Source organism: Arvicola amphibius, chromosome 8 (genome assembly GCF_903992535.2).
Source record: "Arvicola amphibius chromosome 8, mArvAmp1.2, whole genome shotgun sequence".
In the NCBI taxonomy this organism is placed as follows: domain Eukaryota; kingdom Metazoa; phylum Chordata; class Mammalia; order Rodentia; family Cricetidae; genus Arvicola; species Arvicola amphibius.
The window spans coordinates 86,035,073-86,179,251 of record NC_052054.1 but is presented as its reverse complement, the minus strand read 5'-3'; the positions used below and the strand labels follow the sequence as shown (position 1 = coordinate 86,179,251).

The 144,179-nt window shown below is 41.0% G+C and overlaps 1 protein-coding gene and 1 pseudogene across 2 annotated transcripts; both read left to right on the top strand.

The window, feature by feature from the left end:
* The first annotated feature begins 374 nt into the window (after nt 1-374).
* On the top strand, nt 375-662 carry LOC119821182 (small ubiquitin-related modifier 2-like). 2 transcript variants are annotated; one of them, XM_038340071.1, is made up of 2 exons: nt 375-528; nt 586-662. In XM_038340071.1, exons 1-2 carry the CDS (start codon nt 375-377, stop codon nt 660-662), a joined length of 231 nt encoding a protein of 76 aa, XP_038195999.1. The 2 variants fall into 2 exon arrangements, with proteins under 2 accessions (XP_038195999.1, XP_038195998.1); XM_038340070.1 differs by having other exon boundaries at nt 375-662.
* Nucleotides 663-62,812: 62,150 nt separating this feature from the next.
* LOC119821903 lies at nt 62,813-91,229 on the top strand (annotated as a pseudogene).
* The last annotated feature ends 52,950 nt before the right edge of the window (nt 91,230-144,179 follow it).

Below are 144,179 nucleotides of genomic sequence, written 5' to 3'. Positions count from 1 at the left end.
GGACAGCTGGGAAATAAAATCTCAGTCTCCATCTATAATCTGGGCCTCATCCTCTAGAGTGTCAACCATTTCCCAGCACACCACATGGGAATCAAGTGTTCAACACATAAGTCCATGAAGGGATGCTTCATCTTGAAATGTACTTTTGGTATCAGCCTTCTTGCTCCACTTTACTATACAGAAGTCTGAGGAAGGAGGCTCCCACTGTGTAACAGTCAATCCTAATTACAGTTAAGAATGTTTGGGGAGCCTTCGCCTCGTCCGCCACTGCCGCCTCCTTCTTCTGCCACTCCTGGTGCTGCCTGTGTGCTCCTTCATAGCGGACCTGGTGCCTCTTTTGTGAAGTGGCAGCTGAGGAGACTCAGGCGTTCGCCATGGCCGAGGAGAAACCCAAGGAAGGAGTCAAGACGGAGAACAACGACCATATTAATTTGAAGGTGGCGGGGCAAGATGGCTCTGTGGTGCAGTTTAAAATTAAGAGGCATACACCACTTAGTAAACTAATGAAAGCCTATTGTGAACAACGGGGTTTGTCAATGAGGCAGATCAGATTCCGGTTTGATGGGCAGCCAATCAATGAAACAGACACACCTGCACAGTTGGAAATGGAGGATGAAGATAGGATTGATGTGTTCCAGCAACAGGCAGGAGGTGTCTACTAAAAAGGGAACCTGCTACTTTACTCCAGAATTTTGTTATAGACCAAGAATACATTCGCAATTAGAAAGCCGCAATTTGGTTCCACCACATCCTGACTACTACAGTATAGTTTTCTCTATTATTTCCCTGTCCCCGTTTCTTTATTGTACATAAAGTAACTGGTGTATGTGCACAAGCATATTGTGCTTTTTTTTTCTTTTTTTTTTTAAACTCAATGGCCAATGTTCTGTTTTGATTGACAGCAGATGAAGGTGGTCCGGGGGAAAGTATGGTTCTGTGAAAATACCCCCTGCCCCATTAGAGGCATGCTCATTCAGCATACCCCCTGCTCCAATAGAGGCATGCTCATTCAGCTCTTATCTTTATATTCCAGGAAGTTATTTTGCTCTCAGTGTTTTAACAAAAGAACCCAACAGCAAAATCCTTGCATACCTTGTTCGATTGGAGAGTTTTAATGTTTTTCATTTATCATTGTAAAACCAAGGACAATTTTATAACTTTTTTGTACGTAGCTGTTACATGTAGGGCAATCTGTCTTTAAGTAGGGATAAATTTTCTTGAACGATAGTTTTCCCTTCAAGTCAAGCGTCTTGTTGTTTAAATAAACTTCTTGTTTAAAATGAACAAAAAAAGAGAATGTTTGGGGAATGTCCTCAGTCCCAGGAACAATGGCTTGTTCCCCTGAATCCTCTGATGATATGGAAGACCATGCTTACAGCTATGACTCAAGCATCAGAGAACTGTAGGGCAGTAGGAGGGCCATTCCTGTGTCTCAGTAAACACAGACACCTCAGAGTCCTTAGGCATATGTCCTTGTGGAGGGCACACTCGTGAAGGCACTCACATGAAGGCACATGAGTACACAAGCAAATACATGCATATTCCCACAGATGAACATATGTATGCAGGCACACACATATACATGCACAGATATGCACACATACATATGCATGCACATATGTACACACATGCACAGGAATAGATTCACACATATGTATATAGACATACACATGTACACACAAAGCACATACATGCATACACATGCACATTCATAATATATATGCAAACACATACATTTAAACATGAGCTTACATACAAAACTACACCTGAATATACACATATGCACACACATAAAATATGCACACAAGCACTCGCGCATCACACAAATATGCATGTGAACAGACACACATATACATGTATTTGCACATACATATACAAAAATGCACACACATGTGCATACATGCACACATAAACCTATGTGTGTGTGTACACACACACACACACGCCTAGCTACCCAGAAAAAAACTATATCCAGCAGGCTGAGAAATGATGATAATGTCTACTAGGGCTACAGAGGGAGATCACCCTGTCTCAACAAAAAAAGAAAGGAAAAGGAAAGAAGGAGAAATGGCCCAAGTGGCTTTACTTACTCCCGCCTAGATTCATATTAATTATCATTTTGTCAGACTCATCAGCATTTTTTCTTTATTAAGTTTGTATGTATGACCCATATATAAGTTTCACAACATGGCACTTTTATAGTTTTAATGAAAATCAATCTTGGGCCACTGAGATTTGAGTGGGGAAGCAATGTGTTACCCTGTGAGACTTGGAGGCTATTTGTTGGCTGCTGGCTAGCAGTCTGCCCTCTCCGGGCCTCATCTGTCAAGTGGAATCAGCAATGACTGAGGCCACAATGAGTCTGTTGGTAAATTTACTTAACTGCAGCTGGAATAACGAAATGCTGCTTTTAACCTATTTAATTGACAGATTTTCATTTCTTGAAAGATTAAAACCCAGTGTCAGTCAGGATTCAAGGAAATAAATGCATGCAAACCACACAGATGGTAATAAAACTGGTGAACTTTTCTGAAGGGCAATTTGGAGCATGTAAAAGAAAAAAAAAGCTGGACCTGTTTGTCACATCAGCCTAGTGATTGCTCTTCTAGGGTCTGATCAGGAAGAGCTCATGAAAGATGTAACGAAGTTTGATGAGCAGCATTGTTTGCAGAGCACCATTCATAATTATGCAAAATCAAAATAACTCCAGGCCCCAGGTTGGGGAAGTGCTCTTGTCAACCAAGAGGCACTCGATGATAAAAGGACATGCAACTCTTCAATGTAGTTTCACACACACACATATATATGTAAATATATATGTGAATATATATAATATATATGTGGGCATGAGGGTCTTGTTACATAACTCAGACTGTCTTCAAGCTCACTTTGTAGCCTAGGCTGACATGATACAACCCTGCCTGTGCCTCCCTGTACTGGAATTATACTAATGCATCAACTAGCCCAGGTAAGATGTTAACCAAGTTTTACATATATATATATATATATATATATATATATATATATATATATATATATATAATTGTTTAGATCGCTTATAATTATGCCTGGATAAATATATCTCTTATAAAACTACAAATTTAAAATATGTTTAATTATATCCATGTGCATGTATGTAAGGGAGTGGCCCTGGATCTAGAACTGCAGTTATAGAAGATTGGGGGCTGCCTGATCCAGGTTCTGAGAAGTGAATTTGGGTTCTCCGCAAAAGCAGTACATTCTCTTAACCACTGAGCTCCAGCAGTGTGTGTGTGTGTGTGTGTGTGTGTGTATTGCACATACACAAAAACAGAGAGGCATGGGGTGGATAATAACATTTTATATATGGATATGCATTTACCTGCATATGTAAAAAAAATCGTAAAGTAGCACAGAGTAATACTTTCATAGTGCTTATCTTGGTGAGAATGAAATCATATTACCACATTTTCTTCCTTGAGCTTTCTACATTCCTACAAATTTTTGAAACCAGCACATTTTTATTTTATATACATACTTATTTTATACACATGTATGTTCTTGGAAAACTTTAAAACACTGAATTACTATCATAATTTTTTTTAAGTCAGAATCTTGCTACGTAGCCTAGGTTGGCCTTAAGTTCCCAATTCTCCACCTCAGCCTCCTGAGCTCGGGTTAATAGGTCTGCAACCTCACACCTGGCTTCTCCTCTTTCCTTCTGTTCCTCTCCTTGTTCCACTACTTTCTAAGGAAAGGGAAAGTCTACATATGAACTGTCATCAGTTCAAGGGTCTTTGCTCATGGAAAAGATCCCAACTTTTCTTCCAGCCCAAACTGTCTTCTCCTGAACGACACACCCCAAAACGACTAGGCTTAAAGCAACCTACCTCTCAGCGACAGCAAAGGCGGGTGACATATCGACTGCTTTAGCACTTACTGTGCATTTGAATAATAGATCCTGGTCTGGAGCTGTGTGGCAAGGAGAGCAGGCCCACACTCCATCATCTCTCTAGCTATGGATTTTGTCATTACTGTGGTTGCCTCATGTTGCAGTAGGTAAAGATTGTATTTGTGATTGATGGCAGCAGATGGGCTATTTATTCTGCTGTTTACTTTTTATGGGGATGAAGAGGGAGTAAGTGCATCCAGAACACTCAGCTAAGCATTTGCTAATGTCCTCTATTGACCAAGACATATAGGGAGATTATCTATCGCCCATAGGCACAGCCCAGGCTTCTTGGGAGCTTTGCTGCCCAGCAACCAAGGGAAGGGAAGATAGACACTTGACATTTCAGGAAATACTGTGGTCAACTGGGAAGCAGGTGTTGTTTTCCCCACTTCATAGATATGTGGAGCAGGGAACTATCTCCAAGGCCATACAAGTCACAGGTTTTCGGACTAAGAATTGACATCCGATGATATGATCCTGAAACCTATTGCACAGTGTCTTCAATCTGGTTCTTTTCAGAGATCACCTCTCAATTAGAGATATACACACACATTCATTCTCTCTCTCTCTCTCTCTCTCTCTCTCTCTCTCTCTGCATCTCTCTCTCTAGTAAGCAACAGGGCAGGGAATAGATAGAAGCTAAACTTGTGTTTGATATCTAGGAACCTCATAGATATGACTGGCGTCAGAGAAGGCTCTTCTCAGTTTACCCTTCAGAGATCACCCTGCTGGAAGTAACGGCATTGAGCTGGGAAGTCTCACAGCTCTCCATACGTAGTTGTGAATGGCCTTCTGTGTCGCAAAGGCAGAGAAGTTTCAGAACCCAAGGGCAGTAAAAGTAGAGTAGTGGCTGGGAACTAGGATCTAAGACGATCTGGGCAGGGTACCCTCAGTAATCCAAAGGGAAAGGGTAGGTCAACAGATGCTAGAAGCCAAGCCCAAGGTCAGCATGGGAAGGACAACTAGCCATTGGCTGAAAAGAGCCCACATCCAGCTACTGGGAAGAGAATAGCTAGGAGTAAGAGAACACCGAGGAACAGATCAGTAAACTTTCTGTCCTGAGTGTCACCAGTTAAAGAGAAAACCATTTCCAGTCCCTTCTGGCCCGCCAGTGTTCTCACATCTTCATTTACAAAAATACCCTTAAGCACATGGCTTTCATCAGTCCCGTGATACACCATGGACAAGGTCCTGCTACTTGTCACAAATAATGTCACTGCTTTACCCAGACTGACACAGCCTCTGGTACAACGGAATAGGACAAAGTTGACTCTGAGAACTAAATGTTGAGTGTTAAGGCATACATGCCTGTAATCCCAGCATTTGGGAGGCCAAGGCAGAAGGATCATTTGTTTGAGTCTAACCTAACTGAAGCCATTTCTCAAAAAATGTTCAATTTTATAAAATAACTTTGGATTTGTAGTAGACTCTTTCTTTCCTCAGCCTTCTCCTATACTGCCATCTTACATCAAAGTGCTTGTCTATCAAAACTCAGGGAATAGCATTGACAGCCTCTCCTTCTATGGTTTCAGGACCCAGGCAAGGGCTCCACAGCATCTTCAGTGCTCTTCCACTGGCTCCATCCATCTTTTTAAAACTAGTGGTAGCCATTAATTCAGCTCTGTCTGCTGAGGAACAATGGTCTTTTATCCTGTCACTTGTATTATTTTTAATAAAATACTGATTGGCCAATAGCCAGGCAGGAAATATAGGCAGGGTGACCAGGCAGGAAGTAGAGGTGGGGTGAAGAGAACAGGAGAATTCTGGGAAGAGAAAGGTCAGTCTGCAGTCATCACCTACCCACAGAGGAAGCAAGATGAGGATGCCTCGCTGAAAAAGATACCAAGCCACATGGCTAACACAGACAAGAATGATAGGCTAATATAAGATATAAGAAAGAGTTAATAAGAAGCCTGAGCTAATAAGCCAACCAGTTTATGATCAATGTAGACCTCTGTATTTCTTTGGGACTAAATGACTGTGGGACTGGGCAGTTCAGAAACCTCTGCCAACATCTGTCCTTTCACCCTTCCTTATCTGTGCCACACTAGTTGACAGGGATCAAACTTGGTCTGAGTCTACACTGATGGGCAATGTCTGAGGTTACCAAGCAGTAAGGGAGGTTAGCTGATAAAATGAGCCTATGCATTCACAGAGTCTGTTACAAGTTGGAATTAAATACTACAAAGAAGACACACTAGGACACTATGAACACATTGATCCGTGACTGTGCAAACCCAGGCTAGGAAGATTCCAAAGTACCTGGCATGTGCAGTTGTTTCTTGTTTGTCTCTGAGCCCAGGGACGTGGGAGAAGAAACAGGTTCATCTGATGGAGCTAATGAACTTGATTTGAGAAACTCGAGCAGAGGCAACAAGCAGGCATAAGAGATGTTTTTAGACCTCAGGGTGGCAGCCAGCCCCAGTTCTTTTAAATGTATGCAATTTCTTCATTCATTTTGGCTTCTGGTGACACTTTTCATATATCTATTTTATGAAACTTATCTTAATCAACAATAAAAATAATTTACCTTATTCTTGTGCTATTTGTTTCTTCTCAACTGATTTTGTGCCAAAGGCTTAATGCTCCACATGATCATTGCTATCAATTCTCTCTCCAAATCACCTCTCACAATAGTTTATAAGAGTGGTGGCAGAAATTCACGCTCTATAGGGTGTAAGGCAAAACGGCCCATGGTGAAACTACAAGCTGCTCACGTACACATGAGAACAAAGAGAGCAGAGTTTAATTATAGCAAGCAAGACACCTGCCAAGGTTGGTGACTAGCAATGTTTGCCAAAGTCAGTTACTAGCAATGTCAGCCAACATGCCAAGGTCAGCAGCTAACAAACAAGCCAAAGATGGAAGGAAGGAAGCAGGAGCAGTCTTCTTTGCGTGAACACATTCTGAATTGGGAGAATAGCCCATGACCACGATCACTTTCCTGGTTGGACCAATGGGGCACAAACTGTGCATTGTGGGTCCCCCCACTAGCTTGGCCCAAAATATGCTTAGAAAAGTAACCAGTCTCATTAGAAACTGCCTCAGTCTTTGTCCAGCTTTGGCCCCAGATCCTAGAAAATATCCCTCCACAAACAACTCAGTGGTTTCTCCCTCCCTTAGAGGCCCTCTCCTACTCTCAGAAGCTTCTCTCATTTTGTCTTAATTTTCCTTAGTCAATCTTCTCCTGCCACACCCACCTTGCCTTGTCTGTGTCTTTATGATATAGAGAACTTGGAGCCACCATCTCAGTTGACTTTTGTGGACCACTGATGGTCACTAAGTTGTGCACACAGAGGCTGAGGAAGGCTTTGTAATTCTCTAAGATCTTCTTCAGTACTTACTAGCCTGTTTGAATGCACAACTTCCTAGACCTGGATGGAGGGGTGAGAGCCTTGGACTTCCCACAGGGCAGGGCACCCTGACTTCTCTTAGGACTGGAGAGGGAGGGGAGAGGGAGGGGGAGAGGGAGGGAAATGGGGGAATGGGAGGAGGTGGAAATTTTTAATAAATAAATAAATAAATAATAAAAAAGAAGTGTTAATGGATGGAATTCAAAGGCTTGTGACCTGTGACATTTTGGAATCTATTCTCCGAAGACAGGGAACCCCTGATGTCTTAGTTTCTTTTTTATCCCTCTGAAGAGACTCCATGACCCAGGCAACTGGAAAAGAAAGCATTTAACTGGGGGCTCGCTCATAATTTTAGACAGAAGTCCACCCATTACCATCAAGTCAGGGAGGCATGGTTCTAGAGTAGTAGCTGAGTGCTTACATCTCATCCGCAGGCATGAAGCAGAAAGAGAGCAAGGTAACTGGGAAATGACAAGGGTTCTTAAAACCGTAAATCCTCCCCATGACACACCTTCTCCAACAAGGTCATACCTCCTAATCATCCCCAAATTGTTCCATCAACAGGGGAGTAAGCATTTAAATATATAAACCAGATGAGAAAGATGGAAAAGTCATACATGGGAAATTTTAAGGACTGAATCTGAAAGCTGTTTTGTGACTTGTTATTAATAACACTGGCCTGAATTAGGCTTATGAAGGATGGATGCTAGAAAAAGTACGCGGGGAACCTAATGTGCTTTTACAGCCTTTACATTAGAGTTCTTCTAATATTGGTTCCGGAAAGTGTAGTGAGAATATATTCTCAAGTTTTGTCATGAGGGAAATTATTGAATTGGTATGAGAAGCTTAATTACATTATTGATGTTCACAGCTTCTCAATGGTGGGGCTTAAAACAGTTTCTCAAATATTCTGTCCCTGTGTATTCACTCCTCGGAAATAATGATATCATCATGATTTAAGGCTCCTTTGAAATTAGATACTCACATGAGTTCTGAGCCTATATTAGGAAATCATTCAGCATAATAATAACATTTACTGTGCATTTATTGTGGAATAATTATTAGATTTGAGGAATGTCAGGGAATTCTTTTTGCAAACTAATGGGTTTATATGTTGGTGATTTAAATTTTTTTGCATTTACATCCATGTGAGTACTAAATATTGAAAAGACTTAAGCTAAGTGTTATCCCTTGAAGGAAGCCCTTGAGGTGTGTAGTTGATTTCTTGTAATCCACAGATCCAGATAAGTGCATGGTGTTCAGTCTTTTACCATTTTCTAAACAAACTGACAGTGAGGTTTTGATTTTGTTTTTGAACCAAGTGTCACCTAGAAGAGTCCTGAGAGTGTGCCCCGCCAAGATGTGCATTGGTTTCCATCACATGTATAGTCTGAAAATTTTACTTCAGAGTGATATACAAGTGTTAGCCCTTTTTCTATCTATCTATCTATCTATCTATCTATCTATCTATCTATCTATCTATCTATCTATCTATCTACAGTGTGTGTGTGTTTGTGTGTGTGTGAGAGAGAGAGAGACAGAGAAAGAGAGACAGAGAGAGACAGAGAGAGAGAGAGAGAGAGAGATGTATGCTTTTGCATGGGGTTGTGGAGACTAGAAATTAGCATCAAGTGTCTCCCTATATTTTTTCCAGCTAATATTTCGAGATAGGGTCCTTCTCTGAATATGCAGCTCACCAAATGGCTAGACTGGACAAGGAGCTCCCGGGAACCTCCTGAATCTTCCTCTCAGTGCTATTATTACAGCTAGCAGTGTGAATCTCAGCATTTCATGTAAGTGCCAAGGATCTGAACTCAGATCCTCATGCTTGCAAGCCAACCCTTTGCTCACTGAGCGATCTCAACCACTCCAAATATGATTATTTTTAAAAATTTCATGGCAAAAATAAGTGTATTAGTATGCATTGTATCTTCCCATTTCTCCCCCAGCATTCTTAGTCTTTGAATAGGTACAATGTTTTCTTCTTTTAAAAGATAATTCATGTTAACGTGCTTAATATTAATTAAAAATAGGTTTTTCTTACTGCTAAAAAGAGAACACACACACACACACAAACACACACACACATAGTCTGTCAATCCAGAATATACTATTCCTACAAGTCCTCTGGGCTTCGTTCCCCCAACATTCACTTTACATCTATTGTTCTAAGCCTCCCAAAGCCCTGCAATCAATTCTTTCTTCTTTTCTATTGTATTTCTGTAACGGGGATTCTAAATTGAAACAAAAGGTGGGAGAGATGAAACAGTGATAGCCCTAGAAACTGGATGAGGGGCAAGGGTTCACCTTCTGTGGGCTGCAATTATTTCGTAGTATGAAAAGGGGCTGAGCAGGAACCGTTAGACAAAAATCTCTCAATATTGTTGCTCTAGTGAGCTGCATTCATTACTTAAGGCTTCATTTAAGCGCCCATTAGTGGGTTTGTCCTGGTTTCTGGTCCTAGTCATAAACTTAATGCATGTATTAGCACTTCTAGCCTCAGTTCTTTGGAAACACTGCATGCTTCTTCCCAGCAGGATGAAGGTTACTGTGGCACTTCTCTGACGAACTTCCTCGGTAGTCACAGTGATGGTACTGTAAAACATAAGTCTTGACCTTTTTCCCCCTCTCTGTTGTAGGAGTATCCTTGGAACCACACTGCTTCCATCTTCAGGAATTTAGCTGCTTGCAAAAGATGTCACAGCTGGGCTTGTTGACTGTTGATGCTTTCTCATAGTAGGAGGTGGAGAGGGTCAGATAACTCTCACCTGAGTATTCACCCATCTCTCCCAGCCATTTGTATGCAATTCTGCTCTAGCTATATATGGTCCTGGGGTCTTGTGAAATGGCTGAAATATATAAGTAGGGAAGGACTAAGGAAAAGGGCTCCCCCTGTCATGGGAAAGTCATCATGCATGCTGGTTACGGATCTAGTGTGGCTGTTTTAAGGTCAACACTTAAAACACACTTCTGCTGGTCATGCATGTAGCTGCTTTTAGGTCTTCCACATTCTTGCCCGTAACCCCTCACCTATTTCTCTGTACATAAAGCTTAATAAACTCAATTGGAATAAACCTTGCCTCCAGTGAATTTTAGTGGAATCATACCTAGGTTTGTCATTGGGACTGTAGAAAGAGGAAGTAGGCATTGTTTACATCTCCCCTGGGAAAGAAGTTTTAACACCACCCTTTAAATTTGTGATATTATTAACCGTGCCATGTATCATTGACACTTTAATTCACTACTGAGATGAATTCGTTAATAACAATGTATCATTTTATTTTAACTAGGTCCATGGGAACACAATTATGTCTGAATGTGTGTTAACACTTAGCTCTCTCTGACTCTCAGTATTCTCCCTTCATCGACCACTCTGAGAGCTATGAAATATAGTTTCTCAAGGGTTTAAGTAAATTCACACACCAGATGCTAGCACAGTTTTTATTTAGTTCAAAGCTTTTCTTCTTAAGAGGGGAGGCATTCAGGGAGGAACTCAACTGTGCTCTGATTAGTAGAGCCTCTTTCAACTCCTAAGAAAGGGCTCATAAGAAATGAAACCCTTTAATGGTCAATGTTACTGGAGCAAGTCTCTTAAACCACTTTGCTACAAGTTCACACAGTCAACAGGAAGATGTCATGATTTTACGGTAGTTTTTCAGAACTCGGCGAGATCAGAAGTGGGAAGGGGGTAGGCTGCTCTTGCTTCATAAGGATGATGGGCACATAATTTCTTCTCCTCACAGGTGGAAGAGGCTATCATGTAGCTGAATTTCTCCAGTCTGGTTGCTTGGAGATTTAGAACTTGTATATGGAACAGTCTGGCTAGATGTGGCAGTTTCCTCATTCTGGTTCATTTCAGCATGATTTAGACTCTCACTCAGTGTGGGTGGGTCTGGCTTGAAGAAAGAGGATCGACAAAGTCCATCACAGCATCTGGCACACGCCGCTCATTGTAGATACCGAAACTCCCCAGCACAAACAGGCCCTGGGTAGCAAAACAGAGGGAACCAAATGGCTTGCTGGGACTGGAGGACTAGAGCTCTCTGTGGCTAGCAAACTATGAGAGAATTAATCTCCCTCCCTCCCTCCCTCCATAGTCAACAACCGCCAGTAAGTCACTGCCAAGGCTGAGGTCTTAGGATTCCTCTTCCAAACATGCTGGAATTTAGCGACTTATTTTTTTGTGCAGTCCCTGTGCAGATAAGCACATTTACGAGAGGTGATACTTGCAAGAGCTCTGTCATATCCAGCAGTCAGCATTTCACACATCTCTTCCATATCTGCCAGTTCTGACATTTTTTCTAGAGGGAGAGTCATTATCCTTTGAGGACATGGCACTGGCTTGTTGCCCATGCCCTGGTGGATGACCTCACACTCATGTACATAAGGAAAGCACTAACTGGATCAATATGTTCTTAATAACACGAAAGGGCAAACATACAGTCGGGAGGGATCTAAGTGAGTGGAACTTGATGGAGTCTGAGGGTGTTGGTGGTGGATATATATGGTCAAGACGTCGTAGAAATGCATAAAAGTCAAGAGACAAAATTATTTGTTAAAGGAAAAAGAAAATATGTGTTTAAGGAAAAAGTGTATTTTTGAATCACTAGGATGTCATCACACACACACACACACACACACACACACTCACACACATACACACACACACAGAGAGAGAGAAAGAGAGATTTACCTAAACTATAGAAAGACACAGAATATCTATTCCTTCAACAATTTGATATCCATATGTAAAAATGTGACTACTGATCATTTTTCCACAGCATTTGTGGAAGATTAACTTCAAGAAATGAACCACAGATCTACAGCACAAACTCTAATTCTAAATCTTCTATAAAAAGAAAGTGTAGGATGAAATCATTTTGACCTGTGGACGGTCAGTTATTACTCAGGATAGATAGAGCCTGGGTCAGAAGCCGAATTGTTCCAAGAAAAATAAAACTATACATATGAATTAGGTAAAATATACATTTAAACATGGTATAAATTGGGTAATGTTCAAATTAGATTAAAAACTCACATATTCTCACTCATATATCATTCTCGGTAATAAAATCCTTTGAAGTGATTTCTTCTTGCTTTTGGCATGTTCAAACCTCCTGTATTGTGCAGGAGTACACTCTCCTGTACAATATCACACCAGAACTCCTTGTCCCTATCTAGTTTTAGCTTAGTGTTAAACACTAATCAACCCCTCTTTGTCTCCGTGCAGCTCTTCTATAGTCTTGACTTCTATGAGTGTATGTCTAGTGGTTAGAATGAGAACTGCTCCCAAAGGCTCCTCTTATATTTGAATCTTTGCTCCCCAGTTGGTGGAATGAACATGAATGTGCACGTATTTCTGCTTGAGGACACAGAATCCTTTGGGTATATGCCAAGGAGTGGTATAGGTTAGTCATGTGATAGTTCTGTTTATCTACATCTGATTTCTATAGCAATTGCACAGATGTCCCTCCCATCAACAATAGATATCCTTTCCTCATATCCTCAAAGAGATTTGTTTTCATTTATTTTGATAATTTTCATTCAAGTTGGAATAAGATAGAATCTCAAACTATTTTTAATTAGCTTTCAATTGGTGGTATCTTGGTTATTTCTCTGTTGTCATGATAAAAAAAAAACCCACCATGAAGGCAACTTATGAAAAAAAAAAAAAGCATTAAACTTAGGGGCTCAGAGTTGCAGAAGGTTAGAGTCATGACCATGAAGGCAGAAAACATGGCAGCGGGCAGAAAAATGGTGTTGGAGCAGTAGCTGAGAGCTTATGTCTGATCCACAAGCATAAGGCAGAGAGAGGAAGCAGGGGAGAAAGAACTAACTGGGAATGGCATGGAATTTTGAAACCTTGACAAGGATGTGTTGCATCCCCCAACAAGGCCATGCTTCCTAATCATTCTCAAACAGTTCCACAAAGTGCAGACTAGGCATTCCAATATATGATCCCATGGGGCCATTCTCACTCAAATCAATAGAATGTAAATGTATATGTCTGTGTGTTGGTTATGTGTACATGTGAGTGCAAGTGCCCATGAATTCCAGAAAATGATGTCCATTACCCTGGCACTGGAATTACAGATGCTTATAAGATTCACAATGTGGGTACAGATCCTAACCCAGGTCCTCTATAAGGATAAAATATATTTTAATCCCTTAATTGCCAAGTCTTTTCTTTAACTAGAAAAGTGTCTTATGATGGACTTTATACTCAGAACCCCCAGAGGCAATAAACTTCATTTTTTAATTTCAAAATTGTTTTCATGATTTTCTAAAAATTTTAAACCCATGGAACTACTTAGTGTTAAGGCAGAAAGCACCTAAGAACCATCACTCTTTCCCCTCAGATGCACTTTATATTAGTACATAGGAAGTGTATGAACTAACAGTTCATTGAGACATTTTCATGCATGTATAGAGTGTTCTTTTATAACTTTCACCCCTGGAAGTCTGAAAGTAAGATCATGCTATCCATTTTTTATTTTACTAAGGACTGTTGAATGAATGCTTAGCTCAATTTACGATGTTTCTATAAGCAGCCCCCAAGACACCTTAAGCCTCAGGAACATTCCACCCTCAAGATTCTAAGAGCTCAAGATTCTGGAGGAGGGAGAGGAAGGTTGTGATAATTGGTCTCAGATCTGGAGAAGACATGGTCATAGTCCCCACAAAGTCATAGCAGTGTGGTCAGCATTCCAGAGTAGATCCAGGAAAGGAACTTGGGGTCCTACCCCTCACAGTTCTAACAATTGATGGCTGCTGGGGAGGAGGGACTCATTTTTCTTTACAACATAGCCATTGGTGCATTGTCTATAATCCAATCAATAGCCCCACACCCATGTACATGCAAAAAAAAAAGGCTAATTTAATTCAGCTGGCTACAAAAAAGAAAAGGACATGGAACTAAGATAGATATTGGGAAGAGAAGCGTTCTAATGAAAGGAAGAAAATAGAGGGCAATGGGAGGTGATCAATGATCAAAACACATTATATACATGTATGAAATTGTCAAATAATATATTGTTTAATTAAGAAAATAAGGCTTATAATTAGAAAAACTAACATTGTTTATGACAAACACAATAGTTGTTAGTTTGAAAAAAATGAGTAGCTCATCCAGCACATAGAATATATGGTACATTTTTCTCAAAGCCTTTATACATAAAGATTCAGTACAGAATATTTTAAAAATATTGTACAAAGATTTATTGAAAAGGAAGGATGATGTGACACATTTATAATTAGGTTAGGTGACATTGAAACTATCACAGAATGAATTACTTTTCTATGTAATGAACATATGAACCCAACATATGTGAATAAATTCTTTAGTGTGCTTGATGAATTTCGTAGAAACAAAGACTTTTGAAGCACTAATTAGGGGGTATGCTTAATTTGCGAGAACTAGAAAAAACTATGTTTTAGGGGCTGGGAATGTAGCTTACTTGACAGAATTGCCCTGCATGCATAAAGAGGATGGAGTTTGGTACCCAGCACAGCATAAATCAAGTGTGGTGGTTGCATGCTGTAGCCCTAAAATTTAGGTGTCAGCAAGGGGTTCAAGATCACCCTCAGCTACATAGCGAATCTGAAGCTGGCCGGGACTACCTCAAAACAAATAAAATCACAAGCAGTATCTTAGACTTCAAAAGTGTCACTAATATGCAATCATAAGTCTTTTGGTTTGTACTTTCTAACACAGAGATGGGAATCTTTTGATGTTGCTGTACGAATTCATCTACAAGCACATTGGGCCATTTTCATAGCTATCTTGGGACCGTTGCAGTACATGGGCGGCAGCCTGGACACATCTGTGAAAACAGTGGCAAACAACACAAACAACAGTTATTCTGCTGCCAAGTTCTTCTGAACAAAACACTGTGAATACAATAATGTAATGACTTTGAAAGACGACCATTTCCGTCTGTATTTGTGTTGGTATATATTGTGGAGTATAGGCTTCCTTTAAGTTTGTTTACTAAAAACCATACTTTGTCATGTCTGTTCATTGGAGTCATTGTTCTTTTAGCTTAACGGTCAGCTCTTGATTTACAGAGATTTTCTTAGAAGCATGTGCTCCCTATGTTCAACACACACACACATGCACACCCTGCTTAATATTTTGATATAGTGTGCATGTGTGTTGAATGTGTATGTGTGATGAAGGCCTTTACCAAAGAGCCTGGAGTTTGCAACGTGGTCCTTAACTCTCTGTTTGTGCAGAGTTTGAAGGCCAGACAAGGTGAGAACTGAGGGTCATCGTCTGAGTTCCCTACTATTTCTTACCTCCTATTTACCTTCTCAGTATTGCCGCTGATCCTCGGTGTCTCTTGCGCTACAGCTTTCAAATCCTTGGTTATTTGTTCTCTTGGGTTTCTTTAGCTGCCTCTGCCATTGCTCCTGCTGTCTATATTGTTTCTGACCCTGCCTCTGCCACTGCCACCTTCTTCAAGTTACCAGCCCAGACTGTGACAAAAATCCCAAATTGGATGCCAGGTGGCAGAAAGTCTTGAGAAAGGCTAATGATGCAAGAGTAGGAAGACTTCCTTGAAATGGATCTGACAAACTCAAGAAGTGTGCAAAGTGGCCTGTTAGCATCCACAGATAGTGAGTGTGGTACAGATGTAGTGAGCAAGCAGGTGAAAACACAGCTCTAGCCACAAACTTTCTGCTCAGGCTGAGAAAGTTCTCCTTCTCGGGCTTGGATGAAGACAGCTGCAGGAACATCCGCTATTCATCGAGGGTTGTCTCTGTCTTGGAGTACTGCTTTCCGTGACTGGTCTGGGTCACTTGGAGGGGTCTGACTTGAGCATGGATTCTGCCAGGCTCACAGTGGTCCTTTGCAGCTGGTGGGATGTTCTCAGAATGACTGCAGGGTATGTGAGACACCTGGGCTGCCACGAGGAAACCTTGACTGCTTCCTAGCAAAGGGCCTATCAGGTGGGTGGTCTGGGCAGTCTTTATCATGTAGTCATTTACTGTAAGCATGAAAAGCTGCTCATGGAGCTCAAGAAGTGACCTAGTGGTTAAGAGCACTTGAGACCCTTGCAGATGATCCCACTTTGAGTCCCGGTACCCAGGTAGGTAGCTTGAGACTGCCTATAATTCCATATCCAAGGGACTCTGTAGGCTCCTGTTCCCACATGCACCCACACACACAATTAAAAATTTAAAAAAATATTTTAAAAAAACACGTTTACTATTGGGTCTGAACCAGCCAACCAATTATTTGATGTAAAGTTTAGAAGTGAGATAGGTTGTCAGATGTGGTCATAATGGAAATGGTGAATGATTGTAGAATATGGCATTGACCCATTCAAATATTTTGCCTGCTATATTGGAGGATGTGTATGGCACTATGGTTTCATATATGGGAATTGGAAATTTTAGTCAAAATTTTGGTCATCATTGAGAGTTTAATGTATAGGGTACATATAATCTGTTTATATTTTTATGAGACTCTATAATGTTCTATTTCTGTATGTAGTTTAAAAATATACCCATTCATCTTTTTGTAGCACCCTGCTCCTACTTTTTATTTTTGAATATTCTAACTACTTTTTTTGATTGTTAGTTTTTTGTCAACTTGGCAAAATCTAGAGTCAACTAGGAAGAAGGAATCTCAACTGAGGAAATGTCTTCATTGGATTGGCCTACATGCAAGCAAGTCTTTGAGGTACTTTCTTAGTTTACGATTGATATGGGAAGGCCTAGCCCACTGTGAGTGGTGCCACCCCCGGACAGTTGGTCCTGACTTGTATAAGAAAGCCAACTGAGAAAGCCATGAGGGACAAACCAATAAGCAACTTTCTTCCATGGTCTCTGCATCAGTTCCTGCTTCCAGGTTCCTGCCCTGGCATCCCTTGGCAATGGACTGTGTCCTGCGACATGTAAGCATATTAAACTCTTTCTTCTCCAAGTTGCTTTTAGTTATGGTGTTTTATCACAGAAATAGAAAGCAAACTAGAACACCTTTTCTAATTATTTTATCAATTGCCCTGCCTCAATTAAATAATTGGTTTATACCTTCAATTAAATAATTGGTTCTGTGATTATAAAGACTGTTTACAAGAAAGTGTTCATAAAATATCAGCGCTGAATCAACAGCTCTAATAGCGTTCAATAGAGCTGATTCATCATAAACAGCAGTGCTGAATGGTGCTTAATCCCTTTCCTGGGGAAGCTGGATGTGTCTGATCTGTCTCATTCTCTTCTGAAGTTTTTAAAGATGCCTCTTTTTTTTCAAATACCAATCCTTTCCTATGCTTAGTCTGTGTGCGTGGTTTATTACCACATAAATGATTTTTTTAATGACCAATAATTATTGATTTGACATTTAACTGCATTTGTGTGTGTGTGTGTGTGTGTGTGTGTGTGTATGTGTGTGTGTGTGTGTGTGTATTTATTCTCTTTTTCTCTGTGGGATAAAATTTGTCCTTTTCTCTGACTCAGTTCTTTCACTACTCACACCAAGGCAGCCGCTAGTCTTCCATTTCATATAAAAGATCAAAAACATTTTAAATAGCCTATTAATATAACTGAAGTTTCTTCCCCTGTAAAATGGGAATGATATCAAGGTGTGCAAGGTTCTGCAGATGGATTCGAGAGTCTTTTCAATTCTGCTTGTAAAGAATTCAGAGGTTATTTCTTATATCTTCTGTCCCAGCTGTTCCATGAGAGCTTCCACTGAATTAGAACACTTCCTCTAGGAGGGAGAGTCCAGCTAATGCCTCAGGAGACCACCAAGAATTCACATGTCTGGGAGTACAGAGACTGAAAAACTCAAGTGCATATATACCTTCCCAGTAGTATAAAACAGAGCAAACAGCTACCAAACCAGGAGACTCTGACCAGCCAACCTACAGAGAGAAGAAATTCTTGGCCTGTTGGTCTGCCTGCAAGTCATGAAGAGAGTCCCAGGACCACAGTTTCCACATCAGTGGTGTTGCGGTGGGCTTCTCAGTGATGTAGCTGCTTTTTAATGTTACATTAAGACCCAGAGCAAAGTTATGTCAGCTAAAATAATATCCAGTCATGAAGAAGCTCTGTGCCAGTCATTATGGTAAGTTAAAGAAAAAGCAAACGTATATATTGATCCTGATGGAACTACTCCTAATCCAATTGTAAGACCATTATTGTACCTTCTCACTCAGCATCAGCTAATGTATGTCAGACTCAGTGTTCAAACACAATTGTTTGAATGCTAATGACCTGGTGTTTGGTTTTGAGACAATCTCATGTAGCCCATGGAAGCCATTCATGACAGAGGTGTGGCCAGGCCCCTCCCCTGAGGACCTCCAACTGCCAGGTTCCAACCAAGGAACACTCTAATTGCCCTAACAGCTCGACCCTGTTCCCACCCTACAGAGCGAAAAGTCCAAATTCTGGACTTGAAATCCCACCAATCCCCACTCTGGAATGCTCCATCCCATTGCCCTTCAAGAAAAGCTATATAAACCCTGTCTTCTGCTCAGTTCCCTACTGTTTCTCACAGAGCAGAAGCAGCCACCCTCCTGATTTTTCTTTCCTTCTGAATAAATCTTTTGTGTGAACTAGGTTGTGTGGTATGACTTTGTAGTATTCCCTGGCTCCCAGCTGTCTGTATACCTTTCCATCCCAGCTGTGATGCTTACAACCCTGGCTGATCTGGTGCTTGCTGTGTAGACCAGGCAGGCTTCTACCTCACAGAGATACACCTGTCAATGCCTCTGCCTCCCAAGTGCTGGGATTAAAGGTGTGTAACACCACACCCAGCAACACCTGCTTTTTAATACTATATTGACTTTCTCAATAAAGGGTGAGCTATTTTACACACACACACACACACACACACACACACACACACACACACGAAACTCAGGCTAGAGTAAACAGCAAAACAAACCTGAGAAGCACACAGAGCCCAGCAAACATAACTGAGTGTTCTATGGTGTGTTGGAATGGGTGACTGTATCATAAAAAGAAAGAACTGGGAGCTGGGAGATAGGAACTCCTGGCAGGAGTGGGATAATGTGACAGCCACCCCGTGTGAAGAGCAAAGGTGGAGAAAATGACAAGTTGGGTAAAGACGAGATTCTACAAGGGCAAAGTAAACTACTTATGTCACAAATGAACAAATGCTAGAGAAACTAGCTTTGTTAACACATGGGACATTGGTACCTCACCTTCTGATCCTCTCTAAAGAGGGATGTTCCTTTCCCCGCCTTTCTTGACCACTCAGAACCTTCCTGGAGCCAGCAGAGGCAGAGGTCTGAGGATCACCCATGCCTCTGGATCAGTTCCAAGCTCCTCTTATGCCCACCATCCTTTTTTGTACATAGCAGTCATTCAGTGGCTGAGGAGGGCTGAGTCATCATTGCTGGTGATGGAATAAAGCCACTTTCAGATATTCTGTTGTTCTGATTTTTCATCTCAATCTGACTCACTTGTTCTGCTTCTGACAAGAATGGAATCAACTGACATCTCCACAGCAAGTTGTGCTTAACATGAAGGTTTTTCCTCCAATAGTAGGAGCAAATGATTCTCAAAATCAATTTGTACATAAGAATGTGACTCTACATAAACAAAATAGCAATGATGTGATTTGTATTTAGGGCATCAGGAAGGAGCACCTGCATAATTAATTGTTCAACAACTGTGGCACAAATCCTACATTTTAAAACTCACATGTGTTCATTAATATGCATACTATAGACTCTAATTTCCAGGTGTGCCATGTCTAATATGACGAGGCAAATGGGAAGCAGTTTATCTCCAACTCCTGGAGGTGAACATTCCTGTCAGACTTGATTCCATAGGCCAGAAGCCTTTTGATGGTGTGCACTTGTAATGTCAGTGACCTCTCTCTCTCTCTCTCTCTCTCTCTCTCTCTCTCTCTCTCTCTCTCTCTCTCTCTCTCTCTGACACACACACACACACACACACACACACTGTGCCACAAGTTGCTTCCACTTTAGTGCATGGGGAATGGGGAATGAAGCTGATAGAGATCCCTTCCTAAGAAACATGTATCATCATGGAAGAAACCTTTTAAAGGGTGTTAGAGACACGGGAGGTTTCAGTGTGCTTAGGTGTAGGACAAGATGGATAGAATTTTACCTCCAGCCCCTTTCTTTGCTGACTATTGGCATAATCCTGATTGTTATGAGTGACAAGGTGTCCACTGAACAGGGGAGATGGAACATCATATGTCTAAAGATGAAAGTGCATTCTTTCTTTTCAAGTCTCATATGATTCAAACCCACTGTGGCTCTTCCAGCAGAGAGATCATCCTCCCAATCACCGAGGTCCAAAACATTCTTCTTTTGACTGGCTCTCTTACCAATCAGACTCTCCTATCCATTCTCCCCTTTCAAGCTCTCACTCATGTTCCCATCGGGCCAGACTTGATCACTCCTGTAATATACATTATCTTGGTGGATTGTGCTTACAGCGAGGTGACTCTGAAAACAGAGCAAGCTACATTGTCTCAGACTCGGGCATGTTTTTTTTTTTTCAAGTATCTGCCAAAACTCCCTGTCTTGAACAACGTGCTGGTTCCGGGCCCCTGCAACAACAGCAAACAGCTAAGTGTTGAAAACGCTGCACCTCCGAGGAGAGCTAGAAAACAAAAGAATTCAAACAAGATACTGTTGTTTGCCCATGGTATAGAAATGCCGGTGTAGACAAAGAGAAGCCTGAAGCTTTATCCGGGGAGAATGACCTGCTCTACTCAGATGTCTCTCTCAGAAACTGCAGTGTGACACTCAGTAGGGCTTCCCCAGTCATTTCTACTACACATTGTGGGTTCCTGATTTAATAGAACTTTTGGCCGTTTTCCCAATCAAGCTACTTCAGTTATTTCTTCTGGATGCTCTAAGTGTTCAGTGTTTTGATGTCTATCTGCTACATGTGATTTGCTCTTTTACTTTTACACAATCCATGCTCAATAAACTCTTACTTAATACTAAAAGAGCTACTGTAGACCATTCTCCATAGGAAACACACTTGCATGGGGATGATACAACAATCTCCTGGGCTGCTTTCCACCTTTTTTGGTCCTGCTCTTGTCTCCAAAACATCGTCTAGTTTTTCTTCGCTGAGCGTGGAGCGTCTCCAGATACTTTCAAGTATATGCTATGGTCTTGGAAATATCAAATAACTTTAGCTGGGCCATTGTGTTTAAGGACTCTTTTTGCATCTCAGGAGCATATCTCCATCCTTGATTGTGCTACTCAATAGAGCTTTAGCTATTACTCGAGTCTGAATCACATTAAAGGATGAATAAAGCAAAGGTGGTACATACACACACAGCAGACACTCTTCCGTTGTAATAAAGAATACAGTTCTGTAACGTGAGGCAACGTGGGAGATCCTGAAAGACATTATGTTAACTGAAATCAGTTAGGCACAGATTTCATTCTTTCATACAGAAGCTTAAAAGTTCTGTGTCATAGAGATGGCATTAGAATGAAAGCCAGCAAAATCTGGGGAAAAAGTGAGTGGAAGAAGATGCATCGTGAGTCCAAGGGTGTAGTTAGTTCAGGGGGATCACTTTAACATGCTATACAGCATAGTGGTTAGCCACAGCTAATTGTGTATTTCAAAACAGCTCGGACGTAATTATACATATTATAAACAGCTCGGACGTAATTATACATATTACACAATGTTTGCATATTTACAATGTTTACAAAGCCAAAGAAACAAACTCAGAAACCAGCATAACTTCTTTTAGTGGAAAAGGAAGGAATTACTCTCACTTAACCTCCCCAAATGCAAGTATCTCAGCATGGAGAATGATGCCTTCAAGCATGAAGAAGGTGGGAAGAATTAGTCAGGCCTGTTGTGTGAGAATTTTCTGGAGGTGTGACACAAACAGGACCCCAGATAGGGATCCAGGGATAGATCAAAGTATAAATTACTATCAAGTATACCAAAGTTCAATTTGGCAAACAAATGAATTCTTTGGGGTAGCTCACAGGAGCAGGGATTACTCAAAGACGACCACCTCAACAAAGATCTCTAACATGAAAGCAGGGTAGAGATTTACAAATCCTGAGTTTGGGCATAGGCCAGGGGCCTTGTTACCCTACATTCCTATTTTTTGTTTACTATTGATACCTAATCAGGGCTCATAAAGAGGGTTATCATTAGACTACTTCCTTCTATCTGGAGGTATTGAAGTCCTTGGGAGAAGCTTGATCTTTATCTTCAGGGCATACTAGGAGTCATGGGCCTCTGATTCTACTGCCAGGGACTAATAATCCTGTAATAACAGCTGATTAAAGGTCTGGTTAGAAACCTTTTGAATTTGTTATTGAGGAAATCTGGTAAGAAGTTTATTAAACAGAGAACAATTAGTAGGGTTAGGAAAAGGAGAAAGGGGGTTAAGAAGGGCGGTATCCCATTGTATGTTAGACTGTCAACAATCTACCAGCACTGAGCTGTTTGACACATTTTTGCAGATCTGTCTGGAATTGTTGGGTCTCATCCTTTACTATACCTGATTGGTTAACACAGATGAAATATTCCTCCCCATGAAGAGGCAAAGGCCATCTCTCTCCTTCTCCGCTGTGAATAGATCTAATCCTTGCTGATTTTCTCTAATGGTTTACAAGTGGTTTGCAAGAAAGACTGATTTTTCTTGAAGTCACATAGTAATCTCCTCGTCCTGCATAAAGCAGGTGGAGTGCCCTATCATAATGTAGAACTATCTTAGCTAATGAATTCATCTGCTTATAGATCTGTCGATTTGGTTTTACCATGTACCTTTCCTGGTATGCAAAGGGGACTAAGAGTAGCCATTTTGTTCTCTATGGCAGGAGTTTCCTTTGGACCTAACACTCCAGCCTTCAGTAGAGGATAAGGGGCAAGGTGCTCTCTTCTGTAACAGCCTCCTGCTGAAATTAGGACTTTGTGGGTCAGGGACCAGGAAGGCTGAAGTGCTAGTCAAAGGCCAGGAGGAAATTCAGGAAATGGAACGTTCAGTAGAAACGTCTTGTTCACTGACCTAGCTGAAGAGACAGGGAGTAATCACATTGTCTGGACTGGTTCACATCAGCTTTCAGCAAGTCCAGGGCTTGCAGTCGTTTGGGGCAGTTCTTAGACTGCAGGACTTTGTGGGTCAGGGACCACAAAGATCCCTGTTTGGCATCTGTCAATAGATTAGAAACCTGCTGAAAAGATATAGACTAGGGGCAAGAGTTTAGGAACATAGAGGAAATCATACATTTGGAACTTTTAGGCCCATTGTTCTGGTAGTTGGGGGAAAGGAAAAGTCCCAAGACCAGGGAAAAGAGGATCATACCCTCGGGAATAGGCAAGTGGGGAAACTCGGGCTGCACTTATCTGGTGTTCATTTGGCCTGTGTGAGATGGATCCAAATCTTGTGAATCCCTTAAGCTTACATGGATGTTTTTTAGAAGAATAGATAAAAATTTTATATAAATTAGCATTACTGCTATTTGTAATCTGTACTGAAATCTACGTCGTAGAAAAAGCAGTGACCAGGTGTAATGCAGAAATCAGAACAGAAGCTTAGAGTTAAAAAAAAAAATAAACATTTTTCCTCTATCCAGAAATCTGGACTTATGGATTTGATAGAGATGTTTAGCATGGTGAGAAGCACCTTACAGTCTATACTTAGGAGAGAGCCAAAGGAAATTTAAACTGTTGAGCTTGTGACTCATAATAACAGCCAGTGATTTAGCAGTTCATCAGAACTCCCCTGATGAAGAGTAAAACTCTGAACCTTCCAAATACAAGGGGAAAGAAATCTAAAACATTTTTCATTACCTTAGATTACTTTCTTATACCTTTAGAATTTGCATTTACATACAGTAAAACCCTGACTTTCCCATCCTCAGACACTTTTCTTAGGCCCTCAGAACCCCACCTAAGCTTTCCCATTTTCCTCCAGCCATTTACCAGAGACGTGAGAAGTTATTACTAAGAGCATTCATTGTAAAGTAAGTTCATTTAAATCAGCAGTTTTCAACCTGTGGGTCACGACCCTTTGGGAGTTGCATGTCAAACATTGATATTATAATTTATAACAGGAGCAAAATTACAATCATGAAGTAGCAACAAAGTAATTTATGTTCGGGGTTCACCACAATATGGGGAATTGTATTGAAGGGTCACAGCATTGGGAATGCTAACTACTGATTTAAATCCTGTTGTCTTGTTTTGTTCTCTTTTCTCTGCCACAGTCAGGTGGCTCACCTAACAGGGACAGAGATTGTGGAAGAAGCCTTTAAATAAAAATGCTGTGTCTAGAGGAGGGGAAACCATAACTCAATTTCAGAGTCAACTTTCCAATAAAGCAGAACAGCACCAAACAACTTTAATATTATCCAAACTCAAAAGACATTTGAATCCCTGCCAAACTGAACCCAGTGACCAGAAAGCCCAGAGGCAAATTCTGAGTCCTGGCCATCAAAGCAGCCAATGCAAGAGACATTAGTGGTGGTGGCTGGCATCTGGCAGGAGCAGAGAAAACAAGAACAAAACAAAGAATCACAGAACACAAAAAGCTCACACACTCAAAGGAGACCAATCAGAAATAAAATATTCAATGGCCACCTTCATTCATATATTCAACTGAACCTGGCTATTCCCAACTCATCTTCCATGTTTGCCACAAGACTTATGAACACACCAGACAACACAGATGCTTCTGCATACCCAAAACAGACATAAAAAAACTTTCTAAGCAACCAAAACCAGGCAAGCAGATGACATTTTGATTTTTGCCCTGGATTTATAGTAAAGGGGCTCTGTAGTTGAGAGAGGGAAATGATTGATGTTTGGCTATAGAGTGGGTTTTGAGTGTTTTATTCTCAGATATGCAATAGGGAGCTGGCAAGGGAAAAGGTGTGTTGGATTGTGTGATTTCAAAGCAAAGAGGGAGGGAAATTATTGGAGAGCCTGGGGTCAAGCAGATAAAGAGGCTTCCACTTTGGTTAGGAGGTCCCTCCACTGCAAGGCAACAGAATAGGTTGGTACCACTAGGAAGAGGTAGGTAAGCGGGATACCCTTAAAGATACAACTAAGGTTCATTTTTAAGGTGTGCCTTAATAAGGTTGGTTATACTGTCCCTCTACCCTGACAATAGGGAACAGGAAGGAGAGGTGGGTTCTCCAACAGCAACAGTTGATACCATGATGACTACGCAGGGCTCCCTGGCAGTAGTAGTATAAGTAGTATAGATAGTACATAGAGTAGTAGTGCCAGAGGAGGCCAGGCTCCCTCAGTCATCCATGGCCAGGCCTAAGAGGTTGGCTAGAGGGCAATCTGGGACTGATGTCCTCATGCCATGAGGGATAGGGAAGCAGTCATTAGCCCAGTGTCCCTTTTGATGGCACCTTGGACATGGTGGAGATCATTTATAAGGACTTGGGCAATCCCAGGTCTAGTGTCCCTCCTGACTGCGTTTGAAGCAGGGTTCCACAGGTTCTCAGGCTTCTGAAGGTGAAAAAACTTGGGCAATGGCTATGATCAGCTGAAAGGCCTTAGCCAACAACAGGTATTTTGTTTTTAGGTCTTTTCATCTCTCCCATGATACACCTTGAAGTCCCCTGCTAAGAATTCTGCCTGTGTGGTCAAGAGTTCCCTCTTTAGGCCTTTAAATTTGGCCCCAGTGTTGGAGAAACTCTGGGAGAAGAAGTGGGCCACAGGGAGTTTCAGGAGCCAGACTGATGTACTAAAATCGGGCCTTTGTAAGGAGGTCTAGGAAGTGAGAATATTTTTTTTTTGTTTGTCCTGGATGACATCTTGGATTTTTCCATAATTTTTTAAAGGCAGCCTTATGGCGACCATTCAAGGAGGCAAGTTATAAATTGATGCCAATCTAGAATGCCTCCCATGGTACTCTAGTCCCGTTCAGAATCTCTGTAGGGGACTCCCTCAGCTCCAACTGGGTGGCCTGCATTAGTTTGGTGAGTTTCACATGTGCATAGGCCCCAGACTCACCTGCACTCCTTGGAGAGAAGGTTATTGATGAGAATCATGTGACTATTGTAAAAGGTGAGGCTGTAAGGCTGGGTAATACATTGAAATCCTTTAAACAAGGCAAGGAATTAGCACTATACAACCCCACTCTTTTTTTCTATTTGAGAGAGTGCACTTAATGAGAAAGAGACATGTATCTGATCAAGCTATCCTGCAAAGGAAGAACTGTGGCCAGGTTTGACCAGGTAGAGGGAGACAGAAGGGGTCCCATGGCAGAGCAGGAATAGCGGGAGGACTAAGGACTGCCAGTGGGCTGAACTTGGACAACATAGAGACTTGATTCCAGTGGCCTGTCACTGGGGAGGGAGAAAGGGAAACTGAAGAAGCTGGAGGAAGAGAGGGAGTTGTGGGTTGATAACAATAGGGGGAAGGCTCATTAGCTTAATGAGAAGTGGTTTGTGCTTCATAGCTAAGAGGATTTGGGTGGGGAAGAACAGAGAGAGAGAGAGCTTGTAGTGGAGATATGAGAAAACTAGAACCAGGGATGGGGAATCTCTTCCCTTTTCCCTATCACTCACAGTAGTTGCAAAAGTCTCAAATAATTGGGATATTGAGTGCCATTATGTGGCTATTTGGATTGGTTATCTAAGGGATATTGAGGCCAAATTTGCTTTTTTTAAAGTTTTTATTCATTTTACATACCAACAACAGTTACCCCTTTCTCCCCTCCTCTTGTTCCCTCTCTTCTCCCCCCAAACCACTCCTCATCCACTCCTCAGAAAGGGTAAAGCCTCCCATGGGTAGTCAACAAAACCTGGAGGTCAAGTTTGATTGCAAAAATGAATAAGTGTGGGGCCCTTCAGGTTGGGTGCCAGGTGGACAGGCTGGAGGTTTTCTAAGAGGTATCCGGAGTGGGAATGAGAGGATAGAGCTTATATTTTCCATGGCTGGGGTGGGGAAAATTTGTAGCAGCTAGTAGTAGAGGGTTTCCCCTGAATTCAGAATTCATGAGGACCCATCACAGCACTCAGTGGGGGTCAGGGCTAACTGCCTGAGGAGACTCAGCACCTCGTATCAGGGCTTTTGACCAGGCCTGAGAAGAACAGAGTGGCAGCTACCTCTATTCAGAGAGAGTGGGCTACTGGGTGGAGGGGCAGGCTTTTATAGGGTCTTTGTAGCATATGAGGTGAGCTAATGAAGCATGCTCAGTGAACTAGCAGAAAAGTACAGCAGCTGAAAGTATTGCTTGGCCATTAACCCTGAGTCATGAGAGTAGATATTTCCAACTCCCAGGTTTGGGGACAAGTCAGGGGCAGGGTGGTTTTCCACTGGCCTGTTACCCTACAGTAAGCTTGGATACTTATTTCAAAAACAAAACAACAACAACAACAACAACAAAAACCCCACTGTTGAACATTTCAAGTAGATTCAAACTAATCTTAGATTCCAAGAACTAAGTGAATTTTTCTTTTTTTCAAAAAAGCATCAACAGGGTCTAATATAGTTTGCAAAGATTCTATCTCTTCTATCAATTGTCTGGCTTCTTTATCCTAGGGCACCTCCTTAAGGCCTTCATAAATTTCCTACTCCCATGGGCTTGGTGATGTTAGCTCCAGATGCTTGAGCTAGTTCAGGGCCTTCACACTTAGAGTTTGGTAGACACTTGGTTTGAGCCGCAGTTACAACCAATGCTTCTCCCTCAGTCACGCCTGTCTGTATTGGGAACCTCATGAGAGCCGAACAATTTCCACTCCCTACCACACATTTTTTTTTTGTTTTTTTTTTGTTTTTTTTTTTGTTTTTTTTTTTGTTTTTTTTTTTGGAGAGAAACTTACACAGTTTGATTGGGGCAATTATTATACTTCTATAGAACAAAGTTGATGGTATTTAAGCTGCTCTGTTTTATCTCCATATCCATCTACCACTGGTCATTGCCCCTGGTGCTTTTGGAGATTGCCATCAATGAAGGTAGTCTTAGATCCAGTAACCACTAAAGCCCCTCCTACAACAGAAAGGTCATGCCCCACCATGGGACTCAGAAAATCCACTAAGGCCCCATACCAGTCTCAAAGTCCTTGCTGAATCAATGTCTTTTTTTAAGTCTCCTGTGAACACAGTTATGCCTGCCCTGGTGAACTAAGGATCAAATGCAGCTTCTCTCATTCCCAGTTCCTTATAAATGTCTGTTCTCCCTCTATTGTCTTTCATTCCCTGATATTCATGAGGACCTCAGATGGCAATACCTGAGTATTTCCAGTACCACAGATGAGGCAGTTCATCGAGGGCTGATTTCTCTCATATTGTTCCAGCTAATCCATCCTTTCTCTTAATGAGAGAGATTCTCTGCCCTCACAGCGCTCAGACTGATTCTATCTTTCCACCTGTCCCACATCATCACTAGCTAGGTGGAGACCAGTTCTTTCATTGCTTGTTCAGAAAAAAATTTTTTTCCAAGCCAAGTGTATCAGGTGTTTAGTGTTGCCTGATTGCTATAGTTTTTTTTTTTTTTTTTTTTTTGTGTGTGTGTGTGTGTGTGTGTGTGTGTGTGTGTGTGTGCCAGTTCATTATTAAGGTCCCCTGTCTGCAAAAAAGAAAAAAAAATCCTTACAATTAAAAACATGAGATTTTCATGGATCTGAAGAGGACAATGTCATCTCAGAACATAGTAGGCAGTGAAACCTTCCTTTATAAATGGAGCAATGATTAAGTACATTCCCAAACAGGAGCCAACAGATAGCATCTCCACAACATGGATTCTTCCAAAGGAAAGAAAAAGGCATTTGTGAGTAACAAAACATGCTTAAAGGTATAAAATGCCACGTAAAAGGTAAAACAATGTAAAACAGTCTAATGTTTATTGTCAATGTAGTACATAAGCTGCAAATGTCTTTAGTATATAAGCAAAATGACAGAATAATAACTATCCTTTAAAATGAGAGCAGATAGGCAGTGTGGAGCATAAAATAGGATGGTAGAAACACTAAGTGTGGGAAGATGCTATGCATGTATAACTTTATTATATTTTCTTTTAGTTTCTCCTATATTTATAATTACTTAATTGCTGTTACTTTTAAATTGTATGTTATAATCAAAAAGTATATTTGTAAGTTGTCCTATCTAAAGAAACAAAAACATAAATAAATAAGAAATGAAAACACACCACTGGAGAAAATTATTAACTTAAATATTAAGGTAGACAATAAAAATAGCAAGGAAAATATAAATTACAAGACTGAAAAATAATACAGAACAACTGATTTAAGAACTGATTAAATGCATTCATATAAATGGTTTCAAATTATATAAATGGCCTCGAGTGGGAGAGGTGATATAAGTCAAAATCTTACTCTATAACATATAATATATTATGTAATATAATTATATAATATATAATATAATTATTCAAACTGACAGCATGTCTAAAAGCACATACAAAATGGAAGTTAAGAGACTGAGTAAGATATTTTACAAAAAATAAAAACACAAATAGAGAATTGCCAGCTATGCTCACTAAGATGAAATAAACTAAGTCAAGGGCAGTAAGATAAGACAAGGAAGATCATCATGTTAAGACAAACAATCAGTTTGGTAATAACAGTAACATTTCTCTGTATGTGTGAAAGCAATATAAGAACACCCACAATATAAAGCAAATGTTAACAGACCAAAGGTGGTGATAGAGTGCTGATTTAAAATCTTATGTCCAGCACTCGGGAGGCAGAGGCAGGTGGATCTCTGTGAGTTCGAGACCAGCCTGGTCTACAAGAGCTAGTTCCAGGACAGGCTCTAAAGCTGCAGAGAAACCCTGTCTCGAAAAAAAAAAATCTTATGTCCAGAAACATAAAGATCTTCTAGAAAGAAATTCAACAAAGGTACAGCAGACCATAATTATGCCTTAATGTACTTAACAGTCATCTACAGACCACCCCATGCAATGGCTGCAGAATGCACAATCTTCTCAACAGTCCATGGACCATTCCTGAGGACAGAACATGTGACAAACTTCAACAACAGCTTCAACAAATTATAGAAAACAACTCACATGTAGCATCTTTTGAAACCACAGGCAATAAAAAACTGGGAACAAGAAAAGTTTTGGAAATTATGCAAATACATAAAAAATTATACAAAAAATTTTAATTGATCAGTGAATCAAATGAGTAAAGGGGGAATGTTCAAATATGTGGAAACAGGTTAAAATGTAGATACTACATACCAAAACTAAGAGTATACAAAAGAAGAATATTAGCTGAAGTTATAATAATCACACATCAAAAGAATACAAAGATGTTAGAAAAATAACCTATTGTCACATCTCAACAAATTAAGAAAGCAAGAAAACCTAGACCTAAATTTACTATAGGGTAAAATTACAAATATTAGCATCATACCAATAAATGTAATGAAAACTGAAACAATGCAAATGATCAATGGGACAGAGGCATGCTCTTCAAAAGACAAGCAAACAGTTACTTAGACTAAGAAAGAGAAAGGGATAAAGACATAAAATAAGAAATCAATAAGATGAGAAGAGAGATAGCAGCTGACACTACAAAGAATCATGAGTGGTTATTTTGGAAAATGATCTCCCCAAATATTTATATCTAGGAAAACTGGGGAAGTTCCTAGATACATACAACTTAGCAAAGTTAAATCACAAAGTATGGTAGTTTGAAAGTAACTGGTCCCCATAAACTCACAGGAAGTGGCATTATTAGGAGGCATGGCTATGTTGGAGTAGGTGTGGCCTTATCAGATGAAGTGTATAACTGTGAAAGCAGGCTTTGAGGTCTAATAGTTACCCAAGCCAAGCCCAGTGTCTCAGCTCACTTCCTGTTGACTATGGGCTAAGATGTCATCTCTCAGCTTCCTCTAGCACCATTCTGCCTGCATGCCAACATGTTCCACCACAAAGGACTAAACCTCTGAAACTGTAAGCCAACCCATTAAATATTTCCCTTTACATGCATTTTCATGGTCGTGCATTCTCTTCAAACTAATAAAACACCTAATTAAGACAATTCAATAGAAGATATATACATATTGATAATTAGTAATGAGACAGATTCAGTAATGGAAATTCCTTGATTATAGAAAAAGCCCCGGACCATATATCACTACTGAGTACTACTGAGGAGTTATAGAAAAAAAAATGTCAATTATCCTGAATTTATTTCAAGGCTATTGAGAGGAATGGATTCTTCTAAATACATATTTATGAAGCTAGAATTACCCTGATTCCCAAAGCAGATAGACATATTTTGCAATAGCAGATAAACATAAGTAAACACGACATAGACATACCAGATCAACACAAACAATATAATAATCTCAACAAATGCAAAAGAGGCATTTAGTAAAATTCAATATCTTTGTGATAAAATATCTTGTGATAAAATTCGGTCAGAACCGGATTGAACCGGTTTGAACCAGTCTGAACCGGTTTGAACCGCTCTACACTGGTCTGAGCTGAGCAGAAATGGATTGAACCAGTCAGAACCAGATTGAACCAGTCTGAACCGGTCTGAACCGGTCTGAACCGGTTTGTACCAGTCTGAACTGGTTTGAGCTGATCTAAACAAGTTTGAACCGGTCTAAACTGGTCTGAGCCAGTTTGATCCAGTCTGATCCGGTGTGAACCTGTCTAAAGAGGTCTAGACTGGTCTGAATTGGTCCGAGCTGGTCTAAAGCACTCTGAAACAGTCTGAGCTGGTCTGAACCGGTTTGAGGCGGTTTGAACTGATTTGAGCCGGTCTGAGCTGGTCAGAGCCGGATTGAACCGGTTTGAACCGGTCTGAATCAGTTTGAGGCGGTCTGAACCGGTCTAAACCAGTTTGAACTGGTCTGAACTGGTCTGAACCTGTCTGAGCCAGTCTGATCCAGTCTGATCCAGTCTGGACCGGTCTGAACAGGTCAAAGCCAGTCTGAACCGGTCTGAGCTGGTCCAAACCGGTCTGAACCACGACATATGTGACAGAAACACAGGCATGTCAGAAAAGAGACGTGTGGCGAAAACAACACGCGTGCTTGGGGTGACACACGTGACGAAAACGACACACATGATGGGAAGGACACATGTGACGTGAGCGACACATGCGGCATAATTGGTGCACGTGACATGATCGACAAACGTGGCAGAAACGACACACGTGGCAAAAACAACTCACACTCCAATAATAATGCGTGTCCAGAACAACATGTCTGTCATTTGCGACACACATGGCCGTTACGACATGCGTCTCAATTTCGACATGTGCTGCAAACAGAACACATGTGACAAAAACTACATGTGTTTCACATACGACAAGCTTGGCAAAAACGACACACTTGATGGGCACGGTTGAAGGGGGAGAGGAGAGGCAGGGAGGGCAGCAGAGAAAAATGTAGATCTCAATAAAAGTCAATTAAAATGTAAAAAAGAGAAAAACATTCTGAGTGAGGTAACCCAGACCCAGAAAGATGAGGATGGTATGTCCCCACTCATGTGAATACCATCTGTAATGCAAAGGATAAGGAACTTATAGTCCATGAACCCAGAGAAGCTAAGTATCAAGGAAAACCCTAAGAGAAACATACATAGATCCCCTTGTGAAGGGGAAATAGACAAAATCTTTGGAGAGAGTTGGGAGCATGGAAGTTGGGGGAGAAGGGAATGTGGAAGGGAGAAGAAGGGGGGAAGTGGAGGGGGAGCATAACCAGAAGGAATGGGATGGTCGAGATGGGGGAAGTACAGAGATGGAAAACAAGGAAAGAGATATCTTGACTGAGGGAGCCATTACAGGGCTAGCAAGAAACCTAGCACTAGAGAACTTCCAAGAAATCCACAAAGATGATCTTAGGTAAGACCCTAAGTAATAGTGGAGAAGGTGCCTGAACTGGCCTTGTTCTGTAGTCAGATGGATGACTATCTTAGATGTCATCTTAGAACCTATATTTAATAACTGATGGAAGCGGATGCAGAGAACCACAATGGAGCATTGGTCTGATCTCCCAAAGTCCAGCTAAAGAGAGGGAGAAGTGAGAATACAAGCAGAGAAGTCAAGACCATGATGAGGGCACTCACTGAAACAGCTTACCTGAGCTAATGGAAGCCTTCCAACTCCAGCTTGACAGCTTCCAGAGGACCAAACTAGGCCCTCTAAATATGGGTGATAGTTGTATGGCTGGGTAGACTGTGGAGCCACTGGCAGTGAGACCAAGATTTATCCCCACTTCTTGTTCTGGCTTTTTGGAATCCATTCTCTCTGGAGGGATACCTTGCCCAGAGTAGATTTATTAGGCAAGACCTTGGTTCTGCCTCAAAGCAATGTGCTAGACTTTGTTGACTCCTCATGGGAAGCCTTACCCTCCTTCCTAAGGAGTAGAGTGGGGAGTGGGGTAGGGGGTGGAAGGGATGCAAGGTGGAGTGAGCAGGAGGAGAGGAGGAAAGTGGGAAATGGATTTGGCATGAAAAATGAGAAAAGTAGTTTTTTAAAAAAATAGATTAAAATAAAAAATCAGAAAAAATGACATGGATTATCAAAATGATAATCAACATTATGTCAGTCCCAGTTAAGTTGTTCATCCTTTTATTTAATTGTTCCATTTTTAAATCATGCATTGATTTAAATCATACAGAGACCTAACTTTCTCTATCGTAATTGTGTTTCTCATTTTTTAATGTTGGAAGAAGCTCTCTCTCTTTTTATGAATTCCCCCGTTTAAGAATTTTCAATTCTTTGGTTGAGGGGCATCTAGGTTATTTCCAGGTTCTGGCTATTACAAATAATGCTGCTATGAACATAGCTGAGCAAATGTCCTTGTAGTATGTTTGAACATCTTTTGAGTATATGCCAACGAGTGGTATTTCTGGGTCCAGTTTGCTGAGAAGCTGCCATACTGATTTCCAGAATGGTTGTAAAAGTTCGTATTCTCACCAGCAATTTAGGAATGTACCCCTTACTCCACATCCTTTCCAGCATAAGCTATCACTGGTGTTTTTGATCTGAGCTATTCTGACTGGTGCAAGATTAGGTGTCTCAAAGTTGTTTTGATTTGCATTTCCCTGAAAAGGATATTGAGGCTATAGTTCATGATTCTAGAGAAGCTAAGTAACAAGGTGAACCCTAATAAAAAAAACATACAGAGATCCACCTGGAAAGGGGAAATAGACAAGATTGCCTGACAAAATTGGGAGCATGGGGGTGGGGGGGGGGGAGTAGGGAGGGCAGAAGAGGAAGACGAGGGGACAAGGGGAGGAGGGAGGAGAACTTGAGGAAATGGGATAGTTGAGATGGAGTAAGGAGAAAGATAAGAGCAAGATAAGAGATATTTTGATTGAGGGAGTCATTAAGGGGATAGCAAGAAACCTAGCACTAGGGAAATTCCCAGGAATCCACAAGAATACCCCAGCTAAGACCCTAATCAAAAGGGAGAGGGTGCCTTTCCTTGTAAACAGACTGATGAATAAATATCTTAAATATCACTATAGAACCTTCATCCAGTAACTGATGGAAACAGAGAGTTAAAGTCCAGTTGAAGAGTGGAAGGAGTGAGAATATGAGCGAAGAGGTCAAGACCATAATGGGGACACCCACTGAAACAGTTTATCTATGCTAATGGGAGCTCACCACCTCCAGCTGGACAGGGAAGGAAACAGCAAAGGCCCAAACTATTCCTTCCGAATGTGGGTGACAGTTGTATGGCTGGGGCAGACTGAGGGGCCAGTGGCAGACTGAGGGGCCAGTGGTAGAGGCACCAGGATTTATTTTTACTGCATGTATTAGTTTTGGAGAACCTATTCTCTTAAGCTGGATACCTTGTTCTGCCTAGATATAGTAGGGAGGGCCTTGGATGTTCCCCAAAGTAATGTGCCTTACCGTCTCTGAGGAGTCGATGGGGGGACATGGTGAGGGTGTCAGTGGAGGGAATGGGAGGAAGGTAGGGAGTGGGAACTGGGATTGGTATGTAAAATGAAAAACAAATTTCATTTTTTAAAAAAATTAAATAGTGAAAAAAAGAATTCCCAATTTTCTCACCGAATCTGCTGATGGTGATGATGAAGATGTGAGGCTGATGATTGCTGCTGCTTAGAACATTATAAGCCTGACCATATTTCAAGGCCCCCACTTAATTTTGGCAGCATCTGGAGAAGGGGGTCCAGGGAAAGCCCACCAGGAGAGAAGAAAGATTAACCTAGGGGTGGGGCAGTGACTCCAGTTGAGTGTAGCTCAGGCATATGCCAATTGCTGCAAAGCCTGTCCAGGCAAACAGCTTCCTCATGAATCCATACCCAAAAAGTTAGGCACCAGATGTAGCTTGAATTGTAATTGTTTTTAATAATAACAATTCAGAGTCAGCTATCCAGGGGTGAAATCTGAAGAATCAGAGAAGCAGAATGGCAGCCACTAGAGTTCATACCTCTCCCAATGCTCAGAAAAAAAATGGATGATTCTGTCCTCAGACTGCTTAAGACTCACAGCGTCAGACTGACTGCAATGAGCTCCTGTCTCCTCCCACCTTAGATACACCCCTCTCCACGTAGCTGTATCACTCCTGTCTCCACCTCCCTGGTGCTGGGATTATAGGCATGTGATCCCAAGTGCTGGACTCACCTTTGTGTGAGCTCTGTTTCTCTTTTAGAATGGAACAATTTCGTGTAGCCCAGGGTGGCCTTGAACTATCAGAGATCTGCCTACCTCTCTCTCCTGAGTGCTGGGATTAAAAACACTTGCCACCACTGCCTGACCTCCATGGCTAACTAGTGTGGCTAGCTCTGCACTCTGATCTTTAGGCAAGCTTTATTTGTTAGATCATAAACAAAATATCGTAGGTTGGTTACATGGCCATGAATATCCATGGAATATAATTGTTGTTGAGAGGCCTTGCTGATTGACCAAAGGTCGCAGCCTATCATGGCCTCTCAGCTTTTTATCCAAAGCTTGAAGGCATGGGACTCCTGGACTCTCCACAGTGAGATTTTCTGCTCTTTACCTGCTGATATCTGAGACTATCTCTGGGCCTGGAGGACTACCTTATCTGAAAGCCTAGACGCCTGATTTATCTTTAGCATCACTCTTGGTACAGATCCATGCTGGAAACCTTCCCTGCTGCACATATGGTGACTAGAACTTGTGCTAGAAACTCCGCTATAGGACCCTGCTGCTACATACAAAGCCTTATGACAGCATGGTGCCACTCAATGCAAATTAGGGATTGTCCCCAGGATTCTTAATCTCATATCATTCTTTCACTCTGGAATAAACCCGAGGTGGTTCACTGAAGTCTGTCTCCCGGAGAGCTGTCTCTATTGTACTCATAGCCAGAGGAACCCTGTTCCCTGCTTCTGCTCCCTCTATTCCCATGGACCAATGCAGCCAATGCTCCCTCTGGGAAGGAGCAGAGTCACAGTGTGTAATTGGAGAGAATGAGTGTGGAGAGATCTGTGGGTAGCCTTCTTAGAAATGGAAAGAATGGTAAGATGTTTCTGTTTCATCTGAATCCCCATCCGAGGTGTCCTCAACAGGAGAGGATGCAGGTGTTGAGTGGAGGGGACGGCGTTCTCTGCAGCCACCTGTCAGCCCCTTCTCTAGTTGTCCTTTCAGTGCTCAGCATGGTCATCTTCACTGTCTACGTTTCTGGATTCAGAATCACTGTGAACTCCCCTCTTGGGTATTGTAGGTGTTTCCAGAAATGTTTAACTGATGCAGGGTGCTCCATCTTGATTGTGGTTGTCATCTTTCTGGGGACTGGGGTCCTAGAAAGTGTTAAAGGAGAGCGCCGTTTGAGGAAGGACATATGTCTGTCTGCTTTCTGACTGGAAATACTATGCGACTCTGAGTCTGATCCTACTGCCATGACTTCCCTGACATGATCACCTCAGATGCTCAATCTAATCAAACCCTTCCTCAAGTGGTTTGTGTTAGGTAACTTATCATAGCAATGAAGAATATAGCTAATACCTTTCCCAGTGAGTTGATGAACTACAGGGTCAGGTGTAAGGGACAGAGGGTACGCATGGGCTCAGCAGCATGGCTGCCAACTGACTTAGAAGGAGGCCTGGCTTCACCCTCCTTTATTTCTATCCTTATGGAGAGTTGCTTGTTAAACATTTAGCATCCCATACCAAATGTGACATCCTACTATGCAAAGTTCTGTCTGTAAGTGCTGCTATGTTACCAAGTCTGTAGTTCAGTTTTCTGAGTTGGAAATCAAGATTAACACTACTTTTCATATGGATGTTTTAGTCATGAAATGAATTATTTTAGGTAAACACTGACAAAAGTCACGTTCTTAGTTATTGCCATTACTATGATCATCATCGTCATCCTTATATACTATTTGTTGTTTTTTGTTGACATCATCAGTGTTCTCAATAGCCCCTTGTTTTCCAGATCTGTAGGTCCGTGTTATCGCATATAGGACTCAGAGCCTTGAAATTTCAAACACAGGACGCTGGGTGCTGAGAATATGTGCTGGCTGGTCCTACGACAGACTAATTATCTCTGGACAACAAGGACAGGTCATCCTTCAAATCGCAAGACAACAAAGCAGAGATGGGATCTTAGTGTAATGGTTGAATAGGAATCCTGGGGTGATGGATACGGCCCATAGTTAGGAGGCCACACGTGAAGTTTTCAGGCTCCCACAGATTATCCCACCTGGTTGAGAATCACTTTTATTTGGAGGATTTAGATTTTATGGTTCTAAAAGGGTAAGGATCTGGCTATGCTCGCCTTACATGGCCTTTCTGATTGAAAGAAAACCAAAATGCCTTAAACTAGAATCAGCAACTCTCCTAGGCTTGGCCATGGCAAAGGCTCAGGGTCTGTCATCATATTCACTGCATCTGTGAAATGGGAACCATAGGCTTAGCTTCTAGGCCTGCTGTGAGGATCTGCTGAGGAAACACAGGCGAAACCAGCTCTGAGATTCACAGTGATGTCCCAAGGGACCATTTTAACTGTCTCATTGTTTAGTGATAGTTCGATCTCCTGCTATTTCTTGTAGGATCCTTCTCCAGACACAAAACCAGGTAATTTTTTGAAGTGCTCATCTTACAAAATGAGCCAATTCTCACATGCTCCATTAATGAGGTTTTGTCAGCTGCAGTCAATTAAGGAGACCCAGTTGTGATACCTGCGGATTCTCCTCCCTCAAAGCTCGGATCTTCTCCTTCAGGACTGTGGGTCCACCTGAGTCAGAATGAAATCTCTAGAGTTTGACTTTTCTTCATGCTGACCTCTAGGGTGATCCCATGACTACTGTGGAGTCAGGCCAGGTCTAAGAAACAAGAGACTTTTTGGTTAGAGCAGATGTACAGCAAATAGCTTGAACTCACACATTAAGCATCTGATAGACATGTCAGATTCAGCCTCACCCCCAGAGGCAAGTGACCAGTCCCAGGAGTTGTTTTTACCATTTGCTTGTTGGGTAACCTTTGCCAAACTGCTCATGTCTTCTGGGTCCTTTATCTGTGCATCAGGCAGATAGAACTATTCTATGGTATCTCTAAGTGCTACAGTCTTTTTACTCATACAGCATTGCAATCCCTTGGAGCAGCCATGTGGCTCTCTTACGTATAACTCAATTGGTGTGTGTGTCCTTCCCTCTTGAACCCGTTTCTAAACATCTATAATAAAATCTCCATGACCAAAACCAACAGTGTGATGGTGGCTGTGTCATACTATATGTGACACTCAATCACAGAACTGACTACTTCTCTGTGAACCTCTATCTCTTTATTAATCCTGGTGGAGTAGCCTCTCTGCCTGGACTCCACTGCCTCTCCAGAGCTGATGAGGATCAGGAATAGGAGCGAGGAGAGCTGGGGTCAGAGCTGTGGGACAAGGCTTAGCAACAGCATTGCAGGGGCCAAGGTGCTTCTGATTAGTGCCAATTAGAAAGGTGTAAATACACCAATCGTGACCAAAGCAATGATTGCAACACAGGCCATTGAACAGCAGTTGAGATTACATGTTATTATATAGTATTTCAACTAGCAAATGTATTACACCAAAAAACTGCTAGAATAAAGTTCATAGGAAAATGGGGTTGATCATCAGGATGTGTAGAGTTCATAGCTTCTGTTGCCTTCATTTTTTTAATGCCATGATTCAAACTCTAGCCTCAAACATTCCATTTACTCAGGTGCTGTACAGCTGAGCCACATTGCTAGGCACTCTGGCTTTGTTTCCAGTACAACTTATCTTTTCATAATTCACTTTTACTATTGCCTGTGTTTAAGGAGCAGCTCACAGGAATTCTAACCCCTTATCAATCATCACTTTCAGCAGGAAGTTCTCCTCCTATTGAATCCTTGGGAAACCAAAATACAGGCAGAAGGCAGGAATGGAGATTCGAGTTCATGAGCACTGGCCAGAACTTGTGGCAGTGTGTAGACATCATGACATTTTATTCCTCTAGCCAGCCTAGAGGAAAAGAAGCTACAATTGGAATTCTATAGGAGAGGCAACCAAGACAGAAAAACAACAAATTCAAAACTGCTCCGGAGTTTGATATATTTGGACTTAAATTTGCATCTAAGAGACATGAGCCTTGTGAGTGTTTTCTTACTCCAGAGGCATGGAGATGTTTGTACAGTGTGAAGAGTTATTGATGAGATCTGTATAAGAAAAGCCTGAATGGCCAATAGCTATGCAAGAGCTATAGGTAGGCCTTCTGGGCAGATAGATGAAGCGAATAATTGAGGCACTCAGGAGACACCACAGAGATGTGGAGATTAATTCAAGTTATAAGAGCTAGTGGGACAAGCCTGACTGGGACAAAGACTGAGCTGTTGTGATTAATAATTCTTCATGTTGTTTCTTGTGAGTTCTTGTCCCAAAGAAAATTCTGTCTGCAATGTCAAGGTTGACATTTTTTTGTTTGCCCTTTTGTTTATGTGCATGAGTGTTTTGCCACACATATGTGTCTATTCCACATGCATGTCTGGTTCCTGAAGAGATCAGAAGCGAGTACTAGATCTTCTAGAGCTGAAGATACCGATGGCTGTGAACTGCTATGTTAGTGCTGGAACCAAACTGGGTCTTCTGTAAGCCTAGCAAGCAGTGTTTCCTTAGGTCTAACTCTGCATCCCCCATTGTTGTGACCTCCCAAGGGACTGTTTCATAGGCCTCAGCGTTTTGTAATAGCACAACCCTATGCTATTACCCCAGCTTCCTTCTCCAGACAGTTACCCAGAAAACTTTCCCTAGTACACATCTTAGTGAATGAGTCAATTCCCACAGGCACCTCAATGAGGCCTTGTCAGCTGGAGGCAAATTAAGGAGTCCCTGGTTTGTTAGGACTAGGAAAGCTGCTTGCTTCCCCTGATTCAGATCTCACCATATTCCTTTCGAGTCCTGTGAGCCCACCTGGGACAAAGGAAAACTATAGAGTTTTCTGTCTACATCTTGCTGACTTCTGGGAAGGTCCCTTGATCTGCATGTGCAGGACCAGCTATTGGCATCAGCAGAGAACTTGGTTAGAGTTCAGGTGCAGCTATGAGCTTAGATGATTAAGTATGTGACACACATGGCAGAGCCAGCCTCCACCAAGAGACATGGTGAAGCTCTGGTGCTGGCTATACCATTGACAGCTGTATGACCTTTGCCAAATCCCTCATCTCTCTGTGGTCACTCTTTATCTATAAATCAGGCAGTTAGGATCATGATTGACAGGATCTGGTTAGCTCTTCTGTGACTAAAAAGGACAGAGTGGCTGTTGTTTTGATCTGTTATCAGGAAGGTCACTTCATGTCTCTGAACCTCATTTTCAAGATCTGTCCAGGGGAAGGTGAATATTTATCTAGACTGTACTGTCTCTTCTGAGCTAAAAAGTGGGTCAATGACATGAATGAGAAGAGATAGGTCTGTTGTGTACAACTGATGCTTAGCAACAGCACTGCAGGGGCCAGGCCAGGGGCTGAGGCATCAACAGTCTCATTTGGATAGTTGTGGTATAAAGACACCATTCAATGTCAATGTCATGAAAGTCATGACATGTGTCACCAAAGGGTCCAAACATCTATCACCAAATGAATCCAGTGCAGTAGGTAGTAGATTTTAGGCTCCAGACTGCAGTAAAATGTGGGTAGATCATCAGGATTTGAAGAGACTTGAACATTCATTGCCATTATTTGGGGGGGGGGGAGTAATTTCCAATGCTATGCATCAAGTTCTATGCCTCACGCATACTATCTTGTCAGGTGCTATGTATCTGAGTTGCATTCCCAGCCACACTGCCTTTGCTCTCAACACAGTATCTTTAATTGTAGTTTTAAGTAACCTTTAATATTGACTGTGTTTCAGGACCAGCTCATGGTATTGCTAAAATCATAATCCATGACTCCGGTGGCCTGTGAAGCATCAGTGAATATCCCTGAGTCAGATATTCAGGTGGCCTGTGGAAGGTCAGGGTATACCTCTGAGTCATATTTTCAACTTTGGAATGTTTAGGAAACCAGGGCCCAGGCAGAAGGTAGGATGAGCATTTATGGTCATGGAATGTTGGTCATTTCTTTACCAGGTACACAGTATAATCTCATGGGAGTCTCCCAGCAACACCACATGGGAAGAGGCTACTGTTGGCAATTAAGAGAAGAGAGCTTATGCCAGACCATAATGAGTATAAGAGAGAATGCTTGAGAGGTCAGCATATCTGAAAACCAGGACTTACTATGCACCCAATAGCCTAATAGTCCCTGGGTGAGTTCCCTTGCTCTACTGGGAGGGTTCTGCTAAACCTTGGAATTGTGAAAAGTAATTTTGAATCTAAGATTGTCTAGGTAAAATAAACTTTATTTGGGGGGTATACCCAGAACTGGCCAGTATGGCTGTCTCTCCCTAAGGCAGGAGTTTAGAGGGCAGCCCTTATTGGCCTCCTTAAGTTCCTCTTATAGAAGAGATGAAATGTTTACAGGGGCAGGAGAGTTGGCTGTTATGAAATGTTAGAAAGGTACAATGATCAGGAAGGAACAAGGGTGAAGGTACACATCATATACACATACACATACATATACATCATATACATATACATCATATACACATACACATATACATATAACAAAATTGACCTTAAAATCCATACAAATGCAAATTATTCATATCTATATCGTATCCCTCTTTAAATGTAAAAGAACATTTATAAACAATATTTGGGAACAAGGGCGCAGTTTTTTCTCTCCAAACTGCTTCATGCTGTATGGGGGCGCTGTTAATCAGGTCTTTTATGGTATAACCTGTGTGCCAGGTTCATCTCAGTCAGCAGTTGAGTGAAGTAATTTTTTGAGGGTGTTCACAGCAACCTTTCAGGAGGGCGTGGTCTATCATACCATATTGGGATAGAAGCAATCCACAAGGTCTCATTTTCTATAAAAACAAAAGAAGAATCTCTTTTCCAATGTATCATATCCTTAGATCCAAATTCTGAAGTCAAGGTATTTTCAAAATATCTATCTTGGATTAGTTCAGCAGCATTTGTAAACAAATATCTTTTAGCAGCTGTTGCTCCTTCCTCAGCATTCCAAACAATTCAAAGAGAGCATAATAGCATACAGTATCAAGATTCTCTGTGTATTTTCCATCTTTGTGCAGCTTTATTTTAACCTCTATTTCATTTACTTTTACTTTTAACATTTTGCTTTTTGAGACAGGTTCTCTGTATATCTTTGACCTAGAATAACTCTGTAGACCAGGCTGTCCTTGAATTCCCAGAGATCCATCTGTCTCTGCCTCCAATGTATTGGGATTAAAGGTGTGTACCACCACAACAAACTACTTCCTTTTTTTCTTTCTTTTTTTTTTTCACTTTTAAGAATTTTAACCCTTAGCCTGCATATATTTTTAACACACTTTAAATCATTTAGAGGTCTTCTTTGTTTTTGAATCTCTCTTTACTGTATCTCTCTTTTTCAGACCACATGAGTCTTTAATTTACCAAGCAATATCGGTAGTACTAAAGCTGTGGCTTTGGCAGCTGGGTACAGCCCATTCCTTAGCTTTCTGCAATTCCAGCCTTGTGGCTGAGGTACAGGCTGTAGCCATGTTTATTTCCACAACTCTACAGTGTTTCAAGGTCCCTGCCAGCAAGCAAGCTGCAACAGTGTTAAACAACACTCAAAAGCTCCATAGTCAGGACCGCCTGCTTGAAAGAGTCAGAGTTTGCCCTGGCAGGACGGCCCAGAAAACCAGCATTTTAAAACGGCATAGCTTTTTTCCTGCCATGGCTGAAAACCGAAAAGCATGCGTTCAGCTTTTCATCAACACTGTTTAAGTGTTTGGTAGCAGGACCTCTTAAAAGAGCTGCAAGATTTGCAGCTAAAGCTGAGTCAGGAAGCCTCTCTTAGATGAGAGTGTTTGCTTGCCTCTAGCAAGCAAAGCAGACCCAAGAAATTGCTGCTACCAAGAAAACATGCTTTATTCTTTTCCAATCTTTCTCAGGCTTTCTGTGGATTCAGTTATCCACGTCTGGGCACCATTCTGTAGTGAGGAGCAGCAGGCCAGGCTGCGTTCCTGCCGCACAGCTCCCGGCCGCCTGGTTAGCTTATGCCCTGAAATAATTACACAGAAAATGTATTCATTTAAACACTTCCTGGCCCATTAGTTCTAGCCTCTTATTGTCTAATTCTCACATCTTAATTAACCCAATTTTAGTAATCTGTGTAGCACCACAAGAGGTGGCTTACCGGGAAGGATTCAGCATGTCTGACGTGGTGGCTGGCTTCATGGCAACTGTCCCAGAGAGGAGAGGCATGACGATTGCCCGAGGCATCTGCCTCACTTCCCTCTTCCCAGCATTCTGTTCTGTCTACTCCACCCACCTATGTTCTAACCTATTAGGCCAAGCAGTTTCTTTATTAATTAACCAATGAAATCATCAGATAGATAGAAGACACACCTACATCAACAAACAAACAAAAAGAAATGAAAAATCCCAATCCACAGCTTTCTAAGCTGTGGGATAACACCTTCAAGCCACTCTCCATTGCTTTTTGTCCAAATCAAGGAATTGCCATGTAGACTGCTTTCTCCTGGAATTTATAATCCTGCTGGCTTCACCCCTTTAGTACTAAAATTTCTTGCCTGAACCATGATACTTGGCAGGACACTGTCAGCGAAGACAGAGGGTATTGGTGTGATAAAACATGAAAAACTTTAATCAACTTAATGGTGTTAAATGCCATGTCTTGGGAACTTTATTTGAAAGAGGAGAGAGAGGTGAGGCAGGGATTTTTAAAATTTATTAAGCTCCAGAATACCCAAAAATTTCTGAAATCTCCATCAATCACTTTCTTGTGCATTTACGTACAGCCTGTGGCTTCCCACATTCAGACAGGAGGAGAAATCTCATTAGGAGACCTGGTGTGTGGCAAGTCATCAGCTCTGTCCTAGGAGAGCTCTGACCTGTGCTGAGTCTCAATAAGCTCAACAAGATAGACTTTGCCTTCTTCACCTCCCCACTTCAGGACATGTGTGCAAGAAGCAGAGAAGGTAATTGAAGCCAGAATCTGATGTTACACCATCTAAACTTACACTTCTTCCATGCCGTGTAATCTTAAACAAACTTCCTGTTCCAAGCCTTAGCTGTTCTCCTATATCACAGTGGTGACAATACTTCCTTCAGTGAATTGTCATTTTAAGCTAAAGTTAATGGAAGAATTGGTACAATTTACCCAATAAATATTAGTTGTTTTTATCATCGTAAAGTTGAGGAAGTCACCCACAAGGTCACACTCTATCAGAGATAATTCTTTCTTAGATGTGTGGAGTTTTAGGTAACACAATAGTAACAGAGTGTTTGTCCAAGTTGTTCAGTGTCAAAATTGATATCCAACCCCTATGAGAATCTTCATATTGCAACTGGCCAGTGAACAAGAAGTAGCATAGACTCTACTGTGTGGTTATTGGTGTTAACATTAATGAACCTTATAATGAAAAGGAGCAAGCTCAGCATATTAAAATGCAACATGTAGGACAATTTGAGGAGAAAAGGAGCATGCAGAAGTGGAATAAAGCAAAATTGTGGTTCAAGGAGATAAACAGATTAAGAAATGGAATAAAGTAAGTGGTGACCTCGGGGCAAGATCCTACTCAGCTACATTTCCAACTTGTAAAAAATAAAATAAAATTAGAGAAAATCTTATAGCAAAGTGTTGATGTGCATGCCTTTAATTCTAGCTTGGAGAAACCAGGGGCTGGCAGATTTCTAAGATTGAGGTAAGCCTGGTCTACAGAGCAAGTTCCAGGACAGCCAAGCTTAGTTGAGGAAGGTAACAATCAAAAACAGAAAGCTGGTATAGATGTAATTGAACAAAAGAGTCATGTTCCAGCTCTAGCAAGCAGCAGAACTTGGCAGCTTTGACCACAAGGCCCTGGTTTTAAAGTTAAAGATAAAAGAAACAGGCCATGGAATTTGTCTCCACATCTAAGGAAAGCTGCTGAGGAAAGCATGTGTCAGGGGTGTCCCTGAATGAAGGCCCGGAGAGACCATAATGTAAAGCTGTGAATGGCCTCGGAGATGAAACTTGGATTGCTTTAGACACCCCCAGATGTTAGCAATGCCAGAATCATGGGGTGCCTTCCAAGGAAAACTGCTAACGGAATGAAACCTGTGGTGATATTTTGTTTATGCTCTAACAAATAAAGCTTGTCTAAAGATCAGAGGGTGGAGCTAGCGACTAGTCAACCATAGAGGCCAGGTTGTGGTGGCTTACACCTTTGATCCCAGCACTTGGGATCTCATGCCTTTGATCCCAGTACTCGGGAGACACAAGCCTTTAGTCGAGCACTAGGGAGGTGCAGACAGGAATATAAGGTGGGTGGAGAGAGGATCTCAGTCCATTCAGTTTGAGGATTTAGAAGAGGTAAGAATTCTCTTTACTGGCTGGCTCCTTTACTTCTCTGATCTTTCAACATTTACCCCAATAGCTGACTCCAGCTTTTTATTAAGACCAATTAGAATTCATGCTACAGGAACCAGCCCAAGAGAAAGAAGTATGCTGCAGTCAACAAAGCTGAAAGGAATTGGAGATCTAAAGAGCACTTTGACAAGAGACCTGGAGTGCAGAGTTTGGAGTTTGCCCAACTGGTTTTCAGCCTTGCTTTGGTCCGGTATTTCCTCACTATGCTCCCTTCCCTATGCTTCAGAATGATAAAGTATAACCTGTGCCATTACATGTTCGAAGTATGTGATCTGGTTTTTTATCTTGATTATATAGGGTATTACAGTTAAAAGGTTGCATGAGTCTCAAAGGAGACTTTGAACTTTGGACTTTTAAACATTGAGACTGTGGTGGACTATGGAGACTTTTGAAGTTGGACTACATGCATTTTGCATTGTGATATTGTTATAAGCTTATGGGGACCAGGGCGTGGTGGAATGTGGTAGTTTGAATGTGATTGGCCTCCATAATTTCACAGGGAGTGACAGTATTAGAAGATGTGCCCTTGTTGGTGTGGTCTTGTGGAGGAAGTGTGTCTCTGTGAGTTGTGGGCTTTGAGGTCTTTTATGCTTAAGCTACTCCCAGTGTTACGGTTTACTTCCTCTGGCCTGTGGATCAAGATATACAACTATCAGCTCCTTATCTGGGAACTTGTCTGCCTGAATGCCACCTGCCATGATGATAATGGACTAAACCTCTGAACTGTTAGCAAGACACCACAATTAAATATTTTCCTTTGTAAGAGTTGCTGTGGTCATGTTGTTTCCTCACAGCAATAGAAACACTGATTACGACAGGAGATGTGTCCTGTTGGAGAAAGTTTGTCACTGGATGTGGACTTTGAGGTTTCATGCCAAGTCCTGTATCTCTGTGGATAAGGATGTAGCTCTCGGTTTCTGCTCCAATGACATGAGTGCCACCATACCCATTCCATAAGTTAAATGATGGACTAAAACTCTGAACCTGTAAGCAAGCCCCCAGTTGCATGTTTTATAAGAGTTGTAAGAGTTGCTATGGTCATATGCGTCTCTTCACAGCAGTAGACCAGTAACTAAGAAAAGGCCAAACTGCCTTGAAAGAAGGGCAATGTGCGAGAACTAATGCTTCCCCCTTTAGAAACCACCCACAAAGCTACAACAAACAGTGAAAGCGTGAGACCAGCCTGAGACTGATCTGGAATATACAAAGATTGTAATTTCAGACACAAGTACTAAGACCTATTAACTAACAATTTTAGTTAAAACATAATGATTAGTCAGTGGATAAACTATAAAATCTTCCAAAAATGTGAGATGCATGGATATTCACAAGAAAAAGAATGTAATTGGGCCCTTGCCACTAACCATACACAAAGTTAATACAGAATGGATCAAAATCTAAAATCAACTTAACAAACAAATACAAGAGTAAAGTTTTATGACACTGGGTCAAGAAACAATTTCTTAGATTTACAGAAAATAACAGGAGATATAAAGTTGCTTGGTTAGATGGAGTGGAGTATGCCTTTAATCCCAGCATTCCTGATGGGGAGGCAGGAGACTGCCTTGGCCTTGGAGCCACCACTGCTCACACTCCACTGCAACATTTCAGGAGGTCTCGGGGATTTAAACCACATGAATATCGAATAAATCCTTAGGCTCTCATCATCTGTGGAGACAAAAACAGAACCTCTTTTCCAAAGCATCAAATTCTTAAGCCCATATTTTAAAGTCAAAATACCTTTCTTAGCAGTTCCTAGAATCAAATGTTTTTCTCCAGTCCAGAACACAAAAGACAACACAATCAACATATTATACATCTGTACACATTTATCTTTTTAAGCTATATGCATTCTATCTTTTCCCAATACATACGTCCCCTCCAGCCAGCGACAACCCTGTTTGTTTACCCCTCTTTCTCGGTTGGACTTTCCTTTGCTGCCAAACTGAGTGAAGGATGTCAGGATTAACCATATACCCCAATCCACCCTCACCTTCTGAGGGCGACCTCTCAGCATTCTCTAGTTCCCGATATCTCTGCTGGGACCTCCAATTGCCTAAATCTCAGTGGAAACCTCCAATTGCCAATATATATCTCGGTGGGACCTCCAATTGCCACGAACCGTGCCCCCGTGTCTGCGTTCGGTGCGCTTTTACCCAGTTACTGAGCTTCGGGCAAGGGGCAGAAGGTTAAAATACACAGACACACACAGACAGAGAGACAGAGACACGAGTCATACTTGAATTCCCCAAGAATGCCCCCTTTAATGTGTTCAGGGGCATATTATATAGAGATAGCCACACCCCAGCCAAACCCATCAGAAACTACTCTCCTGCCATCAGGAACTCCTGAAGGTCTCATGCTCAGAACAGCTGTAGGCACTCACATCAGGGGATTACAAGAAATTCAGGATCTGGGGTCTCACTGCTCCCAACAGCTAGTAGAAAAGGGTACGTCTGCCATTTTGAAATTGGAGAGAGGTGGAGCCAACATCCAGAGCAGCCAGCTGCTCTGCAGCTCAGAGGCTCAACTGATTCAGTCACAAGAGTCTCCTCAATGTTGGACTGAGCAGGGCAAGCTGGCAGTACCTGTTTTTGACCTAGGAATGTCACAGCTTAGATTCTTAAGTGCTTAGTGATTTAAAACTGCAAAACAAAAATGCTCCTGGATAGTAAAAATTTACAGATTCACAATAGGACAGATTCAGACATAAAAGACCTTTAAATGGGTCACAATGTTGGATGAGTATACATAGGCTTGAGAGAGAGAAGAAAAAAAGGGTAAAGTTTTTAAAGAGACAGAATAAAGTAAAGTGATAGAGTAAAAATAAGTCACGTAAAAATGGAAAATTCACAGAGACTCTGGATTCTTTGTTTTGTTGTGTTTTCTTTGAATTTTTTGACTGGAAGGAGCTAAGTACAAAAAAACCATTTCATTAAATGGGCTGCCAAGCCGAACCTGCATATATGTTCTAAAGGTATCTTGACTTCAGAATTTGGATCTAAGAACATGAAGCTTTGGAAAAGAGGGTCTTCTTTTGTTTTCACAGAGGATGAGACTCTGTGGATTGCTTCTATCCCAATATGGTATGATAGACCACACCCTCCTGAAAGGTCACCATGAACACTTTCAGAAAATTACTTCACCCAACAGGTTATACTATGAAAGACATGAATAACAGTGCCCCCATTCAACACGAAGCAGTTTGGAGAGAAATAACTATGTCCATATTCCCAAATATTGTTTATAAATGTTCTTTTACATTTAAAGGGGGATATTATATAGATATTAATAATTTGCATTGATAGAAATTTAAGGTCAATTTTGTTTTATATATATATATATGTATGTATTTCTGATATTGATTAAGGTATTGTGATTGTGTAGTTCATTTAAAAATGTAATGTATAATTAGGAAATATTGGTTGTTAATAGATAATCATCGATAATAGTCAAGCTTGTAGTCATGTTAGATTTTCTAGATATGTAGAGATATATTTCAGTTAGATAGGCATTCTTCATATCTTTCAAAGACCATAGATATGGCATTTAAAATGTTTTCATAACTTAGGGTTTTCATGACAATGAGACATGTCTGCTCCTGGCAGCACCAATCTACTTCAAGAGGAAGATGGGCATTGAAGAGGCTCCATATGGAGTTTGATAGCCATTTGGGCAAGAAACTGCTCTTACCTGGACTGTTGCATAAACTGGACACAGAGAACCCTCAGAGAGAGGACTGCTGAACTTCCCTAAAGGTGAGATGATCTTTCAGGGTTCCTGATTCATGAGAGAGTCTGTGAGACATTCTGCAGGACACAGCAGATAGTGACTGAACTGTCTTTGAATTTTCCTGCTTCATGGAAATGTCTCTGGATACTATGGGCCTGTAGGCCGAAGATGGATGCCCCAATGGTACAGAGGAACTTTGGGTGACTGTCCAGGCAGCGAGATGTCTCTGTCATTTCTAGAGTTTTGGAAGTTGCTTACTTCCAGTTTACATAGGTAATATATGCTTCTGGAGTCTTTGATGGAGTTGAAAAATAAATAGATAGTTATAGTTTTCCATTGTTATGATAAAAGATAAAATAGATATAAATATTGTAACTGTAATTCTTGCTTGATAACTGTTTTGTTATATGTAATTTTACTATGTTAAAGTTAAAGCCTTTCTTTTTTGTTTAAACAGAAAAAGGGGAAATGATGGAGGAGGGTCATCTGTCTATGTGTTACTTTCATTGGTTAATAAAGAAACTGCCTTGGCCCTTTAATAGGACAGAAAATTAGGTAGGTGAAGTAGACAGAACAGTATTGTGGGAGAAAGAAAGCAGTGTCAGGCAGATGCCTCAGGCAGTCACCATGCCTCTCCTCTCCAAGACAGAAGCAGGTTAAGATCTCTCCTGGTAAGTGACCACCTCGTGATGCTACACAGATTAATAAATATGGTTTAAAGCAAGATGTGAGAATTAGCCAATAAGAGGCTGAAACTAATGGGCCAGGCAGTGTTTAAATGAATACAGTTTCCGTGTAATTATTCTGGCAAAGCTAGCCGTGCGGGAGCTGGGTGGTGGGATGCAGCCCGCTGCTCCTTCTACACTTTGATCTATAGTTTTCCCTGCCTATGGGATGTGCTGGGGGGTGGAGTAAGAGTGAGCCAGAGATTATGGGAATGACCCTCCAATAACTGGTCCAACCTCAGACCCATACCAGGGGAGTGAACTCACCCCTGACACTGCCTGGAGTTCCAGGACATAGAGGCAGAATGGCACAGAGACCTAAGAGAGAACCAAACATGATTGGAGAAAAAGAAAGTCAACCTCAGGATGCCTAATGATATTCTGTTATACTTGTAGATTGGTGACTATCTCAATTATCATCACAGAGTCTTCATCCACTAACTGATGGAAATAGATGCAGAGATCTACAGCTAAGCACCAGACCAAGATTGGTGAATCCTACTAAAGGGAGGGAGAAAGGATTGTCAAGAGCCAGGGAGATAAAGGACATCATAAGGTAACCCACAGAAACAATTAATCTGGCTCATAGGAGCTCACAAGTCTAGAGCCTACATATGCCCTCTATATAAGTGTGACAGTTGTGTAGCTTGGTCTACTTGTGGTACTCCTAGCAGCCTAAGCAGGAGCTGTCCTTAACGTATGGCAGGTTTTTGAGAACCTCTTCCTCATAATGGGTTGCCTTGCCCAGCCTTAATACAAGGGGAGGTACTTAGTCCTACTGCAACTTGATATGCCATGCTTTGTTGACACCCTTAAGAGGTCTGCCCTTTCTGAACAAAAACAGAGGCAGAGTGGATTGGGGAAACGGGCAGAGAAGAAGAAGTGAGGGGGGAGGCAATGGAAGGAGAGGAGGGAAGGGAAACTGCAGATGTAAAATGAATATAACTAAGAAAAAAGATGCACTGTAAGGTCTAGCTGAGCAAACCTGCCCCAAAATAGCTCTTCTTTCTTGGGTATATGTATGGCTTCAGAAAGGCAAAACTGAATTATTATGTTTTTTATTAATGGACATGTGTATGCTCATTGGGATATGCACTTAAGTTTCCATGTTTACTGAGCCATTTGTGGGATACCACCATCCAGCTCTCATGTGGCATGGTTATACCTCAGGTTACTTTATTACAGGCACAGAACTTCCAGTTTGGTCTTTCATTTCCTATGTTAAAACATACAATTCCTCTCAGATTTCATCTGACACATTTTTTAGTAAGCTATATCCAAAATTGTAGAAGGAGCAACGGTGTAGGCATTTCTCAATGTTAGACTGAAATAGAAGGCACTCTGAAGAAAGACTTCAGGCTTGAGGACTTGTTCAGTTTACTGGCTGGTAATGTAACTAGTAGCGTAGCCCTTCTGGGTATTGGTTTTTTCGCTCATAAAACAGCAACGTGAAAAGTCTCATACCTTTCATGGCCTTAAGGAAACAAACTATCAAGAACTCTGACAAGGATGAGATGGGAACTCATACAGTGCTGGTGGTAATGTAAAGTATGAAAATCAGTGTGGATGTCCAAAGTCAGTGTACAATAGTGACACCTGTATCTCCATGTTTATTAAAACTCTATTTACATGGTACAAGTTATGAGATCAACCTAAATGCCCAGCAACAGATTAATGGGAAAAGAAAATAAGGTATAGATATGCAATAGAGTTTGCTTCATCCAGAAAGAACAAAATCATGTCATTTGCAGGGGAGTATATAAAACTTGAGATTATCATGTTATACAGAATAAAACCACACGCATGTGCATGCGTGCACACACACACACACACACACACACACACACACACACACACCACGATGATGACAAAAGAAAACTATATATGCACCCAGTATATAAATTTGTGGCAAAGCACGTGCCTTAAAGTAAGCCAACCTAAGGGATTTAAATGTTGGAAGAGACTGTCTCATCACCTCTTAGCCTCAGTCCCATGGTGATCAGCATCACAAGGATTCTTTTTTTTTTCTTTCTCATGGTTTATTTTTTTTTATATTTAAAAATTTCCATCTCCTTCCCTCCTCCTCCCCCTCCCTCCGCTCCTCCTCCCCCTTCCCGCCCCTCCTTAAATCCTGAAAAGGCCCCTAAGAAGTTTAGTGACTGCTTGGTGTACATGACCCCCAGACTGAGCACCATCTGGGCTCAAACCCCTGCCACAAAGATTCCCTACTGTATAACAGTAGCAGTCTGATTTTTCCATATTTAAGATTCAGTCTCTATAAAATGGGGTCACAACCAGTTCCTCCTTATAGATAGATATGAGGACTAAATAAAATAACACACCTTGAAATGACTCGACAGCCTTAGCATCAGTAAGTATGAAATGATCCGTTATTCTGTGATGAACTCACAACGTCTGCAACTGACCATGGAATCTGCTATTTTAGACCTTCTCACTTGAGTAAGAGCTCAGAAAGCTTCCACAAAAATAAAGTAATTTGGATACATTAGCAGCATCCTCGAGTGTTCCTGAAGGCCCAAGATTTGGAGGCGTGGTACTAGAGGTAGAAGGATTAGGGAATGGCTGGAAGCTCTAATAACAGGTGGGCCTTTGGGACAGGAGGGAGTGCCCTCAAAACTGGTTCAGGATTGAAGTGTTCTTTATACTGCCTCTCTTGATCTACTTATCATAGCCTTGCTGGGAAAACCCACTCAGCACTATGCTTTCTGCCTTGAGATGTGATCCTTGATCCACATGTCCCCTCAGATGCACCTCCCCATGAAGCAACTCAACTAAGGCATCACCAGGACCCACAGCATGTGTTTGTATTTTGAGACTCACAACTGAGATGCGTGAACCTCTTTCGTTTATAAAATTAGCCCGTGCCAGGTATTTCCTATAATAGCTAATGACAGCTGCAATGAGAGATTTGTAGGTTTCAGCATGAGTGGACACGGACTGGAGCTGGTTGGGGAGTATCTTCAGTAAACTGTAAACCTGTCTCTAATACTTGCTAGTAGCTTCTTGGTGAGAAGAATGAAGGGTGAAGGTTTCCATGGAAACCACCTTGCTCCCAAGCGTTGCTTCTGAATGTTGTGCCAAAGAACTCTCTGGACGTAGCACTCTTGAGCTGATCCTAAGGGGTCTACGGGATTAAATGTATCTATCTGGCCATTCCCATCTTTGGCCCCTCTATCCAGAATGGTAAAATGTGACTTCTCCAGTAAGATCTTCCCATTTGCTAAATAAATGACACAATTTAATATAAATGTCTTATTTTAACATGGCACTAGTGTTTTGCAAAACCTCTATTCAGTTTCTTATCTACATGGGCCCTCCCAACATTCCTGTGAGATCAACACAGAAAAGAATATACCATCTTATGGATAAGCAAGGAAGACAGGACTCAGAAAGACAGGAGACTTGCCCAAGGTGGTCAATGGAGGGACACAAGTGTCACAGTTGAAAAATGACTGAGCTCAGACATAGGTCTAAGCCTTGGTTTTCACAACTACATCATAATCTAACATTAAGCAAAATATCCTTCTTACTCTGACCTCAGTTTCTCCCTTTGTAAAATAAAAGGACTGTGAAGAAGGGTTCCCATAGAAAGGGACATCTTGCTTTGTGTGGTAGAGCCCTGAAGCAGTCCAACCAGAGCAATGTCAGGCTAGAAAAGATAATGCGAAGCAACTGTTCATTTTAATCTAGCAGACAGGAAGATTTGGGGGTTCTATTTCAGCATATGACTTTGCCCATTGGCAAGGTCGTGTGATTTTTTTCTGGGAATAGCTTGAAGGTCTTCTGACGTATTGAGTTCACCCGTCACTTTATGTGTGATATCAAAATCCCTCCCCCGCTTATGAAAAAACACAGCATTCAAACAAAAGTAGACACAGCCCAGATGCTCTTGGGAAACATATGTCTCAAAAGCTCAGACTGTGCAGTGAGACATGGGAGATATGTGGGCTTGGAGATAAACCCGAAAGCTGACAATTTCAAGAAATCTTTTGTTTTGTTTGGTTTTTAATGAAGAAACAGCTTTGACCACAGACCATGGCAAGCAGGAGGTGTGATGGATCAGAGAACACATTTGGATGATTTAGGCCGCTAGTTAAGGCTAAGCCATCATATAGTGATGGTCGGTGTATGCTGAGGCCGTCAACAAGAGGCCAATGCTTTTGGGCTGGGAGACTGTGGAATCAGTGGACCACTCACAGCAGGAAACCGCTGACCTCTAGTCTAAGCCCATTTTCATTTTCTCCTTCCATAAGCCTATTATTCAATTCCATGTGAATTGATATATTCAATATGTGGTGATAAGATCATGGGTTGTATTTATGATCCTCTATAATCCATTTTAGTAATATCCTGCACTGCTTCTAAAGAATAAATTGGTTTTAAATACTAAAGGTATTCAGACTGGAAACTTTGGAATGCACTTGATACAGAGAGATAGAAGTTCGTCTTTTTATCTGACTGATCTCTGGTTTGACAGTGAATTAAGACAGAGAGAATGGTGTCACAAAGCACCACAAACCCAAAGAAGGCAGAGGAAGTCCAGAGGCTTCCTGGGATGACTTGTGTCCTCACACTAAGTAGGAAGAAAGAGCTGCATTTTGACTGCTGTGGTTGATTGCTTGGTCCCTGTGCTGATTAGATTCTGCCAACTTCCCAAAAGCCAGTCTCATCTGTGAAGAGAGAGCCTCAGTTGAAAGATGCCTCTATCATATTGGCCTGTAGGCATATCTGTGGAACATTTTCTTGATTGATGATTAATGTGCAAGGGTGCAGCCCACTGTGAGCAATCTCAACTCTCAACAGGTTATCCTGGGGGAGGGAAGGAGAGCAATCCAGTAAATGGCTTCTGTTATAATTTCCGCCCTCGGGTTCCTGCCTTGAGTCTCTGTCCTGCCTTCCCTTTATGGTGGATGTATGCTATAAGATGAAGCAAACCCTTTACTGCCGAAGTTTCTTTTGGCCATCAAGATCCTAACAGCAGCAGAAACCCAACAAAGACAATCCTACGAAGGAGATTAGAAAATTGGCTTTTCAATCTCGGACTCCAGCTTCACGTGAAGTTACAGATCCCCTGCTCCCTATGCTCTAAGGTAGTTCTTAATATCAAACTATGTGTATCCCTGACCCCTGTGAAGCTTAGGCTGAGCCTAGGAACACCAGAAATGGCAAGGTAGTAAAAGTTGAGGGTCTCTCCTCCCCACGGTCAGTAATATCCATCTCTACTTACAAGACAGTATGCCTTCCTTTCTCATTACCTAACTGAATGTTCATGTCCATACTGAGGACCTGGAAAACAAAGTAGTGCCCTCTGCCCGTCACAGCACAAGAAGGGAGACACTGACGGTGGAGATGGCAGTAGTCACAGCATGCCCCACCTTCCCAGTTATCAAGCACTTACTGCAGAGAGGTTTATGTTAAATGTTGACCCTTTAAAGGGAATTTCCAACAGCCACCAAAGAGATGGGAGTGCTAGAGTCCTTTTCAATATTGATCTCAAGTCTGGTTGCAGTCAGGGAGGCGATTATGACTGAATAAACTTCCAGGACGTGGAGAAGATGGTGACAGGAAGATGCATCATGTCAGCCAACATCCTATCAGATATTCATTGCCTCTTCAGGCTGGCAGAATTTCTTCATCCCTCAAACATATGACTTCAACACTCTTCCAGTCTGTTAGGAATATTTTCCTAAATCAAGCTCTCTGCCGACACAATTAATCCCAACCAGACCAAATCAGACCAAATTAAAAGATATCCAGGTTTAATTGGACTCCTGCACTCCCAAGTAGCTTTGACGGGAATGGGAAGCTGCCAACACAACCACCTGAGAGGAAAAGGGAAAGCCAGGTGTTTATTTTGGAGGGTGGGGGGCAGTTTAAATAGCCTGTGGGAGTGGTCTTGACCCTTACCTGGATAGGGGTCAAGGTTTGGTGGGCACAGGGAGGAGGCCTCCAAAGATGGAGGTCTGAGGCTGGGATTACATTCCAGACTGTATGTATAAGGGGTGACAGGAAGCTGAAGTGATATTTATGGCCAATATTTTAGGCTTTGTTTGGAAAAAGGGGCATCGACTCAAATCTTTGGGAAAATATTCCTAACGCAGTCAATAAGAATAGAAGAAAGGCAGAATCTGGAGATTAGACTTTCTTTTAAGTAAGAAAGCCAAAACTTGCATATATAGAGAGAGGGGGTGCTTTTACATTCTGTAGGTGAGGAAGTAATCCTAGATCCTGACCACCTGGTTGCAATGTCATATCAACAAGTAATCATGTCCCTGATACATCTATGGCCATGGATGGTGACAGAGAGGAAATTTGAGGGGCAGGTGAGACGAAGGAGATGAGAAGAATCAGAACATTTAAAGCTGAGTGACCAGGCAGAAGTTCCCTACTTAGCAGAAGCCACTACACCCTACAGGAGGAGTTCCTTGGCACCAACCTGCTCAAAATGTCCCGGTCCTATCCTGCAGCGCTCCTAGGCTACCTCACCTGGATCTGCGTTCTGCACTTAATAACTGGATCATGAATCAGGCTGATCTCAGAGGGAAGAACAAGTGAGGCGAAAGGCAGAGTCTGAGAAGTGAGAAAGATAGACTCTCTCTCTACTGGTACTGTTGTGATTTGAGCAGACACTGGTGAACCCAGGACAGGCTTTCATCTATCAACTCCATCTGCATTACTTCCTGTCTTACCAGTCACCAACGACCCATATTTCCTTGAAAGGGTCACCTTAGATACCACGTCAACGAAAGGTAATGAAACAAGATGTAATTTTGATGTCAAGGTGGGTCAGGGTCCAGGGGTGTGGGGAGGTGGCACTGCGATATGAAAGGGTCCCAGGGCACGCTTGTCTCAGAAGAAAACCTATCAACAGACGCCTACACAGTATAATGTGAGGGAGTGTGCAGGGTCTTTAGAACTATTTTTGCTAGTTTTGAAGATGGAAAAAGGAACCATGAATCAAGGAATGAAGGATGCTTCTAGAAACTGAAAATGGCAAGGGCCTGAATCCCCCAGTTTCAGGTACTCCAGAAAAAAACTCAACTCTGCGGACACTTTAAGCGTAATTTGGCATGACCCATTTTTTTTTTTTTTCTTTTTTTTTTTTTTTTTTTTTTTTTTTTTTTTTCCTCATGGTTTATTTTTTTTTTTTATTTAAAAATTTCCATCTCCTTCCCTCCTCCTCCCCCCTCCCTCCCCTCCTTCTCCCCTTTCTCTCCCCTCCTTCTCCCCCTTCCCTCTCCTCCCCTCCACCCATACCTCCCCTCCCTCCCTCTCAAGGCCAAGGAGCCATCAGGGTTCCCCACTCTATGCTAAGACCAAGGTCCTCCCAACTCCCCCCAGGTCCAGGAAGGTGATGACCCATTTTTGACTTCTTATCTCCAGCACTGTGAGATAACACAGACTGTGTGCTTTACAACTATTACATTTGCGGTCACTAACTATAAAAAGAAACAAATGCGCCATCTGGCAATCACGTACTCTGAAGGCATGTGGCAATCTCCTTCATTTTCACCTGATTCTGTCTCCAACAGACTTAAGAGACAGCTAGCGTAGTTTGTTAGTTTGTTGACTTTTTTGCTGGTTTTGAACATCAACCCCAGTATATAGAGAAAAATCAGAGCTGTGAAGCATCCCCCGCCTTATTCAGATCATGTGACCAGTATGTAACCAGTGTGGTCCTCAGACACTCCTGAGATAGTCCTGAATCCATCTAGTGACCAGAAAAACCTCTGAGGATGAGGGCTTGGCTTCCCCACCAAGGCAGACTCTCGTAAACTGACATAGAAATGTTCTTTACTGGCACAGCTGGGAGCCAGGCAAGGTGAGCTAGCCCCACTAATTCTCCCAACGTAGCAATGGCTAGAGCTTTAGCACCTGCCCACATAGCAGCATGTGATCCATTAGCACTGTTCTGCATGGTGTGGCTGAATAATGAGGGTGATTGATTCCCTCCCACCACAGATGCTCCTTAGACACACGTTATACAGAGAAAGCCCCGTGTCTGCCTGGTATGGAACACCCTTAATAATCCTGGCATTCAAGAGGCAGAAAAAGGCTGAATTCGAGGCCGGTCTGGTTTGTATAGTGACTTCCTGGCCAGCCAGAGGTATATAGTGGTGTCCTGTAAATCAACAAAACCCAAAGTCGAACAAAGCCAACAGGGTTGGAAATGGATGATAATGTGGGTGACAGGTGACAGGGAAGTTTCTCAGACCCTCCTCAACTTGGAGCCCTTTATTGTGAACAAGGACTATGTAGATGCTTGTGTGTTTTGGATCCTTGTGGGGATGGAAATCTCTGGGACATTCCTGCAGTATCCCAGAGTAACAAACTCGAGTTTAGACAGATTCAGTGAATCCTCCTCTTTCTCCCCAAACAAGCAAATGTTAGTTCAACGCTATGAGAACCCCCCCCCCCAAGCTCACATCTTTGACAATTTTTCCCCACAGGGGTTAAAAGCAGATACTTTGGCAATGTCCTTACGGTACCTCATTAGTAATTGATGAACTGGACCATTGCAAACAAGATCTGAGACATGTTTGCTTAAGAGTGGGTAGTTAACCATCCCCCCTCCTTCTTTTGTGCTGTGTGTGCATCTTGGGGGATTATGGGTACACTCATCAAGGTCTTACATGTTAATTTATTCAGCCATTTAGAAGTAAAATATAGCACACCAAAAAGCAAGAGTGAGGTTACAAATGACTTGCTTTCCATTTATTGATACAGGCTGCGTCTCAAAAAGGAGGGCAGACGGAAACATCTGGTTGCCTAAAAGCCACCCCATCTTAACCAATGAGCCAAACAGCTGATATTCATTCGTGAAATTTTTGGGGATGAGAAGGCCTTCACGGTCCTCATTTTGTTTGAATCTCAAAGACTCAGCATGTGCCAAATGGAATAATATACTGCAAACTAATTTCCCACTGCTTAAAATTAGCAAAGGGATATATTTTGCTTTTGTTCTTCTGCATTGCGCATGTGTGTTGTTGTGCATATGTGTGTGTGTGTGTTAATTCGTTGGTAACATCTAAAAATTTAGGTTAAAATTCTTATGCAAAGAAAAATCTGTTAACCCTGAGCCAACTTTCCTCCCTAGGCTCATCCACCACAGTCAATCCCATTTTCTCAACGTACAGCACCAGCTCACTGTGTGATGCCCACGCTCCCACTATCCTGACCTCTGCTCCCATTCCATCTTAAATTCTTTGTATTAGGGGCAAAACATATTTGCTGTGTGAAGAATCAGTTCCCTAACCTCTGTGAAACCCTTAGATCCAGACCACAGAACTCCCACAGGGCTTCAGGGTCCATCTCCACTCTCTGGTATCCAACTTAAAGTAAACCCAAGCATCAGAGAATGAAACTGTGCATTCGGAGAGGGAAAACCAAAACTTAATGTTGTGAGGTCAGGGGACAGACAGGAAGAAGGAAGTCTATGTTTTGTTTCTTACCAGATCCATCTCCCAGTTCCTATGTAATGTTTCTTATACATTTATAATCCAATCTATAGAACTTATATAATGTTAGATCATGCAACGTTGTAATATACCTCTTGCAATCTGACTGTTACAGGCATGTTGATTAAACAAGAACATCAAGACTTGTGACTGCATCATGTCCCCACTGATGCTGATATCACATTCCATGATCACACTTTATACATCGTATACTTCAGACAAGCTGGCCTCTCTTGGCCTGGGGAAGCTTCTGTGTGAGGAGCTGGTTCTGCCTGTCTAAGGCTCCCATGTTCTGCCCTTCAAGACAGCACAGATGCCCCCCCCCAACTGTTCTTCCATACAATGATCCTGACAACAGAATTAGGCAGCGCTCCAGTCCCGTTTTTGTCTCCTGGCATCCAAAGTAAATGAAACATTCAGGTATGGGATGACATGAAGACAGTTACAGTACAGAGTATTGTGGTGGGAAGTCATTTTGAACTACTCTAATTAATAAACCCCTACAAAGAACAGAGGGACCAGGTGGCCGTCTTTACATGGAGCTTGCTCCAGACAAGGTAGGAACAGCTACTCTTTTTGAGCCGCCGTACCACCTGTTCACAGACTAGGAAAACATCTCTGGGAGAGTCTCAGGGATGCAATCTTCCCACCCACACAGCAGTCACATGGATGTGCAGCCAAAACCAGCAGAGAGGTCTCAGAACTTTCTCCTTGTTTTACCAGAGAGGGGTGATTCTTAAATACCAAATAATTGACTGCATCTCCACTTAATGAAAGTCTAAAGAAAATGTGGCGGATAGTGAGTTTTTGTTTAATGGGAATCTGTAGTCTATTATTGAAACTGGAGGAAATTATGTTGTCCTAAAAACTACCGTAATGGCATAATATAAAACAATAAGAAAAAAACTGTTTAATATTTAAGATGAGATGAAACAATAATGGTGAGTAGACATATAGAATATGATATATGAATGGGTTGCTCTCTATATGTCCATCATGGATGCATTAATCATTTAATGCTACCAAGATTCTAAAGCTTGATTGTAAATTGGATGCCAGTGAGTAGGGCTCCCAGAACCCAGATGAAGCACACATTGGGAAACATGAAGGCTTAAGCCCTGGGGAACAGCTTGAGAGCCCTGCCCTGGTGACTTGTATACATTTAAACAAGACCTCACTTTGAAATGACATTTAGTAATAGCAGCTGAATATCACCTGCAAGGGACTCTACAGCTTTCTCTGTTCAGCCTCATGAGCTACTTCAACACACTTGCCTAATGTGCTGATGTAGCTTTTTAATTCAGAAAATTTAATTGGGGATATATTAAAAAAAAAGCAATTCAGGACTTTCTAGAGAACACAGAAGCACACCTGGGTAGTTTATGACTAAGACTTTGGATTCCCCCCCCCCAAATTGCCGCACTCTAACAATAGACACCTACGCAACCATGATCACTGGGACACTTTTCATGACAACCAAGTTATGGAATCTGCCCAGGTGCCCATCAGTGGGTGAATGGAGAAAGTTAATGAAGGATACTTAACAGAGTTTTCTTTTTCATCCCAAAGGAAGCATAAAATGATATTGCAGGAAAATGGAGGGAACTGAAGGTTATCATAGTAAGCTAAAAAAATTGATAACACAAAATAGGCACTGTATATTCTTCTCTCATGTGGAACCTGTGGGAGGAGTAGACATAAAAGTAGAAGAGAAACTATTCAAGATGTGAAAAGGGAAAGCCGGGAGGGGAACTAGGGAAGGGTAATACAGAGAGAAAATGATTGCAGTGGTTTATGTGCATAAAAATGTAGGAGCAAAACCCTTTACTTAGTACAATTGATGCATTCCAATTAAGAGAGAAACAGGAATCTGGATATTGGGATCAGACCTCAGTTCAGCTCTAGTTCTATGTGGCAGCTCTGAGAAGGTTAATAAACCTCCCATTGCCTTGTTTCTTTAGAAAACTGGCAATGGGTGATTGTGTTCACTTAACAAAGTCATCATGAATACAGATGAAATGTCTGAAAAGCAAGCAGCCTGGTGGCCACAGTGAGAAGGCAGTAGGGATCATCTTCATTGTCATCTTCATCACACCGGCTTCCCCATGTCACTGTGCAGCCATTCATTCTTTATCCCGTTCTTCACCTAAGCAAGGGAAGCAACCTCCCACACTTTCCTTTAAAAAGTAGAGAATTAGCTTATGATCGCCTCTCTAGTACTGGGCGACATCAACACATTCCAGTCTCAGGCCTCACTCTTCAGGAAGACTTGTGACACAGAAACTAGCCCTAGCCTTCATGCCTGAAGATGTTTTTACTTCCCCTACTAGATTCTAAGATTCTTCTCCTTAGATTCTATTTCATACTCAGGAGTTTATATCACACACCATGGCTGGTGTACAGTAGGCTCGTTCTCTCTCTGTCTCTCTCTGTCTCTCTCTGCCTCTCTCTGTCTCTCTCTGTCTCTCTCTGCCTCTCTCTGTCTCTCTCTCTGCCTCTCTCTGTCTCTCTCTGTCTCTCTCTGCCTCTCTCTGTCTCTCTCTCTGTCTTTCTCTGTTTCTCTCTAACTCTCTCTCTCTCTCTCTCTCTCTCTTTCTCTCTCTCTCTCTGAACAATGCCAATCCAACTGTTTTTTTCTGTACATATAAAAGTTTGGTGGAAAAACAAGGTTTTTCCCTCCCGATGGCATGTTCTCCATGTTTCTTTGCTCGTACTGTTCCTTCATCATTGATTTTTCTGGAGAAGGCATGAATGAGTGTAACAAGTGGCAAAAAGTTTCTGGAGATGGGCATCTCTCCTTGTCCCCAAGTCTCTCAGGGAAGGAGGCTGGTTTTGGCAACAATCTTGGCTATGGAGAGAAGTTGTGAGTGTTTTTAACAGGTTATGTGGTTCTTGGGGAGTCATTTCTCAACTTAAAGAGGGAAGTTTCCCTGAGGTCATTCCAAAGTTTCTTTCAACTATAAAACCTTGAGATGGTAAGGCTCTTGTGTGGTTGTTCAGGCTAATAAAATTAAAAATGGTCAGTGAATCCATGAAGCAGTAGCAGAATCAGCTAAGAAAAGTAATGTGGGATCTGAAAGAGTGGTTTGCTAAAAGAAGTTCTGAGAAGAGTCAAATGGGAAGTATGTAAATTGAAATCACAGTGGATCAAATAGAATCTTTATAGAATGACTTGACAACAGACCACATTAAGCAGAAGAAAGAGCAGCGCAACACACGCCTTCAAGACAGGCTGATGACTTACCACCCCTGATAATAATAAAAGCAAATTTTAACAAAATAATGCAAAGCCATTGGGCATGAGATACGAAATTTATGCAAAACAGAAACACATGAAAGACCCGAAGTCCTGGCTAAAGGAATAGAACATTGTTCAGCAAAGACTACCAGAAACTGTCTCAAATCTTGGAAGTCCAAGTGTAGTAAGTATCTAGAATACCAAATAGAACAATCAGAAAATGACCTCTATGCATCATTGCACAGTTAAACTGCCAAATGTGCTAATGAAGGAAGAATATTAGAAGCATTGAGTGTCCACATAAAAAGGGGAAGTAAAACAAACCAGAGGAACATAAGAAATGACAGATCATGCCGAGGACTAGAATACATCCATGTGGTGATTTAGTAAAACACTGAGTTTCTCAGATGAGTAGAGTGGAAAAAAAAAAAAAACACAGCTTCCTCAGAACAATAAAAGAACACAGCTAAGTGACAAGAGTCAGTATGTAACTTTATCAATGATAATTCTCACTGTAAATAATCTTGATTCCCTAAATAAAGATGCAAATGGTACAACTGGATTTAAAAACCAAGACCCAACAATTTCTGCCTGCAAGAAACACACCTCACTAAAGGAGAAATATACTGACTAAAAGGGGCAGGACAGAAAGTCCTACGAGTGGAACCTGAAAGAAAACAAGAATGGATACTATGTATCATTCTCGTATCCAACAAAGCAGACTGCAACAAAATTCAGTAGGAAGAAATAGAGACTCATTACACAGTGAGAAGGGGACTAGTCCATCAAAGTGTAACAAATATGTAATATATATGCACCAAATTTCATAAGACAAATACTACTTGAAATAGAGGATGATATAGACCCAGATATACCAAAAGTAGGTTTTGATATACCACTCTAATTAATGGACAAACAGATCTCTCTCTCTCTCTCTCTCTCTCTCTCTCTCTCTCTCTCTCTCTCTCTCTCATACACACACACACACACACACACACACATGCATGCACGTGCATGCACACACACACACACACATGCATGCACGTGCATGCGCACACACACACACACACACACACACACACACACCACTAAAGAAATTAGAAAGTTAAACTGTACCACAGATCAAATAGACAACATCTTAATGAATATTCCATCTAACAGCTGAAAATCCATTTTTCTTTAGAAGTCTATTCAATAGAATATAAAATAGATTAAATTTTAGCCATAAGTTGTTGGAAGACATTGCTGGCTGGTTAGAGGTTCTAGTCTGCCATAAATTCAGCAGCTTTTTCTCTAAGGTCAGCAATATGGAGCTTCCTCCCTTCAGTAAAGCTTACTGCTTTCTGTCTGTCAGTATTCAGAGAATGTCCCTGGGCCTAGAGGACTGACTTTATATGAAAGCTGTCTCTAAACTAGATGCCTGATTCATTCTTAGTTTGACCCTTGGCGCAGATCCCTGCTAAGAAGACTTGTGCTGGGAGCTCTGCTATAGGACCCTACTGCCACATAGCAAGGCTTGTGATAGGAGCAGGACACTTAATGCAAATTAGAATTTGTCTCCAGGCTCCCTAATCCTATATCTTCCTAATACTCTGAAATAAAATTGAGCTGATTCACTGAAATCTGTCTCATGGAGGGCTGTCTCTGAGCTCATGGGTGAGATACAAAGTTTAATTTGTGGTTCCTTCTGCCTCTTTCTAGTCTCTACCTGGCGGCCAGCAAGCCCAGAGGGAAAGAGGACCTACACAATAAGTCTTAAAAGTTAAACAAAGCTTAAATAATACCTAATTTTATCAGATCACTAAAACTTGACGATAAAATAAACTAAAAAATTCACAAGCAAATGAGATTTGGTGATAATACATTTGAATTCTCTGTGAACAAAGGAAGGAAATTCAGAATTGGGTGATTAAAACTTATCAGAATCTAATAAAAAAAATGAAATAGCACTAATCAGAAACTGTGAGACACAGCAAGAGGAATGCTAAGATGTAACTAGCCAATAAGGTCAATGGAAACGCAAAAGCCTCCACCTGTGGCTTGGGGTACAACAAGGGAGCACAGACGTTGCTTTGGCCCAGGAGAAGCTGGAAGCTCAGCTCTTACGCATGGGTACAGGATGAGACTTAGCATCATATAGCATGAACACTAGGAAGGGATGGCTGACATTAAAGGTAAGAAGGGGAACGCTGTTAGGAGGGTGGGAGAGACAGAAGAGGTTAATGTAGGGGTGACTGTGGTCGTGATACATGTGCAAAAATGTCACAGTGCAGTCAGATACTTTATACAGTGAATACATACTCATAGAAAAAGAAGGGAAAAGTAGAACTCCCACTTAGAACCCAAATCTCCAGTCTTGTGGCAAACATTCTCCCTTAATGTTACTAATCCTCAAGATTTATGAATTTAATTAAATTCAGCTAATTAATTTAATTAAATTCTTAGAGCCGGAACCTCCTGTCGACAGAACAGGTGTCATGAGGAAAATCAGATGTCTGGCTTTCTAATTTTATTCTCCAGTATTCATACTTGATGGCACAGCTTCAATAAGTATGTACACACACTGAATGCATAGCTCTGTGTATCCCTGCATGCAGCCCCTGCTCTCTGGCCTGTAACCACCAGTCTCAGTGTCTGACCATCCACTCCCGTCTTACCCACCATCGGAGCTCACACACTGTTCTCTCCTGACTCTTTGCCCTATCGTACAGGCTGAGACAAGTCTCTCCAGTAACAGCACCATTTCCCTCAAGAAATATGTGCATCATTTTGGGCATATGAGTATGAAAAATAGGTAGATATTTCAAACATTTGCTGATAATAAATAATGGAGTCAATTTAAAAATAATCCTTTGGAATGCATGTTTACTACTTATTAAAGATTAAAGCAAATTTGCATGCTAATGAGAAGGATGTGCTTTTTATTTTTAACCAAAAATATATCGGGGCTGAATATTTTAATACTTCAGAGCATTTTCAATGTTTTTCAAATGAGATCAATATTGTGGTTTTATAGCTGTCAACGCTGGGGTTGCTGCTTAGTCTAAGTACACACTACGAAATGGTAGGCTTGGAGTTGTTTCAGAAATAGTTGGAGCACTGGGCAATGGTGGCACACACTTTTCATCCCAGCACTCAGGAGGTGGATCTCTGTGGGTTCAAGGCCAGTCTGGTCTACAAAGCTAGGTCCAGGACAGCTAGGGCTATTACAAAGAGAAACCCTGTCTCAAAAAACAAAGAACAACGAAAAACAAAAAACAAAAAAACAAAAAAAAAAACAAATAAGCAAAACAGAAATAATTCAAAATTGTGTCCTGATTTGTACCACACCAAAATTCATTTAGTATTTTTTTAAGTGAAACTGAAGTTTTAAATCCATGACACTTGGTAAGTTGGAACAGTCTTCTTTAACTTAAATAGCATTTTCTTATTTATGCTTTATGTGTGTATGCCTGCATTGCTGTATGTGTACCATGTGTGTGCATGACCCCATAAAGGTCAGAAGTGGGCATCCAATCCCCTGGAAGTAGAAGATGATGGGAACCAATCTCAGGTGTTCTCCAAGAGCAGCAAGCGCTCTTAACCATACCAGTGAGCCATCTCTTCAGCCCTTCTCCTTGAATATTTAATCTAGGAGACTGACTTTTTCTTTCTCAATTCAATGTAGTTTATAAACTCAACATTGTTTTTAGAATCAATGTGAAAGAAAGGGGTTTTAAAACTGCAGATATTTCTGATGGTTAGTTGTAACTCTCACAATTACAACTTTGGGAAGATTATGGTCAATTTTTAAATTATCAGTAGCTGCAGACATTTCTAAAGAACTGTTTCTATACCATTCTTCCAAATATTAACTTTTATAGTAAGCCCTTCAATCTTATCTTTGCACATAAATAAGTAATGAATTCATTTTTGAAATAACATATTTAAAAGATTTCGTTTATTTTTCCAAACCTAACAAACAACACAGTTTCAAAAGTCATAAGTCATTGTGAAAAAAAATAAGATCCAATTTCTACTCAATGAAAATTATAATAACTCTATCTTTTATTTCAATGATGTGTTTAAGCCTGAGACCCACTTTATTCCTGCATGCAATATAAGCTTTGGAAATCACACCCCACATCTTTGCAGAGATTAGAAGACAGGTGGCTTAGGGGCAAGGCTTCTAAAGAAGTTACTGATTTGGCTAGGATCACAAAGCCAGCATCTCTCTCCAGTGATAAGTTTTTGGTTCTCAATAGATCATGATGTGCACACAGGTAATATGAGCAGGGCCATTAGCTCTTTCATGTTCCAACATCGTCTATACAGACACCAATACAATATTTCCACCATACACCTTCATTAATTCATGAACAACTCACTTAAAAAGAAATATCTTCCCCTCTCATATGTCTTTCCAAAGAATGACAAAACAATAATTCTTTACAGGAGGAGAAAGAAACGGTTATGGTCCATTTTTGGTGTGAGGTACACTCAGAGGTCATCAAAGTTACGGGTAAGGAGGTACTGGGCCCCAGCTGCTCTACCTGGCAGCAGGCACCTGCTGTGTCAGAACTCTGAGATCTGGAGAGCTACAGGTGATCCGCCATGTGACTGAGCCCACTATCAGAAAAGAGGACAGCCCCATGTCCAAATTATTCATTAAATAAGGCGTTGGTTTCTAAACCAAAGAGGCGAGGTAACTGGGAATGCGGCAAGTCCCAGCCTGTGGAGATAAGGACAGGGATTTCTCAAGATGTGGGGATGCTGAAAACTATCTTTCACCAAACCTGCATGCCGCCTTTCTCTACTCTGTCATCCCTTTCTGCGGAATGGCATTTTTCGCCAGTTGTTTGGATTTGTTACTGTCTTACTTCCCACACTCACTCCATTTAGATGGCAGATTTTTGACAAAGGAGCCAAAAATACACAAAGGGGATTGGGTAATTTGTCCAATTACAAAAAATAAAAAAATAAATGATGCTGGGAAAACTGGTTGCTTTCAGGCAGAAGGATGAATTTAGACTGGTGTCTCTCACCAGCTGCAAAAATCAATGCAAAATATATTACAGATGCACATGTGAGACCGGAAACTGAAGCTGCCAGAAGGAAACGGAAACGGTTCTGAGCAGAGGCATAGTGTGGGATTTATTGGTTATAAGCAGGGGCAAAGCCAGAAATGGACAAAAAGACTTTAAAACCTCCACATGGAGAAGAACACGAGCAACAGAGGAAAGTAACAGCCCACAGAATAGCAAATATTTGTAAACTATAGGTAGGTCCACTAAGAGGTTAATATCCAGAGCATAAAAGGGGTGTAATTCTAAAGTAAAAATGAAGAGATTAAAAAATATAAATCTGATTTTAAAATGGACTAAAGATCGCACAGACATTTCCCAAAACAGAATGCATGAGTGGCCAACAGATATGTGGGGAAAATTCCAATTTCACTAATCATTTAGGGGAATTCAAAGCAAGACCGCAAATGCACACACACACACACACACACACACACACACACACACACAATCAGAGTGGCAATTACAAAGAAGACAAACAACAAATCCTGGCAAGGATGGAGAGAAAGAGAAATTATTTTAAAAATATTTATCTACTTTTATTTTATGTGTATGGTTATTTTGCCCACATGTGTGTATGAGCACCATGTGTGTGCAGTGCCTATGGAGGCCTGAGGAGCACATTAGATCTCCTGAAACTGGAGTTACAGGTGGCTGTGAGCTACTAGGTGGGTACTAGTTCCTTTGCAAGAGTGGTAAGTACTCTTAACCGCTGAGCCATCTCTCCCGCCTCATGGAGAGATGGATTCTGAAACACCTTCCCTTGTTATGTAGGGAGAGTCTTCCTAAGTCTTGAGAGCAGGAAGGCAGGGTTTTCTCCTTGTGTACAGAGACTGATCACTCCTGTTCCATCAATGGAAGTATCTTCGGAGCAGTGGGACCACGTGGACACAAGTCCCCAATGTCTCCTGGTCCTCAAGCAACCGACACTGAAGTTTGCTTGGAATAAGGGAGTCATGGTTTCTTGTAGAGTTTTGTTGCTGTTGTTTGTTTGTTTGCAACCGAATTGAAATTCTGTAACTTATTTCTTGGCATTCTTATGAATTAAGTTTGTTCTCTACTCGTCAAGAAAAATCTTTCCTTCTAAACTAAAATTTAACAAATGGAAATTAAATGAGTTTGTACCTTCCACAAACATTTGGTTCTCCAAATACTACTTCCCCCTCACCTCCCAAAAATGTTGACATTCATCCAAGAATGAACACTAAAGGAAGTTCTGCCCATAGTAGGATGAGCCACAGTCTAGAGAGGCCCTGTCCTCTTGTGCACTCATGCACTGGCTAGGTGAGATTGCATATGCTCATTTCCTCCTGATATTAAGTACGGTGTGGGCCAAATGGCAAGTCCCTGGAGAAAATAAAATGTTTTAGCTTCACTTTGTGTTGGGGGGAATGAGCAAATCGGTGTCATCTGAAAATACATCAGAAATCAACAGCGATGACCTAAGAGTTAGCTCTCCAGCTGGCGGTCTTATCCACCATCCTTCTTGAGCCTCTAGTTTTATGGAGCCATGGCCCAGCAGACTCTAACTCTCCTGGTCCACTGCATGAGAGCAGTGGACTTGTGTGAATGAACAGCCCTGGGCTCAGGGTGACTGGGCAAATGATGCACCATGTTGGAATTATTCTAATTGATTCCCCATACATTGTCCCATTTGATGTATTTCTGTATTAAGGAAGGGTTTGGGGTCCTCTGTGTTCGTTTGTGTTCCAACTGGATTCATTTTCCCTCATATTTAGTTGTATAAACTTTAGACTTAACTTCACAGCAATGTATCTAGATGAATGACAGAAAACAGAACTCTCCCAGATGTGGGCAATCTCCATTTTTTTTTCTTGCTTTGAAAACAAAACCAAACCAAAGACAGTAAACATTTTTCTTACAAAGCACAGGTTGGGAGTGCATTTGCTTTATTTGTCTTGTTAAGTTCGCATCGTCAACAAATACCTGCTGGGTATACCCTGTGCAGCAGTCACGGCTTGGGTCACGGTAAGATACAACGAGTCCTTCTTGCTTCATGGAATAGCAAAGGTCTAAGGAAAGAAGCACACATTTTCAGCCTGCTGGCCTCCTATTTCTGAATTTTGGAAGGTATTGGATTCTGAAAACTGGAACTCTGAAATCCTCCCCCATCACATAGAAGACAACAAATTTATTATGTGTTCCTTTCATTAACCAGTACTTCTATCTGCCTGGTTAAACAGTATGGTGGCACTTAAGTTATATTATAGCCATCACAAACAGAAAAAGAACTGGGAGGCCCAAAGAAGAGGTAAGCCTGTGCTGCTGTGGCATAAGAGGAGGCACCATGGGTAGGTAAGCCTGTGCTGCTGTGGCATAAGAGGAGGCACCATGGGTAGGTAAGCCTGTGCTGCTGTGGCATAAGAGGAGGCACCATGGGTAGGGATGCAGTGGAGATGATGCTGGTCTGGTACTCATAACTGAGGGCTGCTTCTGGCAGGATTAGGCCAGAGAACTAAGGTATAGGACAAGAATGGGTCCAGGTCCTGGGTCTGTCTGAGAAGTATGGTTCAAAATGATGGCTGTCTCTAGGTAGAATATACTGATGCAAAATACAACTCTCACCTCAAAAGAGATATGAGACAGACAGTTTATTCTGGAGCCAAATATAATGGAGTCTGGGGAACACAGACTCACGTTACCCCAAATTCCACGTTCTTAAATGGAAGTAGTTTTATGAAGTTTTTATAGAAACAGAAGAAAAAAAGTCACAAATGAAAACACACACTTTTCAAACACATTAGTGGGAACATCAGAGGTGTGGGTCACAGCCAAGGGGTGAAATCTCTGCTATAGGTCTCAGATGGTTTCTAATGATAGTCTTAGCTTTGTGGTTAGTAGAGCTGGTGATCTGCTCAGAGAACACCTTCCCAGAGGTTTTCATCTGTCAGTCAAAGGACATGAGGTCCCACATGAGGTGGGCAAGGATTCTTCATCACAAATTGTAGCTTACCTCTAGATCTGCAACATTTCAACCCTTCTACAATAGCTGAAATTTTGATCAGTTACTCTGCTTCCCGGAGTTTTCTGTTTGAAGGTACAACGTTTTGTTGGAAACATTCACTCAGCAAACCAGAGACAAGTCAAAACAAAAAGAGTCTACTCATGCAGGATTCTGTAACCACAATAGCACCCGTCTCTGGGCAGATAGAATATTGATGTTAATAAACAGAAGAAGCGTTGGGGCCTAAAGCTCTAGAGCCACTATGACTGGCAGTCTTCCAGGGATGAGAAATAGTTGTCTATTCATGGAGCACCAGTCATTGTGCCAGTCATTGATATAGGCATTATTAGTATAAAAGCAAAGTGATTTGGCAAGGACTTCAAAGGAAAGAGAGGATCTGACATGAATCCTGAATTACAAGGTCAAGCCAGCCCTGCCAAGCTCTATGGCACAGTGGAATCATAATTGCAGCAAGAAGATACTCTGTTGTACCTAAAGCAGAGCAAGAATGCCTGAGTGTCTGGAATACAGGAAAGAGATGGAAACAGAACCACTGGGGCTTTGCATGCTTGTTAGTCAGATTTCTGTGACTAGTACAAAATGTCTGAGATGTCATTGATGTAAAGAGCAGATTCATTTTGCCTCACCATTTTGGGGAGAGAATGTCAGTCTGTGATCTATTGACCCGATTGTTTCAGATCTATGGTGAGCATTGTGGGAATGTTGGGGATGGCCAAATCATTTCATACAAGATGAAATGGAGGTCATGGAGTCCCACAGTTCTCTTAAAGAGCATGCTGCCAATTGTTACTATCCAGGGACACCTTGCAAAAAGACCCTTTAAGAGACAAGTTCGGCCCACTCCTGATCTCTCTCTTCCCACTGAGGCAAGTGGGTCTCAGTCCCTCTCTCCCCTGCCTCTCTCTCAATCTGTCTTTGTCTCTCTCACTTCCCTCCCTTCCCCCTTACCTTACCAATACCCTCTTCTTAATAGAACTCCACACTCAAGCTCTCTCTGCATGTTGTATTCTGTCACCTGCTGTGGTCACACCACCCACAAAGGTACCGCCCAGGATCCCACTTGTACTGTATCTTGACACCAATAACCTTAAAGTCTCCCACTGGGCTTAACCTCTGTAAGTCCTATTCTGCATCACTCTAAGGATCAAGCCTTCAACACATGGGCCTTTGGGAGACATGATTCCCTACCAGATAGAGTGAATACAACAGATGGTGGAGAATTAGACATGGGGTTGATGAGGTAATAGTGGCCCAGGCATTATTTGCCCAATACGTAAAGTTTAAATGTTAGAAGCTGACAATAGCTGTCATTGCTTTTAAGCAAAAAAAATTATTCCTTTTAGAAACTGCAAATGTCCCTGAGGAATATTCTCTCTAACAGCCTGGGAGACACAGCAAAATGAATGCAGCGTTTGGAGATATGCATATTTTGGAAAACACATGGACCTATCTAATGGTTCTGTTTCAACACTTTTCTAGTGAGTTCTTATACCTTTCCTATTTATGGGCCCAAAGCAGGTGGTACTGTACAATTCAGAAGAGAAGAAAAATGAGAAACTATCTAAAAACCGTAAGGAAAATAACAAACATATATAGAGAGACAATTGTCAAAATATTGCAGAGTGGCAAAGTGAGATGGATATTTTGTGAGCTGATCCCACTAAAAGGACATAGAAGCAGCCTAAGTATCCCTCAGTGGATGGATGAATGAATACAGGTGCTATGTGAAATACTTACTAAAGGTGATATGTAAAGTACTAATAGTGGAATACTATTCAGTCATTAAAACAGATAATCCCACTATTCAGGACAACATGGGATATAACTAGAGGACATTATGTTAAGTGAAATAAACCAGATACAGAAAGACGAATGCTGTGTGATATCACTTGAATATGAAGTCTAAACAAACAAAAAGATCTCATTGAAACAGAAGGTAGAAAGGAGTGAAGAGATGGCTTAGCCTCTTCCAGTGAACCAGTGTTTAGTTCTCAGCACCTACATAGCCTCTCATAACCACCGATAACCAGTTTAAGTGTATTTGATTTCCACTTCTGGCCTCCTCTGGCATGCATGTAGTATACAGACATACATGTAAACACTTATATACTTAAAACAAACAAACAAATTGATGTGGGATTCTCCTCTGTATGCTGTGAGTATGTTTTATTACCATTGGTTAATAAAGAATATGTTTAGGCCAATGGCTTAGCAGAGTAAAGCCAGGCAGGAAATCTGAGCAGATATATAGAGAGAGCAGGTAGAGTCAAAGAGACATCATGTAGCTGCTGAAGGAGAAAGATGCCCACAGGAACCTTAGCTTACTAGTAGGCCACAGCCATGTGATGATACACAGATTAATAGAAATGCATTAATTCAAGATGTAAGAGCTAGCTAGACATATGCCTGAATCATTGGCTCAACAGTGTTGTAATTAATATAGTTTCTGTGTGATTATTCAGGTCTGAGTAGTCGGAAAACGAACAAGCAATTTCCATCTACTCAATGGCATCTAAACATGGGGCAACTACAACCACATAAAAAAATGAGAGAGCTTGGAAAGGAATTCTAGACCCAAAGAACAGAGTTAAGCACAACTTCTTGGTAGTAACATATTTTCAGATAAACCTCTGTTTGCTGGCCACAAGCAGAGATGCAACTTCTTTAAGTTTGTATTGGCAGCATGGTCCTGCTACAGAAGACTTAAACGGGATTTGTGAACAGAGCGCTACAAGTTGCTTAATGAAAACACAGACTGACTGTGTCCCTGAAGCTGGGGCAGTGAGTCTGGCTTGCAGAGCCAATGAACATACCTTCACCATATTGGACTGGGTGAAACAAACAGGCAGGGTTGCAGAGTTTGTCTTAGCCATGACCACTTAGCATTTTTTTAAAAGTGCTCCTGGTTAGAAAATGATTACAGATACACAATAAAAACAAGTACAGATTAAAGAAAAAGACCTCTGAATGCACATAGGCTTTGAATAGAGAAGTAAAAGAGTATTGACAGTTATAAAAAGAAGTAAAGTCTTTAAAGAGATAAAACACGTAATATAAAAGTACAGACAGTCATAGATTAAAGGAGTAAAGAAAAATAAGACATGTAAAGATGGAAAATCTACAGAGAGTCTGGATTGTGCATATTATTGTGTTTTCTTTTCTTTTTTTGTCTGCAGAGGGACATTTGTTTCTGGAGATTGCTAAGTTAAACCAACATAAATGTATCTTGGCTTCAAAATTTGAGTCTAAGGATATGTTGCTTTAGAAAAGAGGTTCTGCTTTTATTTCCATAGAAGATGAGAACCTGTGGATTTTTTCCAGGTTAATGTGGTTTGCTAGAACAACCCCCCCACCTTGAAAAGGTCTCCATGAATCCTAAAAATATTTCACCCAATAAAGAGCAGGAAGCAGTTTGGAGAAAACTATGTCCCAATTCCCAAAATGACTATTTATAAGTGTTCATTTTAATTTAAAGGGGGTTGATTATAAGTGATTAATGGCCACAGTCAAGTTAAAAACAAATAAAGGGAATATGATATAGAGATGAATACATTGCATTGGTATGGATCTTGCTTTATTGATACACATTTAAGTCAACTTTGCTACACTATGTATATGTATTTCTGTTCTTGTTTAAGGTATTGTGTTGTGAAGCTCATTTAAAAATGTAATATAGTTAAGAAATACAGATTAATAGATAGTCATCTATAATAGTCAAACTTTTAAACACATTGGTTAGGTTTTCTAGATATATAGAGATGTATATCAGTTAGATAGATAATATTCAACACTTCAAAGACCTGTGGAAAATGGCATTTAAAATGTTTTAAGAACTTGGACTTTTCTCAACAGTGAGACATGTCTGCTTCTGGCAGCACCAATTACTCCAGAGAGGTGGATGGGCATTTAAGAAACTTGTTATGTAATTTGCCTTTAATGTGACAAGGCTAGCCATTTGAGCAAGAAACTGCTCTTGCCTGAACTGCTTGATGATATGCTATGTGAACTGGACATGCAGGACTCACAAAAAAAGTGAATGTTGAACATTTCAAAAGATGGGATGGTCCTTCAGGGTTCCTACTTCACAGAAGAAACTGCCAGACACTCTGTAGGACAGAAGAAAATGATTGACAAACTGCCAATATAGGCAGAACAGATCTTCAAATTTCCTGCTTCACAGAAAAGTCTGCTCGGTACTATGGGCCTATAGGCTGAAGATGGATGCCCTAATGTTACAGAAGAACTTTGAGTGACTGTCCAAGCAGTGAGATGTCTGTCAATTCTAGAACTTTGGAAGTTGTTTATAATGCACTTCCTGTTTACTTAGGCAATAGTATATTCTTCTGGGGTCTTTGAAGAGTTGAAGACATACAGTTATAGTTTTTCTTAGTTATGATAAAAGATAAATTAGATATAAAACTTTAGATTCACAAAGATAGGATAGATAATAGAGTATTTTCCTTAATTTACCAAATTTATTTTTTTTGTTTTTTTTTTTGAGACAGGGTTTCCCCATAGTTTCTAGAGCCTGTCCTGGAACTAGCTCTTGTAGACCAGGCTGGCCTCGAACTCAGAGATCCGCCTGCCTCTGCCTCCCGAGTGCTGGGATTAAAGGCCAATTTACCAAATTTAAATGGACTAAATATAATTCCTTTTTGTTTGTTTGTTTCTTTTTTTGGAGAAAGGGTTTCTCTGTAGCTTTGGAGCCTGTCCTGGAACTAATTCTTGTAGACCAGGCTAGCCTTGAACTCACAAAGATCCACCTGCCTCTGCCTCCGGAGTGATGGGAATAAAGTCTTGCATCACCGCCACCTGGCTTGTAATTATAATTCTTGCTAATAACTGTTCTATATATGTAATTTCACTATGTTAAAGTTAAAATCTTCCTTTTTATTTAGACAGAAAAGGGGAGAGGATGTGGGATTCTTCTCTGTATGCTGTGAATATGTTTTATTGTCATTGGTTAATAATGAAGCTGTTTCAGCCATTGGCTTAGCAGAGTAAAGCCAGGCAGGAAATCCTAACAGAGATATAGAAAGAGAGTAGGCAGAGTAAAGGAGACGCCATGTAGCTGCCAACGGAGACAGACACTAGATCTTTACCAGTAAGCCACAACCTCATGCCACTACATAGATTAATCAGATAGGTTGATTTAACATGTAAGAGTTAGTTAATAAGAATCCTGAGCTAATAGGCCAAACAGTGTTGTAATTAAAATAGTTTCTGTGTGATTATTTAGGTCTGGGAAGCCAGGTAGTGAAGGAGCAGTCTCCATTCACAACCAAACAAATGAATAAATAAAGCAAAAGGTGGATATATGTGGGGATAAAGAATAATGGAAAAGTGGTAAATGTTTAATGATGGGATTTCAGTTAAATTGAAAGTATAAAATTTTAGTGATTTATTATAGAAAATAATAGTTACAATGATGCATATTTCAAATTGCTGAATTTATTTTTTAAATGTTTTCACCCAAAAAAATGCAAGGTGTCATGATGATGGAAATATAATTAAAAGGATTAATTAAACCTTTCTACAGTTTCTACACAGAGCAAAGCAACACATTTAAAACCACAGATGAACAAATTATATATCAATTTTAAATAAATTAATTAAAATTTCTTAAAGTAAAAATAAATGATGGGGCTAGAGAGATTCAACACTTAAGAGCACACAATGCTATTGCAGAGAACCTGAGTTTGGGTCTAAACACTCACTTCCGGTGGCTCACAACCATCTGCAACTCTACCTCCATGGGGATCTGAGATATACCTTTGGCCCCTTGTATCACCCACATGTTCACAAATGTGCACATAATTAAAACAACAACAGTGAATATTTTATTTTAAAGAGTGCAAAGAAGTTAGAAAATGTGGCCCTGGATCAGCCACTCCTCACATGTTATCTGATCAAAACATAAGGTTCTCAGAGTCAGGACTAACTAAAGAGAGTGAAGCTCCTGACAGCACAGGGCTTTCATGAAGCAGGCAGAGCAGATGGACAGAGGGCAGACAACATTGTGGAGTGTTTCTCTTGTTTTTTAACTTGTCCTGGGCCTGGAGCCAAGGTCTTTGTGCATGTCAGGTAACTGCACTGCCACTGAGCTTCTCTCCTCTTCTAGCCTGTGCACCATGACTGTAAAAAGTGATTGAAGCAGTGGACTTGGCAGATGTGGTGTGATAAGAAGGGACTGGAGAAGGCACCAGTGAACAATAGATAACAGTTTGGCCACCCCAAGAACAAGGACAGGAATTTGTTTGAATAATAAGAGGGAGCTAAAGAAGAAAAAGACCTGCCTAAGTTGGGGGAGGAGTGCTCAGGCTCTTATGTGGTATAAAGAGAAAGGAGAAAAGAAGATGAAAACCTGTTTTATCTGATTTATATCCCATGAGAAATCCCTGTAGCTTCCTAAAAAATACCCTTTTCCCTGTTTAAGCTATTCTGATCCCCTGTTCATTACTGTCTAAGAATTTTTAAGCAAGAAAATACTGCCATAATGCTAGGCAGACTTAAATAAATGTGAAGACAAACTGTTGCAGGAATGCTCTAAGAGTGGAAGAAAGAGGAAGTCATTCTGATTTAGCAACTGAGCTCAGACTCCAGAAGATGGAGAAACAGAAGGACAAGAAGGGAGAGGAGGATGGAAGAAGAAGCAAGAAGAGAAAGAGGAAGGAAAGAAAAAATAAGGAGGAGGGTGTAGTCTGGTACACAAAGCCACTCCAGGCTGAGAAGTATGTGGTACAAAGCAGAGTAGCCATGTGGTATTCTCTGGAGTACTGTCCCCAACATCAGCATCTCAAGCCAGAAATTAGACTAAGCACTAGATTGGATTTAGTCCTTACCCTTAGCTGTGTGGTTACTTTCTAAAGGAGCTATGGTCAATTGCCTCCATTTTCCTAGGCCCCTGCTGCACTGATTGGAGGAAGAGATGGATAGACAGCAGTGTAAGAATACTTTCAACATCATAAAAAGTGAAATATCACCAACAGAACCTAGTGGTTCTACAACAGCAAGACTTGAAAATCGCAAGACAGATCAAGCGGAAGAAAACAACTTTAAAATAAATTTATGAACATGATAGAGAGGAAATAAAAAATTTACTTAAAGAAATCAAAGAGAAGAACAACAAAAAATTGGAAGAAATCAATAAATCTCTTAAAGAAAGTCAAAAGAAAAAAATTAAACAAGTGAAGGAAACGTTTAAGATCTGAAAACTAAAATAAAGGCAATAAAGAAAATACAAATCAACAGAATTCTGGAAATGGAAAATCTGCGTAAATGAACAGGAACTACAGATGTGAGCATAACAAATAGAATTTAAGAGATGGAAGAAAGAATCTTAGGCATTGAAGATACAGTAAAGAAAATAGATTCATCAGTCAAAGAAAATGTTAAATCCAAGAGTCTTAACACAAAACATCTAGAAAATCTGGAACATTATGAAAAGATCATACCTAAGAATAATAATAGGGATAGAAGAAGAAAAATTTCAGCTCAAAGGCACAGAAAATATATTCAACAAAATCATAGAAAAAAACTTTCCCAAACCTAAAGAAGGCATGCCTATGAAGATATAAGAAGCTTACAGAACACTGAATAGACAGGGCCAAAAGAAATCAACTAGCCATATAATAATCAAAACACTAAACATATAAAATAAATAATATTAAGATCTGCAAAGGAAAAAGGCCAAGTAACATATAAAGGCAGACCTATCAGAATTATACCCAACTTCTCAATAGATACTCTGAAAGCCAGAAAGTTTTGGACAAATGTCCTGCAGACACTAAGAAACAATGGATACCGATGTAGACTACTATATCCAGCAAAGCTTTCAATCACCATAGAAGGAAAAAGTAAGACTTAATACCTATCCAAAATCCAGAACTATGGAAAGTACTAGAGGGAAAACTTCAATCCAAGGAAGTTATCTGTACCCATGAAACACAGACAATAGATAGTCCCACATCAGTAAATACCAAAGAAGGGAAACATGCACCACCACCAACAACAACAAAACCAAAAATTAACAGTAATTAAAAATCACTGGTCATTAATATCTCTTAATATCCATAAACTCGATTTGCCTATAAAAAGACACAGGCTAACAGAATGGGTACAAAAACAGTGGCCATCCTTCTGCATGTGTGTGACAGCTGTGTGGCTTGATATGTTTGTGGGGGCCATGACAGTGGGACCCTAGTGCATGAGCTGGCTGTTTGGAGTCCATTCTCTATTCTGGGATACCTTGCTCAGCCTTGATGCTGGGGGAGGTGGGTAGACTTGGTCCTGCCTCAACTTAGTATGCCAGACTTTGTTGATTCCCCATGGGAGGCCTTACCCTTTCTAGGGCTTGGATGGGGGATAGAGTGGGAGGTAGTGGGGGAGCAGACAGAGGGGAGGAAGAAGGAACTGTGGTTGGTATGTAAAATAAATAAAATATAAAATAAAAATAAAAGGCAAGTAAGAATAGTGATCCAGTTGTACCACTGTAAGTATGCATCCAAAGGAATGAAAGTCCTCTGCCAGTAGAGACACTTGCATAACTGTGACACTTGCACAGCATCGTTCTCAATACCCTGCAATCATTATTTTTTGTCCCATCAGTCAGCCCCCAAATAATGAGGTGGAGACATTATTAATTATGAAAACCCTATCTATACCTTAGGCTTGTTCCTAGCTATAACTGAAATTAACCTATTTGTTTTAATCTATGTTCTATCATGTGGCATTACCTTTCTTTCCTCTTGCTTCCTTTCCTGTTTCCTGTTTCCTGTCCATATCTCCTGGCTTCTCCTGCATACCAAGATTCCTCTTCCTCTTTCTTTCTTCCCCCAGAAACCCTTCCTATATCTCCTTCCTAGATATGGTCTGTTCAGCTTTTTATTACATCAATAACAACAAATACATTTTTATACAGTGTACAAATATCCCACAACAATAGCCCAAACATAGAAACAGACTAGATGTTCATCAACAAGTCAGTGGATAAGAAAATATGCTCTATCCATGATGGGGCTTCCTTAAGCCATATAGACAGAGGAACAAAATGACGTCATTTGCAAAGAGAGGGTAGACTTGGAGATTATCACGTGAAACAATAAGGCAGACTCGGAAGAACAAATAGCTCCTGTTCCTCTCATACACAGAAGCTTTCCTTAAAGGCATAAAACTACCAAGATGGTATCTTAGTTACTTCCCTACTGCTGTGACAAAGCACCAAGCCAAGGCAACTTATGAAAGCAAGTATTGAATGAGGGCTTTACAGTTTCAGAGGCTTAGAATCTATGACCATCATGGCGGGGAGCATGGCAATAGGCAAGCAGGGTAACGGAGCTTATATCTTACCCACAAGTAAAGTTGGTGAAAGATAACTAGGAAAGATGTAGACTTCAGAAATCTTAAAGCGTGCCCCCAGTGACATACCTCCTCCAATAAGAACATGCCTCTTAATCCTTCCCAAACAGCAGACCAACTAGGGACCAAAATTTTACATATATGAGCCTATGGGGTCCATTCTCCTTCAAACTACCAGACAGCTACCTGAGAACAGAAAGGAGAACATAGAAGGTTGGGGTTGAGGCTGTAGGGCAACAGAGAGCGACAGTAAAGAATTCAAAATGATGAAAGAGCATTATGTGCGAATCTGGAAACTTCACCATAAAACTCACTATTTTGTGCAACAAATCTACTCTAAATACCTTAACACAACACAGTCCTGGCCTTTCTGCACTCTAAAGCTTCTAGAGTCAGGTAGGATCCAACACATGCACACACACACACACACACACACACACACACACACATGGATATCACATATGACAGAGTGGACTGTTGTAACTGTGGCCTACAGATGCCTGTCTTGTATCCATACTGAGGCAATTTCTTTCTTATTTCCCTTTCACCTTCTCTTTTCCCACCTCCACGTGCTCCCTTTCTACCTCCAATAGTCTCCCTTCTGCTTTCATGTCTCACACATACACTCACATGGAGAGAGACAGAGACACAGAGTCAAATACACACACTCACACATACATACTGTAGGCTCTACATATAATATTTGCCCTTTTTGTTTTTATTCTCTTCTCTTGATCTCGCCATATCATAGCAATTTCTGCTGGAAGACGAGTGATTGAAAAATCAGGCTCTGTTAGCAATTAGTCTGAATGGTGTATCACATGACTGGTTGACTGATAGGTAATTGCAGTTCTGGATGTAGAACTTAATCACAATATTTGAAGTGAATAGTTGAAGGGCTCATTCTGAGAGGAGAATGTAGAATGTTCTAAGCACCCACAACTCCCCCCATGTGTTTCTGATCCAGCACTGAATGGTGAGGCTGGGAAGCAAGGTAGCCAACTGAGTTGCCATGGCTTGAGAAGGATACACCTTCTCCTTCACCATTTTGTTCTGTTCTTGTTACTTGCTAAGTTGTAAGGTAAACTGTAAGGATTGGTAGGTAAGTCAGGAATAAACTTATCCTGGAGAGTCTATACTTCAGTAGCAAAGATAATATTGAATAAATCATACTTTTATAAAATTGACTTTCTATACATTTTTATTTATTTATTTTGTTTTCTATGCATGAGTGTTTTGCCTTCATGCATGTATGTCTACCATATTGCTGCCTGGCACCAGATATCTTGGAGTTTATTCATGTACCACTATAAGTTGCCATTGTGTGTGTGCTGGGAATGAAACTCCAGTCCTCTGCAAGTGCTCTGAATGGTGAGCTGTCTCTCCAACACCTGTTTCCACCTTTACTTCTGCATGTTGTTTATTTGAGGTAGGGTCTCATTATATAGCCCAAAGCACCTTTGAAATCTTAGACCATCTACCTCAGCCTCAAGAGGGCCAACATTACAAGCATGCCCCACCAAATATGGCAAGTAGTTAATTTTTCTTTACACATATTTGTTTACTGTGTGTGTGTGTGTGTTTCTGTGCACGTGAACGCTCATACATGTCAAGGTCAGAGGACAACATGAGAGTCAATTCTTTCATCATATGGTTTCCAGGAGTCAAAATCTAGTTGTTTTGTTTGGTGGCAAGCTTCATTACTCATGGAACTATCCTGTTGGCCCTGATAGTTTTATATTCACATCCTGTGGGTGAGAGTAGTAAAAGGAATAGAACTAGCTCTGTTTTTTAAAATACTTTTTGCCATGCTTATTTACTTTTTAATCTATTAGATTTTTTGAAAAAATACCAATCCAAGTACCCACTCCCTCCTCTTCTCACATTCCCTCTGCACACCCTCCCACCCTACCCCCATCTAATCCTCAGAGAGGGTAAGGCACAAGCTTTGGGGAAGGTCCAAGGCCCTCCCTACTATATCTAGGATAAGCAAGGTACACATTCAAAAAGAATAGGATCCCAAAAAGCCAATACATGCAGTAGGGATAAATCCTGGTGTTACTGCCAGTGGCTGCTCAGTCTGCCCCAGCCATGCAACTGTCAATCACATTCAGAGGGCCTAGGTTGGTCCTGTACTTGTTCCTTGCCAGTCTGGCTGGAGTTGATGCCCACCTATTAGCTCAGTGGGTTAACTCATCATGGTCTTGACCTCTTTGCTCATATTTTAATTCCTCCCAACTCGGTCCAGTGCTCCAATGTGGGTCTCTGCCTCTGTTTCCATCAGTTGCTGGATGAAGGTTCTATGGTGATATTTAAGATATTCATCAGTCTGACAAGATCAGGCCCCCTCTCCTCTACTGCCTAGCATCTTAGGCAGGGTCATCTAGTTGGTTTTCTCAAAGAACCAGCACTTTCTTTCATTGATCCTTTGTATTGTTTTCTGTTTCTATTTTGTTGATTTCAGCCATCAATTTGATTATATCCTCTCTTCTACTCTTTCTGAGTGAGTCTGCTTCTTTTTGTTCTAGAGCTTTCAGGTGTGCTGTTAAGTCACTAATGTGAGCTTTTGCCATTTTCTTTATGTGTGCACTTAGTGCTATGAACTTTTCTCTTAGCACTGCTTTCACAGTGTACCATAGGTTTGGATATGTTGTGCCTTCATTTTCATTGAATTCAAGGAAGTCTTTCATTTCTTTATTTCTTCCTTGACCCAGGGGGTTTCAGTGGTTCACTGGTCAATTTCTATGAGCCTTTGGGCTTTCCAAGAGTAGTATTGTTGCTAAATTTTAACTTTAATCCATGGTGATCCAATAAAACACAGGGGATTACTCCAATTTTTTTTTTTATATCTGTGGAGGTTTGTTTTGTTACTGAGTATGTGATCAATTTTAGAGAAGGTTTCATGAGGTGCTGAGAAGAAAGTATATTCTTTTGTGTTTGGGTAGAATGTTCTATAGATATCTGTTAAGTCCATTTGATTCATGACATCTGCTAGTTCTCTTATTTCTCTGTTAAGTTTCTGTCTTGTTGACCTGAAAATTGGAGAGAGCAAGCTCTTGGTGGCTAGTAGCTTTGTGGGAGGGTCCAGCAGATGGGTTTGGGTTTTGGGGGAGCCTAGAGGTAGGAAATTCCCTGCTGGCTGGCTAGAAAAGCTGAGGGAGTTTGGGGAGGGATCCAGGTGTAATGGGTTTGCTGCGAGTCACCAGGAGTTTGTTTTGGGGTCCCAAAAGCAGCCAGTCCCAAGCAGGGACGGTGCACGAGACCATGCGGCAGATCTCTATGTGGCAGTGGGCAAGACTTGCTGCAGGATCCCGGTGGAGGCAGACAGATGGATAGGTACATCATACAGAATGGAGTTGGATATTTATTTAGTGGTTATGGAAGCGGGGGAGAAGGGGAGAAGATGAAAGAGAGAGACAGAGAGAGAAGGGGAAAGGGGAGAAATGGAAGAGGCAGAAGCTGCCTCTTTGAGAGAGAAAGAGAGAGAGAGAGAGAGAGAGAGAGAGAGAGAGAGAGAGAGAGAGAGAGAGAGGGAAGAAGAGAGAGAAGATAAGGCTGCAAGCAGGAAAGGAGTGGGCATGGCTTGTCTCTTAAAGAGACAGAACATTATACCGGGGTTTTGTCCCACTGTGGAGGTCCTAGAGAGTGGAGCATCACGCTGTGTGGCTGTTCACTCACCTCTTAAGTCCCCTCAGTATTGGAGCAAGCTGTGTTTCAGAGTTTCGCTGAGGATACAGGGTGATAGGTGGCTTTAAAATATTTTTTATTAATTAAAAATTTTCATTTGTTTTACATTCCAGCCACAGTTTACCCTCTCTCCTCTCCTGATGAGGATTCCCCTCTGTATGCTGTGAATGTGTTTTATTATCATTAGCTAATAAAGAAGCTGCTTTGGTCTATGGCAGACCAGAATAAAGCCAGGTAGGAAACCCAGACAGAAATAGAGAGAGTAGGCAGAGTCAAAGAGATGCCATGTAGCTGCGGAAGGAAAAAGATGCCCAGAACCTTTTTGGTAAATCACAGCCTCGTGATGATAACAGAGACTAATAGAAATGAGGTAACTGAGGATATAAGAGCTAGCTAGGAATACGCCTAAGTCATTGACCAAACAGTGTTGCAATTAATATAGTTTCTGTGTGATTATTTTGGTCAGGGCAGTCGGCAAACAAAGGAGCAGTCTCCTTACACTCTCCACCCCTCACCTCCCCTAGACCCTCACCATTCCTCCTCTGTTTCTGTTTAGAGAAAACAGAGGAATAAAAGGTAAAGGTAGGAATAAGCTCCTCTCTTTGTATTAAGGCCGGGCAAGGCAACGCAATATATGTTCCAAAAAGCCAGCTCAAATTTTAGAAACAGGCTCTAATTCCACTGCTAGGAGTCCCACAAATAGACCAAACAACACAACTGTCGCACGTATGTAGAGGGCCTAGGTCAGTCAATGCAGGCTTCCTAGCTGTTGGTCTAGAGTCTCTGAGCTCCAGTGAGCACAGATTAGTTGTTTCTGTGGATTCCCTTGTGATGACCTTGACCCTCCCTGGCTCATACAATTCTTCCTCCCTCTCTTTATCAGGATTCCCAGAGCTCGGCCCAGTGCTTGGCTATGGATCTCTGCATTTGTTTCCATCAGTTACTGGATAAAGGTTCTGTGATGACAATTAGGATGATCACCAATCTGATTACAGGAGATGGCCAGTTCAGGCATGCTCTCCACTACTGCTAGGAGTCTTAGCTGGGGTCATTCTTGTAAATTGCTGGGAATTTCTCTGGCACCAGGTTTCTCCCTGATGCCAAAATACCCCCTCCCAAGACGTCTCTTTCATTACTCTCCCCTCTGTCCTGTCCCCAGCCCACTCAACCAATCCCTCATGTACCCATCCCTCTCTTCAGGATATCTCTTCTACTTTGCCTTCCCAGATAAATCCACTTGAGAACTGAGACTACTTTCTAAAGAAGCCTCTTGGGTGAGACTCACTGTTTGCCACACAGATATGTTGGAAAATAAGATCCCTGGGACTGGAGAAATGACTTGATAGTTAAGAGCACTGGGTACTTTTGCAGAGGACATGAGTTTGGTTCCTAGCAACCACATGGCAGTACACAACTACCTGTAACTCCAGATCCTGGATTTTTAATACCTTCTTCTGGCCTCCAAGGCCATCAAGGACCTACATGGTACAGGTATGCACAGGTAGCCCAAACACTCCTTGCACATAAAATAAAAGTAAATAAACCTCTCAATAAAGAGGACATCTTGAAAGGAAATCATTATGATGAAAATTACAAAGTAAAAAATTACAATCTGAAATGCATCACTACAGTGTGTTCCCTACTGTGTGGTATCTTAGAAAGGCAAGGCCATGGAGGCTATAGAAAGATTAGTAGAGGGCAGGGTGTGAGGCTTAGGGTGGAGGAACTGATAGAACGCAGAGATGCTTTTAGAGTGGTAAATATTTCTCTGAATGATGCTATAATAGAGGTTAGATGTCACCATATATTTGTCAAAACCCATAGAAAACACAATCCCCATGTGGATCCTAATGCAAACTGTGAACTTCGGGTGATAATGATGTGTCAGTGTTGGTTTATCAACCACAACAAATACATCACTAGGTGTGGGATGCGAATAATGGGCGTTGTATGTGGTTAAGACTATACTTTCTTTCCAATTTTACTGTGAATCTAAAACTGCTCTTAAAAATAGAGTTTATTGATTTTAAGGGTATGAGCCACAGAATTAGTTTAACCCAAATCCAATGACAACTGTTGGGTTAGTCTAGAGGGTGTGATGCTTCTGTTATCTTCATCTTTCCCTATAGCCTGGGACCCTAGACAAGAGAAGAAGAATTTGAAAGGAGTGCCTGTGTACAGAAGTGAAGGAACTAAATAGCATCTTAACTTTGCCTTAAATTTGGCTTGTTGGGGCTTTTCTTCTCTCTTCCAGTGATGTAATGTTCCATGTCAGAGACCAGCTTTGACAAAAATAGCACTTACCAGGGTAGGGGCGTGGATATTAGAAAAACAAGTCAAGATAACAAAGACACAAAGGAAAATAATAAAACAGAAAACACAGGATAGCGTGGGGAGAGCGTTCCAGTGAATACTGAAATTGCCCGTGTTTAATTTCCATTTGCTTAGAATACCCCTGACCCTAAAAGGTAAGAGTAAGATAAAACAAAAACAAAAATGCATTAACATGATAAATGAAAACGAACAGACCAGTTGAAGTTTGCAGACTACATTCTTTGTTAAACATTCTGTTGCTAGAACAAGACAAGTAATGTTCACACTCTAGACCAAAACATTTTGTAGGCAAACCACTCCCTAGGTGCAATCCATTGTTATCTCCCTGAGGGAGTCGAAACTTAGTTGGATCCTTAGACTTTTGTTTGAGGTAGAAACAGATCTACTTCTCTATGCCTGAAATACAAGGGCTGGATATTAGGCACACCTGTTGACAATAACATTGAGAGAGCAGAACTCTCTGATCTAAATCTAGGTGGGTCCTTTGTTTGAGGCACAAACAGACAATAACCTTGAAGAAATAGAAGTAAATTTCAATTCTCTGACCTTTGGTCAGGGTTAAATGGCAACAACTCTGAGCAAGTTGAAATTCTCTGACCTTCAGACAAGGTGAAAATAGGCTCCTATTTTTGGGCCTTCACAGTTCTCTCTCCAATTTATGCTATCAGAGACTCTTGCATCAGTTTCTGCTTCTGTATAGCAAAGAGCATTATGGTTTGACTATGAAATGTCTCTGTGAAAGGCTTATGTGTTGACTGTTGTTTTCCAACTGGTATATACAGTCAATGAAGTGATTGACTCTTGAGGCCTTTAACTTCATCAGCAGCTAGATGAGTCATACTGAGGGGGTTATTAGAAGGTGGGGGCTGATTAGAGAAAGTGAGTCATCTGATGTGCCTGTAAGAAATATTAAATATTACTCTTTCTGTCAAATACTGTAAAATTTTTGTTTATGACAAATAATTCAAGTCTTTTTAACCCCAGCACCTGTGAGACTCTTCTGCACATCTTTTTGTTTTCCCAACCTTGAAAATCCTTTATGCAAATGTTTTACTATGCCCATCCTGTAAAACTTTGTTTACATAAAGTTTCCCCTGCATTTTCAGGACTCCAGGTACTTCAGGGACCAGACTATTCCTTTTTGCCTTTGTTTCTTTTGCACCAATTCTTTTAAAACTAGCCAGTCATGGAGGATTGTGAGGTTGGATCCCAACCAATGGGATAAAGATGCAGTAGCCACCTACATTAGAATAAAAACCCAACTGACCTCCCTGTCTCTTTGTACTGGCCAATCAGGTATGGTTGTTTGTAAAAACCATTGCCTCACCAAGGTGCTTTTGCTTTGTGCATAGGTTTCTTTGCTGTGCATAGGTTTCTTTGTTCCTAACTTATATTTGAAAGGTATGGGTCGCTCAGACCTCTTCCTGTGTCACCCTCTACCTGCCTACCACCAAGTGAGTGGTTTAGCTTCAACACATGCTTCATAGAGTGAAGCACTGCCTCAGACCCTGAACAGACTAGCTGATTATAGGATGGAATTACAAGCCCAAATAAGCCTTCTTCCCTGAAGTCGTTTTCTCAAGTACTTTGTTACAGAGACAAAAAAAAAAAAAAAAAAAAAAAAAAAGAAAAGAAATATATAACACAAAAAGTAAACTAGATAGAGCCCTAGGGGAATGTTTTAAATCTCAACCATTAGTTTGAATCTTGGAATAACTTTTGAGTAAAGAACAGCTCACAATCCAGAGACATCCTAAGCTCTGCAATGTCTGGAGTTTTCATCATTCAGAGTTCTCAATAAGGCCCACAGCACTAGCCTGTAAGCGATCCAACCATCCCGCCCCCACCCTCATCCAAGACTAAGGCATAGTTCCTGGGTACAAGCTTTCTAAGCCAGCTACAGCTTTCTTTTGATTACCTTTCCTCTGTATGATGTTTATGCTCCATTACTTTAAGCTTCCTTTTCTCCCACTCTGGATCTCCAACTTATCTTTAGTGTATGGAGCATGATGCTTTTAAATCAAACAGATGTTTTTTCTTATGGTGGGGAAAATGTAGCTTTTTATGCCAAAGATAAATTCTAACAGCTTTAATTGGTTGGGGGAGATGGAGTGTAAAATTTTATATGCCTCAAAGTGAGGAAGAGACCTAAAAGGCAATGAGAGTCTCATGGTCCTCACTCTAGGGCCGACATGGAAGAGTCACTTTTCTCTCTATCCACCGCCCAAGATGGGTCAGGATTCCCTATTCTTCCTGAACATTGCCATCTTGGCTGCTTGCCCCTTATTTCCTGGCAACCATCACCTTCTCATTGTTACATTATTTCTAGAAGTTTCATGGCAAAAATAATTTACTAACATTATGGCTTATATTGTTGACAAAGCATAGCCCCTGCTCATGTTTAGATAGGAATTTAATACTAAGAGTGTACATTTGAGAGAGTCTAGCTGCTGTGTTCCTCTGGACCAGTGTCAGTCTGCCACAGACAGAGGAAGGGGTGCCTAGAGGAGGGGTGCAAAGAATACAGGTAGGCACAGAGAAGGTGGCTTCTTTGCAGGTGTGAGGGAGCAGGTCACAACAAGAAGAAAACTTGTATGACACAAGTTTCATCTTCAAGTCCCATGATGAGGTCTGATGAGCTTGCTCTGGTACTGAAAGCAACATTTCCATCATCCCATCTCCTGGACCAACAACCTTCAGCTGAGGTAGGAAGTCCAGAGGACCCAATTACTCCTTTTTGAGCTGCTTCCCTTGCTTTGTACCTCTGTGGGTAAACGCTAATGAGAAACATCCTCTTTCAAGGTCAAAGGATGGCAGCTCTGAGCTGTAATGTGTCCCAGTCCCCTCCTTCTCAGGCTGCGGAGCTGAGCTCTGGTTGTTCTAAGTATCAGGCCCCTCTCAGTGGACAGTGCAGAAATTTACAAGGGATAGAATCCTGTTTGCTTGCAGCTTTGTACTTTTAGTATGGACTTAAACATTATAGCCGCAGGAATGGGAACGCAGCCTCTTCGGGAACAGTTTGGCACATATATAATATATATGTGTGTATAATCCTAACTAGCACTGGGAGGTAGCGATAGGAGGATCAAGATCAAGAGTTTAAGATCAGCCTTCAATACATAAAAAGTACAAGGCCAGCACCAGTCTCAAACAAACACAGAGTGAAATGTGCAGTTGCTATATTAATGAGTAATGTTACACCTACATGTTTTTCTCTGAGGAATGAAAACTTAGGATTATATAAAATTCTATATGTGAGGGGCTGTAGAGATAGCTGACTCTGAGGTTAGGAGACTTGCCCTTCTTGTAGAGGACCCGGGTTCAGGTCCCAGCACCCATATGGTGTCTTACAACCACCAGTAATTCTAATTCGAGCGGATCCAGTTGCCCTCTCCTACATCTATGGATATTGCATACACATGCATACATGTGATAAAAATAAATCATGAGACAAACAGCTGCCGGTCCACAGTAGAACAACATTTGCTCTCACTTTACTTGGGGTCTGGTGGGCCTGCAGGAGGACATCATCCCATCTTATTTTGGGGCCAAGCTGATGGACCTGGCCTGCTTGGAGGCCAAGTACAATCACAGCCTGTGCCACCTGATCCGCCATCAGTACTGTGCTCTCATCAACTCCACCCAACAAAATCTGGAAGACGCACTGAATGCTGGTGACAAATTAACAGAGATCCTTGCAGAGGTCAACACTCTATATAACAAAGTATTGTGAGCATAAGAAATAGTTCTTGATGTCCAGTTTCTTGTTCTTGCTTCAGACTTGGCCAGGGAGAAAGCCAAATGACTGTACTCTGACCTAAACTCTTTTGATGTTAAGATACATTGAAACTCTACTGACACACATGGGTGTAAATTCACTAGAAGTTGAAGAACTCATCCGTGAGGAAGATAAAGCTGATTTTGAATTAATTGTCTAGGGCTCCTGAAAGTTATTAGGCAAACATGAGCAAACATTTTTAATAAAACCCATACATTCCTCTCTCTGTTGGGTTCAATACAGGGTGAATTCCCTGTGCCAAAGCCACAAACTGATTGTCTAAGACAACCTCATAGGATAGAAGAGCTATGGATAAGACCTGCTCAGTGAAAATGCATGGAAGAGTCCCGCCAAGAAGCAACTGAGAAAGAAGTAGAATCTCCAGATTGTTGCAGACTTACTTTAGAAAAGACCTTGATACTCCAATGTTCTTTTCTAATTTTGTGGTTGATCCCTGCCTGTATAGTGGAAAACATCTTTCCTGTTTGCTTCATTATACGGGGTGCCTTTGCCAGAGTAAGACTTGATCAAGACTGACTACCACTAATAGAACCAGTGATGAAGGAAGAAACTGAGGAAATTGACCAAAACACTTAAATTAGGAGTCGAGGAATTATAGCTTTGAGTTATGATGACTGGGGGGAGATAGTTGAAGAGCTCTGAAATCTCTGAGCCTGTAATCTCTCTGAGTCAGAGCCAGCGGTGGCTAAATGCCAGCTGAAGAAATGAAGGCAATATGATGTGATATATATTGAAAGGGAAGCAGCATATATCGTATACTTGTTTTATTAAATGTTTTTAAAGATGAAGATTCAATTAAGTAAAACATAGCTTCTGAGAATTAGTGGATTTTTCATGGTTATCTCTGATTAAAGGAAATTCAGGGCCATAAAACAAATAAGTAAGTCAAGATTCTGGAGCAGTGATTCAGCAGTTAAGAGCACTGGTTGGTCTTCCAGAGGACCAACGATTGAGTCACAGTACACTTCACATTGTCTGTCACTCCAGTTCCAGAGGATCCGACGTTGTCTTTCAGATTCCAAGGGCACTGCATGTGCATGGTGCACAGATACACATGCAGGTAAAACTCTTATACACATGAGGTGAAAAATAATTTTAAATAAAGAATTTTATTTATGTATTTAAATATTTTTAAAATAAATGTCCTGTGAGGAACATTTACATGTAGATTTGTTTTTAAATTATTTTAAATGAAGCCATAGGCTTCATTTATCCCTATCATTGAAAAGCTAGAAACAACTGAATATTCTGCAACTGACAAGTGATACGCAACTAAAAACACGCACACACACACAGAGGGGGGAGGAATGCAATTTGAGATATAAAAAAGGAGTGACATCCTGCACACATAGCCAAAAACACTGAAACTCGGATGTATTTTACTCTCCAACGGAGCCAGTCTCTAAAGTTACATAAGGCCAAATTCCATTCATATAACTACCAAAGACACAGGCGCCAAAGATGACAATAGACCAAATGCATATAGTAAACTATGGGTTTGTGGAAATCATTTGACTAAGAATGCTTTGAGTGTGGCATAAGGGTGTGCCTCAAGGCTGCACGTTCTAGAAGTTCATTCCCTAGGGTGCCTATGTGGAAAAAGAGTAGAACTTTAAAGAGATAGGGCTTAGTGAAAGGTAATTAGGTACTGGGAGATTAATCTCAAAAAAAAAGTTAATATGAGGGCCTGGGATTGTATAAACCTTTTATCCTAGCACTCAGAAGGCAGAAGCAGGTAGATCTCTATGAGTTTGATGCCAGGCTGGTCTACCCAGCAGATTCCAGGCCAGTCAGGGCTACATAGTGAGGGCCTATCTCAAAAAGGCATAATATAACTGTTAAAGGACCTCTATAACACTCATAAGAGTATCATAAAAACCAAGCCAACCAATAGTGAGGATACGGTGGGGGGAGAATTGCACAGTATTGATATAAATTATTACAGCGACTATGGAAACAAAGTTTGAATTTTTTAAAAAATATTTTAACTAAAAATAAATTGTATCTTAAAATGAAGCTGTACCAGTTCTGGGTATATAACTAAAATTTACCACAGAGATGCCCTGTATCTATGTAACCAAGACATGAAATCTGCCTTGACCTTCACCAACAGACAAATGGATTTTTAAATGCTGCTTTATATGCACAGTGAAGCCTCTCTAGGTCACAAATAAGATGAAATTAAATCACGCTACTTGCAGGGAAATGGGTGGAACCAGTAGTTATTTTCTAAACCAAAATTAGCCAAGACATACAGGCAAGTATGTCGTGCTATCTCTTGTGTCTGGAAACAAACAAACAAGAAATGGGTGATGGGTTCCTAGGAATAAGGAAGGGGTCTAGAGAATAGGAAAGAGGGAAGAGAGGGTTGGAAGAAAGGCATATGATCAAAGGTTTGCAGAGGCAATGATAGAAATATGTAAATATCAAATGCAATCCATTAATTTGACCAATTAATAAATATTGAATAAGCATAACTTATTAAGGAGCCAGTATGACCCATGATCCTTCTCGTTTTGCCTATCTCTGCACATATGCCCACTACTGGGATACCATCTGCTGCAGGCCCTCATTAGAGCCAAACAGATGTCAGTGCCATGCCCTTGAACTGCAATTACTATGAACTAAAGTTCCCTTTATAAACTAGTTAGCTCCAGGCATTTTGTTATAGCCACACACAAAAAAATAAACAAATACAGTGACCTATTTAACAAATTACATTAGTATAACTTAGCAATCATTTCCAAAAAAGTGAGAGGAATAAAGTCATATCTATATATTTTTGTTCATCAGATTATGGAATCAGTTTCACATTTTAATAAATAAAACCATTAAAATGCTAAAATAAAATGTGTAGAGAAATTTTAACTATGATTAATTTAATCATTCTAAATGTAGCATCAAAAGTAGTAATAAATACATGTCTTTGAAACAGTTTTTAGAAATGTGGTTTGTGCCAAAGAAAATAATAACAACAAAAATACCTATAGCAAAGTAAAAGCATTGGTCAAAATCAGGAAAAATTTCAACTTATATCGTAGATAAGAGACTAATATTCCTAGCATGGTACTTATGATAAATTAATTGGAAAAAAAGTCAGCCACATAATAGAAAAGCAGGGTACAGCCATTTCTTTTTCATTTAAACATTATTTCATGGATAGGAAAAGGGGCTCATTAAAAAAAAAAAAGGAGACTGTATGACACAGGAAATAAAAAACTTACAATGCCCAGGAAGTCCCTGGAACTTACAAAATTCATGAAACCTCTCCATGAGATTATATAGAAGTAACATCTGTTAAAGAGAAGAGATTCTCTGAGCTGTCAAGTTGCCTGAAAGCTGCGCCAAGACCTCTAGGGGTTTAGCTCTCACGAATCATCAACTGCACTGGGCTGAGATTTGTTTCTGGTGATGCAGCTGCCCTCACATGGCTCATATTCCTACGAGTGGCTCTGATAGACTCACGGGTTCACTCAGTCAGACTCAGGTGGAGTCACTTCATTGGTTTGTGATTGGTGCTCTATGTCGGCTGATGAGATGTTCATTCATGTGTCCCCAGGAAAAGTCACACAATCATACCCACATAGAGCTTATAATTCATTGGAAAAATCAACCATACAACAGAAAAGTGCTCAAAGGAAAGGAATGGCAGAAAGTGAATGCAGATGGTGTTGGGCACACCTATCCCTGTGAATGAAATGTGCTGTGTTCTATAGAAAATTGGTCACAGAGATGGTAAAAGTATTGAGAATCCATGCACAAATCAAGACTTGGCAACTACAGAGGCCATTCCCACACAGAGAAAGTGGCTACACAGAGACTAGGAGGCAAGGCCACAGAAAAAGAGAAGGAACCCTGGTGACGCTGTGGGAAGAGACTGGACTACTGAAGTGAACAATTCCCAAAGGAAAGAGTCAGCAAGAGAGATGAACACCTTCCTTCTCTCCTTGGTCCTCTGTTCTGTCCTTCCCCTGCTTCATTATGGCCACACTTAGAAGCAAGTTGGCAAGGAAACCTGGGAAATGAAATTCCCTATACTCCAAAGATAAGTGAAAGAAAGGCCAAAACTTGACGGGCCCCAGTTCCTATTTCTGAGTAACTGAAAGCAATGGAGGGCTTGGGTGAAGCTGGGGGGAGGGGGCGGTCTTGCAGAACCTGCTGCATTAAAGCTGTCTGGTGTCCCTGTAAGCAGAAGTCCAGAGACTAGAGAGTTACCCTTAGCTTTCCGCCTAGGAATTTTTAGCCACAGCATGCAGATTCGACAAGTCAATCATCCAAAGCACAGCCAGAGAGATTCCCAGCAAATCTGTCAGACTCACAGCACTCAGCAGGTTCCACTCCAGGCTTGATTGAAGGAACAAAGGAAGGACTGTGGGGCTGGGAGGCCAGGGGAGGAGAGGGACAGCAGGGAGTAAACTTGATTAACAAGCCCCTACAAAACTCTTTCTCCAACTGCTAACGGAATCTCCTTCCACTCCATATGGCTTTAGTTCACAACATTGAAGTATCCAGATCCCTTATGGAGAATGTGTTTCTGAAAGATAGTACAAAAATAGAAAGGAAAACAGAATCTGTTACTCAGCTCATGGCAGCTGATTCCAAATCATATTTTTAGGTGAATCAAAGCTGCTGAGGCTCCAGAAAGTTTGCTCTGGGAGGCCAGCAGGCATCCGAGTGGAGAACAGGGACATTTTCCAATTGGATACCCAGGGCTACAAACACCATTCTACATGCATGCACCAGCAAGGGCCGCTAAGAGTCGGACCTCCTGCACTGCTCCTGCCCACTCGGGGCCTTGGGAGCATTCTCTTTTGGCACTCGGAGCCTGCTCTGCTAAATTTGATGCACTTAATAGGAGAAAACCCTGATCTCTCTCTCTCAAGTGCTGCCAGGCCCTTCAGTACCTGGCAGGGAAGCAGCCGAGGCCTGAGCAGCCATGGAGCTGCCATAAGCTATCTCCAGATGCTGTAGAGGTGTGTCCCTGTGGTTTTGATGAACTAGCTTCGGAAGCCATCAAGTTCAAGGTTACCTCAGAGAAAAAAATCCCACAGGCCACACACCTTGGCACTCCTGCTAGCAGGTGTCTCTCTTCGGTACCACCTCGGTTCCGCCTTCAGAAATAGGAATCACATGGCCCTTCTTAGTCTCAGAGCAATGGGATACAAACCCCATCTTTGTACAGTCTGAGACAAGTTCCCTTGTCTTCAAGGAGACAGCATCACAGATGGAAAGCCCCCCGAAGATATAAAATCACTTGTCTTCAGTAAAGAATAAGATAAGGAAGTAGTTGATGTTGAGCTAACTATGCGTGTTATGGTCCAGGAAGGCAGACCCAGGTATTCTGAAGGATGCACACCACTATGGAAGAGGACATGTGAACATTTATCTACAGGCATAAAACAAAACAAGCATACAGTAATACATTCAAAATAGATGCATTGGCGGGGGCTTTAGGGAGGTGGCTGTTACAGTTTTCTTCTCTGATATGATAAAGCTCTGACCAAATGCAACCTGGGAAGGAAAGGGCTTATTTTATCTTATACGTCCAGGTCACAATCAGGTCACCATTTATCACTGGGGAATTCAAGATAGGAACTTGAGGCAGGAACTGAAACAGAGACCATGGAAGAACACTGCTCCCTGATTTACTTCCCCTGGCTTGCTCAGCTACCTTTCTTATAGAGACCAGGATCACTTGCCTAAATATGGCACTGTCTTCAGACACAAAAGTAAAAGTGGATGGGTCATAAAGAGCCTAAGATTACTCAAAGGAAATGTGACTGTAAACTTACCACGCTCTCTGCATAGGTCTCCAGATTATAGGATTCTAGTACAGATATGGTGTCTTCAGGCAACGTCAGCATTACATTTCCAGTCTTATCCAAGATAGACTAGTCAAACATCATTGTAAATCTGCCTCAACCACTCACTCGCCCCTCCAGTTGTGCCCCAATCATGCCCTGGACTTCCCTCCCCTCCAGCATCTCTCAACTCTCCCTGCCCTTCAATCCTTGGCCCTTCCATCTTGAATTAGCGGACTGCAACATTGTGTGAGGTGACATGAGAGAGAGAGCCCTCCTCCTTGCCAGAACCTAGAAGGTTAGATACCACCTCCTCCAGCCCTGCTCAGCACAGCTGGCTCTGCTCCTGCCCAGGTCTGTGAGGCCAGCTGAGTGCCAAAACACCAATACATAGCTGCACAGCTTACATGGGTGGGGGCAGGGGAGCATGTGCTCATTATATTTACCAGGGTCTGCAGCTGCAAAAACATTCTTTCATGTGACCTATGCTTGAGGTACAACCTTGATTGCCATTCTTCAAGCTTTCTATGCCTAAGCCCCAGATTCACAATTTTGGTTAACGTAATGTCTACTCAAATTAGATGGCTCAGTGGTTATTTTTTTTAGCATAAACATAACCTTTTATTTTAGATAAAAATTGTTCCAGTAGCCAAAATATGTTTAATCATTTTTCATGTCTTTTTGATTAGTATTAATATTACTTATACATAAATAATAAGTTTCATTATAACACTTTTACATACATATAATGTATGCTTACCTTGTCCATCCCTAAATATCCTTTCTGTCTTAACATTTTTAATGATTTATTTATTTTTATGTGTTTGGATGGTTTCCCTGCATGTATGTCTGACTATTACATGTGTACAGTGCCTGCCAAGACCAGAAGAGGAAATCACATTCCCTGGAACTGTAGTTATCGATGAGCTACCAACTGGGTGCTGAGAATCCAATTGGGTCCTCTGCAGGGGCAGCCAGTGATCTGAACTGTTGATCTACCTTCCAGGCCCCTCACTATCCTACTTTATCTTCCTCTTCCTCCCTCTGTTTATCTTCCATAACCCTATTGGTCCACTTTATATTTCCAAATTCTTTTCTGCCCCCCAAGAAAATATTCAATATTTAAATTTATAAGTCAATATTCAGTAATTGAATTTGTAGATCTAACTTACCTTGCTGAAATAATCATCTCTAGTTCTACCCATTTTCCACAAACAATCTAATTGCTTTCTTGTTTATGGCTAAATAGCGTGGTGGTGGTGGTGGTAGTAGTGGTGGTGGTAGAGGTGGTGTGTGTGTACCATATTTTCTTCTTCCTTCTATTCCCTGATGAACCTCTAGGCTGATTCTATAACAACCATATGGATATTATAAAAATAGTAGGTCAACTTTGACATTTTGTGGGAGGGGTTGGGGATATACCTATAATTAATTTAGGTGGATTATTGATTCAGTTTTATCGTGGTTTGTCCATTATGACTCAATGGTCATCTAGATATCACCTTCTTCATGAAGCTTTTCTTGACCCTGCCATCTATTCTGAGCTCTCCACACTCAAATACTGCAGCAGCCACATCCTGGCTCTGTTCCCTTGTAGTTTTGCCTAGCCATTGTCAAAAGGCCATATTCATTTTTGAAGACACAGTTTAGAACTTTCCTGAAAGTCTCAGAAAATATCTTAAGGCTGATTTTCCTTTTTCCAACAAACTAATCAATGAAGCAGGCTAAAAAGTCAGTGGTCATTAAGGGAATATTAAACATGGAAAAGGCCCTTACCTTAGAGACTGGTTACAGCCTCCCATCAGCTGAGGTCAGGTGATGGTTCAACAGGTAAAGCACTTGACACACAAAACTAAGGATCTTATTCACACCCCAGCAACCATGTAAAGCACACACCTGTAATGCCAGCACTGAAGAGACAGAGGCAGACCAGACCTCTGAAACTCTCTGGACAGCCAGTGTAGCTGAATCAATGTGCTCTGGGCTCAGCAAGAGACCCTGTCTCAAAAAGTAGGTGGAGATCGATGAAGAAAGACATTGACTTCTGGTTCTGCAAGCATGCACATAAACATGCAAGTTCACCTATATACACATGTAAACATATGTATGAACATATGTAAACAATACACCACACACAAACAAAAATTTAAAATAGTTCCTAAACAATTAACATTTACTATGGAGGATGCTGATAGAGACACAATATTCTTTTTATGTAGTAATATTTTCAAATGTTTGAATAGCAATGAGTCTTTCTTAAAGACTGGATGTCTATGACCTTGAATATGGCCTTATTCACTTTTCTAGATATTTTCTGGAAATCTCACAAAGAAAATTTTATATACCTATTTACAGTAAAAGCATCCTAATTTCCCTCATGCATAACCCTTGTGAGTCATGGTTCTGCCTTATCAGCTGTGATCTCACCCAATGCACACTGGGAACTAAATTGTTGTCTTGTGGTCTGTTAGAGAGATGGATATTGATGTTTAAAAGCCCTGGCTGCTTCTATAGAGAATCTCAGTTGAATTCCAGCACCCACATGGCAGCTTATATCCATCTGTAATTCTAGTTCCTAGAGAGCCGGTACCCTCTTCTGGACCATGCTGGCATTGCACACATAATATATTTTATAGGGGAATACTCATCCACATAAAATAAAAATAAATCTCTTTTTGTGGTGACTCATGGAGAGCCTGTTTCACAATTAATAGAAACCCAGAGACAGAAATTGGGGCTCAACCTCAAGGTCAGAAAAGCAAAACAACCAGCCTTTGGCTCTTAGCTCTACCTCAGTCCAAAATGTCATCCTACCTCCTGGAATCTCAGAATGAGACTGTGCCTGAGAGCTGTCTCCTCCCATTTTATATTCCTCTCTAGGACTGGGATTAAAGGCGTGCATGACTACTGCCTGGTTTCTACATCAAACTAGCATGGCTACTGGGATTAAAGGTGTGTGTCACCATTTCCTGGTCTGTAAGGCTGACCAGGGCAAATGTTTTACTCTTCATGCAAGCTTTATCTATTAAAATATGAATTAAATATTACTACAGGAGTCATCCTTTATTCTTAAAGATACATGCTGAAAGACTTAAGAATAAGGGGCTGGAGAGATGGCTCAGAGGTTAAGAGCATTGCCTGCTCTTCCAAAGGTCCTGAGTTCAATTCCCAGCAACCACATGGTGGCTCACAACCATCTGTAATGGGGTCTGGTGCCCTCTTCTGGCCTGCAGACACACACACAGATAGATTATTGCATACATAATAAATAAAAATAAAATATTTTTTAAAAAAGACTTAAGAATAAATAAATATTTATGACATATCAAATATATCTCACAATGTTGGCAAGTGGTCGATAGAATTAACCAGACTGGCCTTAAAATAAAATATTCAGCTTTAATAAAGGAAAGAAAGGGGGACTTACAAAGCCTGGGTTCCAGCGAGGAGCGCAGGAAAAAAACAAAGAGGAAGTGGGAAGCACACCCGCAAGTTTTATAAGTAAATCTTAGCCTAAGGGGAACACACCCCACAAACAAGGTGATTGGCTGAGGTTCCCCTTCATCACAATTCTGTGGTGTTTGTAGAAATCCCAGTTAAGGAAAAGATGGCAGTGGTTTTGACCATAAACACAAAAGCTAGGAAATATTAATGTTATTGCAGTGGAGGGATGTTTATAGGATAGATACAAATGATTTCAACCTGTGTGATTATAATTTGGGAAATATTTAGTAGATACCATCAGTATTTATTATACATACAGCATTTCTACATAAAAGACAAAGAGTATAATTAACTTCTTTAATTCCATTATCACAATAAAAATATATTATTATATCTGTTTCAAAGTTACTATACACAAAGGCTGATGATGAAAATGATTGCTATCTTGTATTGTTTCATAACTCAAAGAGTAATTTTCTAGAAACTCTTCCCCATAAGTCAAAATTGAAATATCTTTTCTGATCTTATTCAAAACCAAATCATTTAGTGATCTACGAGAGTATCTTGCAACTTTCCATTTCAAATACATTAATGAAATTTCTTATTAAAGCTTTTCTAGAAATAGATGGAGTTATAGAGCCCGATTTCTTCCTCCCTTTCTCTCTCTCTCTCTCTCTCTCTCTCTCTCTCTCTCTCTCTCTCTCTCTCTCTCTCTCTCTCTCATTTAAAAATACATTTAGTTGGGCTTATGGTTTCAGAGGGTTAGAATCCATGTGGTTCACACAAATGCATGGGGGGGTGTCAGACCAAGGCACGGGGACAGGGACAGCTAAAAGCTTATGGAGCCACAGCAGAAGTCAGGGAACATACTAAAAACAGTGTTTGAAACCCCATCCAGTGATAGACCTCCTCCAACAAGGCCACACCTCCTAATCCTTCCCCAAAAATTCCATCAGCTGGAAACTAAGTACTCAAACATAGGAGTCTGTGATAAGGGCCAAACATGATTTTTTTTTCTCAATAGATTCAGCTTAATTTCTTGGAAGTTTTCATGAGTCCCATTTCTGAGTGTCCTAGCAATAGACTGGAATGGTCCAACCCCACATCCTTCCTCACAAACGTATCTTTGTCTTTTACTATAATAATGAAAATGATTATTTTATCATCTTATTACAGTTAATATATGCTTAATAGTTTTCCCATTCATGATACATTTTAAACAGAATGTGGAATAGATCTTCAATCTAATGCTTTTTTCTTAATTTCTTCTTCTCTCATATATTACATCTTGACCACAGTCTCTCCTACTTCCTCTCCTCCCAGTCTCTCTCCGCTACCCCCAGATCCACTCCTACTGTGGAATATTACTTTAACTATGAAAAGATGTGTTACATTTGTTAATGTTGTAGAATATTTAGCTATGTAAAAGTGTGTTGCATTTGTTTATGCTGCATTTGTTTAACGATGTAAAGATGTGTCACCTTGCTTACCTAAGGCAACTAATAAAAGCTGAATGGACCAATAGATAGGCAGTAGAGAGACAGGCAGGGCAGGTAGTCAGAGAGCATTAAGTAGAAGGAGGAAAGAGAAGCATTAAGTAGGCTTGAGAGAGAAGAGAGAAGAAAATGAGGGAGAAAGAGGGAGATGCCTGGGGCCAGATAGCTAGGCAAGAAAGCAGAAAAGTAGGGCTTACAGAAGGAAAGAAACGTAAAAGGCCCCAAGACAAAATGTAGATGAAGAGAAACAGGTTAAAATAAAAGAGCTAATGGGGCAAGCATAAGATAAGCCCAATCATTTAAAACTAATGATAAGTTTCTGTGTCATGATTTGCAAGATGGTTAGTGGCCCAAAAGGAAGTTACACACTCTTTAAGGCCTTTTAAGAAAGGGCAGTTCTCCTAGGGATATCAATCAAACATAACATATCATGCTGCAATAAGACTAGGCATATCCCATCAGTAGGAGGAGAAATGTCTCAAAACAGCCAAAAGACTCAGCAACAGACCCCATTCCCACTGTTGTGAGTTCCACAAGAACACCAAGATACATAACCGTGGTATACATGCATAGGACCATACAAGCTCTCTGGTTATTGGTTCAGTCTCTGTGAGCCCCTATGAGCCCCGGTTAGTTGATTCTGTGTGCTGTTTTGTTGTGTCCTTGATTCCTCTGGTCCCTACAACCTTTCTTGTTCACCTTATTCAGGATTCCCCAAACTCTGCCTAATGTTTGGCTCTGCATCTTCCTCCATCAGTTGCTGGATGAAGCCTCTCTGATGATGATTATGCTAGGCTCCAGTCTAGCAGAATATCATTAGGAAAAGATCAAAGTGTTCCTTATTCCTTTGATATCAAAATCATACACGTGGTTATTGTAAAGGCAACCGAGAGTGAAACAAGGCCACACCACATAGATATGTCTTATTCTTTTTTGAGCTTTTCTTCCTATTAATCCCTATTCTTAAAATCTATGTTGAAAGTTCCTATGAGACCCAAACGGTCCTTCCGCATGTCAGGTCCCCTCATATTTCTAGCCTTCACAAGGTGCCTGAACCTCTGTCTTCTGTGCTAGGCAGACATCAGGAGAGAATCCTCAGGCCTCACTCTCACCTCCAACATGTTTCAGCCCCTTCCGTTTCCAGGATGGAGACTGAGAACCCTTTGGGTGGATTAGGCTGAAGGCTAATGGTCTTCAATGGTATCTCAATGTGATCTCTGATGTTCTGCTGCTTTCCCACTCGTGAATGAAATTTCTTGGACATGAGCTGAGTCTCCAAAGGCTGATTAACTTCTGAGAACTGTAACGACGTGAGGAAGTTGGACTGGTGCAAGTCCGGAGCCTAATTACAGTTTGTCTTGCGCTATCTTTAGCCCCATACACAGCCATTTTTTGTCTGCTTCTGTGTGGGACCTAATATCCTATGTTTGCAGATAAAAGTCTTTTGTAATGTATTAGCTAGCTTAGCAGACCAGTAGAGTCCATTAACCCAAAGGCTAAGGATGCTATCAGATAGCATGTGAGGCCTACAGCCGAGGTTTCTCCACTTAGCTCTTATCCCCTCTCTGATGTTCCCAGGAAATTCTTGAAAGGTGTCTTCATTTATGATTTTCTTCATTCTCTTACTATTAAAACTTCACAAAACTGCTTCCACATTAGAACATGGAGTCTTAGGTAATCTAAATCTGTGTTCTTGGGTCATAGCTACTCATAGCTGGCCCAGAATAAACTATCTCTTATCCCCTTTTGAGGTGAGCATTGTGTTTTTGCACTGACACACAACTTAGTTGGTCCCCCAAGGTTCTGGAGACCCAGATATTAACTTCCTTCCAGGAGTGGCTCTAGGGAACTTCTCTGAGAGCTCTATCTTTTTCTAAGACCTGGATATTTGTTCCAGTATAAACACTAGTGAGAACTTCTGGGAGGAAAGATTCTTGGTCTGAGAGTACATCCGAGCATTGGCTGAGCTGCAGCATCTGCTAACAATACTTCGCAGCCTTGGAAGCAGACTTTCATCCAGTACATTGGCATTCCTCATCTTGTGCCTTCCCTGCATAGACTGTCTAGAGCAGCTGCTACTGTCCTCGCACATGAAGAAAGTGAAGCCAGGCATACTAATACTTTGATCCACATGGCACAGTCAAGAAGCGGCAAACTCAGGGGCAGGGTCCTTATGCTCTCATGCCAGATTTTTCATTTAGTGAACAAAGCAAAGCATGGAGAAGAGAGCAGAGTCTGCGTGGGAGGCCAGACAGAAATGAAGATATTCTTAAGAGATACTAGTAGCGTGTCTTGGTCAGAATGTTGAAACAGTGGGTCCCGGACCAGAGAGAAAGAGAGAGAGAGAGACAGAGATAGAGACAGAGACACAGAGAGAATTTCCCGAAGAGTATCATTGTGGGAGAAGCAAAAGTCACCAAAGGGAGATGTCTCCAGGAGGAGAATTTACAGCATGTCAGAGCACCTTACAAAGGAGACTAAGGCTGAGCTGATCATGAGTGAGGGGACTGTTGAGATACTTATCTGTTACTGCCTACTTAAACTCTACTCTCACATTGGGACCTTACAGATAGACAGGGGCTGGATGGCTATTGTCACTGTATCTCTTTGCCCTTTCCCATTGCAGTCACACTGAAGAAATATCCTTTTTTCCTGCATTTCACTGCTAATTCAACTCCTTTAATGGGCTTGTTGAGAATGAATGGCTGAGCCTGGCTTTGTTGGGGCACAGGCTTTGGCCCCAGAGTTTGGTAACATCTGAGCTAAAAATGTGTTAAGCAGAAAAAGAGAAAATGCCATGCTGAAAAATGAAGAAGCATTTGTTTGGGCTTTAGAGACTGGAAAAGAATTTATCCCTGGAAGGAGAAAGATGTGGGTGCCACAAGCAACATCCCATTTATTGTACCTAGACTTGTTTGGATACGTTTTAACTCTGTTGAGAGGTATGTAAATCCAGAGTAAATATCACCTTGTTTCAAGCCCTGAGTCCATGGGTAATACTTTTCTCAGTGACATAAACACTCTCTCTATATTCATATGAAGACTCTCATCTACTGCTCACTGCAATCTCTGTTGTAGTATAGCTGTTGCCCGTAGGCACAGCCTGAGCATTGTCATCAAGAAGCAGAGCTGTTATGGTGATCGATAGAAGACTTGGGGTCAGTAAAATAAGCAGAATGGTCCTGGGGATACCCAGGACTCTGGTAATGGCCATGATGCTGTTATCATCCCTCTTCTTCTACCCAGTTAAAGAATGACCTCCGCCACGTAGAAAAAGGCACTTGTGGCGTATTCCTCTACTTGTGTCACATACCTTAGGTCACACTTTAAGTGTCCTTCCTCTTAGTACAGGACCTCCCTTACCTTGAGAACCATCAGAGAAAGACACATTGCTTTGTCTGGCAGGGCTCCCATAGTGATGCTGTTGCTTAATAATTCCAGTTTCAGTCAAATTTATGACCCCATCCTTTCTTTTCCCTAAAACCAAACACTCTTAGTTAATTCTTAGGATAATCTTTATGGCTTAGAGTTTTTTCATTCTTTTTTCTTTCCCAGGGAACACATTGATTAAGATATCTGACTGCCTCTTTTTATGGCCATATAAGTATCCTATGTTGAGTGGGTAAGGGAGCACCAATCTAGGAACATGATGTTCTATCTCGGGAAGCTTCTTCTGAATGATTGGGTCTGCAGCATCATAGATAGCAGAGTACTTACATTCTGGAGCTTTCTTTGATATCTGGGGTTGAAAAGGAAGAAGAAAAGTATGGTCCAGAATGGTGGAGCTGAAGAGGTTTATCTTCAGTTAAGAGCACTTGTTCCTACAGAGGACCTGGGTTCACACGAAGGTTCACAGCCATTTGTAGTTCTGGTCTCTCAGGGATCCAATGCCCCTTTCTGACCTCCTTGTGTACCAGGTGTACACAAGGTACACATACAGACACACAGGAAAGCACCCATAAACAGAAAGTAAAAATAAGCCCTTCTAAAAATGAGCGTGTTAATGGATCCCATGTTGACAGTGAACAAGAAAGTGACTTGTGGAGCCCATTCTCTATGGAGAGAGACCTTGCTCAGCCTAGGCGAGGGATCGGAGGTAGTGTGGGTTGGAGATTGGTCCGGCCTCAACTAGGTGATGGGACAGACTTAGATGTCTTCCCAGAGGAGGTCTTACCCACTCTGAGAAGCCAATTGGGGGTGGGATGGAGGTTGGAGGGGGAGCAGGAGTTGAGAAGGGAAGGGGAACTGGGAAGAAAAAAATATATAGAAAAAAAAGTCAGTTTACAAAACCCAAACAGAAAATCAAAACCAGGTCTTTTGACTGAGATTCAGTGGCCATTGCTAGTTTTTAACTGGAGAGTCCTCAGTTTGATTTGTTTTCTCCTGGGAAAGGCTTGAGTGGTTTTATGCTTCCTATCTTTTTTAATAGAGCTTTGGTTGGGAAAAAAGAAAAAAAAGAAAGTTTGTACTGTTTTTATTACTCAAGCTTCATTTTTAAATTTATGTTTTTGTACAGCATAACACAAATTTAAAAATAACAACTTAAATAATCTTGGCATGGATTAAAAGGAAAATAGAAGTAAATTGGAATCAATAGTTTTTAGAATTTTTTTCTGAATAATATGTTGGTTCAATAAAAGCAAACATAATTGTATATTTCTTAAATCATCTTGGAGGCCAAAAAGAGTTAAGCCAAAGATACAATCAATAAAAATTAGATTGCTTTGAAAAAAGAAAAAAAGACAACTGATTTCTCCGGGAACTGATGCCTTCCTCAGAAACAACGTGCTATATGATACAAGATTCAGCCAAGATCCAAGCCAGTGTCTGTAAATATAGTTTTAATGAACTTGAATTGAGATTAATACAGAATCTCTGAGACAATGAGGAGCTGAGGAGAATTCTTCAGCGGCAGAGGAGGTATGAGATTAGAGGCACAGTCGCCTTCTTGCATCTCCATGTGACTTAAACAGGTGTGTGACTGCATGTGGAAGGTCACTGTCTCAGTCCTGACTGCCTCGATACTCTAAACTTTCAGCCCTCTCCTCAATAAACCAATCACAAAAATAACCTAACGGTGAAGAGCAGAAGAAGGAAGTTTACTCAATGTGGCCCTGTTGAGAAGAGGACTAGCAACATCCAGGGACTACCCCCACTGTATCTACGTGTGAGGTGAATAGCTAAGGTTCAGGTTTAAATCAAGGATGTCCAAAATGCACCAAGAGGGTTACACATGGCCTGAGATAGCCATGGATGCAGCTCAACACACAAAAATAGAGTTCTTCAAAGCATTATAAGGTTGTTATTTGTTTTTCGAGATGTAACATCCCTAACTGTCCTGGAACTCATTTTGTAGACCAGGCTGACCTTGACATCATAGAGATCCTCCTGCCTCTGCCTCCTGAGTACTGGGGTTAAAGGGGTGTGCCACAACACCCAGCCTTTTTGTGATTTTATAATAACTTGACTTCACAGTTCTTACACATGAACTTTAATGAGTGTAGTGGTTTAAATGAGAACTGTTCCCCATAGGTTCACATATGTGTACACTGTATGTTCAGCTGGTGGCATTGTTTTGGGGGAGGTTATGGAGAAGTGCAGCCTTACTGGAGGGAAGAGTTCACAGCCAGTTGATTCTCTGCTTTGTGTTTATGGTTGAAGATATGAGTTCTCTGTTCCCTGCTTATGCCACAATGCCCGCCTGCTTCTGCCACAGTGCCCACCTGCCTCTTGCTGTCATGCCTTCCTTCAGTGATGCACTCTTATTTCTCTGTAAGTCTATGAACTGTAAACTCAAGACTCTTAACTTCTATAAGTTGCTTTTGAACACTGTGTTGGTTGGTTTTTGTCAACTTAACACAAACTAGAGTTATCAGGAAAGTGACAACTTTAACTGAGAAGATGCCTTCATCAGATTTGACCTGTTCACAAGTCTATGGTCTTGTGTTTCTAGGTTCTATTGGAGAGGAAATTGAGCAAGTCAAGGACAGCAAACCAGGAAGCAGCTTTTCTCTATGGTTTTGGCTTCCGTTCCTGCCTCTAGGTTCCTGTCTGAGTCCCTGCTCTGACTTCCCTTATAGATGGACTGTGATGTAGAAGTGTAAGGCAAATACAACCCCCACACATCAGGCAAGTTGCTTTTGGTACTGTTGTTTATCACACAACAGAAAAAATAGCTAATACAAGTGTCATACAGAGTAATACATATCCTCTCGGGCTCTGGGCTGGACACCACTGCATTAAATATGTGGCTCAAGGCAATTCTTCATCCACTGTGGCCCTGAAAAGCCAAGAAGTTGGAAAATCCTGCTTTTAGGCACTCAGCAAAGCAAAGAGTTAGTTGTTTAAAACCACAGGGTTGGTACTGGAAAGATGGCTCAGTGGTTAGGAGTATGACCTGCTCTTGTAGAGAGGTCAGGTTTGGTTTCCAGCACATATATGGAGGTCACAATTGTCTGCAACTTCAGTTCCAGGGTTTTTTATGCCTCTTCTGTCACCTATAGGCACTGCACACATGTGGAGAACATACATAAACATAGGCAAACACTCAAACACTAACACACAGAAAATAAAGACAAGATGAAAAGAAAGGATTGAGAAAACCTACATCAAAATAACTTTAAAAACTAGAGAAGATAGAAACAAAGAAACATAATTAGAGGCAAGAAGGGAGACACAGAAACCTCTGAAATCCACAGAATTGTTAAGGGTTATATTACAACAAAATAAAAGATGAAGATAAATTTCCAGACAGAAATGACCTACCAAAACTAAAAAAGAAAATATAAAGAACAAAAACTTAAGAGGTCAATAAAGAACATAGTCGAATCAGTAATAAAGTGTTTATACAAAAACCTAAGACGGATTCACTGTTGAATTCTCCAAGACCAGTAGGAAGCAGAGTCAGAGTTTATTAAAAGACATATTATCATAAATCTTAAGCTGTAGCATTAATAGGAAGAGAAATGCTCCTGATGATACTCTATAATATAGAAAGGAATAGTTCCAAACCTCCAGAAATCAATATTACCCTGATACCAAAACTGACACTAGAGGAAAACGATAGCACAACGTACTGAATGAACACACACATACAGAGCCTCTACAAAATAAATGGAAAGCAAATTCAGCCACACATTAGAAAGATTGTGCATTTCAGTCAAGTTTGTTTCATTTCAGGATGCAAGATTGGTTCAGCATATATAATACAGCATAAAAACAGAATCAAAAACAAAATTCCAAGATCGTCTTAACATAAGACTTGCATAAAAGTCTTACAACAAAGTTCAACATCCCTGATGGTTATAAGGTCTGCAGGGTGGACTGGAAAGATGGTTTAGTTGTTCGAGCAATTCCTGTTCTTACAGAGAATACAAGTTAGGTTCCTAGCAACCATGGTGGCTGATATACGCCAGCTTCAGAGGATCTGATATACTCTACTGGCTTCCACAGGTACCTGTAAACAAGCAATACACATTAAACTACACACACACACACACACACACACACACACACACACGGCGGGGGAGGTGTAAATAAAAGCAAGTCTTCCTAAAAGGACTGACGGATATGGGGACAGAAAGCGCATATGCCAACACAATAAAGATGAACAGCCAATCTACTACTTGATGAGTTAAATCTGAAAGGATTTTCTCTTAAATGAGGCAGGAGACGAAGACATCCCCTTCCACACTTCTGTTCAATATAGTGCTTGTAATTTAACAATGGTAATAATGTAAAAGAAAGAAATAAAGAAGTCAAAACCAGAATGTTAACAGAGCTTTCTGTCCTGCCTGGTCCCACAGCTGTTCAGTCCCAAAGAAACACACAGAGGTCTACATTAATTATAAACTGGTTGGCATCTCAGTCATCTTATTAACTCTTATATCGTAAACTAACCCATAATTCTTGTCTGTGTTAGCCACGTGGCTTGGTACCTTTCATCAGTAAGGCATCTCATCTTGCTTCCTCTGTGTCTGGGTGACAACTGCAGACTGAGCCTTTCCTCTTCCAAGAATTCTCCTATTTTGGTCACCCCACCTATACTTCTTCTCTGGTCACCCCGCCTATACTTCCTGCCTGGCTACTGGCCAATCCACATTTTATTAAACCAATACAAGTGACAAATCTTTACAAGGTACAAGACCGTTGTCCCACAGCACCAGAAAACAAAAGAATCATCTCTAAAAAAATAAATAAAAAGTTAGGTGAGCTTAGAATGTATAATATTAAACAAGATCATCAATCTCAGAAAAACAAAAATAATCCATATGTTTTCTCATGTGGGAATCCTAGCCTACAATGAGTACATGTATATACATGAACAAATGTACATGTGGGTACACGGTAACATGTAGAAATGAGAACAAGAACGATTGGTATTAGGTGACAAGGCGTAAGTGGTGAGAGAGGATATAAAGCTAATTGCTTTTCTAGTTTTACCTATGCTGTGGATATTTCATTTTGCAGTAGGTAAGCACATAGAAATGTAATTGATTGATATATTACTTACCTTTCTGTTGCTGTGCCAAAATACTCTGACAAAGGCAATTTATATAAAAAGTTTATTTATTTGGGTTCAAAGTTCCAAGTGTATAAAAGCCCATCATGGTGGCAAGGCATGGCAGCATGCAGAAGCTGAGAGACTAAATTTCCATCTCCATGCATGAAGAATGAAGAGAAAAGTAATTGAAAGTGGAATGATGTTATAAACTCTCAAAGCTCACCCCATTGATACAATTCCTCCATGAAGGATGCATCTCCTAAACCTCCCCAAACCATGATGCCAACTTGAGGCCAAGTGTCCAAATACTGGAGCCTATGGGGCACACTTTTCACCCAAGCCACTGAAAAGTGAAATTCTACAGTTTCAGGATGTCTTTGGGTCTAGGAAAGTACTTGTTTGACACTCTTAGATCTGTTAAGCATTTTCAGCATAATGGGATCTACATCTTCAAATCAAAGAGTGTTCCTACACTAAAAAGATACTCTATAAGAAAGAATTCATGAAAACAATTCCATTCACAACAGCCTCAAAATAAAACAGACAATATTAACAAAACCTATATACAAGCTGAACCAAGGTGTTCCCAAAAAATGTCTACAAAGAAAATTATAAAACACCAAAGAAAAAAATTAAAGATACTCGAAAAGGAGAAAACTTTTGATGCTCACAGATAGGCAGGTTCAACACTGTGACAGTGACTGTATCATCAGCCGTGATCTACAGATTTGGTTCAATCCCCATCAAAAATGCCAATCGGAAGAGTCTTAAAAATTCATGTGGAGTTAAGAAATACACTGTCATAGTTAGATTACTACTGTTGTTATAAACACCATGACCAAAAATAGCTTGGGTTCGAATTTCATCTTACGATTCTCCATCACTGAGGCATGTCTGGGTAGGATCTGGAGGCAGGATCTGAAACAGAACCATGGAGAGTACTGCTTACTGGCCTGCACCTCAAAGCTCACTCAGCGTTTGTATATAACCCAGGATGACAAGCCCAGGGGTAGCACCACCCACAGTAGGCTGGTTCCACCTGCCTAAATAGCTAATCAAAAAAAAAAAAAAATGCCCACTGTCTTACCTACAGCCCAAACTCATGAAAGCATTCCCTCAATTGAGATTTTTTTTTGTTTTTTTTGTTTTTGTTTTGTTTTGTTTTGTTTTGAGACAGGGTTTCTTTGTAGCTTTTTAGATCCTGTCCTGGAACTAGCTCTTGTAGACCAGGCTGGCCTCGAACTCAGAGATCCGCCTGCCTCCGCCTCCCGAGTGCTGGGATTAAAGGCGTGCACCACCAACACCCGGCAATTGAGATGTTTTTAACTTGTGTCAAATTCATACACATACATGAGCTATCAGGCATATACCCCCAATAGGCAAACTGATCCTGAGCAAAAAGAGTAATGCTGGAGACCCCACAGCACCTAATTTCAAATGATTCTACAAAGGTATAGTAAGAAAACAAACACGACAATGTGACCAAACAGTCCTGTTGATGAGCAGAGAAGAGAGTCCAAAGTAAACCCACACAACTGCAGCCATCTGATGCTTTCAAAGTATATCAAAACACATACTGGCGGAAGGAGTCTCTATAAGGAATGGCACCAGGTGAATCAGATACTCAAATGCTGAAGACTGAAACCAGATCCTTACAGTTCTCCTTCTACAAAACTCAGTTAAAAATGGAGACCTTTACTGAAGATAAAAAGACCTTAACTGAAGACCTGAAACTTTAAAATTGCTAAAGGAAAATGGGGCAAAACCTTCAAGATACAAGCATATAGGCAAGGATATTCTGGAAATGACTCTAACAGCCTAGAAGACAATAGTAAGAAATACATTATGACAGGTCTTGGTTACTTTTCTATTGCTGCGAGAAAATGCCAGAACCAAGGCAAGAAATAAAAACAAAATGTTGAAATTGGGCTTATGATTCCCGAAACTTCAAGCCTGTGGTGGCAGGAACATCTGAGGGCTCACATCTTGATCTGCAAGTAGGAGGCCAAGAGAGCAAGACAGGAGTGGTACCTTCTGAAACCTCAAAGCCCTTCCTAAGTGACACACCTCCTCCAACAAAACCACCCTCCCAAACCTTCCCAAACAGTTCTTTAGCTAGAGACCAACTAGGAACCTTTAGGGGGCATTACCATTTGAAAAACCACAGACCATATCAAATTAAAAAGATTCTAGGGTTGGAAAGATGACTCAGTGTTTGAATGTGTACTGCTCCTTCAGAGGCCCAGAGTTTGATTCCCACCAACCTGTTACAACTTCCTGTAACTCCAGTTCTGGGGGAATCTCTCACCATCTTCTGGTCTCTAAAGGTAATGCGCTCATGTGCACATATACACATCATTTAAAATAGTAATAATAATAATAATAATAATAATAATAATAATAATAATAATAATAATAATAATCTTAAAAGTTTCCATAGAACAAAAGAAATAACCACAGTGTAAAACAATAACCACTATGAAGAAAAGAAACAATAACCACCTACACAATACCCCCAGCTCTGCTGTACAGAATCCATCAATATGTTTTTTCCTTTCTTCCATTTCCCTTTCATCGCGAAAGTTGGGGTTTCTCTCTGCCCTCCCTCATCATCACTAAAGCTACTTTATCATTTCCCTGCTACCCAGATGCCCCAGTCTAGCCAAGTTGGCATTTTCCCCTCCCTTCCCCTCACTTGCCTTTTCATCCCTCTATGTGTCTGAGCAAGCAGGTTGTCCACTTGGACAAGACTTCAAAATTTGTACTGAGTCTTATCAACTCCTCAGGGAAGTTACTGATCCCAGAGGCACAAAAATTTCTAGCTTAGAAGCCTCCATGTCCTGTAATATCCTCAACAGCCAGGTACAAATGCACATTTCCAGTCCCTACACTGGCCCGGCAGATCTGGATTCAGGGTCCTTCTAGGGGACAGAGCCTAGCTAGTGCATACCAAGAATACCAAATACAGAGGTTCTGACAGAGGGGGAGGTGATTATTGTGAGTTAGCCTGACTCATTTATTCTTCAGCCCTGGGGATGTAACGCAGGGACTTGTTGATCCTAAACAAGAGCTCTCCTGCTGCACTGTGGCACTGCCTTCTCACTGGTGGGTTCTAAGTAAGCTTTCTACCGTTAGGCCACACCCATCTCTCATTTTACTTCTTACTTTAAGGACATTTCTCGCTATATTTCCTAAGCTGGTCTTGATCTTGCAATCCTCCTGCCTCCGACTCCTTAGAAACCTGGGACCTGACTCTGAGTTGACTGACTTTTCCATTGCTCATCCAAGTGTATACAGTTTACATGGAATGCAAGATTCCAGCCACAGTGTGGCAAGATTTCTTTCCTGGTCTCTAGTCCGTAAACCACATCTGCAGCATCCTGACAACTAGTTCAGGATGGATGGTAGTTCATCTGCAATAGATAACTCCTGCAGAGGCAGCAAGATGACTCATTCAGAACAATAACCTTGTAATTCTTCTCCTACGCCACCAGCCAGGCTCTTTTCTATAATAATGCTTTGTGAAACATGTTGGCCCTTATTTTGTGTGCGTCTCGACCTTCCATGTTGATGCATTGCCATAGAATCTTCCCTTCGCATGGTACACCATGCCTTTGAGGCCCTAAATCGTAGGAAATGTTTTAGAATTGATCAATTTGCAATTTCCACATTGGGAGAAGGTGAGAGCTTCTTGGCAGTGGGCACAGCTCTTTCTCAAAGGCAATTATCCTTTACGCATAGATCCTGTCTACCTTGTGGAGCAGCCCATCATAAATCTCACGTTTTTATTATTCTACTTACAATATACCGACTAGTGTATTTTATTCATAAATAGCTAGGATTTTGCTTTGAGGCCAGATCATAGGCTGGGATGACATCGTTATGAATAATGTTGAAAGCAAAATTGCTAGAATAACAGATGTCAGGGTGACCCAATTTTTTCCCTTTCTTCCATTTCTCCTTAATTGGCAAGGCAGATAACAGTGGACTGCTTCTCCCAGCCTCTGCATCTCGGGCTGTCTCATGCTTGCTTCCTCCCTTTGTAATTTACAACTCCTTGGTTATTTTCCTCAAAATAGGGTCAGGCTTGACTTCTGTACCAACCTTTGGCTTGGCACAAATCAGCATCAATTTCTCTCCTTCTGTTTGTGTCTGTGTGTGTCTGTATGTGTAAAATGTAGTAACAGTGGATTTTCTATTGTCTCCTCTAGTATATATTTGTGCCAGACCTACAAGGTAAAGGCAAGATTGGATCTCAAGCAGAGCATTTTATCAATCAGACTTCACAGAAAAATGGTTCTTGCCAGGAGCCCAAAATATTATTATCAGAGTAACTCTGCCAACAGCGCAGAGGACTCAAGGTAACAATATGCTGAAAGTAACTCTGTTCAGAAGTTTCCTTCTGGATCAGGACCTGTCCAAGCCAGCCAGGTGCATGCTAATCAGGAGGCGCCCTGCTGAGCTAGGCCACCAGCCCCTCACTGCGGCATCCTAAGTAAGTTCTCTCACACTGAGCTATACTTTTTGTACTTTTCATTTGGGATAGAGTCTCACTAAGCGACTCAGGTTGGCCTTGCATTCGCGATCCTCCTGACTCCTCCTCCAAAGGAACTGGGATTACCAGCCAAGACTCCATGCCAGGCAATCACCATGCTGTTAAGTAATTCAACCTAACTTCAGTAGAAATGATAGTTTAATTCACTAAAATGGCTTTGCAGTATATTAGAAAGAGGGCTAAAATAGGTCTGATGCTATTCATTCAAAAAAATAAATTCCAGATCCCATAAAGTCTTTCAGGCCTACAACTTCCCGACAGAATTATTGTTTATTGCCCTTATGTCTGAAAGAAGTTACATCGTCACTACCGGTAACAACTCATGCATCTGTCAAACTGCTCCTGGGGTTCCATTACAAGGTGTCTATAGAAGTCTTTTACTTCTGGTCACTCGGACACGCTATAGCAGGCCACACCAGCCAGCAAACATCCTTCCCTAGTTCTTACCTCACAGACTTCCTCCTGCCTCCAGAGTCCCCGCCTCTCTGATTAGGGCAATGATGCAGGTCTGTTTCATAGGATCAACACATCTTCCCTGTACTTAGCTTCGTAGTATTTTAGTCTTTGCAGGAAAGCTATGGGGGTTCTTATTATGGAGGTCCTTGGAGACCCTTGACTATTACATGGGGCATGTAAAAAGTAAAAATGCAAGATTTTAACCCATCTTTGTTTTTCCATTTAGTTTTTGAGACAGTGTGTCATTATGTCAACCCCAGCTTGTTCAAGTCAACCCAAGCTTGTTCAAATTAATAGTAGTTCTAGCTCTGCCTCTCAAGTGCTAGGATTGTGAGCTTGGACCATCACACTCGGCTGAATGGCATTTTTAACTATTTAACATATAACAATTAAAAAACTTAAATATCTTGAGTTTTTAAACTTTAAGAAAACAAAACAAAATAAAAAATAGAGGGTTGGCTTTTCAAGTCAGAGCAAATACAGAGAGCCTAGTCAGTTCAGGTTTTCTTGCTGCCATGAAGGGAACAATTGAATGCCACATCTTCTTGCTGTGGGCTTCCACTGCACTGTGCCAGCTAGCTAGGTACCTAGTGTCTCAAAGAACCTCCACCAACAAACTGATAGCTCAGAGCCTTCAGTCCTCAAACTGCTATACTTATATAATCATTTCTTCTACACGTCTTACTTTCCCTCCTATTTATTACCTTTCATTTATATTTGCCTTTGGGGGCTAGTCAGCTTATAAATATGCTAGTAATCACGCCTGTGCATGTATCCGATTGCTTTGTAATGTGAATAGCTTCACTGACTACCTGCTCTTACCTCAGAGTTGTAACGTTCTATTGCCAGATTCTAATGGTTTGTCTCTCTCACCTCTTCTGCTACTACCTTTGTTTAAAAGTTAATATTATTATTGTTATCCCAGGATAATATGGATTATACGAGTGATTAGGAAACAAAGGCAATGAATGGTGTGACCCAATGACTTGAGTGGTACTTATTACTTTGGTTGGTTGGTTGTTATTATTATTATTATTATTGTTATTGGTTTGAGAAGGTGTTTTAGTTTAATTCCTGTTGCTTTGATATAGACTGTGATCAAAGCATTGTGGAGAGGAAAGGGTTTATTTAGCTTATACTATCTTGCCATAATCCACCACTGAGGGAAGTCAGAGCAGGGAACCTGGAGGCGGGAACCGAAGCAGAGATCACAGAGGAATGCTGCTTACCACCTTGCTCTCAATACTTGCTCGACTTGCTTTTTTATACAACCCAGCACCACCTACCTGCCTTGGGGCGGTACTGCCCACGGTAGGCTGGGTCCTCCCACATCAATCAAGACGATGGATGCCCCACAGAATTATCAACAGTCCAATCTGATGGAGGCATTTTCCAGTGCATGCAAATACACTTCAGATTCAACTGTTTACTGGGTTCTATCTGCTGTATGCATTCGTCCTAGACACTGTAATGATGTGGACAAGTAACACTGGGTTCTTTGCATGAATTATCTTTTTTGATCTTCTTCATATCTGAAATAGTTATTATCACTTCATTCCTCTAACAAAGAAACAAAAGTCACAGAGAAGAATAATTTCCTCAGAGACACATTGTTAAGAAGGAACAGGATGACACTGAGTCCCGATGACCCAACCTCAAAGTTAGAATTATCATTTTACCACACTGACTACATCACAAACAACAGAAGGCGTCTCCTGAAGTCCTCAGTCATGACTTCTAATGCTAAAGGTGTGTACATTGATGGAGTCTGGTGTTTAAAAATAAAAGAATTAAACGTCAAGGAAAATTCTGTCAAAACCTAAAACACACAGACAGAACAATAAAGAAGTTACATTGCCTTTCTATAAACTGAATCTTTACTGATCTTCTCAAGGCCAAACATCTGATCTCATCTGAGTGCAAAGCCAGTAAATAATATACATGTGCTTTGAGATATATCAACCTGTTTATCCACTTATGCAGTCACTAATGGATTCATTCATTGACTCATCTCTAGAGCAAGCATTTATATTAACTGCCATGGCAGCAATGTGCTAAGTGTTATTCAATTGCTTTCATAGCTCTCCACCTCAGCCTAGAACACAAAGCACAGATGTGATGCTTCTCTGGCTCAAAGAGATGTCTCTTTCAGTGTCCTTTAAATAAGAATGGAGGCAGATCCTGGCTTCATGGCAAACCACTCTGTAGATATCTAATAGACTCGGTTTTCCCCTCAGCTAGAGATTTTTCCAGAAGTCAAACACACTTCTTCGTAGAAGGAAAAATATCTCAGACATCACCTCGTCAAGAACTTAACTAGAATGCAAACCAAGAGCTTGAGATGAGTCATATTCCGGCAGCACAGAATGCATCCAGAGACAGGTCCCGCTCTCTAGTCAGTGATGTCCTGGATTCCACCCGAAAACCCTTCCTCCAGCCTCAACCCCACAGACTCCTGTTGTGGAACAATGGTGTCCTACAACAGAGAAGAGGGGAGTTTCTCTGAAGGTGCCATTTGGAATTTAGTTCTCATTTTTTCTTCTAGTATGCCTCTGGCCCATTAGTTACTCTGAAAGAGTTTAAGACAGAAATGGCATGACTTGCATTCCACTCTACCTGTAATAGCTGCCCCCTGAAGCTCCAGGGGAAATTCTGGAAAGGGTAGCCTAGATTCTGACTTCAGTGTCTTACACTTGCAATGTGCAATGGAGGGAAACTGCACACCCATGATGTGGGAGCGTGGCCATTTTTATACAACTCCATTCAGTGCAGACTGAGTCCTCAGTGCTTGCCTGGAGGTAAAGTTTCTCCAGCTCTTATCTGGCAATCTGTTCCATCCAAGTCTCAATGAGGCACCAAGCTAGGCATCTGCACATCCGATTTCAGATCCCTCCTTTCTCAAGAATCAGCAGAGCCATACATTTGCAGGGAGTGAGCCATACATTTGCAGGGAGTGAGACAAGGTGCCAAAAAGAATTTCTGTACCGGTCACATTGTCACTGCTGGCCATTCAGAAGGACAGTTCATCCATTACAAGGCCGCCAAGCCACACTAGCAAAGAGGCCACCTCAGATGCTCACTGAGGACAGGATGGCTAGGAGAACAGTGGTAACTGTAGGGGGGGGAGGTTGATTGATAAATAACCAGACCAGCTCAATACAAAAGATTTAGTTTTTAATAAATGAGGAAAAGGGGAAAACTTACACGACCAAAGATCCCGCAAACACCAGGAGCGCAGGGAACCAAAAGAACAAAAAACAAGCACACACAGATGGTTTTTTATAGGCTATTTGGGGCCGGGGAGGAGGGGGACGGACACACACCTTATATAGCATGCTATTGGCTGAAGTCCCCAATCAGGTAACCTCCCAGGATTGAAGCTGGTTAGCATGGAAGCTTGTGTAGAGTCTCTAAAGGAATGAATCTCTTTTCTGCCACGCCTCCCTTTAGAACACCCGGTGATGGAGGAACTAAGAGAGGAGAGTATAGGTTATTGAGTTTGAATAGGCTTGCTCAGTAATTAGAATGTGTGGAGCAGAGAGCTGCTGAAAGGTGGCAGTGAGCAGGGAAGAGATGACAGACTTTTCACATAGGGGTAGATAAGGGGTGTTGTGGTTTGGATGTGGCGTGTTCCCCCAAAGAATAAGGCTTGCAGGCTTGTCTCCCAGCTGGTGATGATCCTGAGAGATGAATGGATCACAAATCCTAGGGCCCCTGGTCTAACCAATGGACTAAGCCTTTGATGGAGTCACATTTGGATGATATTGCTGGGAGGTTATACAAAACAATATGTGGTTGGGTCTGGGTAATGAAATCAGGTCACTGGGTATGGGTGTCACTGAAGGATGCAGATTTTCTTCCCAAGTCCTTCTTGTCTCCTGCTCTGCTTCTGACCACTATGGGGTATGCAGCTCCCTCCACTTCTGCCATGCCATCTCTGCCTTGTCAACAGGCCCGAAAGCATGGAGCAGCTCTTCATGGACTGCTCTCTGAAAGACTGTAAATTACTCGTTTTAGGTACCTGTTATAGCAATGGCTACTAAGATGAAGGATAATAAGGAAGTTTAGAAAAACTAGAACAAAACCATTTTCAATAATAAGGCATGCTACAAGAAAATGCTATCATGTTCACATGCAGGTCAGGAGTAGAGTTGTGACTAAAACATCTCTTGGGAAAGGAATACATAGAGGAGTGGTATGACATCGAGCTGATTCTTTTAGTGACAAGGAGAGGCTGGACAGGCAAGAGGGATGAAGTAAGGAAATAACAAGATCAAAGGCCATAAGGAAGAATAGGCTTGGAGCTCAAGAGAAGAAGGACATGGGATTGAATAAAGGCCAAAACATGAGTCCCATCCAGAGAACCTGGAGGGACCAATGGACTTTCTTGGGGATGTCGGAAGAGATAAATCAGCTTGGTCATATTTGAATAGGTGAAAGGATTAGACAGGCTGCCTGGAAAGAAGTAGAGGACTGGAAAGTTTAGGACCAGGCAGCTGGAATAATCATAGTTTGTCCATTGACAGATGCAGACTCTATTTTGGTCTTAGACTAGGGATAATTCCTGGGCCCCAGCTTCCCCATTTTTAACACTGAAAAAAAAATTCTGAAAACTGAATGAAGAGAAGGCATTTGAGTCATGTAAGAAGAAAGCAGTAATTCCACTTAAATATATGTGTATATGTATGCTATATTTATATAATGAAAAAGTGGATTTTCATAGTGTTGGGATCTCCATGAGAGAGAGAGAGAACTTGCAGGAACATGTAGTATTTGTCTTTCTGGATCTATTCTACATGGGGGATAGTGTTACTCCTAGAAGTTATGGGTTGCCAAATAAAAAGCCCAGTGCCAGCTGTAGGACCCTCTCTTTAAGTTGTTGGTTGGGGGACTCTCAGAGATCTCCCAAAATAATTGAGGCTATTGATATGGCTGTCAGTTACCACTAGAGTTTTGTGGTAAGAGAGTTCTGAAGACACTACACACTCTGATCACGCCACCTGGAAAAATCAAACTGGAGCTGACATGTTTCTTGCTGATACCTTATTTCAGAAGGTGGTATGAAGGTTTTTGGGAAAGAAAAGCCATCAACAGTCTTACCAAGATTTAGTGCTATGAGATACAATAATGACTGGCCTAGAATGATACACCCATGGTACAACAGTGATATAAATGTTATGGGGGTAGCCAACTACTTTTTTAAAAAATGGATTAAAAACCTGACCTAGGCAGGGAAATGCATGCCTCCTACTGTAAATCTGTCTAAAATCATGTGACTGGAGATCTCATAAGGGTGAACCTACTACTATATTTTGCTAAATAGAAATGGTACCAAATTACCTCCTAAATATGTATCTCTGTTCTATAAACTGATAGAATACCCATGGATTATTAGTGTACCTCTCAGTCCTCATCAGAGAAGAGTCTTTGTGCAATGGACAGAGACTTACAACTAGTCAAGTGTGGAGAATAAGTGTCTATGGAGTATTCTGCCATAAATGGGGCATCTACACTACAATCATCCCCACAAGGCTTAGGGAACATTGCTGAAGAATGGACAAAAAGATTGCAATAGTTAGAAGCTAGGAAAGGCTAGACAAAACAGTGTCTTATGGATCTAACAGAACTGCGGCATTCTTCATAAACGCAGGCCAGATGTGGCTGTTACACAAAACCTGCACAAAATTTGGCCAATCAACAATCATGACTGAGAACTCATGAGCACCCCCACTAGCTGAGAACCTTTGACAGCTGATGGTTATTACACAAAAAAGAGTCAGTTTTCTTTAGGGTTATGGACCCTGGTAAGTCAACCATGTTCTAGTAGATGGCCCCATAGTAATATCTATGAGTAACATGAATCAGATTTAGTAAAAAAAGAAAACACAAAGCAAAAGAAGACATAAAGTTGAGAAAGCGGTAAGCAGAGGGGACCTGGGAGGATTTGGAGAGGGGAAGAGGTAATACATATAAAGTACACTGTCTTCATGTATGAAATACTCAAAGAACATTTTAAACTTCGGTTTGTTTTTAAAAGGAAATGGCCAAAGCTTCCAATGCCCAGCAGAAGAATGGATCTCAGAATGGAGTCTGTGTTTCCTTGGGCAGTTCATGAATTGAAGGCAAGTTAGACTGACTGGCAGTGTGTGGGAAGTTGGGGGAAGTTGTGCAGGCATTAGGGAGTTGTGGAACTCTGAAAAGTCAAAGAAAGCCTGATCATGGGAAGGATGTCTAGGTTCACAGTGACCCAAACAAAGAATTTGCATGAGTGAATGATGGGCTAAAATCAAAGAGAAACACAAAGGAAGCACTGAAGAGCGGGTCACCATCCGTTTACACAGAATGGAGACGTAGACTACCCTGCAGTCTCACACGGGAAAAGAGCTATGGAGGGTGAGCTGGATGTATATGAGAAGTCAAGCGAGAAAAGTGAAACTCAGTGATGAACTTAGATAAAACTGAAAATCATCCCTACGATGATGGAAAATGTACAGGTTAGAAGCTACAAGTTGAATATTGGAGGAGAGGAAAATGTATAGAGCCCCGCTCACTGCTGAGATTCATTTGGGGTCTCATGCATATAGAGCAAGTGCTCTAACACCGAACTGTTCCACGGGTCCTTTTCCTGTGGCATTCTGGTGCTTTATTGATAGCATGAATTCACACACTAATTCTACAAAATTGTCCTGTGTCTGGGCAGAGCTGGAATGGAGTAGGCTTCTACCAGACTCCAGAATCCTGCCTGGGAAGAGAAGCAAACATCGGGGCCCTGATCGACCCAAAGGACAGGAAGAGTCCTTGGGAGGGAGCTGCTGCAGACATCCATGAACTAGTGGGGTCCCAACTCTTGCTTATACAATTCTCATTTGGGAAAACAAAAGAAAAATTAAGAGAAGGTATATTACTCTACAGAAGAGTAGAAACTCTTGCCTGGAACTTCAGTAAGACAGAGTGAGAAGGGGCCTCTAGTGGATGGGTATGAAGATGTTTGTGGTGAAGAGTAAGCCAGCCAGTATAAATGCAGGAGAATGGGGCTCTAAGGGACTTGGGTAGGACTGTATTATCAGGGAAGTTCTCTCCATCTTCAAAATGACTCAGCTGGGGTCTCAGTGCTCACATTGTGGCAGAAGTAATTTGCCTTTTCTACCTGTGCCGTGATGACCTGCCATGTGGCTATTCGGGCAGCAGAGGCCTCAGGGGATTTGGAATGGGGGTTAAGCCAGCAGAGGAAGATGAGATGAAGGTAGAAAGTTTAGTAATGGCCTTTCATTCGGAGACAAATGACAAATGGGTTCCTTCCCCTCGACAAACATCACTGTGCTCTCCCTGAAAGAATGCCCATGAATCATACCAGAGTCCACCACAGGAACAGTGTGGAGGGAGGAGCAGAGGTGCGACTTCATGATTTCAAGTTGTGAGTGGGCAAAGAGAGTGACCGGATGGGTTTTAACCTCAGTAACGGAAGATGGTTGTTAGCTGAGAAGGGCTCGCTGCTTTGTTGTCCATGTGCACAGCAGAACTTGCCCATTTGTGCAACAACAGTGCTGATATAGCAGCCAGCCTGCTTGGTGCTTGGGTCTCAGCAACTCAGATGACCAGCACAGATGACTAGCCAGAACTTTATGACTGAGGTTATTGGCACAGACCACCTATACTGGAGGGCTGGCTCCACCCTCTATCAGTTGTGTTTCTGGAAGATCCCATGGATTGCCAGGGCTTCTGAAGTCTTCCTATGCCAAAGGCGTAATAACGCTGTCCATGTTCAGAGACTGCAAACATTCAATAAAACAGTGTTTGAAATGTAGGTGGCAGATAATAAGTTTCCCATAATTGATGTTTTAACTATCCTTTACTCTATCTAACATAACTTTCTGGTTTCTTTTATGTTTAAGGTATGCTCATTTACCCTTGTTAGAAATGTACTAATATAACAGACTCCCTGAAGGGCGCCCCCAGACCTAACTGCTCATCTTTACCACCTCTACCTCTCTGTGTCTGAGAAGCTTCTGTAGGACCACATGTACAAACACTCTGGATGTGCTGGGAATGTTTGTCCTCGGAGGCAGTGTGCCATTGGTGACCATCCTTTCGTTACTGTCCTATAAGTATCTTCCAACCCTACCTGCTTAGAGACAACCCACAGGAAGTCAGTCTCCAAGCCCTCAAAACAGGACAAAGGTGTCTTTGCATAGCTCTGACATAATCTTTCCTCAAGGTAGACCCCTCCTGCTCAACCACCAAGGATGGTTCCCATAAATAAACTTACAAGAGAGACTTGTATCCAGCACCAAGACACATTTTTTCTTTCAGGTGATATTGACTCTAATGTGGACAGCATGCCTCTTCTTCTCTGAGCCCGGGCTACTTGCATTCACTACAGGCCACTATGGAGTAGTGTAAGGGCTGTGTCAGAGAGTGTCCTATGAGGACTTTTTCTTGAGAGACTGTGCATTCTAGCACTTAAGGAGACAAGCAGAGATTCTCACTGACAATGTCATTACCAGACTAAACCTCAAAGAAACCCTGGCTTACATATTGTGATGGTCTATCTAGACTGTTGATTTGAATAAGCTGAAAAATACCTAGGAAGTCAATAAAGTCTACTCTGGTGCCCTAGTGACCAGTTGGCAGCATCCCCCATCTCCAACCCTACTCAGCTACCCACCACCATCACATCAGTGAGCACCAGAGCCACAGCCCCCCTTCCGGAAATGATTGGAAGAAGAGATTGGTAGATGATAGTTTAAGAGCCAGGCAGTGGTAGCACACACCTTTCTTTAATCCCAGCACTCAGGAGACAGAGACTGGCAGATCTCTGTGAGTTTGAGGCCAGCCTGGTCTACAAAAGAAGTTCCAGGAAGGCTCCAAAGCTACAGTGAAACCCTCTCTTAAGAAAAGAAAAAAATACTTTCACTAAAATAAAGAGCAACATGGCAGTATCAGAAACTAGTGGTTCTACAACAGCAAGACCTAAACATCTAAAGCAGATGAAGCAGAAGAAAACAACCTTAAAAATAACTTTATAAAGATGATAGGGGCCATTAAAGAGGAAATGAAAAATTCCCTTAATAAAATGGAAGAAAAGAAAAAATTTGAAAAAATTCAATAAATCTCATAAACAAATCCAATAAAGCCAAGAAAAATAATCAAACAAGTGAAGAAAACAGTTCAAAGTTTGAAAATGGAAATAGAGACAATAAAGAAAGCACAAACTGAGGGAATTCTGGAAATGGAAAATCTGGGTAAATGAACAGGAACTATGAATACAAACATAGCCAACAAAATTGAAGAGATGGAAGACAGAATTTCAGGCATTGACAGTACACTAGAGGAAATAGACTCATCAGACAAAGAAAATGACAAATCTAACAAATCCTTAACACAAAATATCCAAGAAAGCTGGGACACCATGAAAAGACCAAACCTAAGAATAATAAGTATAGAAGAAAGAGACGAACTCCAGCTCAAAGACACAGAAAATATATTCAATAAAATCATAGAAAAAAACTTTTTCAGTCTAAAGAAGGATATGCCTAGGAAGGTACAAGAAGCATACAGAACACTGAATAGAATGAATAAAAAAAGAGGAATCCCCCACCATATAATAATCAAAACACAAACATACAGAATAAAGAAAGAATGCTAAGATCTGCAAAGGGAAAAGGCCAAGTAACATATAAAGACTGACCTATCAGAATTACATCTGACTTCTCAATGGAAACTCTGAAGTCAGAAGGTCCTGAACAGATGTGCTGCAGACACCAAGAGACCACGGATGCCAACCTATACTACTATACCCAGCAAAGCTTTCAATCACCACAGAGAGAGAGAAAAAAAAGATATTCCATGACGAAACAAGATTGAAACAATACCTATCCACAAATCCAGCCCTACAGAAAATACAAGAAAACTCCAACTCAAGGAAGTTAGCTGCACACATGAAAACACAGGCAAAAGATAACCTCATACCAGCAAACATGAAAGAAATGAAACACACACAACCACCACCACCAACAACAACAAAATAACAGAAATTAGCAACCATTATCATTAATTTCCCTTAAAACCAATGGGCTCAATTTGCCTATAAAAAGACACAGGCTAACAGAATGGGTACTCATCTGTAGTGAGATTTCATTTGTATTTTAATAAATAAGGCTTGCCTGAAGTTCAGAGAAAAACAACTGCATTGATCAGCCTTACAGACCAGGCAGTGGTGACACACACCTTTAATCCCAGTAGCCACACTAGTTTGCCATAGAAACTAAATGATATTAGTGCATGCCTTTAATCCCAGCACTAGAGATAAATAAGATAAGAGGAGACAGCTCTCAGACACAGTCTCATTCTGAGATTCCTGGAGGTAGGATCACCATTTTGGAATGAGGAAGAGGCTGGCTATTTTGTTTTTCTGACCTTCAGATTGAACCCCAATTTCTGTCTCTTATTTTATCACGCTACACCCATCCTTCTGCTGCATACAAGAAACAGCCCTAAACCACAAAGACAGACATTACCTCAGAATAAAAGGTAGGGGAAAGATTTTTGATCAATGGACCTAAGAAACAAGCGGGTGTAGTTATCCTAATATCTAACAAATTGACTTCAAACTAAAATTAAGCAAAAGAGATGGAGAAGGACATTTTATATTCATCACAGGAAAAATCCAATAACATGAAGCCTCAATTCTGAACATCTATGCCTAAAATACACGGGCAACCACAATTGCAAAAAAAAAAAAATTCTAAAACTTAAGTCACACATCAAACTCCCTATACTAATAGAGGCAGACTTCAGTACCCCACTCTCACCAATGAACAGGTCTGCCAGGAAGAAACTTAATAGAGAAATAAAGGAACTAACAGATGTTATGACTCAAATAGACTTAGCAGACATCTATAGAACATTCCACCCAAACACAAAAGAATATAGCTTCTTCTCAGCACCTCATGGAACCTTCTTTACAATTGACCACATACTCAGGAACAAAGCAAGTGTGAATATATACAAAAAATTAGAATAATCCCCTGTATTTTATTGGATCACTGTGGCTTAAAGCTAGAATTCAACAATAATACTAACTGCAGAAAACTACAAAAACATGAAAACGGAATGGTGCTCAACTGAATCACCCTGGGTCAAAGAAGGACTGAGAAGCAAAGGACAATGGCGCTGGGCTCTGATTCTTCTGCATGGACGGGCTCTGTGGGAGCCTTCTCAGCTTGGTCGATCACCTTCCTGGACCTGGGGGGAGTTGGGAGGACCTTGGACTTAGCATAGAGTGGGGAACCCTGATGGCTCCTTGGCCTTGAGAGGGAGGGAGGGGAGGTATGGGTGGAGGGAAGGGGAGGGAAGGGGGAGAAGGAGGGGAGGGAAGGGGGAGGAGGAGCGGAGGGAGGGGGGAGGAAGAGGGAAGGAGATGGAAATTTTTAAATATAAAAAAAAATAAACCATGAGAAAAAAAAAAGAAAGAAAGAAATTAAAAACTTCCTAGAATTCAACAGAAATAGAAGCACAACATACCCAAACTTATGGGACACTCTGAAAGCAAGAAAAAAGTTCATAGCACTAAATGCCTGTATAAAGAATGTGGAGAAAGCTCACACCAGTGACTTAACACCACACCTAAAACCTCTAGAATAAAAAGAAGCACACTCACCCAAGAGGAGTAGGTGACAGTAAATAATCAAATTAAGGGCTGAAATCAATAAAATAAAAAAGAGAACAATACAAAGAATCAAAGAAAGAATTGGTTCTTTGAGAAAATCAACAAGAGACAAACCCTTATCCAAACTTCCAAAAGGCAGAGAGAGAACATGCAAATTAATAAACTCAGAAATGAAAAAGAGGACAAAACAACAGGCACTAAGGAAATCCAGAGAATTATCAGGTCATACTTCAGCAACCTGTACTCCATAAAATTGAAAATTATGAAAGAAATAGACAACTTTCTGAACAGGTACCACATACCAAAACTAAATCAAGACCAGATAAGCAATTTAAATAAACTTATAACCCCTAAAGAAATAGAAGCAGTTATTAAGTCTCCAAACCCAAAAAAAAATTTCTAGGGCCAGATGTTTCAGTGCAGAATTCTACCAGAATTTTAAGAAGATCTAATACCAATATTCCTCAAATTGTTCTACTCAATAGAAACAGAAGGAATGTTGTCAAATTCTTTTTACGAGGTTACAGTTACCCTTATATCGCAACAACACAAAGATGCAAATAAGGAGATTTACAGACCAATTTCCCTCATGAACATTGATGCAAACATAATAAAATACTGACAACCCTGATTCAAGTACACATTAAAAAAAATTCACCATAATCAAGTAGGCATCATTCCAGAGATGCAAGGATTGTTCAACATACAAAAATGACATGTAATTCATCACATAAAAAAACCTGAGAGATTAAAAAGCACATGACCATCTCCTTAGATGCTGAAAAAACCTTTGACAAAAATCTAACACCACTTCATGATAAAGGTCTTGGAGAGATCAGGTATACAAGGAACATGATAAAGGCAATATACAGCAAGCCAATAGCCAACTTCAAACTAAATGGAAAGAAACTCAAAGGGATTCCACTAAAGTCAGGGACTAGACAAGGCTGTCCATTCTCTCCATCTCTATTCAATATAGTACTTGCAGTTCTAGCTAGAGCAATAAGACAACAAAAGGAGATCAATGGAATACAAACTGGAAAGGAAGAAGTCAAACTATTGTTATTTCCAGATAATATGATAGTATCCATAAGTGACCTCAAAAAAAATCTACCAGGGAACTCGTACAGCTAATAAACACCTCCAGAAATGTGGCAGGATGCAAGATTAACTAAAAAGTTCAGTGGCCCTCCTACATACAAGTGATAAACAGGTTGAAAAAGAAATCAGAGAAACATCACCCTTCATAATAGCCACAACATCATAAAATATCTTCAGATAACTCTAACCAAATAAATGAAAGACTTGTATAACAAGAACTTTAAGTCTTTAAAGAAAGAAATTGAAAAAGACATCAGAAATGGAAAGATCTCCCACGCTCTTAGATAGGTAGGATCAACATAGTAAAATTGCCAATCTTACCAAAAGCAATTTAAATATTCAATGAAATCTCCATCAAAATCTCAACACAATTCTTCACAGACCTCAAAAGAAAAATACTCAACTGGACCTTGGGAGCTCAATCCGTTCCCCTGATGAGGGTCTCTGTCTCTATCTCCATCTGTCGCCGGACAAAGATTTTATGGTGATATTTGAGATAATCATCAGCGTGATAGTGGGGCAAGGACCGTTCAGGTACCCGCTCCTCTGCCATCCAAGGACCTAGCTGGGGAAATGCCATGCACCGGCCTGGGTCTGCGCTCTATGCTTTAGACCCCAGTTTGCGAGCTTCGAGCAAAGGGCCGGAGGTTGAGAATACACACGCAGAGACAGACCAACACTCAGACCTTCCAACACTGGTACCAAAAGCTCCCCTTTAATAGCACCATGGAGGCTTATATACACTGCAGTCAATGGCCAACAGGTGAAAATCCCATCCTCTGATCCTCTAAGCTAGGCACAGCTTCTAGTAACTTCAATTAGAAGGTTCTAGCAGGGAAGAGCAGCTGAAGGCCAGGACTCAATTGGTTCCGACAGGGACATCCCTGTGGACACCTGGGATCCCCTCTAGAGCCAAGTCTCTTGCCAACCCTAAAATGGATCCCTTAATGTAGGTATCTTCTTCCCTGCTCCTATATCCGCCCTTCCTCCATCTTCACCCTCCCACTCCCCCAAGGTGTTGCCAGTCCTTCCCTTCTCCCTTCCCTCTTTCCCTCTTCCCTTTCCCCCAACCTCACACCCACCTCTGCCCCCACCCCCAAGCTCACAACTTTTGCCCTGCAATCTTGTTTGCTTCGAATTTTCAGGAGGATCTATAAGTGTTTTTCTTTGGGTTCACTTTGTGATTTGGCTTCTCTGGGCTTGTGAACTATAGGCTTAATGATCTTGGTTTATGGCTAGAGTCCACAAATGAGTAAGTACATACCATATCCATCTTTTGGGGTCTGGGTTACCTCACTCAGGATAGTGTTTTCTATTTCCACCCATTTGCATGCAAAGTTCAAAATGTTATTGTTTTTTTACCGCTGAGTAGTACTCTAATGCTTATATATTCCACACTTTCTTTATCCATTCTTCCATTGAAAGGCATCTAGGTTGTTTCCAGGTTCTGGCTATTGCAAATAATGCTTCTATGAACATAGTTAAACAAATGTTTTTGTAGTATGATTGGGCGTCTCTTTGGTATATTCCCAAGAGTGGTATTGCTGGATCCTGAGGTAGGTTGATCCTGAATTTCCTGAGAAACCGCCACACTGATTTCCAAAGTGGTTGCACAAGTTTGCATTCCCACCAGCAATGGATGAGTGTTCCCGTTACTCCACATCCTCTCCAGCAAAGGCTATCATTGGTGTTTTCGATTTTAGCCATTCTGACAGGTATAAGATGGTATCTCAAAGTTGTTTTGATTTGCATTTCCTTGATCGCTAAGGAAGTTGAACATGACCTTAAGTGTCTCTTGGCCATTTGAACTTCTTCTGTTGAGAATTCTCTGTTCAGTTCAGTGCCCCATTTTTTGATTGGATTAATTAGAATTTTAAAGTCTAGTTTCTTGAGTTCTATATTTTGGAGATCAGACCTTTGTCTGATGTGGGGTTGGTGAAGATCTTCTCCCATTCAATTGGATGCCTTTTTGTCTTAATGACAGTGTCCTTTGCATTACAGAAGCTTCTCAGTTTTAGGAGGTCCCATTTATTCACTGTTGCCCTTATTGTCTGTGCTACTGGGGTTATTTGTAGGAAGTGGTCTCCTGTGCCCATGTGTTGCAGGCTACTTCCCACTTTCTCTTCAAGAGTAGCACTTTGAAAGGAAGAAGTATTAAATGAAAGTTAGCTATAATAGTTAACTACTCATCAGTATTCAGTCAAAATCTTGTTATTCCTCATCCTAAGTTCCTTAAGGTCCATTTAATAACAGTAAATGAATAAAAAATAAAAATAAAACTTTTATCATTAACTTACAATAAAGCTAAATAAAATTAAATGCTATAATACAAAAAAAAGAAAAATGCTCAATTTCACATGAAAAAAACAAAAAAAAAAGCCAGGTTAGCCAAAACCATTCTGTACAAGAAAGGAACTTTCAGAGGTATCACCATTCATGACTTTAAGCTCTACTATAGAGCTATAGTAATAAAAAACAGCTTGGTATTGGCATAAGAACAGACACATGAGTCAATGGAATCTAAATGAAGACCCTGACATTAATCTTTATACATTTGGACAACTGATTTTTGACAAAGAAGTCAAAACTGTACAATGAAAAAAAGCAAGAATCTTCAACAAATTGTGACGGCATAACTGGATGCCAACACGTAGAAGAATGCAAATAGATGCATATCTATCCCCATGCACAAAACTCACATCCAAATGGATCAAAGACCTCAACATAAATCTAGTTACACTGAACCTGATAGTAAGAGAAAGTAGGAAGTAGCCTTGAACTCATGGGCACAGGAGATAACTTTGTAAATATAACACCAAAACATAGACCCTGAGAGCAATAATGAAAAAATTGGACATCCTGAAACAGAGGTGCTTCTATAAGGCAAAGGACATGGTCAATAAGACAAAACAGCAGCCTACAGAATGGGAAATGATCTTCACTAACTCCACATCAGATAGAGAGAGGTCTGATATCCAAAATATACAACGAACTCAAGAAAGCAGACATCAAAATACCAAATAATCCAATTTAAATCAGGTATAGATCTAAACAGAGAATTCCAAACAGAACAAACTTAATTGGCCAAAAGACATTTAAGAAATTGCTCAACAACTTTAGCCATCAATTAAATACAAATTAAAACAATTCTGAGATACGATCTTATACCTGTCAGAATGGCTAAGATCAAAAACACTGATGATGACTTATGTTGGAGAGAATGTGAAGTAAGGGGAACACTCCTCCACAGCTGGTGGGAGTGCAAACTTGCATAATTACTAATCAGTATGGTGGTTTCTCAGAAAATTAGGAATCAACTTTCCTTATGACCCAGCAATATCAGACTTGGTCATATACCCCAAGGATGCACAATCATACCACAAGGACATTTGTTCAACCATGTACAGCATTATTTATAATAGCCAGAACCTGGGGAAAACCTAGATACCCTTCAATTGACGAATGAATAAAGAAAATGTTGTACATAGGATTATTACTCAGTGGTTAAAAAAAATGACATCTTGAAACTTGAGGGCAAATGGATGGAACTAGAAAAAGAAAAAAAAAAAACATCCTGAATGAGGTAACCCAGAAGCAGAAAGATAAACATGGTATGTACTCACTCATAAGTGAATATTAGACATAAAACACAGAATAACCAGGCTATAATCCACAACCCCAGAGAAGTGGGGTAAAATGGAGGACCCTAAGAAGGACACACATGAAAGGCCCCAGGAAAGGGAAATAGTTAAGATCTCCTGGGTAAATTGGAGGGGGTGGTAGAAGGGAGGGGATTGAGGATGGGAACTTGAGACCTCAAGATGAGGGAAGAATGAAGACAGAGAGCAATAAAAGCGATATCTTGATAGAAAAAGCCATTATGGGGTTGGAAAGAAACCTGGTGCTAGGGAAATTCTTAGAAATCCACAAAGATGATTCTTGCTAAGACTCCTAGCAATAGTGGAGAGGAGGTCTGCACTGGCCTTCCCTATTATCAGATTAGTGACTACCCTAACTGTCATCATAGAACCTATATCCAGTAACTGATGGAAGCAGATGTGGTGATCCACAGCCAAGCACAGGACTGAGGAGAGGGAGGGGGGTTCATATGAGAAGGGGGATCAAAATTATCATTGGAAAAACCACAGAGACAGCTGACCCAAGCGAGTGGAAGCTCAGGGACTCTGGACTTTATGTGCATATACTCTATAATATTCTCTGTTACTTCTCTTATCTCTAACCTATATACTTTCCTTAATATTCAGTCTTAGCTCCCTCTACATTAATTACTGTTATTGTGCTAAAATACTACGACCAAGGAAATTTATACAAGAAGAATTTTATTTGGGCTTCAGCAAAGATCGGTAGCTTTTCTATCTACCAATAATGACCTTGCCAAGAAATAAATCAGGAACAATATCTCATTTATGACACTTTCAAAAAATTTTCTAGGATTAAGTTTCATCAATGTGGTTAAAGATTTGTACATTGTTCTTCATGGACGGGCTCTGTGGGAGCCTTCTCAGCTTGGTCGATCACCTTCCTGGACCTGGGGGGAGTTGGGAGGACCTTGGTCTTAGCATAGAGTGGGGAACCCTGATGGCTCCTTGGCCTTGAGAGGGAGGGAGGGGAGGTATGGGTGGAGGGGAGGGGAGGGAAGGGGGAGAAGGAGGGGAGAGAAGGGGGAGAAGGAGGGGAGGGAGGGGGGAGGAGGAGGGAAGGAGATGGAAATTTTTAAATATAAAAAAAAGAAAAAAAAAGATTTGTACAATAAAAAAATTACTAAAGAAAGAAAATTAAGACACTAGAATATGAAAAGTCCTTCCATGTTTGTGGGTTGGCAGAATTAATATTGTGAAAAGGCCATAATGCTTATTGTGCCTAGTGATCAATGCAATCTAGAATATAATTCTAATGATACTCTTCATATAAGTATAAAAGAGAATCCTAAAATTCAAGGGGAAACACAAGATTCCCAAATAGTAATGCAATCATTAAGCAGGATGTGTGATGCTGGAGATATCCCAATACTAGAGCTATGACATCAAAGATATTGTGATGCTGGCACGAAAACAGACTTGAAAATCAATGACATAGCGAGGTTCCAGAAATAAACCCACCCATCTGCAGCCACCTCAAAATTTCAAGGACTTCAAAAACATACACAGGGGAAGGCCAGTAAATGGTAATGGGAAAACAGAGTAACTTCATGAAGAAAAATGAGATTAGATGCACCTCACTCACTCTATACAGAAAAAGGTCTTTTCAAAATTCAACCAAGACTTTAATATAAAACTTAGACGTTGAAAGTGCTGAGTGAAAAGCATTCAGGATATAGGCATATGCAAAAAGTTTCTGTAAAATGATCTAATAGTACAAAAAAGCCCGAAGAATTAATAAGTAGGATTGTATCATAGCCAGCAGAGAAACAACCGCTAGAGTGAACAGACAGCTTACAGAATGAGAAAGACTGTTCAGTAACTATCCTTCAGACAAGGGTTACTATCCAGAATATGTAAATAATAATAAAATTAAATGCCAAACAAGTAATATTCCAGTAAATAGACAGCTATCAAAAGAAGAGGCACAAATTGATAATGAATTTTGAAAGTTTAAAATCCTTAACCACCAGAAAATTACAGATTAAAACTACTTGGGGGGGTCTATCTCACCTTAGTCCGAATGGCTACCATCAGGAAGACAAGTGAGGCTGGAGAGATGGATCAGCCATTGAAAGCATGCACTGCTTTGGCAGAGGACCTGAGTGTGGGGGCCAGCATCAACATGGGGCAGCTCACAGCAGCTGGTGGCTCCAGCTCTGGAGGTGCTGATGCCCTTCTTCTAGAGCCTTTGGGCACTGCATTCACACGCTTGTACCTTTCCTGCACAAATGCATACACATATAATGAACAAATAACAAAAATAAAGTGACGGACATGGAAGGGACTGCAACGAAGAAAGGGAAGCTGTGAAAGAATGTAATTATATTTTAATTAAGATTTTAAAAATAAACAACAAAAACAAACCTTTTAAAAATAGAATGAACTATGGCATATGCTGGTGAGGATGTGGAGAAATCGGATCCTTTATGTATAATGGTTGTAATATACAGCTGCTATGGAAATCAGCATTGAGCTGACTCCATAAACAAATGAATCAATAAATAACTAAGTAAAATAGGAGTACCATATGACCCAGCTGTATACCACTTGGGTATATAACAACAACAACAAAAACCTCTTAAGTCCCACTACAGAGACATTTGCACATCCATGTTCACCATTGTCCTGTTCACAACAACCAGGAAATGTAATGTATGCCCATCAATAGGAGAATGGATGGAGAAAATATGGTACATAGTCACATGGAATTCTATTCAGCTTTAAAGAAAAAAAATTAAATCACACCACTACAAAAATATAGATCAGAAAAATTCTATTACATTAAATACTCCAGAAAATACACGGAAATCTTAGATATCTCTTTCTTTCTCTTCCTCTCCCTCTTCCTGTGTGTGTGTCTGTCTGTCTGTCTGTGTTTATGTGTGTCTCTGTGTGTAAATTATGAAGCTAGAAAGGGGACCGTGGAAGGGGAAAAGAAGTCTTAAGACAATGACAAAGAAAACAGGAAAGTGTATGGCATGAAAGCAGAGGGACACTTACGGGGTTAGGGGGGAAGGAAAGGTATCAGAAAGAGAGGCGCAGGGCATGTGGGGAGGAGAGATGGAGAGAAAGACCCATGAGAATGGAGCATCTATGGAAACATCACAATGGAACCATGCCTATGCATTCTGAGATTACGAGATTAAAAACAATAAATTCTTCTATAACCAAGGAATTTACTTCAAAGCACAAATTCTCTGTGGTGGCTTAAATTAAAATGGCCTCCACAGGTCTTTAGGGAGGGACACTACTAGGGGATGTGGCCTTGTTGTAAGAAGTGTGTCACTGAAAGTGACTTTTGAGGTTTCAGAAGCTCAAACCAGGCCTGGTAGCTCACCGTCTCTTCCAGCTGTTGACCAATCCAAATGTAGAACTCTCAGCTAACTCTCCAGCACTGTATCTGCTCGTGAGCCACAATGCTACCCACCAGGATGAGAATGAACTAAACCTTTAAACTGTTAGCCATTCCCAAATAAATGTCATCTTTTAATGCCATCTTTATAAGAGTAGCCATGGTCATGGTGTCTGTTCATAGAAATAGAAATCCTAACTAAGACAATATCCTTATGTGTTCTGAACACCAACCTTTAAATTGATGGCATGTTTTTTTTAGGATAGGAAGAGCAGTATTTTCAAATAGTATGCATACGCTTTTAGCACCAATATAAAATTATCACATTGCCAGGTGAAAGGTCATTCCTCTGAATCATTGGATCTCTCTGCTGTCATCTCTGTTAATTTTAAATTCATCCAAAGTTCAATATTAGGTCATCTTCTAGCTACTGTACCAAGAAACAGATGGGGAAGACACAGCAGCCCTGCACTGCCACATCTTACTCCAGAGGTGGCACATCTTGGTACTACTCACTCTAGAAACTGGAGCTAGTCATGTAGGCACAGGATAATTGCAAAGGAAGCTGGGTGTGATGGCTAATCTTGGTTGTCATCTCAACATACCTAGGAAGAAGGAAACCTCGGTTGAGAAATTGCCTCCATCGGAATGGCCTGTGGAAATGTCTGAGGGACATTTTCTTAATTACTAATTGGTGGAGAAGGGCCAGCATCTTAGGCAGTGAGTTAGGACTATATAAAAAAGGAAGGTGAGCAAACTATGGGGCACAAGCCAATAAGTGCCATTTCTCTGTGGTTCTGCTGCAGACCCTTCCTTCAGGTTCATGCCTTGACGTCCCTTGGTGATAGACTTCAAAGTCTAAGACAAATAGACCCTTTCATCCCAAATTGGTTTTGGTCTGAATGCTTATTGTAGCAACAGAAAACAAAGACATTGGGACTTCCTTGAAAACACAGTGATGGCTGTTAAATTCCAGATGCCCTACTGTACTGGATAGGTTTTGTCAACTTGACACGAGCTAAAGTCATCTGAGAGGAGGGAGCCTCAGTTAAGAAGATGCCTCCATAAGATAGGTTGTAGGTGGGGGTATGGGTGGAGGGGAGGGGAGGGAAGTGGGAGGAGGGGAGGCGATGGAAAATTTTAATTAAAAAAATGAAAAAAGAAAAAAAAAGATAGGTTGCAGGCAAACCTGTAGAGTATTTTCTTAATTATTGATTGAAGAGGGAAGGCCCAGCCCATTGTGGGTAGGGCCACCCCTGGAATGGTGGTCCTGGGTTCTATAAGAAAGCAACTGATCAAACCATGGAGAGCTAGTTAGTAAATAGCAGCCCCTCAATGGGCTCAGCATCTGCTCCTGGCTCCAGGTTGCTGCTCTTCTTGAGTTCTTGCCCTGACTTCCTTTGATGCTGAACAGTGCTGTGGAAGTGTAAGCTGAACAAACCCTTTCCTCCCCAAGTTTCTTTGGTCATGGCATTTTATAACAGCAATGGTAACCCTAACTCCCCATTGGGATGATACAACACTGTGAAATACAGTGGTTTTTTTTTTTTCCTTTTTAAATTGTATTCATTGAACACTGTATGGAGTTGAGGTGTTATTCAGTAGCGACATGCTTAGTGCTGAGCAAGGATGATGCACTGGGTTTAATTGCTACATACACATACACACACACACACACACAGAGAGAGAGAGAGAGAGAGAGAGAGAGAGAGAGAGAGAGAGAGAGAGAGAGAGGCTAGAAAAACACCAGTCTGAAACTTAATTTAGCACCTAACATAATCTAAGAAGTGTGATATGTATTAGGGAGAAATTAATAAAAATCATCAATAGATTCTTAAAAGGATAAAACATAGTAGCCAAAAAAAGCCATATAAATATAATAGTATGACGAAGAGAGCAAATGTGATATTCCTTTCTACAGAGGAAAATAAGCAATGAGAAGAGACCCCAGGATGAGAGGGTGAGTCTGGAAGGATGAATCATAGCTGGATAGGAAGGGATGGGACTCAAGGGGAATTCCAAACAATGAAAGCACAAGTAGAAAAACGGTAGAGGCACAAAAGTAAGGAATACAGCTTCTGGAGGTCAGGCTATATAGCAACAGAACAAAGAGGGGAAAGACAGGTTCAAGATCCATAGAGTTTCAAATGCCAAGTCTGGGAGTCTGGACTTAGGCAACCGCATTAGTTACTTTTTGTTGCTGTGATGAAACACCGTGACAGAAAGTGACTTATGGAAGAATAAATTTATTTTGTCTTACACTTCCAGGGAGATAGAGCCTATAATGGAGAAGAGGCATGACAGCTATTGGCAGGAAGCTGCCTGATTATATCTTGAACCACAAAAGCTAAGCAGAGAGAAAACTGGAAATGGGATGAGGACATAAAAATCTCAATGCCTGCCCATGGTGATGTGCCTTCTCCAGCATTCTTGCTTCTCCTAAAGGCTCTGTAACCTTCCCAAACAGTATCACTATAGGGAAAAGAGGCAAAAAAAAAAAAAAAATCACTCCGCCCCTAATCTACCTGGAGACTGGAAATCCCCTCCCTATTGATTCAACATTAGTGAGCAATGTTTCAGAGTTAATGGCCAAGCAATACATCTGGCCCACTGTACTTTTCCACCAGCTCACTGCACATGCTCCAAACACCCTATAAAAGCCCTCCCTTCTGCCCAGCCCTCTACAGAAGTCTCTCTTCCCAGTCAAAGGCACTTGCCATTCTGGTCTCTACAACAAATCTCTTGTATGAGGTTTGTTGTTTGTTGTGACTTTGTGTTATTCCTTGGCTCCCGATTGTCAAGATCCCCCTTTCCATAAAAATCTTTCCAACCACCAACTTAGAAACAAGTGTTCAGGTACCAGAGCCTGGGATGCATTTCTCATCCAGAACACCATAGTTATCAAATATTGTCAGCAAAAGAGCAGAAAAGGGAAAGACACCAGTTAACAGTCTTTTAAGGCTGTCTGGGTTTCTTCAGTTTGACCCTGGATCTAGTGGAACTGGATAAATACAGAAGAAATGAGATTTAGAGCCTGTGCTTGGAACAGTGAGGTTTTGAGTCTAAGTTTTTAAAAAGATAGTAAATACATACCCTCTTTTGGACTAATGAGGTATAAAAATAAGGTGCTGGGGAGTAGAAAATAATCCAGTGTCATTTTCTTTAAAACTCAAAGATTATTTTGGATTTTTTGTACAGAGTTCTATAATACCTAGTTGGAAAATACAAATTTGTTTTATCATCTTAAAAACTTCTTACTCCATGGAAGCTGACCCTCTACCTCTGTGTTACATGTGGATGTCCAGTTGGTTCTGCTACAGCACTCTCAGCTGCCTTAGGCAATGCTTTATGGACCACGGGGAGAATAAACTGAGATACTGCATGCCAAGTGTCTCCCTAGGAGGCTTCAGTCAGGGTTTGCTATTGTTATTATACTTGTGATGATATTAAGATCATGGAAGCTTGCCTATCACCACTTGCTATCACCAAGGCTTCAGATCAACTTTCAAAGTTTTTAATTGGTGTATATTTGATGAACAGAATAATGGACTTCATAGTGACAATTTCTTCCTTGTGTATCATGTACTTGGGCTGTATCTGCCCATCTACTCCAAACACTCCTCTTTCTCTCCTATCCTCTTCCTTCTAGGCTTCTTCCTTCCCTCAGCCTCAGTTTCCTCTCTTTAATAAGAGAATGTTTTTAAAGTGTCTGCTTAGACACCGGCCTTCTTCAGGTATTCTTTTCCACTGAGTATCAAACACTTCTTAGTTTGCCTTCAAGAATCCATTGCTTTTTAAGTTGGTGTATCAAGCAAAAATTATTTACCAAAAAAAATCACATTTCTCATGATTATATAACAAAAATAGCAGGATTTCAGAGAGGTCAGTATAAACAATATATGTAAATAACAAATTAGAACTGATGAGATGGCTCAGTGGGTAAAGGTGCTGGCTGCCAAGTCTGATGCCCTGAGTTTGATTCCCAGGACTCACACAGAGAGTGGTGAGAACTGCCTCCTAAATGTCCTCTGACCTCCACACATGCCCACTGGCGCACACACACACACACACACACAAATAAATAACTAGATGTGGTGTGGTGGCACATGCCTTTGGTCTTCACACACTCAGGAAGCAGAGGCAGGTAAATCGCTGTGAGTTCTAGGCAAACTAGAGCTGTATAGTGAAACCCTGTCTCAAAAAATAAGCAAGTTAAAAAATAAACGAACATACTAAAAATTTCACCTTATCAAATTTGATTATACCTGTCAATTTGTATCCCTTGTATGACACTCTTAGGCATGAAAACATCAGACAAGTGTAGAAAGATATATAAAGATATAAACAACAGGAAGAACAAGAAGTCACTCAAGGTTGGGATTACTTCCTAAAGCAATTCATACCATTCTGGTTCTTTCTGATTTCCCTGAGATTGCCTTTTTCAATGGCCTTGCTACTGAACACATTAGGGAATGACAAGCTACTGATGTCCAACCATTCTCCATGCACTTTGCTTGTATGATAATGTAATACAGAAGGTGGGCCAGAGACCAAACTCAAGAAAAATCGTACTAAAATGGCCGACGTTCATCCTGGCAGGGTGGTACACACCAGTCACACCCCAGCACTCAGGAGGCAGAGCCAGGAAGATCCTTGCAAACTAAAGCTTAGTCTGGGATACAGTAAGGAGACAACCCCCCCCCGCCAAAAAAACCCAAAGAAGACCGAAATGCAAAAAGTCCCAGAGAGTATGCTTGAGCAAGAAGCTTGCTTACTGTGTCTCACCTGTAAGTTCAAACCCTTGTCAGGCTGTTCTGAGTAGCATGACCTCACAGAAACAGGTGGAGTTTGGAGCTAGGCAATCTCTTGTTGGCTCTGAGGCCTGGACACTGGCTTGACCTTCCTAAATCTCCAGTCATTCATGGGATGTCAGATCAACAGTGTCAAGGCTATGAAAGTACAGTTTTACTGAAAGTACATGGAAACTACCTTAAACTCAATAGATCTCATTTAAAGTTATCCCAGACCTGATTCTGTACATTCCTGGGACCCATGCAGTGGAAGAGAGAACCCCTCTGACATTTATACTTATGGTGTAGTCTAACAACAAAATAAATTTAATGTAATAAAAAAGGAAAAAAAATCACAGTTTGAGTTTTACTTCTTTTAGTATCTAGACATATAAGAGGAAAATTCAACTAAATTAAGCTATGGTAATAAAGAAATGAAAAAATTAATGTATGGTTTGGGATGATAGACTAGGAAACGTAAAGGGGAAACCCAGCTAATCACCTTGTTTATAAGGCGTGTCCCCCTTAGGCTAATATTTACTTATAAAATCTTGCAGGTGTGCGGCCCGCCCTCTCTGTTTTCCTGCGCTCCTCACTGGAACCTTGGATTTGTAAATTCCCTTTTATTTCCTTTATTAAAGCTGAATATTATATATATTAAAGCTAGTCTGGTCAATCGTAACTGCCAATCAACCACGCCCCTTCAGAAACGGGTGAAGGCCAAATTTCCTTCAGAAGTTTGATTTGTCATACTGTATAGGAATTTGTTAATAATGACCAAATTGGAGAATTCTGTATCCAGTGAGCATGTCCCAATGAACAGGCATCATTCAGAAAGGAGGTCACACTAAAGAGCAAAAACAGGAAGGGGCTGAACAACCACCCGTGCATACCTCCAAACCCTTGTAGCACACCATCCTGCTCATCTTTTCTCTTGTGTTAGTGACTTTCACTTCTCTGTGACAGGAAGTGCCTGACAGAACAAATCAAAACGAGGGGAGAGTTACTATGACTCAGGGTTTTAGAATCCCCAGTTCATCCCATCCAGAAGGTAATGGTTGAGCTCAAGATCATCAGAGTTCACAGTAGAAGATTTCAAATCATGTCAGATTATCAAGCAGAAACACACTAGGATCAGGAGCCACCTTGATCTTCAACCCTCACATTTGGTGATTTACATTTGTCAGAAAGATCTCACCTCATCTCCCAAAACAGCACCATCAACCTAGAAAAGAGTGTTTAAAACATGAGACTATAGGAGTCATCCCATATTCAAACTACGAGTGTCGCCCAGCTCTAGCTGTTGAGAGCCGGGTCACACACTAATACTGCTTTCAGAGGCTGCAGTTTTGAGTTCTGAATGCACTTGAGGAAAGATAAGGAATGTCAATCTCTACCCTTCAAATCCATCTTTTCCTAGGCAACCCAACACACACACACACACACACACACACACATTTACTCACCCTAGAAAAGTAGTTCATAAGAGATCAAAGTAACAATTCCACCAAAGTCCAGCTTGGTGACCAATGAGTTTCGCTAGAGTTATTAACTGGAGTATTAGTGCTGAGTCACTTACTGGGAGCAGTGATGACTCAAAAGCAGCTGCATCACCAGAAAGCCGACCCTAGCACAAAAGATGTAATCCAGGAATTCTGCACAGTTTACAGGCAGCTCCACAATCCAGCTATCTCTTCTCTCTGCGGTTCTGACCAGAGTCCAGCACCTCTTCTGCTGTTTCCTCTTTCTTACACTGCTGAAGAGGAGCCCTCGAAGATCTTCTAAGTTCTAAGTTCTAAGTTGTTCTAAGTTCTAAGTTCTGTTCTCCCTGAACATGACCCTTTGGCTCATGAATGTCATGGTTTGAATGAGACGTCTGCCATAGTTTAGGCATTTGAAAATTTGGTCTATTGGTGGATGTTTGGGAAGGATTAGAATGGGTGGTCTTGTTGAAAGAGGTGTGTCACTAGGGATGCTCTTTGAGTTTCAAAAGACTCAAGTCTGCAGCTTTCATTTCCTCAGAGTCTATTCGCCTACACCTACACCTTCAGGGCCAGCTCTACTGTGTTACCCAGGCATGGCAGATGAGACAGATAAGTAATGGATCAGCTCTCCTCCCATGCTCACAGATTTGAGGCTGGCTCACTCACTCCTCCCGCAACAGGACTGGCTCTATTGTGCTGCCCAGGCAAGATGAATCCTGCTGCGAGGGGCGAGCTCACCAGGGCAATGCAAGAGAGCTCACTCTGGTGGTGAGTACAGGGAGAGCTGGCAGACTGACCAACCCTGCAACTACCCAGGCCCAGAACCAGGGTTATGGGTTGGCCCACACCAACACCCACCCCATCTGTGATCAGCTGGAGCACCTGAATGGACCGATTTTGCAGACCCCAAACTGCAGGATCTCCACAACACAGGGCAACAATAAAATAACTAAGAGAAACTTCAGTGAGGGCCCAGAATGATTGTGTAGCAGAAAAGAGAGGCCTCGAACCAGACCAATGCTTTCTTTCATAAGTTGGCATGGTATTTGAGATTTTTGTTTGTTTTTTTTTGTTTTATTTTTGAGATTATAACTTAATTGCGTTTTTACTTCCCTTTCCTCCCTCCAAACCTTCCCATATACATCTCCCCACTCTCCTTCACATTTTCTCATTAATTGTTATTTCATGTATATATGCATTTTATATGCATTATATATGTGTGTGATGAGATATATATGTTATATAGACACATTGTGTGTATATATATACATATATATACACATACTATTTGTTCTATGTAATGTTACTTGTATGTATGTTTTTAGCACTGATCAGTAAATAAGACAACAAGCTTCCTCCCTCCTTCTTAGGGGCAATGTTTCAATTCAGAGGAAACTACTGTACAGTCTTAATTATGATGAATTCAGAGGAAACTACTGTATAGTCTTAATTATGATGAATTTTACTCCTTGCAGTATTGAAATCACCAAGCACTTGATGAATACTTTTCAGTAAATTATGACAAACTCCTCTCAATCAAAGGCATTCTGACTGCTTCTAGGATTAGGAAACAGAGGCAGCTAAGGCTGAGTTTCAATGTTCCTCTTAAGTGCTGGCCAGCTCCCTGTGTTTGCTGTTCAAATCCCCTTCTGCTGAGTTTGCTTCCCAGACCCTGGCCTGGCTGTGCCTCCTTTCTTTTTGATCCTGATTCCTAGAAAATATTGCTGTTTATTTTGGTTTAAGCCTAATTGGTCAACACCTGACAGATTTTTGTTTGTTTGCTTGTTTTTATATTTATTTCTAATTGTGTGTGTGTGTGTGTATATGTGTGTGTGTGTGTGTGTATATGTGTGTGTGTGTGTGTGTGTGTATGTGCATTTGAGTGTAATTCTCATAGAGACATCAGATACTCCTGGAACTGGAGGTGTGAGTTTCCTGAATGGGCATTGGGAATCAAACTCAGGATCTCTGCACAAATCATACATACTTTTAACCATTGAGTCATCTTTCCAGTCACAGTACTGAACAGTTTTGAACAGTGCCCCAAACCTTAGCTGAATGAGCTATGCATCTCTCTCTTAATTCCTAGCCTGAATACTAATGATTAAGAATACATTCTGTGAAAATAGATCCATATCATGACCACGCACAAAACTTATGGATCAAAAACCTCAACATAAAGCCAGCTACACTGAACCTCATAGAAGAGAGAGTGGGAAGTACACTTGAACTCTTTGGCACAGGAGACCACTTCCTAAATATAACCCCAGCAGCACAGACACTGAGAGAAACAATTAATAAATGGGACCTTCTGAAACTGAAAAGCTTCTGTAAAGCAAAGGACACAGTCAACAAGACAAAACGACAGCCTACAGAATGGGAAAAGATCTTCACTAATCCCACATCAGACAGAGGTCTGATCTCCAAAATATACAAAGAACTCAAGAAATTGCTCATCAAAAGAACACATAATCCAATAAAAAAAAATGAAGTACAGACCTAAACAGAGAACTCTCAAAAGAGGAATCTAAAATGGCTGAAAGGCCCTTAAGGAATTACTCAACATCCTTAGTCATCAGAGAAATGAAAATCAAAACAACTCTGAGATTTCATCTTACACCTGTAAAAATGGCTAAGATCAAAAACACTGATGATAACTTATGCTGGAGAGGTTGTGGGGTGAAGGAAACACTCCTGCATTGCTGGTACAGCCCCTTTGGATGTCAGTGTGGCAAATTTTTTTAGAAAATTAGGAAACAATCTTCCTTAAGACCCAGTAATACCACTTTTGGGTGTATATCCAAAGGATGATCAATCGTGCCACAAGAACATATGCTCAACTATGTTCATAGCAGCATTGTTTGTCATAGCCAGAACCTGGAAACAACCTAAATGACCAAAGAATGGATAAGGAAAATGTGGTACATTTACACAATGGAGTACTGCACAGCAGAAAAAAAAATAACGACATCTTGAATTTTGCAGGAAAATGATGGAGCTAGAAAACATCATTTTGAGTGAGGTAACCCAGACATAGAAAGACAATTATCATATGTACTCACTCATAGGTAGTTTTTAAACATAGAGCAAAGAAAGCCAGCCTACAAACCACAATCCCAGAAAACTTAGACAACAAAGAGGACACTAAGAGAGGCTTACATAGATCTAATCTACATGGGAAGTAGTAAAAGACAAGATCTCCTGAGTAAATTAGGAGCATGGGGAATTTGGGAGAGGGTTAAAGGGGAGGGGAGAGGCAGGGAGGGGAGCAGAAAAAAACATAGAGCTCAATAAAAATTAATAATAAAAGAAAGATATTTTTTAAAAAAGTCTGGCTC

Excerpts from the sequence above, each read along its gene's own strand:
- LOC119821182 (XM_038340070.1), top strand. The coding sequence starts at position 375 with ATGGCCGAGGAGAAACCCAAGGAAGGAGTCAAGACGGAGAACAACGAC.